This window comes from Leptodactylus fuscus, chromosome 3, assembly GCF_031893055.1.
Source record: "Leptodactylus fuscus isolate aLepFus1 chromosome 3, aLepFus1.hap2, whole genome shotgun sequence".
Classification (NCBI taxonomy): Eukaryota; Metazoa; Chordata; class Amphibia; order Anura; family Leptodactylidae; genus Leptodactylus; species Leptodactylus fuscus.
This window is the reverse complement of record NC_134267.1, coordinates 7,427,745-7,571,923: the sequence shown is the minus strand read 5'-3', so window position 1 is coordinate 7,571,923 and position 144,179 is coordinate 7,427,745. Positions and strand designations below refer to the sequence as shown.

At 45.8% G+C, this 144,179-nt stretch overlaps 2 protein-coding genes across 3 annotated transcripts; one reads left to right on the top strand and one right to left on the bottom strand.

The window, feature by feature from the left end:
* The first annotated feature begins 27,106 nt into the window (after window positions 1-27,106).
* MSH6 (mutS homolog 6) lies at window positions 27,107-41,356 on the top strand. The gene is made up of 10 exons (XM_075267017.1): window positions 27,107-27,311; window positions 29,329-29,531; window positions 30,075-30,238; window positions 31,201-33,727; window positions 33,902-34,164; window positions 34,663-34,780; window positions 35,297-35,386; window positions 35,682-35,836; window positions 35,925-36,124; window positions 41,227-41,356. Exons 1-10 carry the CDS (start codon window positions 27,109-27,111, stop codon window positions 41,297-41,299), a joined length of 3,996 nt encoding a protein of 1,331 aa, XP_075123118.1. The 5' UTR covers window positions 27,107-27,108; the 3' UTR covers window positions 41,300-41,356.
* A 1,099-nt stretch (window positions 41,357-42,455) lies between these two features.
* On the bottom strand, window positions 42,456-101,476 carry FBXO11 (F-box protein 11). 2 transcript variants are annotated; one of them, XM_075267019.1, is made up of 23 exons: window positions 101,116-101,476; window positions 68,781-68,905; window positions 65,855-65,936; window positions 64,143-64,287; window positions 62,161-62,290; window positions 55,482-55,565; window positions 55,272-55,404; window positions 54,530-54,636; window positions 53,557-53,668; window positions 53,357-53,463; window positions 53,140-53,277; window positions 51,036-51,253; window positions 50,322-50,407; window positions 49,655-49,749; window positions 48,413-48,535; window positions 47,754-47,839; window positions 47,590-47,666; window positions 47,186-47,329; window positions 46,897-47,007; window positions 46,445-46,552; window positions 45,319-45,427; window positions 44,117-44,215; window positions 42,456-42,767 (listed from the first exon to the last, which is right to left on the bottom strand). In XM_075267019.1, the coding sequence occupies exons 1-23, from the start codon at window positions 101,204-101,206 to the stop codon at window positions 42,638-42,640; spliced, it is 2,640 nt and encodes an 879-aa protein (XP_075123120.1). In that variant the 5' UTR covers window positions 101,207-101,476; the 3' UTR covers window positions 42,456-42,637. The 2 variants fall into 2 exon arrangements, with proteins under 2 accessions (XP_075123120.1, XP_075123121.1); XM_075267020.1 differs by having other exon boundaries at window positions 64,143-64,284.
* Window positions 101,477-144,179: the final 42,703 nt, after the last annotated feature.

The window sequence follows — 144,179 nt, the reverse complement described above, 5'->3', positions numbered from 1 at the left end:
ACAAGATCTGAGTGCACAAGCCGGCCGGCGGCCATTTTTTGGAGGCCTCTTACGCGCGCATGCGCAGTACGCTCCTGTTCTCCATGGAGAACAGGAGCGTACTGCCTGAGTCTTGATGGCAGAGCCGACTGCGCAGGCGCCGGAGTGTGGCATCAGCCGGAAGAAGACGCAGAAGAGGCGGTTGCTGTTGGAGATGGAGGCATCAATGGAGAGAGTTCTCTGGCAGCATTGGGGACGCCCCCTGTGCTGTCTGAGCTCTGGGGCCCGCCGACAGTGCTGCAAAATAACTAATTTGCATAGCGGTAAAAACTGGGATTTCTACCGAACGGCGGGCCGGAGGCGACTGATAAAGGTAGGACATGAATAGTCTTTCTTAAGGCTATTCCGACGTGTCAACTAGAAAAAAAAGTGTTTAAATGATAGGATCCCTTTAATGCTGCTGCTACAGGGGAATCTGGACAATTCCTTTAACATATAAAAGTGGATCCTTTAAGTGCTATGGACAATATCCATCCCTACCAGTAATAATAAACCAGAAAGTCTCCGAATAGAACACCTTGAGTCTCCACTTTCTTAGGTATAACTTCTCACCAAGTCTCTTGCTATTCTCTCTGATGGCGTAATGACTGGCACAATCAGGATGATGACTTATTTTTATATCAGTTTATGCTTTATACAAACATGTATGGGTAGCGTGATGTCTGAACAGGTGCAAAGAAACAAAACACAGGAAGATAACAAAGACAGAATAAACACATCAGATGTCAGCCGACCGCTGCGCTATGAAACGCACACGCGCCAATAGCAAGTCCAAGCAATTATTCCATTAACCTGCTGGGAACACGCAGAGCGCGGAGCAAAATGATCTAATGACTGAATGTATAAAGTATGCCCATCACAATGTATGCATAATTAGTAATAAGTGTAAATACACCAAACTTTGTAGAATATAATATTAGCATGAACGGCAATTTCTGCAACTTTTAAGACGCCTGAAGTTCTTCTTTCCCTACAAGTATTACATCAGCAAAAATCCATCTAGTGTAAAACTATAAGTTGGGGAGGAGGAGAAATGAAGCTGCAGTTGCAGTGTGTGTATGCTGTGAGAGGGGAGGGAGGAGAAATGAAGCTGCAGTTGCAGTGTGTGTATGCTGTGAGAGGGGAGGGAGGGGAAATGAAGCTGCAGTTGCAGTGTATGGATGCTGTGAGAGGGGAGGGAGGGGTGCAGCAATCTGGACAGCAGTTTTAGACACAAAATGGTAGAAACTTATGACTGATACAAACAATTTTCCTTTCATTTTCATTTCAGACAAAGTTGAAAAATAAACAATTGCAAACAGAACCTTTAAGATCCCTAATTTATTATACGGGGGCCGTCACACGGAAACCTTTACATAAACCCTGTAAAAATAAACATTCCCCTTCTTCTAAGTATCCCAGGGTGTCGGGGGTGTTAGTAATATGTTTCTGGAAAACCTGGGACTTAATGTGAAGCTGCAGAGATCTTGTATGTTGTAGTAACAATAGATCGATACATTGTGACGGGGGCGGTGTAACATGATTAGTTTGTGACCTTTACAAGGGGACTTAGGTTGAACATTATTGAACCTAATGATACAATATGTATAATACAGGGAATGTTGCTCGGTGACCATTTGCCTCCTCTGTAGGTGTTATTGATCAGAGCTCTGCATTGGTTTTTAATGAGTGATGGCAGACAGACCAACAATAATGCACCAATAAGGAGATGTGAATGCAATGATGAGAGATGGAAGTGACCACAATATTACGGCCAAAGGAGAAGTTTATTCCAGAAAACTACAATTGAAAAGAGACTCTAGGACGCTGTTGGGCACCTCCCGCTTCCACACCAGATGGGATACAGTTGGAGATGGAAGTATACGGGTTCTGTATGGTATCCTGTAAACCTGCAGGTCCTGCACACTTGTAGGCTACATAAGATGGCATCCCTGGTGGTCCTATAAGTGATCAATCGGTGATAAATCTGGTGACCGTGCAGGACCAAGAAGTGTTGTCATCTGGTCGAGACATTTCTGGGAAACTCTTGCTGTTTGGGGGCGAGCATTATCCTTCTGAAAATGCCATTTGGAAGCCTGGCCATAAGAGGCGACACATGCGGCCACTGGATGTCCTGTTTATATGTCACTGAGCTGTTAGTGTCCTCATATTACCATACCTCCCAACTTTTGAAGAACTGAAAGAGGGACAAAATTTAGCCCCACCCACTGTTATGTTGACTCCGCCCATTCTCATTCATTTTTCATGTGCCCACACACAGTATAATCCTCCTACAGTCACCCGTAAATTATATGTCCCCCCTCTATCTTTCCCCCAGTTTCATATACACCCTTCATCTGCCCCCAGTTTCATGTCCCCTCCATCTCTGTCCCCAGATTCATGTCCCCCCATCTCTGCCCCCAGATTCATGTCCCCATCTCTGCCCCCAGATTCATGTCCCCCCCATCTCTGCCCCCAGATTCATGTTCCCCCATCTCTGCCCCCAGATTCATGTCCCCCCATCTCTGCCCCAGATTCATGTCCCCATCTCTGCCCCCAGATTCATGCCCCCCCCATCTCTGCCCCCAGATTCATGTCCCCCCATCTCTGCCCCTAGATTCATGTCCCCATCTCTGCCCCAAGATTCATGTCCCCCCATATCTGCCCCCAGATTCATGTCCCTCCATCTCTGTCCCCAGATCCATGTCCCCATCTCTGCCCCCGGATTCATGGTCCCCTCCATCTCTGCCCCCAGATTCATGTCCCCCCCATCTCTGCCCCTAGATTCATGTCCCCATCTCTGCCCCCAGATTCATGTCCCCTCCATCTCTGCCCCCAGATTCATGGTCCCCCCCATCTCTGCCCCTAGATTCATGTCCCCATCTCTGCCCCCAGATTCATGTCCTCCCATCTCTGCCCCCAGATTCATGTCCCCATCTCTGCCCCCAGATTCATGCCCCCCCATCTCTGCCCCCAGATTCATGTCCCCCCATCTCTGCCCCTAGATTCATGTCCCCCCATATCTGCCCCCAGATTCATGTCCCTCCATCTCTGTCCCCAGATCCATGTCCCCATCTCTGCCCCCAGATTCATGGTCCCCTCCATCTCTGCCTCCAGATTCATGTCCCCCCATCTCTGCCCCTAGATTCATGTCCCCATCTCTTCCCCCAGATTCATGTCCCCTCCATCTCTGCCCCCAGATTCATGTCCCCTCCATCTCTGCCCCCAGATTCATGGTCCCCTCCATCTCTGCCCCCAGATTCATGTCCCCCTTTCTCTCCCCCAGTGTCATGTCATCCTCTCCTTCATCTGCCCCCAGTTTCATGTTCCACCTCAATGTCTACAGACAAAAAACACTTAAACCCACCTTCTCCTCGCTCCCCCGCCGCGCTCTCCACAGTCTCGCTAACACAGTTGTAGACGCGATGTGACGTCATCATATCGCGCCTACACAGCCACTAGTCGGAGTGCAGCGGCAAAGCAAGGAGCTGAGCTGTGACAGCTCCTTGATTTAGTCGCGTATGTATTCAACTCAGATCTGCGTCCTCCAGACGCAAATCTGAGTTGAAATCGGGACATACCTCCCGCCAACCCGGACCTCGAGACACGTCACCGAAATCGCAAATGTCTTGCGGAAATCGGGACGGTTGGGAGGTATGCATTACTACTAGGTGACCAACTGTCGTATGCGATGGCTCCCCATTATCATCGCACCAGCAGTTGGGGCAGGTAGGACTGAAACGCTCACCACAAGGCTTCCATACTCAAAACCAACCATTGTCAGATCCCAAACAGGACCTGAATTTGTCACTACAGATGATACAGTTCCAGTTCTAGGTATTTTAACAACACCACTGCATAGGAAGGCACCAATGGCTGCCAATGGATATCTCATGGGCGCTGCAACACCAATTTTCCGTCTGATATATCAGGGGTGTGTAATGAACCCAGCTATGTCTGGGTGGTGGGCAAGGAGACTATGGGAGATTCTTGAGCTTCAGAAACAGTTCCAAATTCCTCTATGTGAACATAGCCTAAGAACCCGTGCAGATGGCACCTCATCTTATAAGGCTTATACATGAATATATCTCTTTGTATTTACTGGCAACATAAAAACATAATAGAAATAAATGGAAAGACATTAAGCAGCGTGTGCAGTGGAGCCTGTAAACAAGGAGGTCTTAGATAATCTTATGTCATTGTGTACACAGAAGAATTATTATCATATCTGCGTATAAGGAGCCCCCGTGTGGAGTAAACATGTTGGGTTAAGAGAAGTCAACATCGCATATTCCAACATCTGCTCCGATTCTTAGATCACAGATATTGCCGTGCAAACTGGAAGAGAAGAGCTAAATGCCAGGGTTACGATGGAATAAGTCAGCTGACATTTGCAAAGCAGAGATGATATAGAGAATTTATTAGATGTAGTAATTCCACAGAATGCAAGACAGACGACAGACAAGAAGACAGACGACAGACCTATCAACAGACAGACCGGTACGAAGTATTACTAGGTCCTAGTATCAGACTATCAGTGCTGCACTTTGTCCCATCTCGAGGTTCGCCTTCCATATAAGAGATGTTATAGGTATAAAATATAGTAAAAAGGTGGTTTGAAAATGTAGATAGACATATTACTACTAACAGGAGGACCCGGCTTCCTGCTGCTGAACTTGTTCCTCACCATATAATGAGCGTGTTGTTGGCGCCGATGATCTCTGTCAGCTGCACTTGAGGAGAGCTCTGTGACTTCTGGCTTCCTTCATAGCTCTCGTTGTTTTAGAATTTTTCAACAAATTAGATTCTTTTTTTTTTCCGGCCTGTTTAAAAGTAGCAAACTGCCAATGTGGATTAAAGGTGTTTTCCCATCCAGTGTGTCAGCACTGCCTGGAGCAGATCAGATAATATGCAAATGCATGTACACAATCCACTGAGGGTTAGCTGAGTGTTTACATAGAGACATAACAGACCTGGGACCTGAGATAAGCTGCTGCAGGAGCAGTGTAATATAGTATGTGAACATAAATTCATAACAGTCATGAAGCCATGTCATTTATCCGGATAAAAAGTAGCCTATGTGTTAATCGAGGTTACAATCTATGTGCCAAATTTCATTCAAATCCGTTCAGCCGTTTTTGCGTGATGGACTAACAAACATCCAAACACACAAACTTTCACATTTATAATATTAGTAGGATAGGATAGGATAGGCTATACAGTATTATCTATACATAGATAATACTGCCAAACCGTACTCATCCAATATTATCCTTCTTTGCCATTAAAGGGGTTTTCCCATCTCCCTGTCTCCCTGCAGTTTTCCTGCTGTCTCTTCTTCTCACTTCCTGTATTCATCAGCAAGCTAGGGGGCGGCTTTCACTGTTTGATTATTAGGACAATATGAAGTATCACGATAGATACAGACATTGCGTTTACCATGACAGATTATTCATTATGATTATTAGAAATCTATAATAATTCAGATTAAATAACATGAACAATAAATGTACATTACATTACATAGGGTTGGAGAGAACACATACAAAGGTATTGCAGTAAATTCAATGTTATCTTTATGTTTGCATAGAGAAATAACCACACTGTCTGAGTCTTTATCAGCAAACTGCAATTACCTGACCTGATTGTCCTGACAGCAGATCACAATGTAATAGCTCTAAAAGCAAACACAATCTGGAGAACTCAGCCCCCCCCCCCCCCCAGAGAGCAGTGAGTTACGTCATCCGATCTGTTATCAGATAAAGGACAGGGACCAAGGAAACAATGTATAAACAATGGGGAGGAAAAATTTCACATAGCAGGCAAAAAGGCATTTCTAAAGCAATGTATTTAGGAAGACTCTTGAATTTACACAAGCTAGCAGTATAGATAGGATCCTTCAGTTCGGAATACCCCTTTAAATTAGGGTATTTACTGGAACTGAAAATCAACTTAATTCATGTGAATGTGCTGTTTTGGTGCCAGCCTTATTCAGTGGAATAGGATCTCTAACAAGTTTGCCATGTGTGAATGTATGTTTCAGTGGTGTAACCCCGTGGAGAACCTTTGATATGGGGCCCCCCCCAACCGACACCGAAGACCCCAACCAATCAAGATCCCCCCTCCCCCCGCATTCCTGCGCGCACTATTATGCCCCATAGCTGCCCCATCACCCAGTATTATACCCCATAGTGGTCCCTTCACTCAGTATTATGCTCCATAGTGGCCCCATCACTCAGTATTATGCCCCATAGTGGCCCCATCACCCAGTATTATGATCCTTAGTGGCCCCATCACCCAGTATTATGCCCCATAGTGGCCCCATCACCCAGTATTATGCCCAATAGTGGCCCATCACCCAGTATTATGCCCAATAGTGGCCCCATCACCCAGTATTATGCCCCATAGTGGCCCCATCACCCAGTATTATGCCCAATAGTGGCCCCATCACCCAGTATTATGACCAATAGTGGCCCCATCACCCAGTATTATGATCCATAGTCGCCCCATCACCCAGTGTTATGCCCAATAGTGGCCCCATCACCCAGTATTATGCCCAATAGTGGCCCCATCACCCAGTATTATGATCCATAGTCGCCCCATCACCCAGTATTATGCCCCATAGTGGCCCTATCACCCAGTATTATGCCCCATAGTGGCCCCATCACCCAGTATTATGCCCCATAGTGGCCCTATCACCCAGTATTATGCCCCATCGTAGCCCCATCACCCAGTATTATGCCCCATAGTGGCCCCATCACCCAGTATTATGCCCCATAGTGGCCCCATCACCCAGTATTATGCCCCATAGTGGCCCCATCACCCAGTATTATGCCCCATCGTGGCCCCATCACCCAGTATTATGCCCAATAGTGGCCCCATCACCCAGTATTATGATCCATAGTCGCCCCATCACCCAGTATTATGCCCAATAGTGGCCCATCACCCAGTATCATGCCCCATAGTGGCCCCATCACCCAGTATTATGCCCCATAGTGGCCCCATCACCCAGTATTATGCCCCATAGTGGCCCCATCACCCAGTATTATGCCCCATCGTGGCCCCATCACCCAGTATTATGCCCCATAGTGGCCCCATCACCCAGTATTATGCCCCATAGTGGCCCCATCACCCAGTATTATGCCCCATCGTGGCCCCATCACCCAGTATTTTTTTTTTTTTTTTTAGGCGCCGCCCCCTGAGAGGCTGGCTGCCTGATGCAGTGCTCCAAGCTGGGAGCAAACTTTTCTTTCCTTTTTCACTCTTTTTCTCTCTAGCTTCAAGAATCCGGTAACCAAGCAATCTAGCACTATGAATTTAGCAACTATAAATCGAATGGAAGACCCTGTGGAGTTTTTTGTTCCTTTTGTTTCCATTGTAAAGCATGGACTCAAGACCTGGTTCAGCTGGTTTCCACATGTGCCTGTTACCATCCCCCCAGCTAGGACAGCATGGCTCAACATGCGGCATGGAAGAGAAACCTACATGGAAATGCGGACTTCTTCGTTCAAGGAGATGATTTCTGGCGTCAATTGCTGATGTGTGAAGATGCTACAGCTGACTGGTATTTCTTTCTATTACTGTGGACACGTGGGACTCTGTTACAGCCTGGGAACCATCACCCACCTACCCCAAGAGTTATGGAAGCTTGGCAAGAGAGCAGCACCCTGTATACCTGGATGGTCTCTGACTTCCTTGGGGCAGTAGAACACTGTGGTAAGAAGAAAGGAGGAGGAGGAGGGCTTGTGATGAAGGACATTTGGGGCATTTTTTGTGGTTAATGGACAATAGTGCTGATGCAAGATACCGAACTATCAGCTGTGAGCAGGAGATCTCATCACCTACCAAAGGAACTGCCACATGTTATCATGATAGCTGACTATGTCCCCCACCTCTGCAAAATTTCTGCTTGTTATATCCACATGCTGTGACCCCCCTCCTTGTGTCCTACAACCAAGTCGGCTGTATTATTATTATTATTATAATTATTATTATTAACATCAATCTGCACAGAGAACTAAATGATCCTGCAGTGTGTCTGTGTTTCTTTCTTTTTTTTAGTTGCTATGATTCCTAGGATTTCTCTATCTGCCATGAGCTTCTATGTGTTTCTCTCTTGCTATATACTACTGTACCATCTATGAAACTGTATCACTGAAATTTCCCCATTGTGGGACTATTAAAGGAATATCTTATCTTATCTTATCTTATTATGCCCCATAGTGGCCCCATCGCCCAGTATTATGCCCAATAGTGGCCCCATCACCCAGTATTATACCCCATAGTGGCCCCTGCACACAGTATTATGATCCATAGTGGCCCCATCACCCAGTATTATGCCCAATAGTGGCCTATCACCCAGTATTATGCCCCATAGTGGCCCCATCACCCAGTATTATGCCCCATAGTGGCCCCATCACCCAGTATTATGCCCCATAGTGGCCCTATCACCCAGTATTATGCCCCATAGTGGCCCCATCACCCAGTATTATGCCCCATAGTGGCCCCATCACCCAGTATTATGCCCCATCGTGGCCCCATCACCCAGTATTATGCCCAATAGTGGCCCCATCACCCAGTATTATGATCCATAGTCGCCCCATCACCCAGTATTATGCCCAATAGTGGCCCCATCACCCAGTATTATGCCCCATAGTGGCCCCATCACCCAGTATTATGCCCCATAGTGGCCCCATCACCCAGTATTATGCCCCATCGTGGCCCCATCACCCAGTATTATGCCCCATAGTGGCCCCATCACCCAGTATTATGCCCCATAGTGGCCCCATCACCCAGTATTATGCCCCATCGTGGCCCCATCACCCAGTATTATCCCCAATAGTGGCCCCATCACCCAGTATTATGCCCAATAGTGGCCCCATCACCCAGTATTATGCCCAATAGTGGCCCCATCACCCAGTATTATGATCCATAGTGGCCCCATCACCCAGTATTATGCCCAATAGTGGCCCATCACCCAGTATTATGCCCCATAGTGGCCCCATCACCCAGTATTATGTCCCATTGTGGACACCCATTAACAATTATTATACTCAGTATAATAATCGGAGACCGAGTGGGGGATACAAACATAAACACTATTACTTACCTATCCCTGCGCTCCCCACTGTCGGCTATCTTCAATGATGTCAGGGACTTCATGTGACCGGGGGCCTGCATCGAGACGCATAAGGACGCAGGCCCCGGTCATGTGACGTCTGAGACGTCACACAAGTAGGCCCCGAAGCCTTCGTGGAGCGTGGAGAGGTAAGTAACACTGTTTTTTATGTTCGTTTACCTCTCCTGGGCCTCCGATCATTATACTCGAGGGTCTGAAAAGACCCCTGAGCATAATAATGATCTTTGCGGGGCCCGTGGTGTCAGTAAGTAAGTAAGTAGGGCCCGTTACCTGGAGTAACTACAGCCGGTAACGGCCTATTAAAAAAAAAAACGTAGCGGTAGTGGCTGTCGCCGGGCCCCCTAATGTCCCAGGCCCTGTGGCAGCGGCCTCCGCTGCTTCCCCGGTAGTTACGCCCCTGGTATGTTTACTGCTATACAATTCCCGAGACTCCCATTCAGCTTCCGAATTAAAACCAGACTTCTTATACTCCTAGCAACTTCTCCATAACACTGGTTAATTTTAGGGTTAATTGTAATCTATGGTGCTAAAAGAGGTTACCGGTAACATTAATGGTGGTCTGTGGGGGGGGGGGGGGGAGAGACAGAGTAAACGTAATACCCCTGGTGGTCTAGAGCAGTGAGTGGAACAATAGAGACATCCATGAGGGTCTAAGACAAATAAAACATTACTGGAGACAGATCTGGTGGTCTAGGGTACTGAATGGATTAATGTAGACAATTGTGGAAGTCAATGATAGCGAAGAAGTAATGCAGAAACCCTTAGAGGTCCAGGGCTTTAAGGGTAAATACGGAGTTTCCTGGTGGCCTAGGGCAATGAAGTGGTTAAGGCTACAAATCCGGCTGTATAAGGTAGTGAAGGTGTTAATGGTTAAATCCTTGGTGGTCTTGAGCAGTGAAGTGGTTCATGGTAAAATCATGATTAGAGGGGTTTCTAGGAATTACATACTGAGGACTCCTCTTTAGCAGAATCCTCCCCCAAATCAGCAGCTGATTCTGTACGATTCTGCCTCCCATGGACACCTGATGGACCCCATTAAATTCAGCGGGGTGCACTGGGCTCCACGTAGCAGTTCACCCCCCTATACTGTACAGATCACAAGGGTCTGCCCAAGGGCACAAGATAAGGGCGGAGGCGTATAAAGCATCGTCTCTCTGGCCAATATAATTGGGAGTCCTGATATAATTCTACAACCGAGACAGTGTTACATTTCCGACCAGGCAAAGACTTATTAGAGAAAATGCCATTTTCAGCCAAATCATATTTCACTTTGATCATACTTAATCCAATTACTGAAACGTTAATAAACATGAATAATTAATATATCCAGCCGTCAGTTTGTAAGAAAGAAATGAAAACCTGTAATTTACTGATATAAAAAAGGCCTCCCGAAATCCGTAACGTGAGCGAGGCTGAGACTTGTCTGCACGACGCTGATAAACATGGCGCACATTAGGTAATGGGAGTTTTATAGGTGAGGCCATTATAAGATAATTGTCTTAATTATCGCCATATATATATATTTCATGGAGACTCGGTATATAGAATAACTTGTACAGGGGTTTATGGAATCCCAATAGTTTGCTTTTACTACCGATACAATGCAGGTCGGTGCGGAGGTTCGCTACGTCCTCACTCAGGTCACTCAGATTCTAGGATTTCTGGAATTGTAATATTCATGACCTTGGGATGGGTCAATATCAGATTGGTGGGGGGTCAATAGGCTAAGTTGGGGTCCTAATAGTGATATGTAGACTGGACCTATACAGTGCTGTGCAGAAGTTTTATGCAGGTGCAAAGAAAAGCTACACAGTAGCAATGCTTTCAGAAACAGAAGGGCTAATAGATTATTCTTGTCAATTAACAAAATCGCATCAATATTTGATGTGACCTTTGCCCTTTGCCTTCCATCAGGTCTTCTCTGAACTTGCAGACAGTTTTTGGCAGAACTGGGCAGAGAGGTTGTTCCCGCCATCATCTGTGTATGTTACTTGGTTGTGTCTAGGGTTGAGACAATCTTGAGATTTCAAGATCGATTTTAAAATCCGATTTCCAATCATTTTCCAGCCGATTTCGATCCCGATCTCGATCGTGAAATTTGCTCGATCGCCGATCGGAATCCGATCTTTTCCGATCCCGATCTTCAACCCTAGTCAATGCTTTTCTATGGGAAAAGTCACTTTTAGGGTTGAGCCGATCTCGATCCCACTGGAAAAGATCAGGTCGGAATTCCGATCTCAATCGTGAAATTTACTCGATCGCTGATCGGAATCCGATCTTTTCCGACCCCGATCGCTCAACCCTAGTTGTGTCCAATCCATCTGTCTCTTCATGTCGTCCCAGACAGACTGGAGGATGATGAGATCCAATAAAGCCTGAGCTATAATTTCTGATACACGTTATACAGATGCATCTATACAAGTATACAAGTATTAGACAGATGCCGAAAAATTGCTGCAAAGTAAGGTTCCCTTCACATCTGCAACAGAGTCTCCTTTGGAAACTCCATCGCAGAATTTGCATGAAAATTGGCAGAGGAAAAAGTCCTGCACGGAGATTTCCATCCATTAGTTTCAGTTTTACAAGGGTGGACACTCGATGGACCCCGTGATAGTCAATGGGGTTTATCAGACTACGTTTGTTGCTGATATTTTAGCGTTTCGTCTCTCTGATAGCCCAGAATGGAAAGGTGACATCCGTGTGAACCTAATGTAAGAAAACTATCAGAAATAGAAGTGTTAGTAATAGGTCGGAAAAGATCGGATCCCGATCGGCGATCGAGCAAATTTCACGATTGCGATCGGCTGGAAAATGATCAGAAATCGGATTTTAAAATCGATCCTGAAATCTCAAGATCGGCTCAACCCTAATTAATAACAATTAACAAAATGATACAATTCAGCAAATGTGGATACAATGTAGCAACCTGAGATAAGATTGTCCACTAGACGTGAATGTAGAGAACAGAACCTCGGAGACGCAGGGGACTCGGGATAAGCCGTCCATGTCTTTCATGGGAATCCCATTGTGTTTGCTGCAGTTATTAGGAAGCCAGTCATGTTCCTTTCCGCCAGGTATTAGGGGAACTTCAATACTTCATTGTATTTCTTTTTCCTTATTCAGAAATATTACATCATCTATTCCTAGAGGAGACGGTATAGAGTGGACTTTCTCATAGCGTGCAATACATTTTAATGGATTTCTCTTGTAGCAATTCCTTGGGTAAATTAGGTGTTTCTTAACAGGTCAAGTCTCAGAAATGAAGCTGCGCTCCGCGGTTCAATAGAATCACTAAGATAAGACCTGAGGCTCTTCGCTCCTCACTTAGGCAGGTTGAACCCCGCAGCCAGATTTTCCTTTTCATGCCAATTTGCTATGTACTTGTGTAAATGTTCTTCATCCGCATAGACCTCTACGCCTTCATTCAATGGTCTGTGACTGCTCAGCACGCAGGTTCTCATCCGGATATATTGCAGGGGTAAGGATTGCAGCTCCGGAGCGTCACCTAGCTTGTTCGGTAATGGGTCACTAGGGCCGGGGTGTTTCTGCTACCTCTGCACTCCCTATACTGTAGGTAAGGCCCAGATATATGTAACATCCAGGGCCGCCGATAGGCCAGTACTACTGCTCAGCCGCATATGTGTCAGCGAGAGAGGCCGCAGCGGCGAAGCGAGGAGCTGACACAGGTCAGCTCCTCGCTTCAGACGCATATGTGTCAGGGTCAGCAAGAGAGGTGGCAGCGGCGAAGCGAGGAGCTGACACAGGTCAGCTCACTTCAGCCGCTGAAGCGAGGAGCTGACCTGTGTCAGCTCCTCACTTCGCCGCTGCCGCCAGCTACCCGGCAGTGTAGACGCGATGTGATGACGTCACATCGCGTCTACAACTGTGCGCCAGTAAGAGAGAGAGGCACGCAGAGAGCAGCGGGGGAACGAGGAAAAGGTAAGTGTAATGTGGATTATGTGGAACGTGAAACTGGGGGCAGATGAAGGAGAGGACGGCATGACACTGGGGGCAGAGATGGGGGGACATGAATCTGGGGGCAGAGATGGAGAGGACATGAATCTGAGGGCAGAGATGGGGGACATGAATCTGGGGGCAGAGATGGAGGGACATGAATCTGGGGGCAGAGATGGGGGGACATGAATCTGAGGGCAGAGATGGGGGACATGAATCTGGGGGCAGAGATGGAGGGACATGAATCTGTGGGCATAAATGGAGGGGACATGAATCTGGGGGCAGAGATGGGGGACATGAATCTGGGGGCAGATGAAGGGTGTATATGAAGCTGGGGGAGAGATAGAGGGGGGACATATAATTTACGGGTGACTGTAGGAGGATTATACAGTGTGCGGGCACATAAAAATTAATGAGTGGGCGGAGTCAACATAACAGTGGGTGGGGCTAAATTTCCCACGGCGCGCAAAGCCGCACATTTTATCCCTCTTTTGGTTCTTCAACAGTTGGGAGGTATTGGTACAGGGGGCAATGGAAAGATGTTAGAGGGTGGACGAGGGGGATTGTTGGGACATCGGGTGTGCGGCACTGCGGAGAGGGAACTGGGGCAATAATATATAATATATAAGTTTTTAGCTGGAGAATAATAATGATGTAGGCTGCTATGCTACTAGCATAGCAGCCTGTTTGGGGGTGGGACTTTCACTTTAAAGGAGTGTTCACATTGCGTTTTTGGCCTCCCTTGCCGGGATACGTTGGTAACCAGTCACAATCAGCTCCCCACTTATCCCTGCACGGAGAACTGCAGGCCCCCCTTTTTTTTTTAATGGCCAGTTCTTCGTGCAGGGATAAGTGGGGAGCTGATTCTGACTGGTTACCAACGTATCCCGGCAAGGGAGGCCAAAAACGCAATGTGAATAAGCCCTGAGGATTTATTAGGAGGGCTCTTATAGATGGTGTTGGCTCTCTATAGGCGCGGTCACACGGAGCAGATTATACCTGCAAATAGAATCTGATTAAGCCTTGTAATGCTGCTAAATAAAGGGAATTGTAATACAGAATTGGTATGACGCAAAGTAAGGTAGTTTTAAAATGGGGGGGGCAGACACTTAGGCTGTATGGCGGCCCTGGTAACATTATAACACTTCACGTGTGCTAAGAGAGAGATAGATAGATAGATAGATAGATAGATAGATAGATAGATAGATAGATAATAGACAGATAGGAATCCTTACAATAGATCTGAAGATTTCCTTTATTTTTATCATACAGAGAAATTCTATATCCCGCACACCTCGCTTATCAGTAAATGCTGCAAAACGCAGAGAAAACTAATGGTTTGGGTTGCAAAGGCTGCGCTTTACCACAGGGATTTGAGTAATGATTTCTGAAACCGTTCCTGCACGTTCTACAGCTGGAAATACTTCAGAGAATCCGGCGGCAGCAAAGAAACACCAGAAACACAAGTTATCCTGTCGGCGCTACTCTGGAGGAGAGAGATCAGAGCAAGGAGCTTCATGTGACTAAGACACCCCCTACTGGAAGGACGAGGCACTGCAGGGCACACAAGGCACTGTACATTGGGGGCTTACATATAGGTCTAGACAATGCATGCTAATGTCAGAATGGTCGTGAAAGGGAGTCTCTCATCATGAGCAATGATAAGTCTCCGATTCCTCCTTGTCAGTCTCACTGACTTCAAGCTTTACCTTTAAATCCCTTGACAACTACTATCCCCTCCCTCCTCGATACCGCTATCCCTCCACTGTCAGAAGGACGGGCCTTCCAGCTCAGTGTCACCACCCCCCAACAGTATCCTTCCAAGGTCTTGTACTGTCAGCAGGACGATCCTTCCCGCCTAGCAATGAAGCTTAGCAGTAAGGTCAGCCCTTCTGACAGTGGAGGGCTATCAATGCCAAATCTAATGGCACCAACATCTCTGGCCCGGGGCACTGACAATGAGCTGAATCCCATTACTCCCTCTTGTCTATGAACGCACATATCGCCCCATCCCTTACAATGTCTTCTGCCATAAAAGAGCTAAATCCATGAAAGTATCAGCAAGAAGAATATGAGAATGAGAATTCTAACTCAGAGAACTTACAAGGAGGTGCGAGACTGTTCTTTATTCTCTCCGAGCACAAATGGATACAAGCAAGACCATAGGTTAGGAAAAACTAAAGTGTATGAATAATGTATGCGTGCCTCCTGGCAGGACTGACGCGCATTTGCATACGTGTTACACATTGACGGCTGCGGGTTACAAGCAAATAAGATATAAGCCGGAATCGGAGAACTATTACTTATACAGTGTATTGATGCATTAAAGGGAACCTAACGCTACAATTATGGCCCCCAAACCCATAATAGCATGTGAAAGATTCCTTACAAACATATCCAAAGCATAGGTGATGTACTGCCTAGGCTCCCCCATAACGGAAAATCCACCAAACTTTTCCTACGTTGTATGTTAATGACCTAAATTGTGTCCGCTGAGTGTGTCGGCTTCAGCGCTAACCACGTTCCTTTTCTGTGACCAACACCTATATTCTCTTCTTCTTTTGCAATGAAATCCTGCGCATGCGCGCTACCAATCTGCTGCACCTATGCATACAGTTACTGGATTTCATCATTACAGTTACAGGATTTTATCACAATTAATGTGCACACAACGGTGTGTGTATTGGTGGGCCATGATTGAACGGCTCGGACAGCTTTGCGCCACCCATGCTTCCACGGCCCCATTCACTGAAGCCACTGAGCACAGTTTGCAAAATGCACAGGAATAAGACCTATCCTGAGTTTTGCTCAAGGCTCACGGCCCCATACACCGGACTGTCAAAATATACAGTCATGTGTACAGGGCCATAGAAATGAATGGGTCAGTGTGCTAGCTGGAAAAAACAGAGATAACACCCTGACATTGCACACAGTCATGTGCATGAGGCCTTAGAAAAGACTATACATATCTTTGCAGCATGCAGTACTAGACTTGTATTCCCTGGGAATTTTCTGATTAAACAGAGCACAAGAAAACATTTATAACTTCATCTATTCGCACCATCGATGCAGCAAGCATCACCCTGACATCTTCACATCTTTGGCATCAATGACCCTGAAAAGGACTAAAGTCCCAAAGGCCTCACACAGAACATATTACAGAATGACCCTCTTTTCCTAGAGTAACCCCCCGGCCTGCAGGCAGCTTCTCTCCAGCAATTCCCACTGACCTGCACGTATATAATGAGCGCCATTACTCGGGGACTGACATTGCAGAGTGTTTTATTTGTGCTTTATGGATGATGCCGATATTCATTAGACGCGGCAATAATTGTTGTGCTTATGGACACTTTCCAAACTGCAAATGGTAATGTCTCCCTTATGTTTACTCCCACACTGAATGGAGAACAGGGCTCCGCTGCCACCGGCCATATCAGTCTCACATACTGGAGTCAGGGCCGCGATGAACTGCAGCAAGGGACAAATTCTTAAAGGGACACTACATAAAAAAGATCTGAAAGTGGACAAAAATGTCATGTTTATCGCAACGAATCCAACCACAAGCAATGAAGATTAACAAGAATAGTAATGATCTGAGAAATGGGTGCCCTACAGGTGTACAGCATCCGTGAAAAAGGGAGATTTTTCACCGCCATTTTGCACAGAGGTTTAATATGCAGTTAAAGTGAACCTTTCATCACCTCCACCAATTCCAGTTCTGTTAATTCCAGCACAGTTAGAATTTTCTCTATATCCCCCACCGTTCCTGAGCAACAAGCGCAGTTGGTTTTGTTGTCTGATATACTATATAAGCTCTGTAATGTCAGATGGGCGGGGTCAGGCAGGAGGCTCCAATCAAAGGAAGCTAGTGTCAGAACTCAGAATCACACCCCCTTGTCTGATCCTGCCTGAACCCGCCCACCTGACAGTTACTTATTAGCTAGTGAATTGACAACTTCCAGACTAATGCGGCTAAGGGGACACCGGAGCACCAGCACAGGTGACGCTTCACATTCTCCAACCTCCTGCACAAATACTGCAATTCCTAGACAACCCCTTTAACTAAAACATTTCTCCATTGAGGGGCAAACTACGTCATAACACAAGAAAGGCAAGTAGTATTTTTCTTTAGCGCAGCCATTCCATGTGAATTTATTACTACTTTATATAGAAGCGTGTGCATTGCTTGGAAGAAAGCACAGACAAATGGGAACACGGTATCCCACTACTGCTATTGTATCCCGTCAAGGGCACCGCTGCTGATTCAGGAGCAAAGACTAGAGAAGTCCAAGGCCAAGAACAAACACAAAGATGGAATCAGCCCCTTACACAACCCTACACAGGAGGAGGCCACACCGTCTGCTGCCTACCGGGCGGGCGAAGGAAATGTCACATACTTTACCCTTCTGCTGCCAAAACTTAGATTCCCTCAAAGTAATGTGAAGGTCACGATGTCTGACAATACAAGGCTTCACACGAAGGAATGTCACCAGGTATTTCCATCTCGGATTCCTCTCCAGTTTGCAGCCCTGTGTAATCTGCAGAGTTTATGGGTTTGTTCACGGAAAAGCCTCAGACACGAGGGGTTAATAAGCAATGTCTGACACCGCGGTACTGAGGCTGAAACGGCTGCGGAATCCATGGGAGGATCGAGCATCTTATTCCAAAATCCTGAAAAATGGAGCATCTGACCCTGAGTCCTATAGAAAACAATGAAAGTAGATTCTGGCTCATTTAGAGGCGAAGTCCAACTTAAAAATACTTCTGTTGTGTGAAAATATCCTGAAAGAACAAAACTCCCTGCAAAGGGCTCCCATATTCTACAACTATCATATAACCTTATATATCACACAGCTCAGCTTCTCTCCTCTATCATATACCCCTATATATCACACAGCTCAGCTTCTCTCCTCTATCATATACCCCTATATATCACACAGCTCAGCTTCTCTCCTGTATTATATAACCTTATATATCACACAGCTCAGCTTCTCTCCTCTATCATATACCCCTATATATCACAGAGCTCAGCTTCTCTCCTCTATCATATAACCCTATATATCACACAGCTCAGCTTCTCTCCTGTATTATATACCCCTATATATCACACAGCTCAGCTTCTCTCCTCTATCATATACCCCTATATATCACACAGCTCAGCTTCTCTCCTCTATCATATAACTCTATATATCACAGAGCTCAGCTTCTCTCCTCTATCATATACCCCTATATATCACACAGCTCAGCTTCTCTCCTCTATCATATAACTCTATATATCACTGGGCTCAGCTTCTCTCCTCTATCATATAACGCTATATATCACAGAGCTCAGCTTCTCTCCTCTATCATATAACCCTATATATCACACAGCTCAGCTTCTCTCCTCTATCCTATAACCCTATATATCACACAGCTCAGCTTCTCTCCTCTATCCTATACCCCTATATATCACACAGCTCAGCTTCTCTCCTCTATCATATACCCCTATATATCACACAGCTCAGCTTCTCTCCTCTATCATTTAACTCTATATATCACAGAGCTCAGCTTCTCTCCTCTATCATATAACCTATATATCACACAGCTCAGCTTCTCTCCTCTATCATATACCCCTATATATCACACAGCTCAGCTTCTCTCCTCTATCATATAACTCTATATATCACAGAGCTCAGCTTCTCTCCTCTATCATATACCCCTATATATCACACAGCTCAGCTTCTCTCCTCTATCCTATAACCCTATATATCACACAGCTCAGCTTCTCTCCTCTATCATATAACCCTATATATCACACAGCTCAGCTTCTCTCCTCTATCATATAACCCTATATATCACACAGCTCAGCTTCTCTCCTCTATCCTATAACCCTATATATCACACAGCTCAGCTTCTCTCCTCTATCATATAACCCTATATATCACACAGCTCAGCTTCTCTCCTCTATCATATAACCTATATATCACACAGCCCAGCTTCTCTCCTCTATCCTATAACCCTATATATCACACAGCTCAGCTTCTCTCCTCTATCCTATACCCCTATATATCACACAGCTCAGCTTCTCTCCTCTATCATATAACCCTATATATCACACAGCTCAGCTTCTCTCCTCTATCATTTAACTCTATATATCACAGAGCTCAGCTTCTCTCCTCTATCATATAACCTATATATCACACAGCTCAGCTTCTCTCCTCTATCATATACCCCTATATATCACACAGCTCAGCTTCTCTCCTCTATCATATAACTCTATATATCACAGAGCTCAGCTTCTCTCCTCTATCATATACCCCTATATATCACACAGCTCAGCTTCTCTCCTCTATCCTATAACCCTATATATCACACAGCTCAGCTTCTCTCCTCTATCATATAACTCTATATATCACACAGCTCAGCTTCTCTCCTCTATCATATAACTCTATATATCACAGAGCTCAGCTTCTCTCCTCTATCATATATCCCTATATATCACAGAGCTCAGCTTCTCTCCTCTATCATATAACCCTATATATCACACAGCTCAGCTTCTCTCCTCTATCGTATAACCCTATATATCACAGAGCTCAGCTTCTCTCCTCTATCCTATAACCCTATATATCACACAGCTCAGCTTCTCTCCTCTATCCTATAACCCTATATATCACAGAACTCAGCTTCTCTCCTCTATCATATAACCCTATATATCACAGAACTCAGCTTCTCTCCTCTATCATATAACCCTATATATCACAGAACTCAGCTTCTCTCCTCTATCATATAACTCTATATATCACAGAGCTCAGCTTCTCTCCTCTATCATATAACCCTATATATCACACAGCTCAGCTTCTCTCCTCTATCATATACCCCTATATATCACACAGCTCAGCTTCTCTCCTCTATCATATAACCCTATATATCACACGGCTCAGCTTTTTTTCTGCTTTCTTTCTATATACCATGACTACTACAGGTTTCTATAGATATCACTACTTCAGAGGTGTAAAGTTACCTTTCTGCATAAATATTTATTGCAGCAAATATGTCATTTTCCTGTAGGAGAAGCAGAATGTGAGGAGGGTTTTGCAAGCGTTTCATTTACCATTTTGCTGATGTTGGGGAACATTGAATAATGTATTTGTTATATGCTCGGGTTTTATTGGTCGCAGTAAAACATTGGCTCTGGTTTTTGCTGCACAAGACGATTCAGAGTCTCTGAAAACCATCTGTAATTGTTCCTGTTCTATTCCATTTCAGTACTTTATAGACTTTTCTCCGCTCACACAATGTCTACATTTATTTATTCTATTTGGAATGCTTTCGATGCAATGTATATATGTTATTCGCATAACTGATGTCTGCAGCTGTGGGTGCTATAGATACAAAGATGGAGACACACATGAGATTTATCGTGGCCCATACACAATTTGATGTGTATGGGGAATCCAGACTTTTGGGAATGAAGGGTTTGGACATGGGTCGACACCTTCCATATGGCAAATCTAGGGTAAAAGGTATACAGTCTGTTTATCAACGTCTTATTGTGGTTACTAACCTAGGAGTATATAGTAAGAAGCCTCGGTACTGACAGGGGATTCACATACATATAGAGCAGGGGTCAGGGTGAAACTACAACTCCCGGCATGCTCCATTCCCTTCCCTGGGGGTTCCAAAAACAGCAGAGCAAGTATGCATGCTGGGAGTTGCAGTATTACTAATAGGGTTGAGCCAATCTTGAGATTTCAGGATCGATTTTAAAATCCGATTTTCGATCATTTTCCAGCCGATCCCGATCATGAAATTTGCTCAATCGCCGATCGGGATCCGATCTTCCCGATCCCGATCACTCAGTCCTATTCATGATATATATATGAATAGGGTTGAGCCGATCTTGAGATAACTCCGACCTCAATCCTGCTGGAAAAGATCAGGATCAGAATTCCAATCGCGATCGTGAAATTTACTCGATCGCCGATTGGAATCCAATCTTTTCCGATCCCGATCGCTCAATTCTAATTTCTACACCCGGAGTGCCGAAGGTTCCCGACCCCTGGTATAGCAAGATCATTCAAACTCCATTCAGATTTTGGCCAGAACCGAAACCTCGATGCAACAAGACTATCACATAGAAAGGGTTCCTGTAATGGAGAATTCTCCGGATCTCATATCTATGAGCATCAATGAGAATGTCAGCGCCACATGCCGTGCGAGTAGACGCCAAGATGGTAGAAGGATACCTTGTTTGGATGTCTCTTCCGATATTCTTATCCAATAAATATTAATGTCTAAAAACCCTGACAGTGTGAACAGATGGTAAGAACGTATTCACATGGAATAAGAAGGATATTTTAGGTTTGTCAATGTTAATGTAAAGACAGGGACAATTCCAGGAAAAACTATTTCCAGGAAAATCAATCACTAAATGTGGGATTATAGAGAGCCGACCGGTTCACACGATCGATGGTAACCTTGTTGGTGTAAGTCCGCTCGGTTATTTTTCTGTAACTATCCTGGTTTTATACTATTGGAGCAATCACTAAATGTTCTATCTGTTCCATTATTTAAGCAAGCCAATGTTTTAACCCCTTCCCATACCACACCATGTATTACAGCACACGGGTCTTGTAATTGCTGGGAGCAGAGATACCTTAGATCCCTACCTTTTAACCCCTTCGATTCTATGGATCATAGCCACTGTCCTTGCAAATCCATCAATTTAATAATCCCCTTAGCCTACCATGTATGTGAGTTTTTTTAGGAGCCCCCTTCACAGTGTTGCAGTATGTTGGGACCAAAAATAAGGAATGAAACGGTGCAATAAAGTTTCAAATGTTGAAAAATAATTATATCAATTTTGTTGCAAAATGCAACGTAACATGGTTGCATCGTGACAAATCCAACTCTGCTGAATTTTCGGTCACAGATCACAAGTCGCAGGCAGTACTTACAGATCAGATATAACCAATGACAGCATTGCAGGATTAAGAGAGTCTTAGAAAACACCATTACATTGCTGGAAATAAAATATATGTTCTTATTATTATGATGTAACATTGCAATAGACTTCATTCGCCTCTCTATGATAGGTTCAGGCACAGTGCACAGGCTGGCAGGGTGACAGCTCAATGAGTCAATCCATTATGTTCCCAGAGTGTAATAAGCCAGAAGGCAGCAACTGATTCTCTAGTTTTAGGGTGTCCCCTGGTGGACACTGTGAGGAACTGCTTCTAAGAGGACAGAGGTATATTCGCATCTCTTTATTGCACCTCCACCAAAAATACTGGATCCCGAAACTGGGAAGAAAAATAAGATGTCCTGAAAAAAATCAATGGAAAAAAGTTTCCTATATTTTAATGATGGTACTTGAACTGATCCTATTGCTTGAACAACAGCACCCTGCACACACACTGCACTGCACACAATCCCTGTCCACTGCAACAACCTCCAGCACCTGGAGGCTGATCTGTGCAGGGTCAGGGTGTCAGATCCCCACAGATCAGATACTGATGACCTTTACTGTGGATAGATCATGAGTAGGAAATATGCATTAGGGGCCAGAATACGCCTTTATGTGACCCATCAGTGCAGTGCAAGCAGCCGTGGTCATTAAGTCCAAAACTAGAAAAATAGCTACAGCCCTCATCCAAAGTGACATACAATTCAAAAATAGGTAAAAAACCTTGTGCACTCACTCTGTCCGTTTGCTGGTTGCTGTGAATCGTGGAACCTCAAGACCGGTGCCAGGAAATCTCTCTCGGCTGAGATGAGGTCAAATGGAAGCAAATTTGAAGAAAATCCAGCACTGCAGTCAGGTATCCGTATAAAATAAAACTTAACTTTTATTGACTTGTAGTTGCTACATTAAAAAATCTGTGTGCAGCAATAGGAGTAGCAGAAGCCTTCTGCTACTCCTATTGCTGCACACAGATTTTTTAATGTAGCAACTACAAGTCAATAAAAGTTAAGTTTTATTTTATACGGATACCTGACTGCAGTGCTGGATTTTCTTCAAATTTGCTTCCAGCCGTGGTCATTACTTGGGTCTTAAAAGATATGGAGTATATGACTAACTAGTCTCTGCCCACGACTTTGTCTGCGTGTTGTTGGCGTCGATGATCCGCCTATATTCAGAAAATTGCTGCCGTCGATGGTTTGCCTGCTCCGGCATTTCGGCAGCTCTCAAGCTGTCCTGCTGCTGAACATCTCAGCAGCTCACTGGGACGCCATATAATGAGCATGTTTTTGGTGTTGATGATCCACATGCTCCAGCGTTTCTACAGCTGTCAAGCTGGCCTGCTGCTGAATTTGTTCCTCGTGTTGTGCCCTTGATTGTTCTGGTATCTCAGCAGCTCGCTCGGACGCCATATAATGAGCGTGTTGTTGGCATTGGTGATCCGCATGCTCTGGCGTTTTGGCAGCTCTCAAGCTGGGCTGCTAATGAACTCATTCCTCGAGCTGTGCCTGTGATTGTTTTGGTATCTCAGCAGCTCTGCTTGAGAACTCTGTGACTTCTGGCTCCTTCATAGCTCTTGTTGTTTGCGACAAATTAGATTTTCTTTTTCCAGGCATGTTTAAAATTGGCAAACTGCCAATGTGGACTAAAGGTGTCTGTTGGTCTGCCTGGAGCTGATCAGATAATATGCAAATGCATGAACACAAACCACTGAGGATTAGCATGTGTTTACACAGAGAGATAACAGCCCTGGCTTTCTCAGAAGCTGAGATAAGTGCAGTGTAATATAGTATAGTATGTTAACATAAATTCATTTACCGGGATAAAAAGCAGCCAATGTGTTAATCGAGGTTACAATCTATCTATGTGCCAAATTTCATTCAAATCCGTTCAGCCGTTTTTGCGTGATTGAGGAACAAACATCCAAACACACAATATTAGTAGGATGTTCTATTGTATAACTTTCACTTTCTGATATGTGTTCTCTGTTCTATTGTATAACTTTCACTTTCTGATTGTGTTCTCTGTTGTATTGTGAATAAAATCTGCTTATATACGATTTACAAGTCATTGCATTTTTGTTTTCGTCACATTTTTCGCTGCATCCTAACTACTTAGAATTTGAGGTTGTATTGTAAAGTCTATGATGATTTCTGGCGGACAATTCAGAGTAAAAATATGTTGCTTGTGTTTTACCGTTATGTAAGCCTGAGCTCAGACTATGTATTGTGCACCTGTTTTTCTATAATGGGTCATTGCACAGGACGTCTTTAACCACAATTTTAACATTTCTCCCCATATAGAAAGTTTATGCTGTTTCCATTTCCCCTGGTCACAAACCCTATCACATTGTGGTAAGTCTATGCAAATCAGGGGGTCACATTTATCAAGGTTGGAGTTTAGAAGAGGTAACAGGCAGAAATCTGGACTTTGGGATGAATCCTAAGGATCGGCACATGCACCGGAAAATATAATAGTATTTGCATCCAACATAAAGATACAATGTATTCCATAGATTTGCATATACCTCTTACACTGTATGTCTAACATAATGTGTACATTTTTGTAATGTAACCTCTGCATTGACAATTTTAGTTGCGTATCTGGTCTATACAGTTACAAAAGCGATGGTGGTATATACAAGCACCACCATGTATACAGATCAGGAACACTTTGCAGCCGATCCCTGTGTATCTGTTGTCTATCCGTGCAGCTCACTAATAACTTCAGCTTTAGTGATTCAGCCTTACAGTGTAAGAGAACGTGACGCTACAACAACAATGGGGGTTATTTATCATCTGTCCCTTTTTTTGCCTATTTTTCTTGCAGGTGCACCACATCTTACAGCTCTTGCACACGAATGTGGCCAAGTCTGCAGCAGAATGCATTGGGATGACTATCGGAGTTCATTCTGTGATGCTTTCACGCCTATGCGGCTTCTGAATCCATTCTGTTCTAATAACACAGAGGATTATAGATCAGGTCCGATCCTGCTCCATGTTATCGGAACAGAATGGAACCAAAAGCCCCCATAGACATGAATACACTCGGATGACACTTGGATGTAATTCTGTGTGACATCTGACTGTATTCTGCTGCAAACCTTTGGATTTTTGTGCTTTTTTGCTGGCTTCTAGTAGTAAATTATTTAAAAAACTGCAAAAACACTTGAAAAAACTTGAATTTTTCATGGTTGTCTCGCACCCGTTTCATGGATCCCCCACGTTTGAGTGCATTCACATGGCAGACAGTGCACACAGACACTTCCGGTGCACGGTCGAATCTCATTAGCATATGAATAAAAACAGACTTATTCAAAAACTACTGAGGCAATTTACATACTAAAGGTAGGTGTGAAATAGCCTTTCTAAAGCAATGCAAGGATGTGCTCATCTAAAAATGACTTTTCCCAAAGATAGGGCCCCTTTAAGGCTGAGGCCTCACGTTGCAGAAATGTATTTTTTTGTTGCAGATTTTCTTGCATTTTTCTGATCTAAAGCCAAAAGGAATCGAAAATGTAAATGAAGTCTCTTATTCTGCTCTCATCTGCTCAATCTGCAAAAATAAAATTATCTGTAGGCAAGGGCCGGGTGCAGTCCATATTTCCCTGGTCCCTTTCATTCCATACAATAGGAGCCACAGAAACAGGGCTGCAAAATCAGACAGTAATAGGACCTGTTTGGTATTTGGCGGCCCTGACGGTTGGCCCACTATGAAACTCACGGTACTTTTCTGTTATCAGGCCAGCATCGCAGTTCAGCACCAGCATCGGGACTGAGATCCGAGGACTGACTGCTGGCCCGATGCTTGTGCCCAGCTCTCCTTCCATCTGCCCCGTACCCTTCTCCCCGCCACACGACTAGGCCTGACTGACACTACTAGTCGCCGGGACGCTGCAGGAAGTTTGTCCCTCCGGGACAAACTATTGCACCTGAAGAAGGGCAGAGTGTATGCCCGAAACGCGTAGTGTGTTGTTCAATAAAAAGTCGTTTTCACCTAACCATTCAGCGCGGGTCCTTCTTGTTCCGGATTTGTAATTGCAAAATCGGCAACTTGGTCCATTTTTACACGTCTAGGCCTGACTGACACTACTAGTCGCCGAGACGCTGCAGGAAGTTTGTCCCTCCGGCTTGCCTTAGCTATGGGCGGCGCGTCCCTGAATCTCCGCTGCCACTTTCAGGATCCTGTATTGAGCCCCGGGGTGTTTCTCTTCTGGTCTCGGTACTGGCCATGGCTTCCAGTGTGAGCGTCTTTCCTCCTGAATGCCAACGGCCAGATTGTGAGGTGAGGCCTAGTCATGTTGGGGGTACATGGGGCAGATGTAAGGAGAGCTGGGGGGCAACACTGGGATGGGGCATCGATGGACTGGCTACTAAAGCATTGGACCAGCAGTCAGTCCTCCGATGTCATTCCCGATGCCGGTCCTGAATGCCGATGTCGGCCCAATAACGGAAATTTACCAAATTCACAGTCATGTGTACAGGCCCATAGAAAGGAATGGGTCCGGGAAAACCTAGCCAGCCACTGACCAGTCACACGGTTGTCTACAAAGGGCCTTCATACGTTTCACCTGTTCAATTTAAAAAAAAATGCACCAAAAAAAAAAAAAATATTTGATGCAGTTTTGATGAGGTTTTAACTGTCCTGTGGCCAACTAAACACTCCCTGCAGAAGAGATGATGGAAAACGTGTTAGCCAGTAAAGAGGCTCCATAAAAAAAACGCATTTTTAGCGCAGCACAATCGTTACATGTGAAAACAGCCTGAGCGCAGCGCAGGAGCCGGTCACGTGTCCTTATCACGTGACTCCCCGGCCATTTCCTCTCCACTTTCAATCACAAGCCCCGCGGTCACCATGACAACAGCCGCGGCTCCAACACGTGCTCTGCCCGCGGCTCCGCCCCCTCCGCTCTTCTCCTCTCCGATTGGCTAGGCTGGCTCGGCGTACTTCCGGGGAGGGAGGGGCTAGTCTCCGTGTTAGAAGGGTTTTCCCGCCAGCTGTGCTCCCGCGTTCTAGAGCGGACTGAGGAGGAGGAGGAGGAGGCGGCGGCGCCATCATGTCCAAGCAGAAGACGCTGTTCAGCTTCTTCACCAAGTCTCCCCCGGCGACCACCAGCAAGGCCAAGAAGAGCGGCAGCAGCGCCTCCCCCACCGAGGCCGACGTGCCCCCCACTGCCGGCAACAAGTCCAACTGCTCGCCCAAAGAGTCAGCGGGGGCCACAAAGCCTGGAGGGAAGAGCCCGAGAGCGGCCACGCCGAGGTACCGGACACTAGTGAGGCGCCCCCTAGCGGACACCGCGCAGAGCTCTGCCGGGACCTCACCACGAGCTGTATCTGTACCTGGGAAAGCTGGGTGACTGCCGCTATAACACACTGCTTATTGCAGCCTGGTTGGGGCGTATTCACATCGGCAGGTTTTATAATGCGTTATATTACACGTAGAATAGGAAGACGCCGAGTTTATTTCTTTCCCTCGATGACGTCACTGATTTAGGAGTCAGAAGCCGCGTAACGTTTGATAATTAGTCCTAATCGCTTTGCAGTGTGGTCATGTGACGCGAGGTCCACTGGGGGAGACCCCAAACACAAGCCGAATCCACTAAAAATAAGATAAACCCCCCAAACCCCATAGACGATAACGAGGTGCGCCGGGTTCCCACCTGATAAATACGGAGAATAACACTGCTGCGGAGTTTTTTCCGAATTTTTAAAGGGATTCTACCATTAAAGCTTCCTTTTTTTGTGGATAAGACGTCGGAATGGCCTTTAGAAAGTCTATTCGTCTCTTACCTTTAGACGTGGCCGCCGCCGCCGCGCCGTTCCTTAGAAATACCTCATTTAGCTTTGGAAATGGAAAAATGAAAAGGTTATGGCAGGGTCTAAAAAGCAAAAAGTGGTTATGGGAGGGGGAGGGGCGGGCCAAACTGAATTTGTTCCGGTCAGCGGTCAAGTGGCCGCACCTGTCACTCAATAGTTAAAGGGATCCTATTATTAAAACTCAACTTTTTGTCCCTAGCACGTAGGAATAGCCTTAAGAAAGACTATTCCTCTCCTACCTTTAGATGTCTTCTCCGTCGCGCCATTCCTTAGAAGTATCAGTACTTACCGATATGCTAATGAGGTCTCGCCAGCAATGGGGGCGTCCTTCTTCATCTGCCTCCTCCCCTTGTCTGTTGTCTTCTTTCTTCGTCATGTCTGACGCCTGCACAATCGGCTCTGACAGCAAGACCCTTTTAGAGCCGACTGCACATGGCGGCCATATTTCCAAGGCTGCAATTGCGCAGTACGCTTCTCACATCTTCGCCGAACAGAGTGTACTGCACATGCTCAGTAAGGTCCGTATAGCCCTCCGACGCCTGGATGAGTTCATTCGGGCGTCGGAGGGCTGTACGGACCTTGCTGAGCTTGCGCAGTATACTCTGTTCGGCGAAGACGTGAGGAGCATACTGCGCATGCACACAATTGCAGCCTTGGAAATATGGCCAGCAGAGCCGACTGCGCAGGCGTCAGACGTGACGAAGAAAGAAGACGACAGACAAGGGGAGGAGGCAGATGAAGAAGAAGGACGCCCCCATTGCTGGCGAGACCTCATTAGCACACCAGTAAGTACCGATATTTCTAAGGAACGGCCACATCTAAAGGTAGGAGACGAATAGCCTTTCTTAAGGCTATTCCAACGTGGTAATTAGAAAAAAAAAAGTTGCTTTAATGGTAGAATCCCTTTAAGGCTATTCCTATGTGCTAGGGACAAAAAAATTGAGTTGTAATGATAGGATCCCTTTAAAATCAATGCGTGACGCTTCAGAATTTTGAGTGCAGGACTGTCCGTAGTGCAGGTGCAGATTGTCAAGTCCGCAGCATTGATCTGCCATGAAGCTGCGTATAGATGTGACCTTATTGGTGGTGCAAGATCCCGTCCAAGTGAAGTCAAACCAATATTTTGCACTGATTGGAGCCCTGGCATGTTGGCATTAGGTGGTCTCACCTGCTACTGCCCACCATATCCTGCCGGGCCACCGAGATATCGGGTGAGTCGCCCATCACATCGCACGGATTCATTTAATCATGTCTGTATAATTAAAATAATAATAAAAAAAAAGGGGGTCACTAAGTTTTGCACACAGCATAGTGCTGATTGCTGAGACCCCTACTCTCCATGAGATGTTATCTGATCGCTGAGACCCCTACTCTCCAGGAGATGTTCTATGACTATGATCGCTGAGACCCCCACCCTCCATGAGATGTTACTGACTTTTTTTCTTTCTTTCTTAATCCAGTGTGGTCTGTGACTTTACACCCGGAGACCTTGTGTGGGCCAAGATGCCGGGTCACCCCTGGTGGCCCTCCTTAGTGTACAACCATCCCAGAGAAGACGTCCATCTCAGAGGAAAGGGGAAATCTCTCCACGTTCATGTTCAGTTTTTTGATGAAACCCCGACCAGAGGATGGGTGGGAGCCAAATACATAAAGAAGTATTCAGGTGCGACTTACCTGGGTGACCAGTACGGCATAGGACTTTTTTGGTTTTTTTCCCATTATTCTGTGGGTCAGTGCGGTTACAGCTTGTGTCTTACCCCAGACTCCATCTGTATCTGTCGTTTCATGTCCATTGCTTTCGTTCTGTGACGGATGAGATCAATGGACATGGTAGCGTGAACCCTTTACACTGCTTTACACTGTTCTCCTAATTCCTATAGAAATGGCACATACAGCTATGGGAACAGTGCGGCTCCTCTGTGGGAGATTTGGGGACCACATAAAACCGCGTTGCTCCCATAATCCAGCCCTGGAGCGGGGGAGGGAGCATCGGATCTTATTCCGTAGTCTCCAATACTATAACACTGCGGTTTACGGCAGATCGGGGCTCCTTGAGACGTTGTCTGAGACCATGGACCCTGCCAGCAGATATCTGCGATGTATAAAGGCCAGATATCCCCTGTATATATGCGGTGAAGAGGTTAAGCTATATGATGATGAGCGATGTCTAGCTGCATTGTGAATAGCTTCTGATTTTTGCCTTTAGGTTCATCAGCCTCAGATGCCAAAAAAGGAGGAATGTTTTTCAGCACCAGATCAGAAATCGCAAGAGCCATGAAAATGGCGGATGAAGCAATGACGACCGACAAAGAGAAGAGACTTTCTTTGGCCGTGTGCACCGAACCTTCAGATTCAGAGGAGGAAATGGAGGTAAGTCCTGGAGTATATATAGAGCCGTGAGGCAGATGGGCGACATCTGGGTGGTTTGTTCTCTACAAACAAGAGTAAAATGTCGCCTCTACTTGTAGCTGTGACGTCTATAGAAGAGTTGCTTTGTAGCCGCTCACTATTGTAATGTCTCTTGTTAGATTCAGGTTCACCATATATATACATGTATACTCTTATAGGTAGCTTTGCTTTTTTCCTTAAGCCATAAAACATCTTAAGGTTGGGAAGATGACGGCGTGTCTTCATGCAACCTTATCTGCATCCTAAGTGTTGCAACCCCTTAGTGGGTTTCCACGGCACCCCTGGCCTGTATTAAGGAATCCTCATCATCAGACTGACGCCCACTGTCATCCATTAGCTGTTTACAGCCTCTGATACACAGAGAATGTAGGAGGAAGCGAACAGCGCTGTTCTGTGTAGTGGTCAGTCCAAGTACTGCAAATCATCTCCGATTCATTTGTATGGGCACCTAAGCTGTAGTGACGCAGCTCGACCACTAGTAGAGAACAGCGCTGTCTGCTTCCTGCTCCGTTCTCTATCAGTCATCACTTTCTGGGCTCCCACTGACCTTATAGGATAAGTCGCCATTATTTTTTAGTCTGAAAAACTCCTTAAACAAATCTCATTCACATACTGTGCAAATTGACCTGAAGTTTTTTTTTCTTGTGCATGTCCTGCATGGGTGCACCCATAAAGCTCCGGTGCACTTTTAGGTCAAAATAAGTGTTTGTAAAGAATATTGAGCCAGATGAATCCTGGGAAATGTAGTTTGTCCACAAATTCCCCAGCTGTAAATAACTGGAGCAGCAAGCAAAGGCTTCACAGGGGGACAGCGAGGATTTAGCAGTGGATTTATTGTAATATTAAGGTGTGACCATTAAGGCTTTGCCGTCTCCAGTTTACAACATCATTTCCTGTTTTTTTTTTTTGTTCCTTTTACTCAGGTAGAAGAAAGTTCGGGAGGTGAAGAAGTAATTCCTGAGCGAAAGAACGGCAGGCCTGTACGTCAGGCCAGGAGCAATGGAAAAGCCAAGCGGAGGAGAATAATGGTGGCGTCGGACAGTAGCGAGGAAGGCTCCGATGATGAATTCAAGCCGGACGCGAAGGATTCTGTAAGCAGCGATGAGGGCAGCAGTGGAGAAGATGAGAAGGACGTCTCTGCCCCAGAGTCTGAAACAGAAGAAGACAGTCCGGTCAAAGTCCCGGTCAAACGCAAAAGAGGAAATGTCTCAAAGCCTCCTGCTAAGATTTTGCAAAATGATGCACCGGAAACCCCAAAAAGAGCCGTCGCTGTGTCTGCAGAAGCCAAGTTAAAGCTGTCGTCGTTTTCTGCCCCTGAAGCCTTCGAATCGCAGACCAGCTCGGGAGGGAGCGGTGCGGCTTCTACATGGGACCACGAGAAGTTTGAGTGGCTTCAAGACGGGCGGAGGAAAGATGCAAAACGAAAGAGGCAGAGCGACGAAGACTACGACCCCGGCACCTTGTACGTCCCCGATGATTTCCTCAATAAATGTACCCCAGGCATGAGGAAATGGTGGCAGCTGAAGTCGCAGCACTTCGATACCGTCATCTTCTATAAGGTCGGGAAGTTTTATGAACTTTACCACATGGACGCGGTTATAGGGGTGAATGAATTGGGCCTGATGTTCATGAAAGGCTCGTGGGCTCACTCTGGGTTCCCGGAAATTGCATTTGGTCGGTTCTCAGATGTTCTCGTACAGAAGGGATATAAAGTCGCCAGGGTAGAGCAGACCGAAACACCCGAAATGATGGAAGCGCGCTGCAAGTCCATGTCTCACCCAACGAAGTTTGACAAGGTTGTGAGAAGAGAAATCTGTAGGATTATTACCAAAGGAACGCAGACCTACAGCGTGTTAGACGGAAACCCTTCAGAGAGTCACAGCAAGTACCTGCTATGTGTAAAGGAAAAACTGAACGATTCGTCAGGTCAGCAGAGATTATACGGCGTCTGCTTCGTGGACACTTCGGTAGGGAGATTTTACGTTGGCCAGTTCCACGATGACCGCCATTGCTCGAGATTTCGGACCTTAGTTGCCCATTATCCCCCAGTACAGATCTTGTTTGAGAAGTGTAATCCATCGCTGGACACAAAGAAAGTTCTTAAAAGCTGCCTGTCCACGTCTATCCAGGAGGGGTTAAATCCTTCCTCTCAGTTCTGGGACGCTACTAAAACACTAAAGATCTTGGCCGAAGAAGGTTACTTTGGTAAAGAGGGCAAGAAAGACCGTGAGAGCGGTACGTTGCCCCCAGTCCTAAAAGCCATGACCTCCGACACGGACTCCTTAGGCCTGACGCCCGGTGATCAGCACGAGCTCGCCCTCTCTGCCCTCGGGGCTTGTGTTTTCTATCTCAAGAAATGTCTCATCGATCAAGAGCTGCTTTCCATGGCGAACTTTGAAGAATACGTCCCTGTCGACCTGGACCTGGAAAGAGCTCAAACCTCAACCAGTTTCTTTGCCAAAACGAGCCAACGAATGGTTCTGGATGGAGTTACACTGACAAACCTCGAGATTCTCCAAAATGGGACCAATGGGTCTACAGAAGGGACCCTGCTGGAGAGGTTGGACACCTGCTTCACTCCTTTCGGCAAGCGCCTATTGAAGCAGTGGCTTTGTGCGCCATTGTGCAACCCCTTCTCCATCAATGATCGCCTGAACGCGGTTGAAGATCTCATGGCTATCCTGGGGAAAGTGTCAGAGGTCGGGGAACTGCTGAAAAAACTTCCAGATCTCGAAAGACTTCTGAGCAAAATCCACAGTATTGGTTCTCCGCTGAAAAGCCAAAACCACCCGGACAGCAGAGCGGTCATGTACGAGGAGACCACCTACAGCAAGAAGAAGATTGCAGACTTCCTTTCTGCCCTGGAAGGTTTTAAGGTGATGCGAGAAGTCCTCACGATCATGGAAGACGCCATTGATGACTTCAAGTCCAATATTCTCAAACAAGTGCTGGGTCTTAAAGGTAAAACTCCCAAAGGGCGCTTTCCGGATCTGTCCGCGGAGCTGAAGCGCTGGGATACCTCCTTTGACCATGAGAAGGCCAGAAAAACTGGAGTGATCACTCCGAAAGCCGGCTTTGATCCAGACTACGATGAAGCCCTTAAAGACATTAAGTCGGCGGAGCAGAGCCTGGCTGACTACTTGGAGAAGCAGCGAAAGAGACTCGGGTGTAAGAGTATGGTCTACTGGGGGACGGCAAAGAACCGCTACCAAATGGAGATCCCGGAGAGCGTCACAGAACGCAACTTACCGGAGGAGTATGAGCTAAAATCTACCAAGAAGGGCTACAAGCGATACTGGACCAAGGCCATCGAAAATATGTTTAGTGACCTGACGAATGCAGAAGAGCGCAGAGACGCCGCCCTGAAAGACTGTATGAGGAGGCTCTTCTATAACTTCGATAAAAACTACAAGCAGTGGCAGACGGCGGTGGAGTGCTTCGCTGTATTGGGTGAGTAGAGGACATGTTATATCAGTCGTAAGGGGGGGCAGGTTTAGAGACATCACCTGGACCTCCAGTCTGTTCATATGGGGGGGGGGGGGGGGGCACAGGATCCAGTGCTTTTGGTTACTGTAATCGATGAATACGAGTCTAATCCCTCACTATGATCCCTTTACGTTGCAGACGTCCTGATCTGCTTGGCGCAGTACAGTCGAGGTGGCGACGCTCCGATTTGCAGGCCTGACATCTTACTGCCCGATGACACCGCCCCCTTTTTGGAGCTCCGCGGATTCCGCCATCCCTGCATTACCAAAACCTTTTTTGGCGATGACTTCATCCCGAATGATATTGTAATTGGTTGCGAGGACGAGGAGACGGATAGCAGTGCCCACTGTGTGCTGGTCACCGGTCCAAACATGGGGGGCAAGTCAACGCTGCTGAGACAGGTAAGCCTTGTGTCTGGTGCCTCGAGCTCTAGATCACTCACGTGTGGGAGTCATTTAGTAACTATAAGTATTGGGGTCATCCAATATAAACGTCAGTAAATGCTGATCTGCTGGATCGTGGTCGGGTCACCATTGCCATTAAAGGGATTGTCCAGGGAGTATTAATTTACTTGCCTAGTCCTGGGGATGTTTCTGATAGATCAGGGGTCCAAGCAATGTTGCAAACGTCATAACTACACGGAGCTGCGACTTGTCAGGGCTGTAAGGCCGTGCCCGCTGTCTGTTATTAGGACTTTAGGCCGGAGCTCTATGGCCGCAACTCCTTGTTTTCTTCTTCTATTGGAGCTCGTAGTCTGCAGGTACTGAGTAATGGCCGGTCAAAGATCATGACGACTGCTGAGAGAGAGGAGAGTCGTCTTGTGACAATGTCTGTGTAAATCCATCGGTGTCTTACGCTTTCCCCTGTACGAGTCTGAGGGCGACTTTCTCCTCTTTCAGGCCGGTCTGATGGTGGTGATGGCGCAGTTGGGGTGTTACGTGCCTGCAGAAGTCTGTAAGCTGACGCCTGTGGACAGAGTCTTCACCAGACTGGGCGCCTCCGACAGGATCATGGCAGGTAACTTGGCTCTGGGTAGTCACATACGACTTCTGCCGTGTCTAAGAGGTGACCATAAATCTATAAGGAAAGTAGGATGAGGAGATGAGATGAGGATTAGCAGAGGGTACCATCCTAGAAGGCTCCAAATATCTCTAAACTGTTCTGCAGCCTCCACAGAAAGACACCGGGCTATAGTGACATTGATGGTCGGCCCTGAGCAGTCCCTGATGATGAACAGGCGGGTTGTGATTATCTGCAAGTGTTAAAGGGGTTGTCCAAGAATTGGGGCAACCCTGTGGGAGGCTAAGGGGGGAGGGGATTAATAAATACTCACCTGTCCCTGGCGATCTATTGCAGTCCATGCTTGCTGAGCCCGGTCGGTTTCCTCGCCATCTGCCCCATTACAGAGGTTATTTAGCGGGGTATTAGTAGGTTTTCTAGACTTGCCACAGCTTTGCGGCTACAGACCAGGAATCCTTCACAATCCTCGTTACATTATTCTATCTATAATCTATCTGTAACATCTCTTCATAGGTGAAAGCACTTTTTTTGTGGAATTGAGTGAAACCTCCAGTATATTACAACACGCGACTGAACATTCCCTGGTGCTCCTGGACGAGCTCGGTAGGTTATGGACGAAACGCGACTTGGTAAAAGGCAACGTGAACAGTCACCTAATATTGTGTTCAGGAAAGCTTCTGTCATGGCATCTCCTCTGACACTTGGCGCTCCCTTCTGACCCAATCAGCCAGGACCCGACGTACACAACCATGAGGGGCAATGATAGAGCTGGTCTATGGCCAGGACACAGTGTTAGGACCACATGAGACTTATATGGCTCCCTCATTATATAGAACCTATCAGACCTCAGGGTTTGGATGGGACCGTCGGAGGTGTTGACTCTTCCCCTCTCTCCCAGGCAGGGGCACGGCGACATTTGATGGGACGGCCATAGCCAGCGCTGTAGTGAAGGAGCTCTCGGAGAGGATTAAATGCCGGACATTATTCTCCACACACTACCACTCCCTGGTGGAGGATTACTCGCACGTGGCCGCCGTACGCCTGGGGCATATGGTAAGTAGCTTCTGCTCTCATGATATTGGGGGTTGGGCGCTTATACAATCACTATCTCATGTACTGAACATACCCATATCTTTACTAGGCTTGTATGGTTGAAAACGAATGTGAGGATCCCAGCCAGGAGACCATCACTTTCCTATACAAGTTTATTAAGGGAGCTTGCCCAAAAAGCTATGGCTTCAATGCAGCGAGACTGGCCAACATCCCCGAGGACATCATACAGAGCGGCCATAAGAAGGCGCGAGAGTTTGAAAAGAACTTACTGTCTGTGAAGATCTTCAGGTGGGTTGTTCTGATGTTTTCTGGGGGTTTGCACTATTCTTTATACCCCAGCAATGCTCTCCATGGTGAAGAGGAGACTGACAGGTGATCGGTGCAGCAGAGCCCATGGAGAAGTCCTGTCTAATAGGCCTCATGCATGCAACTGTAGCTATAGATAATATAGTGTCCCATATACACAGCCATAGTGTCCAGGCTGCAGAACAAAGCCACAAAATATAGTGCAGGTCCGATAATCTGCCTCTGCCCATTCACGTGAATGAGGGTCAGTGGAAATCCTGGACTGCACACACAGCAATCTGTACACTGACCTGTACAATGTACATGGGGCCTTATACAGTCGTGTGATCCTGGCATTCACTAAGCAGCTAACTGGGTTACATGTGTTGGGCGCATAGGAAGACTAAATAGGAATAATGGTGGAAACCGATCTATAGGACAGCTACAGTGTTGTATGTATATACACGTGACACCTGGTTTAGTCTCAGTTCTACAGATGCAAATCACAGGACAAGACCTTACTGTTGTTTTTTTTTTTTTTTAACTCAGGTATCAGGAAAGTGTTAGGGTGAGTTATACGCGGCACTATTTTGTGGCCGTGATTTTGCAGCTGCAAAATAACGCCACGTATACGATCCCGGCTCCCATTGAAATCAATGGGAGCGTATACGGCCCGCAAAGTCTCACACAGCGTATACGTGCCACATCATGCGGCATGTTACTCCGTGTGAACTCCCCCTTAGACATCTTGTTCCCTCTGCCCTTACCCCACAAAAACATCCATTGCTGTTCCCTTGTTCTGTGTCCTCAGCCGGTGCTATTATTTTGCTCATTTGGGCCAATAGTATAATGGAGCGGTCACTGGATTGTGGCTCCAGTCTAAGGGTGTGTGAGGTGCAGGATAAGAAAGGAGCCGACACCACAATATCATCCCTGGTGTAAAGGGAGGGATAGAGACTCCCCAATAGATGTGCTACCCAAATGGGAGGGCTGGAGCCAGTGAATAGAGAGGGGGCATGTTCACCAGGTGTGCACATTAAGAGTCTGCTGAAATTGCCCTTTAACCCCTTCAGTACCGGCCAATTTGTGCTCCAGGACCAGACACATTTTCGGTGTATTTTGTATGTGCGGTTTAGAGGGCTGAAATGTTTTTCTCCTACGTCTGTCAACTAATTTCTGCATCTCTTTTTCGGGGACACATAGGGATTTTTTTTTTTTTTATTTTCTAATATTTTAGTTTTTTTTTTTTAATATCTGGGAAAATATAAACAAAATAGGAGGGGAATTGTCTGGTTTTCACTTTTCCTTTTTTGTGTTATTAAAGTACTACTGAAAAACTTTATAAAATAGTTTTTCCTCTGTTACAGTAATTTTTATATGATGTTGGGGGTGGGGCTATAACCTTTAAAGGGGCTCTATCAGCAAAATCATGCTAATAGAGCCCCACATATGCGTGCATAGCCTTTAAAAAGGCTATTCAGGCACCGTAAATCTTATATTAACCCCCGGTCCCATTTTTAAATAAAAGGATAAAAACATATATGCAAAACTTACCTGAACGTGCACCCTGGGCGGGGATAAAGGATGCAACATCAGCTTCGGGCACACCTGCCTCTTCTGTCTTCTTGGAGTAACGCCCTCTTGCTCCGTGTCTTCTTCCGGCTTCTTCTGGGGAAATTCCGCGCCTGCGTAGTAGCGCTTCCCTCCGACTCGCTACTGCGCAGGCTCACTTGCCATTTCACTTAATGGCAGTTCAAGATCGAGTACGTCTACGGGACTGAGCCTGCGCAGTAGCGATTCGGAGGGAAGCGCTACTACGCAGGCGCGAGATTTCCCGAGAAGAAGCCGGAAGAAGACACGGAGCAAGAGGGCGTTACTCCAAGAAGACAGAAGAGGCAGGTGTGCCCGAAGCTGATGTTGCATCCTTTATCCCCGCCCAGGGTGCACGTTCAGGTAAATTTTGCATATATGTTTTTATCCTTTTATTTAAAAATGGGACCGGGGGTTAATATAAGATTTATGGTGCCTGAATAGCCTTTTTAAAGGCTATGCACGCATATGTGGGGCTCTATTAGCATGATTTTGCTGATAGAGCCCCTTTAAGAATGGTGTATTATTGGTGTATTTTACTTATTGTAATTTTACTTTGTAAACTTTAATTGTTTTATATTTTTTTTCAGATGGTGTCCCCATAAGGTCATAAGAGACTTTTGGGGACATCTGATCACTTTATTTTTTTTTTTTAGTATTATTGGCTGATTTCCCCAATAACTGGGGCTGGTACATTTGCCTCCTGCACCTTGTATATACAGTATACAGAGCTGATCTGTATACTGTGTATACAAGGTGCTGTATATCAGCAGCTCTTGAAAGATACTGATCCCAGCAGATCATGTGACTGCCGGGTCATAAAGCAGCCCTATCATGGTGGCGCGGATAGCTGTGTATACACATTCTCTCTGTGAGCTCCGGCTGAAGTTACAGCTGCTCCCAGTATCAGCAGCTGCACGATCTCGTACCGGCACGTCCTGTCAGAACAAGGCAATCACTTCCCAGACGTATATAGTCTATGGGTGGTCCGGAAGTGGTTAAACGAGGCAGAGCTACTAATCCTCGCCTGTATTTTAGTCTTACACTGGGGCTGTCTAATGCTAAGTTTGTCTCATTGGATTGCCTAGTCTAACTGCACCAAAATTAGGCACATGGGGTCACAGCTTATGTCATACAAAAAAAAAAAAAAACAACTTGGCAGTTTTGGATTTCTAAGGGGTTTAAATGTAAATAAAACCAAATAACATCGGTATCCTCAGAATTGTACAGAAACCTAGAATACAGATGACATTGGTTCGGCTGCACAGACGTCGCACATGCACTTTGTCTTCACATCCACCCAGTTCTGAATTTTTTTTTTCCTCCAGTTTCCCATTGTCCAGAATTATTGATAGTATCATGAAAGAGAGAACTTGGTGCCGCACTAAAATCCAATAGTCCTAAAATGTAACTTATCACCAATTAAAGAGGACCTTTCACCATTTTGCCCACAGGCAGTTCTATATACTGCCGGAAAGCTGACAGTGTGCTGAATTCAGTGTACGGTACCGGCCCGGTGTGAAGAGCTTACGGCCCGGTACCGTAGCTCTTCTATGATCAGAAGGGCGTTTGACAGTTAGCCAGAGACGTCCTTCTGCCTCGCGGCGCCAATCGCGTTGTGCTGTGGAGCGGGGAGGAACGCCCCCTCCCTCCCTGATAATACTCGTCTACGGACAAGCTGTGTGAGCAGAGGGAGGGGGCGTTCCTCCCCGCTCCACAGCACAGCGCGATTGGCACCGCGAGGCAGAAGGATGTCTCTGGCTAACTGTCAGAAACGCCCTTCTGACCATAGAAGAGCTACGGTACCGGGCCGTAAGCTCTTCACACCGGGCCGGTACTGTACACTGAACTCAGCGCACTGTCAGCTTTCCGGCAGTATATAGAACTGCCTGTGGGCAAAATGGTGAAAGGTCCTCTTTAAAGGTACTAATGTAACCAACACTCATCTAGGGCATTAACCCATTCTAGTGGCGGGGGAGTAGTAGCCGCCTCCTTGCAATAGCTCCAATAATACAGTGTTTCAGTGTTGGAGATGCGGATACTTCTCACTGTAAACTTACTACAGCACTCACAGATCTAGCCCGCTACATAAACAGCCACATAAAGATTGGAGTCCGCACCATCAGAGCTATACAGCACTCCGGGGTTAGCTCCATCTGATACGCCGCCACTCCCTAGGGATCATTCACTCCTGTGCTGCTAAAAGATTGCGCTCCAGCCGATCTATTAGTAATCCTCGCTCTACTATTGTTCCTCAATGCGTTTCCCTGTCATGGCTCATCAGGAGGAAAGATATTTCTATAGGTGCTAGAACAGTTGATAAAGTGCAGTAAGAATCTCCATTCCCAGGGCCTGAGCGCTAGACCCCGCTACTTGTCAGGATTGACACTGAGCCTTGTCTGTGCAGACCTGCCCACAAGTCAGTGTGTTGGGTAGACGACCAGCACTATCAGTACACCTTGGCCATGGGATTTTAAAAGGACCCAATGTACATAGGGTGGGGGAGTTTGGTTGGTAGGTAGATGACACAGGCTCGGGGTGTCATTGCTGTACATTAGGGGTTTGAGCATTGGTTACATTAGTAACTTTAATTGGTGATAAGTTACATTTTAGTACTATTGGGGCACTCAAGTCTATCTAATCCAAGTTCGTGTCATAGATATTAGGATCAGGAAAGAACAAACATTAAGACCTCAGATGGTTCTGAAAGTGGAAAAATAACGTTATGGGGGGGGGTTGGAAGGCTTGTAGCTTACCACTAGTCTGAACATGGACCTGTCCTGTGGAGAAGGAATAAATGTCTGCAGGGAATGGAGGATGGAAAGCCCTGCTAAATCCTCAGTGTGAATGGAGTTCTACATTTACTGATATCAGGGACAATCTCCCAGCAGGGGGAAGGGGAACCTACAAATAGGACCCACAGGTCTCTAGTATCAGGCACTTACTGTACTGCTGAGGGATGGGACAGAGCTTACAGCACCAGAGATAGGCAGGGGTTCCCATGTCAGACCCAAATCTAATATTGGTCTATGCTAAGGCCCCATGTGGCAAGAAAAAAAAACAATAACACTGTAGGAAAAACTAGTGGTGCTAATAGATTGCAGTACTTTGGACTTTCTGCTTCCATTATTCCTATAGGGCAGGGGTAGGGAACCTTTGGCTCTCCAGCTGCTGTGAAACTACAACTCCCAGCATGCTCCATTCACTTCCATGGGAGTTCCCTGAACAGCAGAGCAGGTATGCATGCTGGGAGTTGTAGTTTTGCAACAGCTGGAGAGCCAAAGGTTCCCTACACCTGCTATAGGGCAATCACTGTGTCCGCTCCTGTATTTTCCTGCAGAATGGGGTTGGGATTGGTTAGACTAAAACACCACATTGGGTCTCGGCTTTAAGGACACTTATCTGTAGAGGTATTAGCACACATCATCTACTACTGGACCATATCAGGACTTGCACTAATGCGAATGGCGGCCATAGATCTTCTAGTAACTGTTTTCTTCCTTCCCTCCTTGCAGAGACCTCTGCGGTTTACTAGAACGCGGCGTCTTGGACCGGCACAGACTCGGCGACCTCCTGGCAATGATGTAATAAGACTGTAAAGTACACTGGTGGTTTTTGGTGTTTATTCACAAGGCTGGTTTTCACACATTTATGATCTAATAAACTTTATTTTTTAAAAATGACCATATTTCCATTTCTTTCCTAGGAAATTAAACCCCATTTTTTTTTTTTTCTTATTCATACCTACCCTCTACATAATGGTTATTGAATACTCCACAATATATTAAGTCTAGATGTTATGGTACATGCATACACTTTCAGGCTGTTTGATTACCCACTGTCACCAATACATAGAAATGGGGGGAGAGAATCCAAAAAAAAAAAAAAAAATTAAAAACAAAAGCTATGAAACTTTATATAGGCTCGTCTCAGCTTCGTAAAGCGGGAAATCTCGACAATTTCCAGCAGTGTGTACAAGGTCCAGGCTGTTCAAACAAAAAATGAACAGTAAGATACAGGAGCGCTCGGAGGAGACTACAGGAAACTTTTAACCAAAGTCAACACCCGCCACATCCCGGGGGGAGGGAGCGATAGAAGCCTGGACGCTTCGGAGACCCCTCGCACAACTGTCCGCATCTGGGGGGGGAGGGGGAGGTAAAAGGAACGACGGGAAAGGAGACAACATTCTAACTTTTTCCAAAAGGATACCAGAAAAATTGCTGGATTAAGATTAGTGTTTTCCTCTTTCATAGAAAGAACATAGATACTGGGACATGAGTACAGTTTTACAGCAATGCTATGGTGCTAACCAAAAAAAAAAAAAAACGGGGACACTTTCAAGTACAATAAGTTTTGCTTGAAATTAAAAAAAAAAAAAAACTACATGAGATTAAAGCATTAAAATATCTCAATCTGAATACGTGTTAAAAAAAAAATCAAAAGAAATGCAGAAGTGCTAGCTCACGGTTGTGTGTTTTTTGTTTTTTTTTTCGTTTTTTTTTTTTTTTTCATGTTACAAAAAGCAATTGGTACCCATGTCCGTGTGTACGGCAGCAGCAACGACTGCTGCCTGTCTACAGAATAAGGACTACTGCGCATGGGGCTGCCCGGCAGGACGCCATCGCCAGACCGCGCAGTAGCTTCTTTCTCGTCACTTCCGAAAGTCTTTGAGTAATTGCTTAAAAAAAAAATGCCCAGTTCTTCCTTTATATCCTGAGTCAACATATTGCCTAGTCCAGCTCCGTTTCCTTTTTTTTTGTGATTTTTTTGGCAGGATGAATTCCATCATCGCATCAAACTGGTTTCCAGAAATGGGCAATTTTCTTTAGCTTTGAACTATTTTTTTTTTCCAAAAAAAAAGCGAGAAAAAAAAAAAGTAATCTTTAAAGAGTTCTGTTAGAATGGCAGGACTTCCCCTTCTTAAGTTCAGTTGTGTTGCAAAGTATTAGATTCTATAGGAGGAGCAGAGTCATATAATGTATCTGTGTCGTGTGTGGGCTCTCCGGCTAATGTGCAAGGATTAGACAGCGTTCCGGCACCGCAGTCACAGAAGAACCTGGAGGGGGGCGGGAAAAATACAAATTAGTAACAGGCGTAGCTGGAAGCTCCTGAACAGTCTGACCCCCCGAAACGGCTAATATATAATTATTGGAGGGGGGTTACTCACCTCTCCAGGATCACTCCCTGCACTCATCAGGTCACATGGGATTGCAACATTTGTCTATTAGTGTTGAGCGAGTAGTATTCGACAGAATACCTCGCCGGCATAGGAATGAGTGTAACCCTTTGGCATTCCTATGCCGACAAGGTATTCCATGGAATACTACTCGCTCCACACTATTGTCTATGAATCACATTACCACGTGATCAGTCAGAGAGCCCAGGAGAGGTGAGTAACACTTCTTTACTCACCTCCCCACAATATAACACTTTCACTTCTGATGTGTTCGGTCTTAACTAAACCACTGCATAAAATTTTGCAAGATTCTTTCAAACACATACTTTAATAGGGGCCTAAAATTGATATTGATCGTAATCTATAACTAATCTCTTTTGCAGAGAGGCCTTTGGTTCCCCTGAAATTCCAGGGCCCGATAGTAGTGAGTACTACCTCTGCACCCCTAGAGAATGAAGAAATTGTGCTGCACAAGTCACAGGACCCATTAAAAGGGTTCTCCAGCTTCCAAAAATGATCTGCAGATACATCCCCAGCAATGCTGAATCCTCACTGCTCCCTTTTGTAACCTTTGCTAGGCTTTATTTTACATGCGGAGACAAAACTACAATCCCCAGGATTCATTGACAGCTCTTAAAAAACCCCAGCATATGACGGCAGGCTGCACAACTGTTTTTGGCACACAACATCTGAGCAACTTTTTGCAGCATGACACATCGACCTCGCCTTAGAACCAACCTCCATCCACTATTCATGTTACATTGTGCACTTGCTATGTTGTGTAACTTCACCAGTGATGCCATGGGGCGGATTTACTAGCAATGTCTAAGTGTATCCGTGTCCGATTCACAAACCTGCGGCATCAGACTGTGTCTAGTCCTCACGTCCTATGAGATGGTTGTGTTTCTGCCAGCTTAGGCCGCACTCCCCCATACACATACTAAACGTGTCTAGAATATTTGATAAACACACGGAGGGGAATTTAAAGTCACCAGACTTTATCTCCTTGCCGTATTTGTGTCATGAATAACATGGTCTGTAAAGTTGTGGCTGCCAGAAGTCACCACCAGGGGGAGCTCAGTACAGAACAATTGATACAACTTCTATAGAACAATCTCCGCCTCCAGGACAACCCACTGTCAGTAAGGGGGAGGAGCTATCCAGGCCCTACGGTGGTCACATGATCTGCCACTGATCTAAATGAACCGAGTAGAGGCGCGAGGACTTACCTATCATGTCTAATAAACTCTACATCGTGGCCTTGGTGACATTTCTTAATGCAGTTCACACAGATGGCGTTGCGGTCTGTGGTGTTGCAGGTGTGACATCTAAGGAACAAGAAAAGGACAAAGTTATATCCGGAATCTTCCATGACTGGCGTACAACCCCCGGCCCAGATCCCAACCTCACACGTGCAGCTGTTTCCTTATCTACAACAAAGCGTATAGTATATAGAGCAAGACCGACAAATAAAAGCGTTACTGGGGCCGGGTCTTCTTTATGGGGTTCTCTTGTTTTGGGTTAGTAGGGGGGAGCCTGGCAGCGAGCATTCACTACCCCCTACTGGAGACATGAAGCATTACAGCGCAATGAACGGGCTGCCTATGTGTAATGCACAGATAAGCCAAGTCCTCCCGATTAAAGACACATTGTCTGTTCTGGCAAATATTTAAAGGGGTTCTCCAGCCCGAATGCATGCTTCATACTGATGACTGAACCAGAGGATAGGTTGTCCGGATCTTAGCGGGTGCATTGTAATCTTTTAAGGTTCTGCACCTATTCTGTGGTCCTTCCTTGTGTTTATCCTCCCAAAAACAGCAGTAGACGGAAGACCTTCTCCGTAGGACACAGAAAGGAACGCCGGCGGTAAAGGAAGCCTTACTAAATATGGAGATCACTAGTGGTCAACTAAATGCAGCCCCTTTAAGGGTTGTACAAAGTCAAGAAAACAATGGTCTTTCTTCCAAAACCGGAGCCGCATCAGTTCACGGGTTGTGTTCGTCCCCATTCCCTTCCATGGAATGGAGCAGAGTTGCAATAGCACTCCCAACCTGTGTCGGCGCTGTTACTGGAAGAAAGCGGCCATGTTTTTCTTATCCTGTACAATCCCTTTAGCTCCTATGTGCGCCACATTAAGCCAGGCCTAAAGAAAGAGAAGATGCCGCAGTGCTAATACCAGACCACAGTCTTCACCGTCTCGATCTTGTGACTGGTCGGAAGTTGCGATTGGTGCGAGTCACAGGGAGGGGCAGAAACCCTCACCAATCCCTAAAAAGGAGCAGCTGCGCCCCGTTCTCCAAGCAAGCGGTATAGACATACATAGAGACGATGCAGGACACGATTCTAGAACAGGCCCCGGGGCTGGAGATAAAGGGTTAATCCTCCATGTACACTGATCAGCCGTGATCGGATCGAACCAATGAAATGTTACCTGTAAAAGTCATGCATGGGGTAGCTGGTGTAACTGGAGATCTTATATAGACACTGCCCTCTATTGACTGCTTTTTCTATGGCATCTTGATTGTTCATTATTTTATTATCTGCAAGAAATACAAAAATAGGACGGGAAGATTTCATGGCAAAAAAAAAAAAATAGATCGCGGCCGATCACAGTGCGCAGATCTGAACAATCTGGAGGAACGGGCGATACTTTAGGCCAAAACGGAGACCGGTCAGAGGAAAGCAGGGAGATGGTCCGGACTCTTCCGTCCCCTGCTGATCTCTGACGGCGGCCAATTCCGGTCTTGGCGTAAATTATGGGCCGTTCACATTTAATGTGGCCGCGTTCAAGGCTCAGCACCCAGAGATCTACCCTGCCAGGGGCCACAATGTAGCTGGATGACCACAAAGGGGGAAAGCGACAACTTCTTCCACCAGCAGCACCTCTGAAACTTCACTATAAGGTGTCCAGGATTTGGGGTTATTATGGCGTATCCTTAGGATAGGCCTTAGATATGTGAGCCGGCCCTGCGCTGATCAGCTATATAGGGACAAACTATACACAAGGGACCGGTAGCCGATGTGCCCTGTATAGTGGCCAGGTGCAAGCACTGCCGTTCAGATCCCATTGACTAATAGGAGATCGGCAGTACCACCGCCCGACCACTATGCAGAGCCCGGCTATCTGCGACCGCTCCCCTGTTTCGTATAATACAGGTGCCATAAGCGCCCCCTCCCCCCTCACTATTACATACTTAGGACTTATCCTAACAAAAGGCCATAAAAACCTAAATCCTGGACAACCCCTGAACAACCTTATTGGATATCCAACTCACGTGGGGTCGTAACTGGGGAGGACCTGTGATCCAAAAGTGTCTGTCACCAGTGAGCGGCCGCCTAACCAAAAACATGGCCGCTTCAAGTGGGTGAGGTTTGGTCCAATGAAATGTACACAGACTACATTACTGGATAAACAAAATTTTCATCTATGGAAAACAATCCCCTCCCCCAAACAAAGCTCATGGCATTTATTAGGATATTGTCTTATTACACACGGTGGAAATCAGTAAAATAAAGGCCCCTCCCCCCCAGTATGGAAGCGTTCAGTCTGCACATACCTTTCATAGTAACGTTGACACCGGATGCCAGGAATAGCCCTCCAAATCGGTTGTTGAATATCTGATTGCCTTCTAGGGTCGCGGTCGCGTGGTTTGTAATTTCGATACCTGTAAACAAATAAAGACATTCGGAAATGGGTCATTATAAACCTACGAAACAAGCCCCACACCAGCCATGGCCGTGTATGTACGGAGCAGGACACGTGGCCGGAACGGGGAACGCGGGCTATGTCCCGGAGAGTAAGAGAATGAAATGGACTCAAGTCAAATTCCCAATCCTCATCCTCCTTCACATCTGCCATCATGGAAGAGTCCGGAGCCATGACAGCTAGGCTGGACCTGGACGCAAATCCAAATGGACGCCAATGACCAGGATTTGTGTGACATTTCTTATGTCCAGGTGTGCGACATTTCTTAGAATTATTCTTGAATTTCTTTCCAGTGTAACTGACCTGCAGCAAATCCATCGAATATCCTGTTTTTCCGTAAGACGGGGTGACTGTTGGTACTAATGAGGACGCCGGCCTGAGCGTTCCTGAAGATGTCATTTTCTTCGAGCAACCCTGACACACAAGAAAAAAAAACGTAATCCGTTGTCGGAGCCAGAATACATGAAGACATTTTGCAGAGCATACATTCTGTCCACCACTAGGTGGCACTGTAAGACACACAGAGGAATAACATGGCCGCTGCACATTAGTCCTGGCCTTGTGTGCACTGCGTAAAAGAGCAAACCTTTACCTCTCCCGCCGTTAAATATACAGATCCCGCCATCTCTGCCATCGTGGATTTTGTTTCGTCGTAACGTTGGGTTACTGTCTGTTTTGATCCAAACTCCAGCCATTGCATTGTCGAAGATCTCATTGTCTTCAATGAAGCCGAGACCTGCGCCAAAGCCATTATGGTTAATACAGAGGTGCAAAAAATACAAAAACACAAGTTCCATTACCAATCCAGAGCAAAATGTCAGATTTCCAAATCTGACCTTAGGTGACCTTAGGACTCCTTGATTCATGATAGTTAGGAGTCCCTGCTCGCCCCTGGACTGTATAGACTGCGCACAGGAGGCAGCGACTCCCGGGATCACTGGATTTTCTGCTCCGGACTGCCTTGTGTGCACACGGCCTTACATCTATAGGACTCACCAGAATTGTAGACGAGTATTCCCCCGTTCTGTCCGCCCCAGATCTTGTTGCGTCGGATTTTCGGGTTGCTTCCAGTTCTAGACAACAATGAAGATCAGGGAATTGAACATATTGCGCTATCCCTGGATCTCCATCATAATACACTATATAGTCATAACTCTTACCGTATCTGCACACCCGAATACATGTGGTTATAGATATCATTGTCTTCTAGTACGCCATGACCGTTGTCGTAGAAGTAAACACCGACCTACAAAAGTAAGGGACAGACACTTAGACACTTTATCTAGCCCTGGGGTGATATATACTGCCCATAGGCACCTGATGTAGAGACATATATAGTGCAGTATATAGGATTTATACCAATATATAAGGACGTGGGTGCTGTATACACCTAAGGCCAGCAGACGGCATGAAACCTTGGAGAGTTATCAGGACCAGAGCTTTCTGCAGCCGTCTTGATATCGTCTGTCCCGGAGTAAAGCGCTCTTCATTTATTAAAGGGGTTTTCCAGGCTAAATAATTGATAGGTCAGATCATTAAATAAAGGTCTGACATCCGTCCGGCTCTTAGAAGACGCCGCAGCCTCTTCAGTACTCACCAAGCACAGTGCCATGTATCTGTACAGCGGCCATGCTTGGTATCACGGCAAATGAATTGGACATGACCGTGACTGATGAATAGGACATCACATGGCCGGTGACGTGTAAGCAGAACTCGGGGAAGCTCCACCGACACTACAAACTGCTGAACTTTTCAGAGCAGAAGATTTATGGAGGGTTTGGACCTCCTGGTACTGAGTAGATGGCGGTTTGCTGCGTACCTGTTTCCCGCTGTGTATCCGGTTCCTCCGTAGCACCGGGGTACTTCCTGTTGTCACCCACACACCGGCCAAGGTGTTGCTATAGACTTCATTCTCTTCAATGACCCCCTGTCCCTTTTCATGCTGTGGACAGAAGCAGAATCCTAAGAGCACATTCAGTTTTGCAGATCCTTAGCCTTGTCCCTCACCCTCCTGTGACTACAATATCATGTCGTGAGGCTAATAATCTGCTAACGTCCTCCCACGTGTACTGCTCATTATCATAGATTGGTGAATTGGCTGGGACAGATTTAGTAAGTGGGTACGAATTGTTGGCTACAAGTACATGGCCGCCAGTCACAACTTATGATCATGAATGTATTGGTGCAGGGTAGGAAAGGGTTGTTTGAGGCTGGATACTGACGGCCAGTCCATAACATAAGCCATCAGTAAACGTGTCCGTGCTGGTGCCGCCAAACACGGCACATACAGTCATCGATTTGTACCGTTGGCCTTAGTTTTGGGTTAAATGCAGCGTTTTTGGGATGCAAAAAAAAAAAAAAAAAAAAAAAAAAAGCTGCCTTTTACAGCACCAGCTAATGAATGATATTCCGGCTATTCCCATCCACTCATTGCAGAAACAAATCCGCAGCAGAAACACATGAAATGCTGAGAAAAAGTGTAGCAAAAAACACAATGAAAACTGCTGCAGGAAAAAAACGCAGTGTGTTTTTAGCTGCGATTCGCTACATGGGTCCTTAGACTTTCAGAGTATTTCCTAGGTAAATAGCTGATGGCCTGCGCTTTGGACAGACTGGCACGAGGCCGGCACCTGGGCACCCAGTGAATAGGCTGTGGCATTGGGGTGAGCCCTGTGGCCTCCTCAGTTCTTACAAAGCACAGCGACGGCCGTGTGACCAATGACTGTGACGTCACCGGTGGAGCTGATACACAGCGAACGCTGCCGCCACTAGAAACAGCCGATCTGCAGGAGTCCCCGTGGTCAGACCTCTGCAGATTTCCAACTGATGGTTTATCCTAATAGGCCAGCAAGTAAATCCTGTAACGCTGACTTCGGCTGACATGACATGTAGGCATCAGAAGAGGGGTCATGTAGTGTCCATGTCCTGCTAAGGGGGTTGCATGGCTTCACTGTAGAGAGCAGTGGGGTCAGGCTTAGCTAATAGATTATTTTATATCTTCAAAGTCTTATTGTACATGTCAGATTAGCTGCAAGAAAGTCAAAGCTTATAAACCACTCACCACATAGATGCCGCCGTGCTGACCGTCATGGATCTTGTTGTGTCTGACAATAGGGCAGCTGTTTGTGCGGATCTGAATGCCCGCTAATGCATTGCCTGTAGACAGAGGCCGGTAAATCAATACACACAATATATTGTGTGTATTATATTATATTCTGTGCATTATATTATAATATAATGTACACAATATGATACACACAATATAATATAATACACACCATATAATATAATACACACAATATAATATAATGCACAAAATATAATACACACAATATAATATAATACAATACACACAATATAATACAGTATAATACAAATATAATACAATACACAATATACTGTATTATATTGTGTGTATTATATTATATATTATATTGTGTATTATATTATATTGTGTATTATATATTATATTGTGTGTATAATATATTGTGTGTATTATATTATATTGTGTGTATTATAGTGTATAATATAATACACACATTATAACATAATACACACCATATACTATAATACACACATTATAACATAATACACACCATATACTATAATACACACAATATAACATAATACACACCATATACTATAATACACACAATATAATATAATGCACACCATATAGTATAATATAAAATGCAAGACAAGCGACATCAGCAAGCAACGCTGCTTACCATATATGTCATTTTCTTCTATAAGGCCTCGTCCGTCACCAAAGATATACACACCACCTTGGTTTCCATTAAAAATTGCATTTCCCCTGTAAAAAAAAAAAGGAATAAAGAACGGTAAGGTCAAAGGGTCCAATAAAGCCGTGACCTGTAAGAATCTTGTGCTAAAAGTTACTCATCCAGTTTCTAATAGGACGACCTCTCTTTAGATTAGAGCGAGAGGGCCGAACACTGCAAGGAGGGGGAATTAGGAATTTCTTGGTACCAGACCAGTACCAAGGAATAGCTTAAAGGGGATGTCCAGGAGTAAGAGATCGTGTTGGTTTCTCACACAGCCATGATGCAGCTCAGTCCTATTGAAACAAATGGGACGGTGCTGCCATTCCAAGGACAGCCGGGCTGTAGAGGCCGAAGCACCAACTCTGACTCCTTCATAAATGGCTGAACAGCCCTGGTCAGATAGAAGCGGTAAAGATCCTTGAATTCAGTATCTGCACCAGCTCACTAGTCCTCTATGCGGTGCACACCCGTCTATGGGCGTACAAGCTTGGGAATGTGAATATAAAGCAGCGTCCGTCCGTCCGTCCGTCCGTCCGTCCACTGCCAAGTCTCCCTATATTAGGACAGGCATTTATCAGCAAGACATCGCTGATGTGAAGAGGGAAATGCTAATCCCCAGATAAGACCAGTACACCACCTGTATACGGACAGACTCACCGTATGGTTGGGTCACTATTTGAGGTAATCCAAACGCCAGCAAAATTGTTTGCATAGATTTTATTCTCCAGGAACTGCCCTCTCCCTTTTTCGTGGACATAGATCCCTCCAGTCTGGCCATGGTGGATTTCACATCTGACCACGGTGGGATTGGCGTAGGCCTTCACCTCGAAGCCGGCTATTCGATTTCTATGGATGTTGCAGCTTTCAAAGTAGCCCTGGAATCAGAATGGCGGTTTTCAATATCGTAAAGTTCATTCTACTTCATAAAAGGTTTATACATAGTGAGGGGACTCCGACTCTACCATAGGGTTACAGAAAACCTCTGTACATAATAGGATATTGATGAGCTATCCTTAGGTGCAGAAGGCGGCAGGAAAGAATGTAAAGGAGAAGCTGCAAAGAAGAATATGCAGAGAAAATAAATATGTATTGTGCGTAGGGCTGGGAGATTAATGGAAAAAGAACCAAAAATCAACCAGGATAACCAATGTGAACTTGTCCACGTTTGATATTGCAATATTTGCAAGGTTCTACAAGCAGTTTCATTCGGACTGAACACGTCTGAAACAGAACAGCTACCGTATTTTTCGGACTATAAGACGCACTTTTTTTCCCAAAATTTTGGGGGAAAAGAAGGGTGCGTCTTATAGTCTGAATGTGGCACCTGGCATCCGCTGTAATAGAGAGGCGGAAGCCGGCAAGTGATAGACACCGGGGCCTGAGACATCGCTGCGCTCCTCTGCCCTGCATGAAGCCGGCAGCGGCGATGCTATTCCGCTCCTCCGTCCCCCCGCCGCTGGCTTCATGCAGGGCAGGGCAGCGATGTCTCAGGCCCCGGCGTCTATCCCTCGCCGGCATCCACCTCTCTAGTACAGCGGATGCCGGGTCAGTATCAGCGGCCCCTTCTCCCCCGGGGCCGGTCCCCACCGGCGCGCCATACCTGTAAAGTTGCAGGCCGGCTCCTGCGCGGCGATATCGCAGGAGCTGACCTGTTCGGGTGACAGCCGGGAGCCTAATGAGGCTCCCGGGCCTGTCACTGCTATATATTAGTATTGCGGCTGGTCTCTATGACCAGCCGCCGTAATACTAATAGACAGAATGTCCCATAGACGACAATACAGTTGTATTGCCGTCTATGGGACTTGCAATCAAGTGACCGCAGGTTCAAGCCCCCGGGGGGAATAAAATAGTAGTAAAAAAAAAAAAAAAAAAAAAAAAAAAAAAGCTTTAAAAATATATAATAAAAATATGAAATAAATAAAAGTTCTAAATCACCTCCTGTTTTTTTTTTCAATACAAGGTGATCTAAGAAATAGATATCCCCCAAAATGGTATAACTAAAAAAAGTACACCTGGCCCCGCAAAAAAAAACGCTCTATGCATCCCCGTACAGCTGCAGGGTCACCTGTCAATGTGGCCTTGCAGCTGTTGCAAAACTACAACTCCCATATATTAAATATTTTACCAGTTTTTGCTTCAAATTTTTTTTTCCCTATTTTCCTCCTCTAAAACCTGGGTGCATCTTATAGTCCGAAAAATATGGTATATACTATGGGGTGATGGGCCTCAGCAGGTCCCAGGATGCATAGATGCAAGTGTCACAATGCTGCGTGACCCATGTGACTGCTGAGGCCCAATCACAGGTGTGCCCAATGCGTGCTCATATTGTGAACAGGGAATGATCAAAAAGAGACAACATTAATCGTAACAGAGGTAAAATGCCTGATTACTCTATGCCATAGTGTATAATACAATCCATAAGGAATAATGATTTATAACAAGTAAGGAGATGTTCACACGGCAGCGCACTGATGATTCTGCCTCACAATCTGCTCCAAATTCTGCCTTAAATCCGCCCGCACTCATTACAATGGGAGGTGGATTCAGACTTTTTTCCCTGTCGCTGGTTATTACTCCTGAGAACTCCCATTCAAATGAACAGAAGGCAGAAAAATCCTCCCAGGCTCAGAATTTGACACAAAATACTCCTTGGCAGATTCTGCAATGCCAAAAAATTCTGCTCCTAAATACCTGAAGGAGAATGTTTCAGCTTCTGCAAATTCCGCCGCGTGACCCCTAACCCAGGATACCAACCACTTACCATGCCGTGGTCAAACGTGAAGACCCCAACGTCCCGGCCGTGGTGAATATGATTTCGCCTAATGATTGGATTGCCGTGATTTTTAACCCATATACCAGCTAGAGCGTTATTGGAGATCTCGTTGTCTTCGTAAATCCCCTAAAGAAAAAGAAAATGCGTCAAAAAAAATAAATTCAATAAAAAGAGCATAAGGAAAGCTTTACTGCGCAGCGGTTACCTCCGCGTGATCCGTGATATACAGGCCGACGTTTTCGCAGTCACTGATGTTACAGTGTTTGATGGTGGGACAAGCGCCCTGGCCGCTCACACAGACGGCCGAGCCAACTGCAAGGCGGGAAAAGGAGGCGACAAGGTTACTAATAGCACGGACACAAGGATGTCAGGAGAGGTGCAGGTAACGGGGCGCAGGACACTTACCTGTACAAGTGCTGCGAATGATACAGTGATCGATGACCGGACTGCAATTCACTGTGATCTCTAAGCAATGGTGGGCATTGTGGTGCTGGGCGGACTTGTCATCAGGATTAAACTGGAAAAAAAAAAAATATATATGTTCAGACATCTATTAGTATACTACTGTACATGGGACTGCTCTAAATATAGTCATACAACAATTCTATGTACGTATGTATGTAAGTGATACACGCAGATATACAACTAGAATGGTGCTCAGCGCCATCAATGGAGATAGTTACTCTAGAAGTCAACGTCCAATCCTTGAACAGGTCTTACAACATGACTTAGGATAGAATCCTGAGCCTCCTCCAAAATGAAAGGCCCCCGCCATCTGCAGGTTGATGTGTCTTGTCTTGCATTTCAGGCTACTGGTCGGCTAGGTCTAAGAGATGGCACCAGTACACACTGATATATGCAATACCTCTTACTTTTCTTCAAGTTTTAGGCTTACCTACACGACTGTGTCACTTGTCATTGTGCCATCTGGATTACCGGCTAGCACAGTAATTCACTCTTCCCTATGGCCCCATACACACAACCGTGTATTATTGCATTGAGCCCGGGGACAAGTCCTGTTTATCTGCAGTTGGGGCTCATTTATTGCAATGTATGTGAGACTCTGACAGCACACCAACATGCTCGGACGTTTTTACAAGGACTCATACCTGAGGACGTTTGTGTGCATGTAGCCTTAGAAGATAACAAAATTGTTTTTTTTGCAAAAAGTTCTCAGATGAGCCATGGCGTAATGCTAGGTATCACTTTCTGGAGTCAGACATCTGGAAACTCTTAGGAAACTGCAGCACCTTTCTACTACAGTACATGGGGCCGGCCGCAGCACCAGGGAGCCTTGGAATTCACCTGCTAATAACTTTGTGAAATGAAGGTGCCACGCAATGCAAAACAGATCCCAAAATAAAAAAAAGAATCTTACCCTGATTGTCATGTACCCGACGTAAGCGTCTTCTGAGCCTTCCATGAAAACAAACGTGGAGTCTCTAGTGTTTTCGATGATCACTTTGTCAGCAACTTTTCCTGGTGCTGTTGAGACCAACATGAAAATCATCATATTAAAGATTGTGTGCTTCTGGCAATAGACACTGCATGGCCGCTTTATAGGAGACCATAGAGCGGTATATCGGCCCTCCTGTGGGTGTCGCATCGGTAGAAATGTGTTCTATAATAATCATATACTGCCCCTCCCATCCGCAGAGACCTGGATCCATCTGACCAGGTGACATTGCTCCTTTGTGGTGTCTTGTCAGTTTTTGCTGTGAACAGCAATGGCCCATGTACGGCCCATCCGTGCCAAGTAACAATGAACTGGGCGTGCAGAAACCTTAGTTGGCGCCCCGGTGTTGTATTCGGCCGTCCATCACCTGTTGGCGGACTTGATTTTACCCTGTATCACGTATCTTATGTCTGTACAGGTTACACTATACATCTATCTACAACCTGCTACGGTCTTAAGACTTCCCATTGTCAACCATATCTGTAATAATTCTGCAGAATCAGGTGAGCCCTTCCAGAAAACTCTGCACATTCTGCTGACTTGCATTCTTGGAGGTGTTAACTTTTCCCCGGACGACCTACAGAAGCCCACGTGTGCCGCCATACATGAGACCGCTCTATGCAAGAGTACTATTGCTATAACATATGAAGCCATAACACCTTACCTGCACCGATCATAGTAATAGGAGACTCTATGTAGATCCATTCATCTGTGTAGATGCCAGAATGCACAAAGATGAGTCCATCGAAGTGCGCCTCCTGAACCCCACCTAACGCATCTTCTATTGTGTCGTAATACTAGGCAAAGGGAAAAACAAAAATCACTGAACCCCCATCCAAACACCACGTTGGCACATACGCAGACAGATACTCACCAACATATTTTCCCTGCCTTTATATCGGGTTGGGTTGCTGTAAAAATGTTCTGCAAAACCTGGTTTAACGTGCGCTCCTTTATACTGAAAGGGAAATCCACACATCAGTCATCTGTGATAGCCGGACAGACAAGGTGACGTTATTCTACAGGGCACCCAGCAATTCTACAAACGTGTTTTGATCTTTGAGGGTTCAGGTGCAGAGACCCCCCCCACACACACACTGTTCAATAAAGAAAAGAGGCGGAGCCTAGTGGCCCTTGGTCTCTCCTCGGTGCATTGTACGGATTCATAAACAATCCATATACAGCGGAGCATTACTGCTCCTTTGCAATACTGGGGGTCCCATGGGGGTCTCAGCACCCGGACTCATCTACCACAACTTGTGCGCTCATGACATTTCAATTTAACTTGTTAGGGGGAGAAAAAAAACACACACAAAAAAAAAAAAAAAAACCTCAGCCCCCAGTTCCCCGTTCTCCAGATCAGTCGGTGTCTGAGTACCCCCTATCCTATGGGGATAAAGGGGAGCTCTCACAGAACCAGCCAAGCGTTTAGAAAAACTAAAATCACAAACTTATTTTACGTTCACATCTGAAAAAAAGTGTTGACGAAAAGAATAAAACACAATCTACAGGTAAGCGGCGCCGCCACATCTGTAACAGCCCATACTAAGAAATTAAAGGGATCCTATCTTTAGAATCCCTTTTTTTCTAACACGTAGGTATGGCCATAAGAAAGGCTATTCCTCTCCTACCTTTAGATGTCTTCTCCGCGCCGCGGTTCGGTAGCTATTCAGTTTTCCGTCTTTATGCAAATGAGTTCTCTCGCAGCACTGGGGGACAGGTCCCAGCGCTCAAACAGCACTGGAGGCGGCCCCAATGCTGCGAGAAAACTCTCCAAGCGCCACCCTCATCTTCTTCAGGAAGAAGCCTCTATGCGCCATTTTCCGGCCTGGCTTTCAATCTTCTACGCATGCACAATCGGCTCTGCCAGCGGGCAGAGGAGACTGCACCTGCGCAGTCATTTTTTAGTTGCCACTTACACGAGCTCTTGTAGTAAGGGGCCATTAAAAAATGGTTGCGCGCAGGTGCAGTCGGCTCTGCCCACTGGCAGAGCCGATTGAAAGCCAGGCTGGAAGACGACGTGTAGAGGCCGGTTCCTGAAGAAGATGGAGGTGGCGCTGGAGAGTTCTCTCGCAGCATTGGGGACGAGAGAACTCATTTGCATAAAGACGGAAAATGGAATATCTACTGAATGGCGGCACGGAGAAGACATCTAAAAGGTAAGAGAAGAACAGCCTTTCTTAAGTGTTCCTATGTGTTAGTTCGAAAAAAAAGTGATTCTAATGAGAGGATCCTTTAAAATGAGATCAATAAAACAATTCATTCTGCAAAAAATACGTCCTTATACAACTAAATCAGCCAAATGAGCAGCACTTTACACGGAGGTGGCGGAGCGAAGTTACTGATCTTCTCTCCATTCACGTGAATAGGATTGGGCCACAGTGACCACGTACCACAACCATCTATCCGTTATTTGTCATACAGGTAGAGTGCGTGGTGTTAGCCGCTATTGGTGCAATACTAGACAACAATGGGACCGGGTAACAAATCCATTCAGAGGTGTAGACTAACCACAAGAAACATCTTCGGGTCGGCCAAAATATACGCAGTGATTTCTAATAAGTGACCAAAAGAAGAAATGGACAAGCTACAGATTGTGAGCGCAAGTCGCTCTAAGTATGGCCGTACATCCAGAGGAATCCCTCACTGACACGTCTGTGTGCGCCCAACCACCATCACAACCCTCACTGACACGTCTGTGTGCGCCCAACCACCATCACAACCTGAAAACCTGCGGTCTCGGGCTTCCACCTCTTCCTAGCGAATTTCTTTACAAGCCAGAATATAAACTTTGTATTCACGTAGATGCAACGGCACGGCGGTAATACTTAGAATATTCCCATAAACCGTCCACCTAATCCCTTACATCAATTGGCAGGATATAAGAATGAAGAAAGTATCTGACCCCCGACTATCCGGCTTCTTCACGTTCTCTGACCTTATCAATTCCTTCACGCACTTGAAGATTCCCTTCAGAGTTGATATGGAGACATTCAACAGGCCTAAATGGTGTCTTATCTGCTCATCTCGATAATCGGTGGATTCTACAAAAACATTGTGCTGGTAATTCTGTTGCTTGTGCAGAGTATGACGGGGTGTCATCTCAGGTGTCGCATGTTCATGGACAATTATAAAGGTGACTGGTGTCAGTCTAGCAAGAGTACAAGTCCCCTCTCCCCATGGGGGTGACCACATACTAGATATACATCTCTGGGCAATATGCATGCTTTCTGAAGCTAGACTAAGCAATAGCTTTAGCTAAAGAGTCGCTGCACGGGGGGTTTTGCGCACCACTTATCCCCCATCTCTAGGTCTCTTTGGGGTCCGGTGCTCTGTATCAGACACCCCTGACTATCCTTGACTAGTTGTGCTCTGGACAACCCTTTCTTCCCTCTGTGAACCATCTGTCACCATCTTGTAAGGGGGCAGGAATCTTTTTTCCACTTTACCTGACCTTACATTAGAGTTACTTGGCAGACCTAAGCGAATATTCTGCTCCTCTGTAGGAAGGGTACTGGTACGCAATGGGACTTTGGATTTACATTCAAATTTTCCTTTTACCCAGTTACAAACATACCACTTGCTTGGTCTCCCTGTCAGGTTTAGCTCTGACCATGGGAGGGTCACCCAACCTGCTATGGGAATTGGAAAAAAGTGATTATTAGTGACGTTCAGTCACTGAACTCCAACATACATTATAGAAACAGGAGTCCTATAAAGAAAACCTCATGTAGATGGAGAGAGCTAAATAAAGCCTAGTCTGCAGCACCAGGACTGTGAGTAGATCCAACAGTCTCTGGGTTTTCATCCAAGTTATCAGTTGACACCTGATGGTGTTTAATCAGTTTACTGTCCCATTCTTCTTCTTCTTTTAGAACTTCATGTATTGAGCCCACAGGTGGCATCACCAGCGCTGGGATCACCAATGGGCACCACATCTCTTCAGTCCTCTTCTGGGCAGGTCACTAAGATGGTTCCACATCAACTTTCCTTTTAGTTTGACAGGTCAATGTTGTCAGAAGCACTTGGAAGGGACCATCAAACCCTGGACCAAAGCTCTCCCGTATCTCTTCACCACCACCCAGTCTCCTGGCTTTAGGGAATGTGTTCCCAAGTATTCAATTTGGATCTAGAAGAAAACTGTATAGTGAAGTGAGCTCTACTATCACTCTCGATGGTCTCAGGGATCCCCATACTTGCACACTACTTCAACAGCTTATCTGCACTGGCTTTCTGTACCATATATGCTTCAGGCCATCCTAAAAAGAGGTCAGCACACACAAGCACGTACTCATACCTTCCCACCTTTGGTAACTGTATATAGACAACCTGCAATCTCTGAAACAGGTACAAGGGCTTTGGCTTTGTGTTCCTGAGGAACATTTACTCTTTGGCCCATATTATGCCTAGCACATGTTATGCAGGCTTGCACCTGGCTGCAGTTGTGCTAAAACCTGCAGCTACCCATCGTTTGTTCCCCAGGTCACGCATGGCTGTTTCCGAGTGGTGCACTTGAGGATGAGCTGCCTACGCCATCATTGGGAACAACGCTCTTGGTAAACATACTCTCTCACCACTGGCCATCAGGCCTTGCTCACCTTGCTGCTCACAAGTCTTCTTTTCTTCTGCACCAGTTTGATCCTGCAATGTTTTTAGAACCTGAAGAGAGAGCTGAGACACTTCCTCTGGTATGGTGACCACCAGTGCTGGGGCACGTTCCCTAGACTTTTCTGCAGCTAGTTTTGGCATCTGCCTTTGTAGTACCTCTACTTTCTTTTGTATCAGCCTTAGTATGTGCCTTGACCCTTGACTATACCCACCTGTGCGGGGAGAGGTAAGGCCTCCATCAGTTCCTGAACAGCCTGGGAATCCAGCTGATCAGATGGGCTCCAGGGTCTGTACAACATATTTGGGTTTTGTCTAAAGGTGGGTGGGGACTGTATTAGGTCAGCTAGGTGCCGCACCACCTTCTCTAAAAAATGTTGCCGTCGATGGTTTGCCTGCTGCAGCATTTCAGCAGCTCTTAAGCTGTCCTGCTGCTGAACTTGTTCCTCGCACCGTGCCTGTGATTGTTCTGGCATCTCAGCAGTTTGCTGGTAAGGCATATAATGAGCGTGTTGTTGGCATTGATGATCCGCCTGCTCTGGTTTTTCGGCAGCTCTCCAGTTGGCCTGGCACTGAAGTTGTTCTTCGCACCATGCCTGTAATTGTTCCGGCATCTCAGTAGCTTGCTGGGACACCATATAATGAGTGTGTTGTTGGCTTCGATGATCCCCCTCAGCTCTGCTTGGGGAGAACTCCATTTCTGGCTCCTTCATAGCTGTCGTTTGTGACAAATTAGATTTTCTTTTTCCAGGCATGTTTACAACTGACAAACTGCCAATTTGGATTAAAGGTGTTTGCCCATGTCAGTTTGTCTGCACTGCTGGGACCAGATCAGATAATATGCAAATGCATGTACACTGAGGGTTAGAGTGTGTTTACACAGAGAGATAACAGCTCTGGCTGAGATAAGCTGCTGCAAGAGCAGTGTAATATAGTATGTGAACATAAATTCATAACAGTCGTGAAGCCATGTCATTTACAGGGATAAAATTTATAATATTAGTACGATAGGATTCAGACTATCTAATGTAATTAAATTTAGCTTTCTCGAGCTCCCACACACTCCACAAGTACAAACAAATCAGTGACTTTAGTAAAGACACAAAACATTGCCAATCAGAGCAGCAGACAAAAGAAATGAGAGAGCTTATAATATGGAATAAAAATAAAAAATAATTTTTTTTTTATTGTGGCCACTGGTCTCCCAAATCCATTTACCATACCACATCTGTTCAACTAATCAGACACCTACTCAATCCTAAGCAAATACAACATTTATGGACAATATACATGAGTCTACCACACACTTTCTTGCATATCAGCCTTCCTTCATTCCGTCACTCATAAATTCCTTAACATGTTCATTATAAAACAACATAAAAAATATTACAAAACAGACTTGTGAGTGACTTCTAATTCACTGAACAATGGATTCTCTGCTATATAAGTGTACACAAACCTCTAGCTTAGGCCTTCTATTATATACAGTGCACTATATTGAGGAGGGGGAGGGGCTATCAGCAAACACCTCTGAAATCTTCAATCAATAACCAACTTGCTTTTTTCCATTCCACTTTTCAACATGCAAATATCCATCTTTTCACATCCTATCATCACCTATGTTGCTGTTTTGGTGCTTCCATTTGCCCAACAGTGCACCCCTTCAATACATCAGCACCCTCACTGGCTCTCATCTCTATAGCTGGACATCCTTCCTATTCCTAGGATCAGCCTTAGGGCCCGTTCACACGGGCACAGAGGCGGCGAATTATGGCGCGGAATCCACATCATAATCCGCCCCCTCACAATGGTGGTCTATGGAGACCGCTAGCGTTCTTTTTTCGGCTAGCGGGCTGCCCTTTCTTCGTGGCAGCACTCTCCGGACTAGGCCTATTCATGTGGGCCTACACCGGACCGGAGTGCTGAGACTGTCGGAAGTCGCAGCAGGCGGATTTTGGCCATATTCTGACGTGGCTTCACGTGACAGAATATGGCCAAAATCCACCCGTACGCCCCCCGTGTGAACTAAGCCTTACACTGCCGAGGTAAACCCTCTATGATTTGCCTAATCTTCTGTGTCGAACCTCAAAGGGTACAAACTGTACCGATACCTCTCAGGCCTTCTATGCTTAACAACACACTACTTGTAGTAGACCCTCCATTAATCACTGGATGACCGGAGATATCTTTTTTGAAGGCTACGTCTTGCCTTAAACCCACAAGAAGATTTCTTTCGGCACATAAGTGTTAACTACTTACAAGGAAACCATACACTAGTCCCGGGCTACTAGTCTCTCCCCTAGAACTTAAGAGATAGCGGTGGCCTGATCTTTTCTTAACTTTCCACAGATTCCAACACAAACTAAATGGGATGCAGAGTCTTCAAATACGGATACTTCATGAACAGGGTTCTTAAAAAGACCAGAGGATTTACATTTCATACAACTCACCCGGTATCCAGAGAGGCCACATGGACAGGGAGAAGTGGAAATCGTAAGAATAATCCTTATTACCTTGGCAGCTGCTTTTGTACCATGTTCCAACTTTTCCGTGTCCTGTGTCCTCTCTGTGTGTTTTTTTTCCGGATACGTAGTAATTGACCTCTGGCCCCACGTTGGGCACCAGTTTCTGTAGCGCAACTCGCTCTAAGTATCACCGTATTGAAGTCCAAATTGTTAAAGACATGTCAGCATAGGCTAGAGACACACACACAATACACTCAGCTGTGTGTGTGTAAATGGTGGTTCTACTTTAATGAGTACAATGTAGCGGTATAAAACACATTGCATAGGCAGGAGGAGGTGTGGCTAGTATAATTAGCATAACGTGATTGGTGAAGAAGTTGTAACAATAGTTCAAGATAAAAAATGTGCTTTATGTAAAAGATGGACCCGATGCCCTTCATTTCCACCCAATTCTTGTCCCAACACAAGCGTTCAGGTTCCTACCAGTTGCTGGAAACTCTCCTTCCATGGATTTGGATGCTCGTACTCTTCAGGGTTAATCTGATAGAATTTGCCAGGTTCTGGGTGCATCAGGGGACGCGTGAACTCAAACACTTCCATGTATAATCGTTTCCTGCAAATAGAATGGCTGGGTTTAGTCTGGGCTGCCGAACCATCCGAAACGGCTCCGAAGTAACACATAAAACTAGTGCAAGAGGAGCATCACTGGGGGAGTATGTATACATGGACTGGGAACAGGGGAAGAATATGCAAATCTGTCTTCCATGATGTAATTAGGAAGTCAGGTGCCTCAGTTATGCAGCCCAATAGAGGGCGCTCCCTTTAACATCATGGAAGACAGACTGGCCCATCCTCAGTGAGCGCCCTCTGTTGCATGACTGAGGCACTGACTTCCTAATTACATTATGGAAGACAGATTTGCATATTCTTCCCATGTTAGCTTGCACAGTGGAGCGCTAATGGCTTAAGACTCCACACACCTAAATGGTGGTCTCTCCCTATGGAGAGACGATATCCCCCTATACATGTTCTGGGGGTATAACACGTATACATGTACTGGGGGTATATATATTACATGTCCATATAGAAGTGACATTTACCCACCTTGACTGTCACCACTTTGATATAGTTTGCCTTGTTACAATGGAGATCCTTAGCCAAATACACAGGACAGCCATGAACATCATTGGCCAGGTATCATTTAGGTGCAAAAATAAAATCCTCACGGTAAACAAGACTATGGGAGAGTTCGCACAGCGGAAATGAAGGTAGATTTATACCCCAGAATCCGCCTCAAAATCAACACAAGCCCCATTTAGATGAAGTGGACAGATGCAAAACTTTCTGCAAAATTGCAGCATGGGAATCAAACCATTGGGAAATTTGGGACCGTGCTGGAGACCTTGGGGACTTGCATGGCACCCAGTGAGGCAGGGCAAGAGAGTAAAATATCCTTCAATAATAGGAATATTAAAAATGACCATAAAAGAAATGGGGCGTAACCTGTATTGTGATCAATCACATTGTAACGACTGGTCAATAATATCAAATCAGTGGGAGTCTGAAACCTGGGGCCTGTACTGATCAGCTCATACTAGGAGTCATTGGTCACCATATGTCAGCCATGTACCTCATGTAGTGGCCATTCCTAATGTAAGTGAATGGAGGCGCAGCACGGCCACTGCACAATGTATATAGCAGTCTCCCAGCTCCGACCAGTATATAGTTCCAGCATCAGACACTCCCCATATGAGCTGACCAATGGTGGTACCAAGTACAAGTCCTCTTAAATGGAATTCCCCAGCAGCAGGAGTTCTCCTCAGTGCCGGTCTTTATCAAACTTGTTCATTGATCATATCAGCAAAAGAAAATACAAATTCTTCTTGATGGAAAAAGGGGACCGTGCTCTAGCGCCTCCTCTTGTAAGGTAGCTCTCTATAGATCAATGCCCATTTTTTGCAAATCTAGTGGCATGTCGTGGGATTCAAGACAACCATAGACAGCGGTTTCAGGATGAAAAAGCAAATTTTCTAAAGGACTTTAGTACCCCCTTACACCCATGTCTGGGACCTCTCACCTAGCCAAACTAGGACCTTGCTTCATACCGATGCAGGACAATAATAAATGATTTGGCTTATTATTAAGTTTCTGGAAAAACCAGGCATTGATCTATAAGAAGCTACCTTTCAGAGGGTGGCGCTAGAGCAATTTTTCCTCTTTTCCATCAAGGATGATTTATTAGCACATTCTGGCTCATAGGGTCTAAGTCTCTGTACCCATAAAGGTGGCCTAAAAAGGAAATCTCCTTAAGCAGCCAATGGTACCCCCTCTGACCCCCCATCTATAACAACTAGCAAGGAATTATACATAAAACATTAGTCGTCCAAATCATATGTCCTTCCGAGCGTCTCTGGCATCTGCAGGCCACTAAAATAATCCCATGACCGTCTTCTTCTCTTACTTACCATAAAATAGGATCATTAGCCAGTTCACTAAAGCGCTTGCATACACAAGCTGCTCTGCAGAGGTCCTGCTCCAGGAGGTACGAGAAGATCTTCAATACCACCTCATCTGGCAGCTTTTCTTGAAGATACTGTTCTGCCGGCGCTGCTGCGGTATGAAAGGAAGCCAAGTCAGTGGTGAACATCATAGACGGGAGACTCAAAAACATCAGGCGTAAGGAGCAAGAAAACATGAAGGCTCTCACCCAGTGGTCTCAGCGATTGTGGGTAAGAAACCAATAGGTGAGTAACATCACCAGTCCCTCACTGAATGGTCTCAGCAGTCACATGTGGTGCTGGACGTCCGGTAATGTGGACAGGACAAGAACAATCGGATACTGGCAGTGAACAATGGAGCGCTGGGGACAGGTGAGTTACTTTGTGTTTTTTAAGGTTCCAGAGGTGTTTGTCCAATTACTGGTAAAGCCCTTTACGTTATAAGATTGTACAACCTTAGAGCCGCAGGGGTTGGTTATCTGCTTCATCTAGTCATGCAGTCATCACCATAAATTATACCAGGGGCGGCTGGCTGCTAGGTAGGGTATCAGGCCCATGCCTGACAATAACAGGGACGTGTCAAATCGCAGTGAAGGTGTGATTAAATAGTGCCGTTACCGATGTCTGCCCACGGTCAGAAGAGCGTCCCTGACAGTCTAGCTGGGCTGTAAGTAACGCTCCCCACCCCCATCCCCACCTAACAGTACTCATCCATAGCCCTGTACTGTCAGAGGGGGCATTCCTTACCGCCCAGTTAGGGTCAGTTCACACGTGAACTGCCTGCGCGGGTTTTGACACAGAAAGAGACGCGGTAAGCCGCGTCTCTCTCTTGTCAAAACCCGCCTGCCGCGACCATCGCTGTCGCGGCTTTCCCCTCCGCTGTCGGCTCAAATGAATGAGCCGACATAGGAGGGAGCTGCCGGGGGCGGAAGCCGTGCGGCTTCCACCTGAAGAAAGGACATGTCCTTTCTTTTCTCCGCTAGCGGCAGCCCGCCGCTAGCGGAAAAAAAAAGCCCGGTGGTCTGCATAGACCACCACTGTAAAGGGGCGGATTTTGAAGCGAAATCCGCTGTCAAAATCCGCCCCTTTGTTCACGTGTGAACTAGCCCTTACACTGTCAGGAACGCCCTTCTGACAGTGGGCAGACATCAGTAACGGCACCAATGCCTCCAGACCCAGGGCATATAACAGGAAAGCTGACATTCAGTGCACATTGGCTTAATAAGACTGCACACACCTAAATGGTGATCTCTCCCTATGGAGAGACGATATCCCCCTATACATGTACTGGGGATATATAACGTATACATGTACTGGGGGTATATATAATACATGTCCATATATAAAACCGCCTGTGCCCGAGGACATGAAAGGTTCTCTCTAAGTGCAATGACTGTATGACCTGATGAAGCTGCTCCTCGCCCCTGTGACTAGTTAAAGTAAATTTGCCAACACCAATCCAAGGTTTTAAGGTTCAAGCAAGGTCATTACTTGAAACTTCATGTACCGGAACTGATTTAGGATGGAAAAACCACTTGTCAGGTTCCTTCTGTACAAATCAGTTCTATAGATTTATTTATTTTGAATGTAGCTTGTGAGCCCATATAGGGATATATGATATAGGGGTCACAATGTACCATTTTTTCCTATCAGTAAGTCTTTGTAACACGCGCCCTTACCAGGCAAATCTTGGGATTTCCCAGATACTCTTGCACGTTTTGCTCTATGGCCAAAATTCTCAGTTGTCGACGTTGAAGCACCCTAAGGAGATAGGAGAGAGGGACAAAGTGTTACTGTAAAGCAAATCTCAGCTAAAACCTAGAAAAGTGGAGTTTACAGTCAAAGGAGACAAAATCTAACAAAAAAAAAAAAAAAGAATCAGTAACTCAATTTTCAGTAAATCAAATATGTAAGTAAGACAAATGCGACCCCGGTACCGTATCCTAAAATACTGCACCAGGTGCATTTACTGACAGCCAGGCACAAATTTATGAAGTCGCATTCTTTTTGCACAAAATTCCTTAAAATGCATAAAAATCCTGTACACCGCATAATGAGGCCGAAATCCATCAGTAACCTCTACTAGAATACTGTGTTATTGACTGGGGGTTTAAGGACAAGACCCCTCACCCCTTTGTGAGTAAACCTGCATAAAAGTGTGGTGAGTAACAAGTAACCTATTGTGTAAGAGAAGAGGCGCGGGGCGACCCCACAAAGGGAGACTTTGCTTTTACTGACCAGGACACTGCAACAAATAAAATCAAGTGTGAAGTAGAAAAGCAAGAGGACAAACACAAGGCCTCGATTCTCCGCGTCCGGGCCGTGATGTAACAGCAGCCTGTGGCCTCTACAGTCAGGTGGTGCGAGGACAAAGCCGCCATAGTCTTCATGGAAGTTACAACAGATCAAGGAGAGGTTACTAAATAATCCGGGGACGCCGGACACAGATCTACAGGCTGACGAATGTGCGACTAGAACTTACAAATCATGGAGACACATTGTATAGACTGTGTACCAGCAAAGGAACAATTACACTGAAATATATACTGACCCGACACCCCCCGATATACTGTCAGTGTGAGACCAGACAGCGGCTGAGAAATCTGACATATACTTAGGCTCCGTTCCCACAGAGTAACGCGCCGCTCATTTACACACGTATACACGTGTCAGAGCACTTCAAAACAGATTCCATTGATTTCAATGGGTGCCGGCTTACGAGCGCTAAACATTGAAATCAATGGAATCGGTTTTGAAGTGCAGCGCTCTGACATGTGGACACGTGTCTAAATGAGCGGCGCGTTACTCCATGAAAACGGAGCCTTACACTGTCCAGTCTACATTTACATTAACTATTAGATTATTTCCTTTAAGCCAGAATTTTACCACATAATTTTATCGCTTTGTGGCACAGTTAAGTCCCTTTTTGAGACTCCACACCCACATCTAACTAGTCAAAAAAGGTTTAACCTAACCTAGATGCGTCACGTTTACACCAACATCTGAGCACCAACCCGACTGTCATGTCCATTGCCACCCTAGTAAAAGGCTCTGGCAGGTCCAGCACTACATTAGTATAAAACATTGATAGGTCCAGGGCTACATTAATAAAAAATAAAAAGCTCTGGCCAGTCCAACACTACATTAGTATAAAACATTGGTAGGTCCAGGGCTACATTAATAAAAAGCTCTAGTAGGTACAGTACAACGTTGGTAAAAAGCTCTAGTAGGTCCAGTACTACATTAGTATACAGCATTGCAGGTCCAGGGCTACATTAATAAAAAATAAAAAGCTCTGGCCAGTCCAACACTACATTAGTATAAAACATTGGTAGGTCCAGTACTACATTAATAAAAAGCTCTAGTAGGTACAGTACAACGTTGGTAAAAAGCTCTAGTAGGTCCGGCACTACATTAGTAAAAAGTTCTAGAAGGTCCAGCACTACATTGGTAAAAAGCTCTAGTAGGTCCGGCACTACATTAGTAAAAAGTTCTAGTAGGTCTAGTACTACATTGGTAAAAAGCTCTAGTAGGTTCAGTACTACATTAGTAAAAAGCTCTGGTAGGTCTAGTACTACATTGTTAGATCCAACACTACCCTGGTACACAGCACTGACAGGGTAAAATAGCAACCCAGGCTATTAGAATAATCCCACCATGACGGGCGCTCATTCTCATTCCATATAGACTTTATGGGAGATCGTATAGAACCACTGGACTTTGCAGTGTCAGTCTCGTATCTGTTAAGGACTGTCCAACAAGGACCTACAATTGGGGGAACACCCCGGTGGTCACACAGACTGAAATCTCACACACAATAACACACGGCAGATTTTCATGCACCAATTTTAAAGAGGACCTTCCACCATTTTGCCCACAGGCAGTTCTATATACTGCCGGAAAGCTGACAGTGCGGTGAGTTCAGCACACTATCGGCTTTCCCAAAGTGGGCCCGGTGTGAAGAGCTTACGGTCCGGTACCGTAGCTCTTCTATGGTCAGAAGGGAGTTTCTGACACTCAGTCAGAGACGTCCTTCTTCACAGCACAGCCAATCGCGCTGTACAGTGTGAGCGGGGAGGAATGCCCCCTCCCTCTGCTCGCAGTACTCATCCATAGACGAGCATTATCAGGGAGGGAGGGGGCGTTCCTCCCCGCTCACACTGTACAGCGTGATTGGCTGTGCTGTGAAGAAGGACATCTCTGACTGAGTGTCAGAAACTCCCTTCTGACCATAGAAGAGCTACGGTACCGGACCGTAAGCTCTTCACACTGGGCCCACATTGGGAAAGCCAATAGTGTGCTGAACTCACCGCACTGTCAGCTTTCCGGCAATATATAGAACTGCCTGTGGGCAAAATGGCGAAAGGTCCTCTTTAACGACTGAAATTTAGTTTCGTTCATCTGAACGAGTCTCACTGAACCCGTGCGTTTTCTGCCAACCCAATTTAGATAAATGGAACTTATTTTCAGAACAGAAATTTCTGCAACAAAATCCGCAGCGTGTGAATACACGCCAAAGAAGTGACTCGACAATGAATAGCCCCCTATTGGAAGGGGGTGCAGATAAATGGTTAAACTTTGACAATTTAGGAATCGTGGCCGTACCTCCATACTGTTTTTTGTAGGACAAGCCGTTCTTTTAGGGACGAGAGTTTTTCTGCGAAGTTGATATGGACTATTCTGTGCGCCAGGACCTGATTCTTCTGCAACCATGTCTGCAGGCACTTCATCTGAGGAAGAAGAAAAGACATCAGGTTATTACAGGTAACCAGATAAAAACGGGACAAGAAACGCTGCCAAATACAAGGCTCGGCGTACGTCTGTATTAGGGAGAGGTAGGACGGGCCCTGCAAAAGTGTGATGGAAAATTCCAGCACATTTGCTCACTATACAAGTGGGATCGGTTCCAATAACGGAGCAAGGTACTGATGGGAAATCTACGGTCCTGTTGCTTTCTGCCCTCGTAAAGGGCGGTATCCCCATCTTGTATTGCAGTATGTGCCAGCTATGACTGTTATACCTCTAGGACCCTCAGAGTCACATCATCGCTGTGTCCCCCTACCCAGGCCAGGCCACCCCACCGTGCAGGGTACTGCGTGCGGCCCCATACACTAACTGGGCTGTGTTGTAGATCCTGGCTATACCAAGCGCTGCAGCCCCTTCATTCTCCGGATGGGTGGGGGGTTCCAAAGGTCAGACCCTCCCAGATCATAACATGATGATCGCTTTAAAGGGATTAACTCTTTAAAGGGATTTTCTAGGACAAACATACTGATGGCTCATCCTCAGACTGGGTCATCAATATAGGATTGGTGGGGGCCCGACCCATGGGATCCCCACTCACAAACAGCTTGCCTGTGCCGATGACATCACACTCATTGGTCACATGCTACAGCAGCAGCTCAGTCCCATTCAAGTGAACGGGGCTGAGCTGCAAAACCATCCACAACCTCTACAATACGTACCGAGCTGTGCTCGGTATGAAGTACAGGGATTGCAGAGATCACCCGAACCCCCAGGTGACTGAGCCCCTCACGGATTAATAGGCAAGTCCAGGTTAACCCCTTTAGTGCCCTACTATCAGCTCCGGCCACTTGCTTAGCCAAATTTGCCGTTACATCCAGTGCGCTCGTTCATCAGTATTTGCATAACCGTCTGCTAAGTCCAGAAATGAGCCTGTAATTAAACGATCGGAGCAGCGGGAGACGTCTTCATATGAAGAACCATCACAAAGAGCGCGCTGCCAGCGGGATCCGCTAATTCACCAAAGGGCCGCGGACGGCGTCAAGTCGGGAGGATCTTAATTATTAAAACAGAAATACAAACAGGGCGCGCAGGAATACACCGAGATTAAAGGGAATAAAAAAGACGCGGCCTTCTTCATCTTTTCTTTTAATCTAAGTGGGTCCGAAATTCTGTCCCGATGACTTCCCGTATATACTCGAGGATATACGGTACATCATAAGGAGATCTGGCCAAACGGTATTCTACGTAGGGATCTAAATTCTCTTCTTCAGTAACATCGCAGGGGTCGTACCGGACTAGACTGACGTTACACGGCACTATTTTTTAATGCATGCAGGTTTATTAAAAATTATATTATGCCAGTAAACCAGAGCGTTTCGTTCCAAGCCCTTATTCACATGGTCCCATTTTGCGAACATGAGATCTCTTTTTTTTTTTTTTCTAAGTTTTATTTCACCTTTTCTCTCCGCATATTTCATGCGACTAGGGGAACGGCACGGCCCGAACGCAGACGTGAACCGGGACTTAGAGAAACGTGGCTGCTCTTTTCCAAAAACAGCGCCCCCACCTGTTCACAAGTTCTATGGGGCAGCGCGGCGCTATCCAAAAGCTAAGTTCAGTAGTATTCGATGGAATACCTCGCTCCCATAGGAATGCGTGTAAGCGGCCGAACACCAAGGGGTTAAGCGCAGTGAACATTTGATGTGCTTAACCCCTTGGTGTCCGTCCGATTACACGCATTCCTATGGGAGTGAGGTATTCGAATACTTCTCGCTCATCTCTATTCAGTAGCATATACATAAGGGATGTGGCATGGAAGACGGAGAGTGTCCAAAAATAATGGTACGTTTAGGTCAACCCTTTGCTCCGGCGAGCACTGCCCACCCCAGACAGAAAGGAGATATCACTCTGAAAGTAAAGGATCACTCTGATGGCTTCCACATGCTGTTGGTTGTTCTATAGACTCTATAGGGGGCTGTCCTAACAAGCTGCGTACATTACATCCTGGAAAACAGATTTGCATATATTTCCCATAATCCCCCAGTGGAGCAAAAATGGCTTTGTAAGTCTCACACGCCTGCAAAGGTGCCCTCTCCCTAAGGAGTGTTATCCTCCCCTGACCCTATATACTTCTATGGGAAAGGAGAAGGCCATGATCACCGATCTTTGCCTTGATCTAGCAAAGGATCAGGAGTTTGGGGTCCTCGGGCTAGGTTTGGGATTATCGTATAGCTATACTAGAACTATAAACAATCTATAGGAGATGCAGAGGGTTGTCATGGACCCATTTACAATGTAATATGCGTATGTACGTTACAGGGAACACCCCCCTCTGCCAGGTGACTACAGGGACCCCCGCCCATTTACAACATCACACTGTTTTCTGTGTTGTGTATGTAACAGATAAAGCGGATGGCTCGTATATAGTAATGCCGCTATAATTATCCTACGCTCAGCCGCGTTACCTCGGATAATCCCGGCTGCAGTCAATGCCACAAATCCAGGGAAAAACCTGCCGTCTATGATTATAGAAGCTGCGCAGGGAATAGATTCGCTGGTAGATGGGAAAAATGACAAAATATAAACTAGGAAGGCGAGGCGACCGAGGGTGTCATGGAGGTGAGAGGCGCGGGGCTGGTGCCAGCTTATTAACCTCCCGTCTGCTGGATTTCCCTAGGTGTCTATAGACTACAATGAGCAGCCTCCACCCCGCGAGGCCTAACATTTAGGTTTGCAATGACAATATATTTTGTGATACGGTATTCGGGGAAATGTCCAACAACCCCACGTTGCCTCTGAGATTTCTACAGACCCCGAGTGCATAGAAATGCGCAACGTGAGCTGGAAATGCAACTGTAATCCGTTCTGGGGTCACCAGATGGCGACATCTCAGCGCACAAACCGAGGGAGGAGCCAAAATTCCTCTAAGAGGGAGAAAACTTTACTTGTAAAAATAGATAAAATTCGTGAATATTGTCAATATAACAGGATAATACGATCATTTATTGACCGAGTCTACAAAATAATCATCTTTATAATGTTCCAGATCCACGGCAGATATTTGCAAAATTTCCATATCCACCGTCCATGAGACGTTAAAGCGTACTGACACTTATAAAAAAAACTTTACATAAATGAATAGTGCAGGTGAATATAAGAAACTTTGTAATATATCTTATTAAAGAAATAGGTTTCCTTCTCCACTTATCGGGCCAAGTTATATATTACACAGAAGTCTATGGAGAGGGGGAGGCTGTTGGAAAAGAGACAAAAAACTGCTGCTAAACTCTGCTGACTCCTGAGCGAGCCCTTCCGACACTGCAGTATCTTCAAGATATCAATCAGTGCACAGATGAGAAAATAACAATGAATAGCCTCCTCCATCCCCCCTACCCTCTCCATAGACTTCTTGATAAGCTGAATACGGTCGGTCCCAGAGGATATGAAAGGTCTACAGGAGATGTGGATGGGGTATCCAAACCACACCTTGCACGAGGCTACATAGACACATGGGTCCAAATTTCCAACCAGATATGTGGATGGAAAATCTGCACCATTCAAATCTCATCTCGTCCTGAAAAGGGGGGAAAAAAATATCCCAAAGTGGAAATAAACCTGCGGTCTGCAGAACGTCAATGTATGGTGTGGAGCTTCACCATGGATCTTACACTTTGCAATGCATCGGTGGATTTTGCAGCAGTGTAGAATAGGTGCGTGCCCTTAAAGTGGATGACATTGCAACTACAGCCCTACAGGGATACATGAGCAGTAATGTGTGTGACTATACCAGGACGACGGTGGGGACCAGAACAGGGTATTTCCATAAATGTAGATCATGGCGTATTACTAGGACATGTCGATGTTTTTGGATTAAGTTAAATGGATTGTGCAGGGCTTCAGAAACATGGCTGCTTTTTTTCTTTTAAGAAAGTGACCTCATGTCCGTTGGTCACATGGCCACGCTGCAGCTCAGACCCATTCATTGTAAGGGGATAGAGATGTGGCATTCCCGTGTGACCGTAGAAGAAGAAAGCAGCCATGTTCGCACAACCCCTGTAAATAAGAGACCACCTGTAGATCACTGGAGGTTCCATCATTGGGACAGACACCAATAGAGAGAACTAGGCCCCATTTTCCATGTACACACACACACACACACACACACACTACCACTCCATTCATCTCTAGAGAGACTAGCCGAGCGCTGTCCTGTAATCCGGGCTGTGACGTAAATGGAGAGACTGCTGCAAAGAACCCTACAGAATTGGTAAGTGACATGGAATATGTTGTTTAAAACTTGATCTAAATCAAAAGGGGTCACGTCCTGGTGACGGGTGACACTACATATTAAGCATTTACCTAGAAATTTATGAGTCAATTTACTGTTTTTTTCTACCCACCTATGAAACAGATGCCGTCACCTGGCGTCAGACAAAACAAAAGCTGCGACTCCCTTCATGCACTTTGACCTCACATAACTCAGTTTCAACCTCAGACAGAAAACAACATCTGTATAACTTCACGAGAACAAAACTGGAACCACGGCCGAGTCCATCCCGGTCCAACACATGAGCGCAGTGAGGAGGTGTGAGGGAGCGAGCTGCATTCACTATCTATGGCGGTGACAGAGCTGCCGCTGCATTCACTATCTATGGCGGTGACAGAGCTGCTGCTGCATTCACTATCTATGGCGGTGACAGAGCTGCTGCTGCATTCACTATCTATGGCGGTGACAGAGCTGCCGCTGCATTCACTATCTATGGCGGTGACAGAGCTGCCGCTGCATTCACTATCTATGGCGGTGACAGAGCTGCCGCTGCATTCACTATCTATGGCGGTGACAGAGCTGCCGCTGCATTCGCTATCTATGGCGGTGACAGAGCTGCTGCTGCATTCACTATCTATGGCGGTGACAGAGCTGACGCTGCATTCACTATCTATGGCGGTGACAGAGCTGCCGCTGCATTCACTATCTATGGCGGTGACAGAGCTGACGCTGCATTCACTATCTATGGCGGTGACAGAGCTGTAGATGCATTCACTATCTATGGCGGTGACAGAGCTGTAGATGCATTCACTATCTATGGCGGTGACAGAGCTGCTGCTGCATTCACTATCTATGGCGGTGACAGAGCTGACGCTGCATTCACTATCTATGGCGGTGACAGAGCTGCCGCTGCATTCACTATCTATGGCGGTGACAGAGCTGCCGCTGCATTCACTATCTATGGCGGTGACAGAGCTGCCGCTGCATTCACTATCTATGGCGGTGACAGAGCTGCCGCTGCATTCACTATCTATGGCGGTGACAGAGCTGTAGATGCATTCACTATCTATGGCGGTGACAGAGCTGCTGCTGCATTCACTATCTATGGCGGTGACAGAGCTGCTGCTGCATTCACTATCTATGGCGGTGACAGAGCTGCCGCTGCATTCACTATATATATGGCGGTGACAGAGCTGACGCTGCATTCACTATCTATGGCGGTGACAGAGCTGCTGCTGCATTCACTATCTATGGCGGTGACAGAGCTGCTGCTGCATTCACTATCTATGGCGGTGACAGAGCTGTAGATGCATTCACTATCTATGGCGGTGACAGAGCTGTAGATGCATTCACTATCTATGGCGGTGACAGAGCTGCCGCTGCATTCACTATCTATGGCGGTGACAGAGCTGCTGCTGCATTCACTATCTATGGCGGTGACAGAGCTGTAGATGCATTCACTATCTATGGCGGTGACAGAGCTGCCGCTGCATTCACTATCTATGGCGGTGACAGAGCTGTAGATGCATTCACTATCTATGGCGGTGACAGAGCTGCCGCTGCATTCACTATCTATGGCGGTGACAGAGCTGCCGCTGCATTCACTATCTATGGCGATGACAGAGCTGCTGCTGCATTCACTATCTATGGCGGTGACAGAGCTGTAGATGCATTCACTATCTATGGCGGTGACAGAGCTGCCGCTGCATTCACTATCTATGGCGGTGACAGAGCTGCCGCTGCATTCACTATCTATGGCGATGACAGAGCTGCACTCCTACAATACATTGCACAGCCGATGAGTTTTTGGATAGAAAACCCCTCTACAGAGACTTTCTTTAGGGCTAGTGCACACATACCAGAGGTAACTCGGCTGCATTTTTGTGACAACTGAGGATCTTACGTACAAGACTTCTAAGAAATGCATCCAAACCTACTTCTATGCAAAACTGCAACTGCATGTCCTTATTTTTTCTAGGAGTTTTCAATACCGCGGTGCCCCTCACTGAATTCAATAGGGAAATAGTATGGCAAAGCAAAACACTAACCTCCCAATGCCCCAAAAACTACATCATGTGCCACATTGTTTAGGATCAATAATATAGTTTATTGCTGGCAAAGAACGCCCGGTGTTTCCGCCAGGGATGAACATATTACTGTAGATTTTAACATCCAATGAGGCCTCAGTCTAAAGCAGTTTTCCAGGGCTTACATAGTGATGGCCAAGCAATATGATATTGATGGGGGTCTGACACTGAGGGACCCCAGAATCCTGTGCTATTGGTCGGACTCCTATATTTCCACAGCCCGACTTACCCCTGCATAAATGGCCGACAACCATGGTCAGACAGAAAGATCCTCTAATTCACTAACAATCCAGTGATTGATTCCTATGGAGGTAAATATGTAACAAAAAGTAACAAAATCTAATTGTGTCATTAAATAGAATAATTTTATTTGGAATCGGAATCTGTAACTTTTTTCTCACTCCAACTCCACCCAAAACTAATCCCGACGGACCCCAATTCTACTACTCCGACTCCACAGCCCTGCTTAAAGGAATATTCACTTCCAAAAATGTCCCCTCAATGATCTTACATCTGGTCACAGGGGTAATGTATACCCACGGCCAGAACGGAGCACAAGCACGGCCAGAACATATCCCTAAGTTGTGTCAGACAGCTGCTATTTTTTTTAATGAAGAAAAAAAGAAATATTAAGAATGCAAAAAGTTTAATAAGCCAATGACAAAGGAAGAAGAAAATATCCGAGGCCAGATGTAAATAGATGAGTCACCAGAGAATAGAAATGACTGGCTAGATTAGGACAAATACTCCGGGGAGGCAGCGAGGACGCTCCGTGTTATGGAAACTTGCACGGTTTATTCATGAAGGGAATGTAGGCAATGGTTCAAGAATATGACAAAACTCGGCCAAGGCGAGGGACTCGCAGCTCTGATAGCGGTGCTAAGGCTCGCCGCATAGATGGGAATAAGACGCTGCTCTAATATGTACGGAGGAGTCACAACTAAAGATGAGCGAGTACTGTTGGGATCAGCCGATCCGAACAGCACGCTCCATAGAAATGAATGGATGCACCTGGTACTTCCGCTTTGATGCCGATGGCCGCTTAACCCCCCGCGTACCGGCTACGTCCATTCATTTCTATGCGAGCGTGCTGTTCGGATCGGCTGATCCCAACAGTACTCGCTCATCTCTAGTCACAACGTCACCCGCTATAGTAGATATAAGAAGGGAAGCAAGAGCGGGCATAATGGATGTCCTCAGAGGAGATAACATGGCCACATCGGTGTCTGCGCATGGGGTTTCCCACCCCGAACGGAAACCTAACCCGCAAAATAAAAAAAAAATAAAAAAAAGTTGTCACCTTCGGAAACCCGTGGCCGGCAGAGACTATAACGGGGTCCGTGTGGTCTCCGCACAAACAATGTGGAGAGAAAAGAGCTGCTTGCCGGACGATTCTCTCTGCATTTTTCATGCACAGAGGGGAACGGAACGAACGCAGATGTGAGCCGGGCCTAAAATTATTTACTATTTTTAATTGTATTAAAGAATTATTCATACAGTTACATAGTTTGTTACATAGGAACCAATAGTTTATTAATAACATAGAAGATCTCTACTGCGTCTGTCTGACCATGACTATCGGCCCTTTGAGAAGGAGTCCAGCCACAGCAGGAGTCAGAGTCGGTTCATGGAAAAACAGGAGTCAGAGTTGGTGGTTCGGGCTACCAGTTACACAGCCCTGGCTATATTTGCAACGCAGAACCAGACGAACAGAAAAATGGTCCATTTTGACTGACGACAACAGACCTGAAGGATCCTACTAACAATAACGGGGACTGTCAGGTGTCAACGAAGACCTTGGATGAAAGTGTCTTGCAGGATTTTTCCTGCACGATATGTCGGAGACTCCAGTGCAGGAGTTCGTTCCTTAAGCCCATGTGTGAACGCAACTCCCAATGTAAATATACAGAGCAACAAAAAAAGTCACCGCAATCCCAAAGCCAAAAAAAGGCAATACACAAACAGAAGCCCTGACACCGCAGGAAGACATCTCAGTACCTAACAGCGTTACAGGTAATAAAAAGACAATGCAACACATTACAGGAAGACAAAAGGGCAAATTGCATCGCAACCCAGACATTACAGGAGGCCAAGTCGCCGGCCCTCGCAGCGGGCACCGCGGTACGAACCAGGATTACCAACTCACCAATGTAAGGCTTTACCAGACATTAATCTCTCTCCCTCCGAGACGTTCCGGCCAAATAAGGTTTCTGGGTTTGCTGTGCAGGAGGGCGAGGAAGCAAGAAACTGTGAAGAGGTGAAGCCAACCCCAATGTAATCCAAAATCCCTACTAGACAATGGGGCATTGGATAAGAAACTCGCAGGGGTCTGAAAAGACAACACGACCAGGGCCAAGACTCTGTGGGGGATGGGAGCGCCGGAGAATACAGACAACAGGAGGCTGGAAAGACATTTGTCTCAGCAGGTCGTAGACAAAAGCCCAAAAAATCTCTCAGAATTAAACAAAAAAAAAAAAAAATGGATGCTGTCCAAAATTAAAAATTCCCGCACCTACATATACGCACAGGCGGTAGATGATATAGACGGAGGATTGTGGCCGTGTATAGACCAGACAGAACAGCTGTTGTGCTCCTGGACTACAACCACCATTATTCCCAGACAGTGACGGGCCGAGGAAGATGGGGGATGAACCGAGGACAGCTGGGGTGCAGATGGCGGCCCCGTCCCCATATAGGAGCTCTGACACTCCACATTACTCATCCGCACTTCCTTTACACATTAAGATTTATAGAAACAAACCTTTTGTGACTGAGGTGAATTAACATTTCCTTACACAAGTGACCAAAACTATGACGAGAAGATCCTCAGACCCTCAAGTATCTGGTGGAGCCTCCGAAACCGACCTGGACTGGTCTGCAAGATGGTCAACAAAGTAATAACATCGCAGGTCACCAGATCAACGTGCCAGAAGCTCCAGGAGACCCGGGCCGAGGATGAGGATACGAGGAAGACTATGTACGAATATTAAGTAAGTGACCCCCAGACACGCAGAGGTCTTCCTCCAAGTTGGACTTATATTTGTTATATATATATTTTTTTTATTTTTTTTAAATTGAGAAAAAAAAATTGATATCTGATAAAAAAAAAAAAAAAAAAACTTAAAATATCAAATAAAATTCTCAATTTAAAAAAATAGATTGATACAGGATTTTTTTAAAATTATTATTATTAAAATTTTAAATAATTCTATTGAATATCAAAAAAATTCTCAATTTAAAAAATATATAATTGATATTAAAGAAATTTTAAATTAATAAAAATTTAAAAAATTCTGCATTAATATTAAAAAAAATCTCAATTAAAAAAATGATAATTCTTTTTAATTGAGAATTTCTCAGATATTTTATAATACAGATTTAATTTTTATTAATTAAAAACAATTTAAAAAATTCTGTATTAAATATCAAAAAAATTTCAATTTTTATATATATATTATATAATATATATATATATATATATATATATATATAATATAATATAATATAATATAATATATATATATATATATATATATATATATATATATATATATATATATATATATATGCGGAAAAAAAATTGCTACCCCAAAAACCACTTATCTAAAGACAAAATCTCAAAAGTAATAAAAGTCCTAACCCAAACCCATCCCTAGCCTACTGGTAGACCATATAACGTGTGACGTGAGTCAGACTGATGTGACCGCTGCAGCGTGTCACGTCTGGGAGCCAGGCAGACGGCCCCATAGTAAATACAGGATCTAATCGGTCCGTGTGACCGAAACGTTTAACAACAGAACTTGCCACGCTTTGCGCACACGAGCAGGCCGTGAAAAAGGACTTTTTTTTTTATGGCCGAGTATACACCTGAGGTTTTTGTAGATTTAATCTATTGAGGGGACCCTGAAAGTGACCTAATAAGTTCTATTATTAAACAGATCAGCAAAACGGACTGTCAAAGCAATGGCCATGTGAATGGAGTCTATGGTTACAATGGGGCCACATGCCAAAAAATAAATAAATAAAAAAATCAGCTAGCACGTGGCCAGGAAACATTAACGTGTTACTTGCTCGCATCCTTATGTTTGCAGAGCGTTGCGGGCACAGCAAATGTGACCCTGCTCTACGCGATGTATAAGCAACAGCAAAAGAGTCAGAGCGTCAGCAGAGGAACAAGACTTGTGAATGAGATTTGCAATCCATCTGTTTGGTATTGTAACCAGCTGCAGGTTTTACCTGCATAAAGCCACAGCATTTCCATCCCGTGCGGACCTCCCCTTATAGTCCCCGGTCATTCTAGAGACTCCCAGGGATCAGCGGCTTCTGCAATCCTGACCCCACACATATCAGGGTATATAGGAGACTCCACACCAATGCAAAACACAGCAGATAGAAATGCAAAGCGCTGCGTTATGTCCTATAGGTGTGTGCAGAAGAAATATCTGGTTGGACTGGAGTCACCACAATGTCATCGTGATGCTGTGGAGGAGTCACACGCCCTGTATACGCCACTATAACACATCGATATTCACGTATTGACATGAAGACAAGTAAATGGTGCGCATGTAAGTGAGGATTATTTAAGGTTATGATGTCTCTCGATAGACTCAAGTGCAGATTCCCAGCCAATGCCTTAGTACGAGGGGACGTTACTCTAATTTCTATAGATTTGTCACAGATGTGCGTAGCAAAAGCGTCAAATCCGCCGTGAAAAATCGGCAACGTAAATTGACATGTTGAGAACATAAGATCCGTACAGGCGGTAGATTTCCACTTTTCTGCTGTGTGCGGATGAGATATGGTGAGATTTTATCTACTTCATTGAATTTTTTTTTTTTTTTTTTTGCTGACTCGAGTATAAACCGAGGGGGGCTTTTTCAGCACAAGAATTGTGCTGAAAAATTCGGCTTATACTCGAGTATATACAATAACTATTAGCAGGTTCTATCACAAAACAGGCTTAAAAGGGTTGTCTGAGGAAAGAAAATAAATTATTTTTTGAAATAGGAAATATAGAAAAAAATAAAACGAGACTCACCTTTCCCTGGCGCCTCCCAGGGTGGTCTGGTCCTGCCGGTCCATTGTTGTCTTCTGGTTGAAGTCGCCACCAAATGTGACTGCTGAGACCAATGAGCAGCCTCTGCAAAGGACCTGGGGCATCACTACCTGCAACGTCCCGGGTCCCTTCCTGAGGCCGCTGATTGCAGCAAAGGTTTCAGCAGAAGGGGTTCGGGACTTCACAGTCGGCAAGGAATTCGACTTCAAATCAACACCGGAGAAGAAGGATTGGACCATGCTGGAAGGACCCTGGAGAATTGGGGACAGGTGAGTGGGATATTTAAAAAAAAAAAAAAAAAAAAAAAAAAAAAAAAAAAAAAAAAAAAAATGTTCACCTCCCCCAACCTATTGCAAAAGAATCTATTTTTTTGCCTGGATCTTTAAACCATATACCTTAGGCCTCTGATCAGAATGGAACAGAAACCCCACAAGTAATGGAGCAAGGAAGGCACGCTGATGTCATCCAAGAGACGTCCATGAAAAAATTTAAAAAATTATTATTATTAATAATAATAATAATAATATTATATTATTATTATTATTATTAATAATAATAAAATAATAGGAACCCCCTCGGCCTGTGCACCCTGCGATGTCCATGAGGCTTTAGCCTGATGTCTACTAACCCCACTGAGGGCCAAACAACCATTAAAAGGGATTGTTCAGCTTATGTCATCACTTGTATCCTCAGGGGATCTCTACGTATCAAACCCAGTGGGTTCTAGGCTTGTTCCAATGCTGGGTCATGTGATCGAAACCAGCACCGGGTCCTCAAGTCGCTCTGCCCCCTTCATGGACTGTCAGACTAGACCATTAAATGCAGCCCGAGTACAGGTTATACCAGTGCACACAAACGAGGGGGCAGCGCAGCAACTCCAGGTCCAGGTTCTTATCCTATGATCCAAGGTTAGAATAAGCTCAGAACGGACGGCGCACTCCCTGGATAACCCCTCGAGGCTAAGGACCCGCATTGAGTAAATGAAGCAGAAGGATGGCATGTTTTACAGGACCAGCAAAGTACAAGACTTCATTTAATCTCATCCACATATTGTGAGGTGGGGGGGGGGGGGGTGGCGGATATGGAAATGCTGCATTATCAAAATCACATGCATGTCTGATAGTCGAGGTAAGGTCATTTTATCAGCGGATTCACAAGTATATTCCCTATAGATGGAATAGAATTAGAAAAATTGTGCACAGAAATAAATAAAAATGTCAGTGAATCCTCTGGAAATAAACAAGTTTCCTCTAGGTCTGGCTATGCCTGGCCTTCCATATAAGATTAAGGCCCCACGTTGAATAAACGCACTTTTTATGTTGCAGATTTGGCCAAAGATGGCTACTAAAGGAACGGCAAATATATAGAAAGTTCTTCTCTAGACTCAAAAATCGTAGCAAAAAAAAAAAAAAAAAAAATCTGCGTTTCCACAATGTGGGGCTTCAATCTAAGGCCAGGACCCCACATGACATAACCAAGTTGCAGCATTTTACAGTCAGAACAAGGTCAATGTGATTCTGGAGAATTCCACGCCCACTTTACAGTAAAAACTGTGCTACGGTCATGCGGCAGTTTCCAAAACCGGAGCGGCTTTGGAAATCACAACACGCCAATTATACCTACGGAAACGCCGGCGGTTTTCCTATAGTTATAAGGGAAACAAAAAGTCTGCAGAGGAAACCTCTGAGAAACGCCTAAAGTGCTGCGGGAAGGACTGTGGTGCGTTGCCACCGCGGTTTTGCTGCGAGATGCCAAGTGGGGCCTTTGCCTAAAGGAGTTCTGTATATGGAGGACCGACCCTTAGGAAGTGGGGACACCCACTGATTATCTGATTGAAGAGTCCTCAGCGTTTCGGTGAATACCACATGCAGCTCTTTATGTATAGCAGCGGTGCTTGATAATTCAGCTTGGCCCTATTCGCTTATATGGGACTGCCCTGCTACCGTGCCACGTGACCAACGAACATGACATCATTGGCACAGGGAAGAGCTGGCAGCCTCCAAACAGCTGATCGTCAGGGGTCCCGGGTCTCAGACCTAAGAATAGGTCGCCATTATATGCATCTTATAAAAGTCTTGGAGGTCTTCTGACGTCAGATCCCAGGAGAATAAGATCAAGCTTGCTGAAATGGAATATGCCTTTATCAATAAGTTACCAGACGTCTGGCAGTGTCTTTCTTCCTTCTTCTCATTCACACGTGCACACTCAGCAGAGTCGAGCATGCACGTGTCCGGGTGGGTTGGAAAAGACAGACAACAAGAGTTTGTGTAATGACACATCAAATATCAGTAGGACACAAACAAAATGACCTCCATAACCCCCCATGACACCCGATAGCGCGCCCAGCGGATGACGCTAATTATTTTGGGACCGAGATTGTTCCAGGCTGCAAATATACTTCGTATCCCAAAGTGTCAACCTCATTGCAATGCCACATGGTAGGCCGAGCCGCAGAAGGTTATAACTATATACTGCCGTACCAGCCAACTAAACATGAGATCGTCCTATCTAACCTCAGGCCTTGCAACCCGGCTCTGCAAAATCTGGACCTAAAAATTCTCCTGCGACAATTAATAGGCGCTATAACCTCATTCACAAAAAAAAAAAAAAAAAATCTCAAAAAAATTGTACATCTAATCTGATGTGTGTGACAAAAACCTTAAGAAACGGTCTAGGAATTCACAGGATGTTTCGCTACGTGGGGCATTAGCCGTAATAGGATTTTCAATTGACCCCCGGGGACCAACAGCGGGGATCTCAGATCAGCTGATTGTCGGACCCCAATGTTCTGCAATGGACAGGTCAACAATCGATACAGAAAACCCCTTTTACAATGGACATCCCATTTATCACGCAAGTGCTCAGCCCCTGGCCTAGCGCTAAAATGAAGGGACAGAAACTCTCTGATGTCTTTTCTGTTCAGCAATGGGTCTCCTTGGAGGACAGAGGGGTCTCTCTACACATTAATAGACGTCTATGATCATTCTGTGATACATCGCTCTCTCAGAGAACCGCGAAGGCAAACAGAAACCGCGCTCAACTGAAGGATTCTGGCCCTTTGTGTCGGCCATCACAGGGGTCTCTGCTCCCTTAAAGTGACAAGTCTGTAAAACGATAGACACAAGCGCCTGATGACCTGACCTCGGATAGGAAGACTTAGTGACAGGTCCAACAAATGCTTATCTTATGAAAGAAAACAGGGTTAACACTGGGTCAAGGACAGTATGGCATCCATCTTGTTCCCCTTGCCAGGCTCAGCTTGATGACAGGTCTCTTCTATACAAATGGGCGCACGGCTAGTTTTAGCACAGAAACCTTTACATTCACAGCATAGACCAAGAGAGCATGGAGGCCGCCACTGACCTCAATCCATATATTCGTGAGAATCAAGGCATTCCCAACCCAATGTAGTGACAACCCCTTCTCCACTTAGATGGGGGCAACGCACCCCCCAATCCTTGCTCTAGATGGGATTCCCAAGAGTCGACCAACGCCAATTTGCAACTTGTCCCCTTAACTTTTCACAGCTAGTACACTGACCGATTCACTTCTATGGCCCCGCGCACGCAGCCGTGTATTATGGAGCCATGAGGCTGGGCGGCATCAAAATCCCGTCATTGTCGTTCATTCATGGCCTGGCTACATAGCCTTACCCATCGATCATGCTCATGTGAATGGGGCTGGTCAGCAGGGCGACTCACACAGCGAGACCACACAGAGCAGGGTGGTTATTTTTCGGCATCCTCATCTGGTCTCTGTCTCGACTTGTCCAGTTTTGTTTTGTTTTTTTATTGGTATTTCTGTACATTTCGATTGCAAAGGTTTGCATCTGCCCGACATATCTGGATAAGCCATTTCCATCAGTGCCAGATTTTTACTTGTTTTACTCCTTTATATACCGCCATTGTATTTCCCGCAGTGTCGTACAGGTACAGTCTCCACTTTCGATTAAGTTTTTGGTGTTTAGGAGGAAACTTATGCAAACACGGAGAGAACATACAAGCCCCCACGCAGATGGCGGCCTGTCTTGGACTTGAACCCAAAGCGCCATGTCTGTGAGCCACTTCCCCGCCCGTGTACAGGTCCTCTCTATCTGTATATGAAGAGCTGACATGGATTTTTGTGCAGCACCAAATAAATCATTAAAAGGACTTTGGACAACTCACAGAAGACGGGAAAGGTGAAACAAGGTGCTGAACGGTCCCCGGCACTTCCTTGTCCACCACTGAGGTCGAGCAGCGAGGGTGCTGCACCACACGTGACCGCAGGGGAGGACCTGATCACATGGGAGTGACCTCACCGGGTCCTTTCCAGCCACAGCGGTCAATTCCTCAACAACCCCTTTAATAGGCCTGAGCCTAGGACGATCTGGAGTCGATGGATTTATTTTAATGCCTACATGTTCCAAAACTCAGTAGATTTGGGATACGCACAAGAGCTAAAGGTCGTGGCAAGGTCAAAGGTTTCCCATAGACTTTAATATTCCGCAGGACTTGGTAAACTGAACCCTGTTTAGAGCCCGCAAAGCAAAGAGGAATTATTGGGGGACATCGGCCTCATTTTCCACTGAGATTATTGGGGAGCTGCGGACTCTGCAAATAATTACATTTTTTTTTTCAGTGTCCTCAATGGGAGACAAAACTATGGCAGAATCTGCTGCCGTGTCAATATACTCCGTATACTCCGTTTGTAAAGCAGACATGGCTCAGTCTAGTCCCCCGTTAAACACCCATCTTTACTGACAAGTCGCCTCCTGTAATCACAGCGTACGCTCTATATACAGGAGGGGACGGAGCCGAGATATAAGGACAGACATCAGCACCAATGAATCTGCATTAAACTCCTTCAGAGCGATCAATAACAGATTAAGTATTCTGAGTCTGCAGCCCCGGCCCCGACCAAACATTTCCCCATTACATTACAAGAACTCTAGCAGTGTCTTAACCCATAACCCTCTCTATCACTCGAGCCCTCGCGTCTACCATGCTAAGGACTTACCACTCGTGCTATGTGAGCAATACAGGAAAAATGCAGCGACCCGTCATAAAAGCAGCAAATCCAACCCCGAGAAAACAAATCCACCTATGACAAGTAGTCAGTCTCTAGGTGTTACACGCTAGATGACTGCAGTCACCGCCATCACAGCTCCCTGAACACTATTGTGTTTGTTTCCAGTTGCCTCTGGTTGTACAACACAAATCACACTGTGTCCCCGGCTCCCTGTGGCTACTACTCCCATAGCAATGCCAGGCTATAAACAGTTACTAATAAACTGTGATGCTAGGAGCCAACGGCGGGGAGGGGAGTTCTAATTAAAATAAAAGCCATCTTATAACTATTGTATCCGCAGTTATGAAGCAAGTCAAGGGAACTAGTATATACCGTATTTTTCGGACTATAAGACGCACCCAGGTTTTAGAGGAGGAAAATAAGGAAAAAAAAATTTGTAGCAAAAACTGGTAAAATATTTAATATATGGGAGTTGTAGTTTTGCAACAGCTGCAAGGCCACATTGACAGGTGACCCTGCAGCTGTACGGGGATGCATAGAGCGTTTTTTTTGCGGGGCCAGCTGTAATTTTTAGTTATACCATTTTTTGGGGGATATCTATTGCTTAGATCACCTTGTATTGAAAAAAAAAAACAGGAGGTGATTTAGAACTTTTATTTATTTCATATTTTTAAAGCTTTTTTTTTTTTTTTTTTTTACTATTTTATTCCCCCCCCGGGGCTTGAACCTGCGGTCGCTTGATCGCAAGTCCCATAGACGGCAATACAACTGTATTGCCGTCTATGGGACATTCTGTCTATTAGTATTACGGCTGGTCATAGACCCAGCCGCAATACTAATATAGCCGTGACAGGCCGGGGAGCCTCATTAGGCTCCCGGCTGTCACCCGAACAGGTCGGCTCCTGCGATATCGCCGCGCAGGAGCCGGCCTGCAACTTTACAGGTACGGGGCCGGTGGGGACCGGCCCCCGGGGGAGAAGGGGCCATGGATACTGACCCGGCATCCGCTGTACTAGAGAGGCGGATGCCGGCACGGGATAGACGCCGGGGCCTGAGACATCGCTACGATCCTCTGCCCTGGATGAAGCCAGCGGCGGGGGCACGGAGGAGCCCCTGCTGCTGCTGGCTTCATGCAGGGCAGGGCAGCGATGTCTCAGGCCCCGGCACCTGTAATGGCGTCTATCACTTACCGGCTTCCGCCTCTCTATTACAGCGGATGCCAGGCGCCACCTTCAGACTATAAGACGCACCCTTCTTTTCCCCCCAAATTTTGGGGAAAAAAAGTGCGTCTTATAGTCCGAAAAATACGGTATGTATATACAATGTGGAGTCAGGACAATGGCGCCTCTCGTGGTCAAGCAGTAAAATAACCTGAAGCACCAGGGAAAGTTTACATAATCTTTTTTTATATAAAAAAAGAGTTTCTGTCTGTATGTTCTTTATGCACGACCAGACGACTGGACTGATCCTCACCCAATTTGGCACACAGGTACATCAGGTGTCCAGGAAGGTTTTAGACCAGGTCTCAGCTCTCTAGCACGTTCCGTTCCTGAGATACAGGATTCCCAAAACAATGACCGGCATTAGCCAACAGAAGCCTACAAATCTTTCACTCATATTCTATCTGCCATATATACAGTCATATGTCCCTTATCAGCCAATAGAAGCTCGCAGGCGCTTAGTGTTCACATGCACACAGCTTTACTCCAGGTTTCCATAACAACCCAGCCATTTTTCTTCCCTGCTGTAGGTCAGCTTTAAAGGGGCAGGGCGCTGTGAGTGACACGGTTACACAAGGTCACGTACACACAGTTTTACTCCAACTTTCCATAACAACCGATTGCAGGTGTTTCACTGATATCCAAATTGAGATACACATGATCACATGACGCTTATTGAAAAGAAAACACACAAACATACAAAATATACCAGTGCAAAATTGGGCGATTCTTATGTGGTCACTAAACAAACAAAAAATGAAATATACCTGTGCAAAGCCGGGTCCTTGTGCTAGGATTCTATATGTGTACATATTATGCAGAGGTCACTGACTGCCTGAAAGCTTGTACCGTATATACTCGAGAATAAGTCGACTCGAGTATAAGTTGACCCGAATATAGGCCGACCCCCCCTAATTTTACCACAAAAAAAAATGGGGAAAATTTATTGACTCGAGTATAAGCCGAGGGAGGAAAAATACATGACATTCTGTTTGTGCACATGTTAATCCTAGCCGGCTTCAGGCCTATATGGTAATATCCCAGATGTCACGTGGTCTGGGATATTACCATATAGGCCTGAAGCCTGTGGTAGTAGTAATAGCCTGTCACTGCTAGCACAGGCTTTGGTCCTGTATGGCAACAGGCTGGTACTGCTATCATAAGGCTTTGGGCCTGTATGATAATGCCCCAGACGTCTACATACATGTTGCCTTTGATCAAATTCGAACCCAGGACCCCAGCGCTGTAAGGCAACAGAGCGAACCGCTGAGCCACCATGCTGGTTAAATATCTGAAGACAATTTAATACTGTAAGATTTTAACCTCTAATACCTCAGTCAGCCCCTTCGGTTACTAGATTCAATTATTTTGGTTACTATTTGTAAGGAAACAGACACCGATAGATAACACAACCACAGGCTACCGGAATCGGGATTCCTCTAACCAGGGCCGACATGGTCCATTCCGATCAGTAAGGTACATGAGCAAACTGGTAATGGCCGAGCGGAACTCTCACACGATTGACCTGCGCCAACACAGGACCACAAGAGACATAAGCCAGACAAACGAGACGAAGGTTCATGTAAGAAACGTGCTTAAACCATCCACAATACTAACAACTCGCGTGGGCTTAAGAAAACAAATCCATGGCTACTTTTAGAAACATGACAAAAGTGAAGAGTGTTTGCGTGCGAGACTACGGAAGGTGAGAAGCGTCTCCGCGTTTTGTGCTGCGGCCCCCGGTCGTGCTCCGATTATCACAACATGGCGTTATGCAAAACAGTTATTTGGTTGCCGATGTCCTCAGCTGCCCTGACAATAAAGCGCAGAGACGAGAAGTGGTGCAATAGAAAACCGCACAAAGCACCGACCTAGGACTTCACAGATAAACAGCCGACAACCAGAGCACAAAGCAGAAGTGCACTCAGCGTCAAATAAACCAAACAATAAAAACAAAGAATGAAAGTTGTTGAATCGTCGTCTTCACTGAAGTTATCATCGTTCTAACTACATGGATGACATATATATAATAGAGTATTAACATGCTGGGCAAGACAGAGAGCAAACCTGGCCAGTGATACTGACAGCAGGAAAGGAAAGCGTAGGAGAAGCTGAGCTGTGTGATATATAGGGTTATAGGATAGAGGACAGAGGCTGATCTGTGTGATATATAGGGGTATATGATAGAGGAGAGAAGCTGAGCTGTGTGATATATAGGGGTATATGATAGAGGAGAGAAGCTGAGCTGTGATATATAGGGGTATATGATAGAGGAGAGAAGCTGAGCTGTGTGATATATAGGGTTATATGATAGAGGAGAGAAGCTGAGCTCAGTGATATATAGGGTTATATATTAGAGGAGAGAAGCTGAGATGTGTGATATATAGGGTTATAGGATAGAGGAGAGAAGCTGAGCTGTGTGATATATAGAGTTATAGGATAGAGGGAGAGAAGCTGAGCTGTGTGATATATAGGGTTATATGATAGAGGAGAGAAGCTGAGCTCTGTGATATACAGTTAGGGCCAGAAATATTTGGACAGTGACACAATTTTCGCGAGTTGGGCTCTGCATGCCACCACATTGGTTTTGAAATGAAACCTCTACAACAGAATTCAAGTGCAGATTGTAACGTTTAATTTGAAGGGTTGAACAAAAATATCTGAGAAAATGTAGGAATTGTACACATTTCTTTACAAACACTCCACATTTTAGGAGCTCAAAAGTAATTGGACAAATAAACATAACCCAAACAAAATATATTTTATTTTCAATATTTTGTTGCGAATCCTTTGGAGGCAATCACTGCCTTAAGTCTGGAACCCATGGACATCACCAAACGCTGGGTTTCCTCCTTCTTAATGCTTTGCCAGGCCTTTACAGCCGCAGCCTTCAGGTCTTGCTTGTTTGTGGGTCTTTCCGCCTTAAGTCTGGATTTGAGCAAGTGAAATGCATGCTCAATTGGGTTAAGATCTGGTGATTGACTTGGCCATTGCAGAATGTTCCACTTTTTTGCACTCATGAACTCCTGAGTAGCTTTGGCTGGATGCTTGGGGTCATTGTCAATCTGTACTATGAAGCGCCGTCCGGTCAACTTGGCAGCATTTGGCTGAATCTGGGCTGAAAGTATATCCCGGTACACTTCAGAATTCATCCGGCTACTCTTGTCTGCTGTTATGGCATCAATAAACACAAGTGACCCAGTGCCGTCATTGAAAGCCATGCATGCCCATGCCATCACGTTGCCTCCACCATGTTTTACAGAGGATGTGGTGTGCCTTGGATCATGTGCCGTTCCCTTTCTTCTCCAAACTTTTTTCTTCCCATCATTCTGGTACAGGTTGATCTTTGTCTCATCTGTCCATAGAATACTTTTCCAGAACTGAGCTGGCTTCTTGAGGTGTTTTTCAGCAAATTTAACTCTGGCCTGTCTATTTTTGGAATTGATGAATGGTTTGCATCTAGATGTGAACCCTTTGTATTTACTTTCATGGAGTCTTCTCTTTACTGTTGACTTAGAGACAGATACACCTACTTCACTGAGAGTGTTCTGGACTTCAGTTGATGTTGTGAACGGGTTCTTCTTGACCAAAGAAAGTATGCGGCGATCATCCACCACTGTTGTCATCCGTGGACGCCCAGGCCTTTTTGAGTTCCCAAGCTCACCAGTCAATTCCTTTTTTCTTAGAATGTACCTGACTGTTGATTTTGCTACTCCAAGCATGTCTGCTATCTCTCTGATGGATTTTTTCTTTTTTTTCAGCCTCAGCATGTTCTGCTTCACCTCAATTGAGAGTTCCTTTGAGCGCATGTTGTCTGGTCACAGCAACAGCTTCGAAATGCAAAACCACACACCTGGAATCAACCCCAGACCTTTTATCTACTTCATTGATTACAGGATTACGAGGGAGACGCCTTCAGAGTTAATTGCAGCCCTTAGAGTCCATTGTCCAATTACTTTTGGTCCCTTGAAAAAGAGGAGGCTATGCATTACAGAGCTATGATTCCTAAACCCTTTCTCCGATTTGGATGTGGAAACGCTCATATTGCAGCTGGGAGTGTGCACTTTCAGCCCATATTATATATATAATTGTATTTCTGAACATGTTTTAGTAAACAGCTAAAATAACAAAACTTGTGTCACTGTCCAAATATTTCTGGCCCTAACTGTATAGGGGTATATGATAGAGGAGAGAAGCTGAGCTGTGTGATATATAGGTGTATATGATAGAGGAGAGAAGCTGAGCTGTGTGATATATAGGTTATATGATAGAGGAGAGAAGCTGAGCTGTGTGATATATAGGGGTATATGATAGAGGAGAGAAGCTGAGCTGTGTGATATATAGGGTTATATGATAGAGGAGAGAAGCTGAGCTATGTGATATATAGGGTTATAGGATAGAGGAGAGAAGCTGAGCTGTGTGATATATAGGGTTATATGATAGAGGAGAGAAGCTGAGCTGTGTGATATATAGGGTTATATGATAGAGGAGAGAAGCTGAGCTGTGTGATATATAGGGTTATATGATAGAGGAGAGAAGCTGAGCTGTGTGATATATAGGGTTATATGATAGAGGAGAGAAGCTGAGCTGTGTGATATATAGGGTTATATGATAGAGGAGAGAAGCTGAGCTGTGTGATATATAGGGGTATAGGATAGAGGAGAGAAGCTGAGCTGTGTGATATATAGGGTTATATGATAGAGGAGAGAAGCTGAGCTGTGTGATATATAGGGGTATAGGATAGAGGAGAGAAGCTGAGCTGTGTGATATATAGGACTATATGATTGGATCAGGATTCGTCAGTCTTCTAGGAGAAGAGTCCAGACCACACAGGATGACGGACAGATCTCTTTATATCAGTTTGGACACAGACGCTTGTCAATCACTACATGTCGGTGGGGTAATCTGCACTCTGTCCCTCCGAGGAGTCCTGTTAGGTTTTAGGCTAGGGCATATACAAAGCAAAGTGAAGACTGAACAGACACTGCAACATTGTATCTACCGGATGATAACAGAGTTGCGTTGTGACATATGACATTATGTGACTGTAACACAACAAATGCAAAAAATAAATCCCCAACTCTGTTGGATTTTTGGCCACAGGTGCTGAGTGGAAGTACAGCCCGTGCGCCTGGTACAATAGGCCTTCGATTTGGTTTATTCCAGTCAAGTCACAAGTCTAAAATAGGCAACAGCAAGTCGCAAACAAACCGCGCAAATGTTTTTTGTCACACAACACCCTATGCCGTGTAGTCAGATTTTTACTCTGAGCCTCTCTTCCTTTATCTTCTCCTGCTCTCACACAGGACAGTTCGCTTTATATCGCACATCCGACCCGGTAACCTTTATCTATTGTAATACATTGCACCAAAAATGATAACAGTGAATTTTCAAAGCCCCCCCAAGGACCCCCCTCGTCTATAGGTCCTACTAGTACATTTGGGTAACATAAAAGGGGCCCCATCAGGATCCCCCCCCCAAACTCTGAGCTGACCATGTAAATATGACAACACAACCGCAACTACAAGCGCACACTGTGTAGTCTGACCCTGTAACCGTACTTCCATTACTCCCACAACAGTGGACGGCACGCTGGCTCAGTGGTTAGCACTGCAGCGCTGGAGTTCTGGGTTCGAATCCAACATCTGCGAGGAGTTTGTATGTTCTCCCTGTGTTTGTGTGGGTTCTCTTCCACACTCCAAAGACATACTGATTGGCTGTGAAATTTATTTTATTTTTTCCCCCTTTTTGATTTTGTAAGGCAGCCCTTTTCCAAAGATCCCTCTGACTTGAGGTTATTCAGGATTTGAGGAAATTGACAAAAATTAGAGATGTTAAATCTGACATTAAAAGATGGATATAAGAATAGCTCCACTGAAATGAAGAGGGGCCAACTTTTTTTTTTTTTTTAATGTAGATTGTGAGCCCCCTATAGGGATATATGATATAGGGATCACAGTGTACATTTTGTGAGCCCCCTATAGGGATATATGATATAGGGATCACAGTGTACATTTTTCTTCCTATCAGTTTGTCTTTGTAGAATGGGATGAAATCCACTCAAACATGGGGAGAACATACAAACTCCTTGCAGATGTTGTTCCTGGTGGGATTCGAACCCAGGACTCCAGCGCTGCAAGGCTGCAGTGCTAACCACTGAGCCACCGTGCCACCCCAAAACGGGGCCAACTTATTAAAGGGATCCTATCATACAAATACATTAATTTTTTTTTACACGTCGGACTAGCCTTAAAGGGGTTGTCCCATCACAAGGATCCTATCTATACTGCTGGTTAATGTGGATGTAAGACTTTTCCTAAATACATTGCTTCAGCAAAACTGCTTTGTTTGTCCACTATATTACTTTATTCAATTCTTTGTTGACACAGCCCTGACTTTTCTGCTCAAAAGTCAAGTGATGTATCTGCTGCTCTCAGGGGGGAGGGAGGAGGGGCTAAGTGCAGGGAGCCAGCCTGTGTATCTAGCTATTCCTGTGTCTGCACCATGTGACCTAGCTTCCTGCTCTCAGATAGAGGAGAGGAGCTGCTTTCATTTCTGAACTCGTCTTCTGTTCTCCCAGTTATCAGGCTAGCTAACTCAATTGTGTTCACTATGGCAGAGACAGGCAGTCTCTGTATGTAACACAGAGTTGCTCCTGCCTGTACTTCATAGTCCAATATTGAGGACCTTTGATGACATCACAGGCCCTTCAGCTGCCCCATAGGATCACGCTATGTGGTGGGCAGAACTACACGCTAATTTGGGGTGGAGCTAAACGGCAGGTTGCATGTGAAACCCCGCCCACCAAATGACGCAAGAAACCAGGAAGAAAGAAGATTTTACAGCAGTGAAGACTGGTGAGTATTAGAGATGAGCGAGTACTGTTGGGATCAGCCGATCCGAACAGCACGCACGCATTGAAATGAATGGACGTAGCCGGCACGCGGGGGGGTTAAGCGGCCGGCTGGCGTCAAAGCGGAAGTACCAGGTGCTTCCATTCATTTCAATGCGTGCATGCTGTTCGGATCAGCTGATCCGAACAGTACTCGCTCATCTCTAGTGAGTATTCGATGTGGGAATACCCCTTTAAAGGGATTCTACCATTGAAGTGAATTTTTTTGGCGATCACACGTCGGAATAGTCTTTAGAAAGGCTATTCGTCTCTTACCTTTAGACGTGGTCTCCGTTGCGCTGTTCCTTAGAAATACAGTTTTTTACCGGTATGCAAATTAGTTCTCTCGCAGTGATGGAGGTGGGCACCAGCACTGAAAATGCGATGAGAGCGTCCCCACTGCTACTCGAGACCACGCTCCAGCGACGCCTCTATCTTCGGCCGGAGCCTCCCCTTCTTTCATCGTCTTCCTTCTGCGTCACCTCCGACGCCTGCACAGTTGGCTCTGCCAGTGAGACACTAGTAGAGCCGAGTGCGCATGCCGATCGGCGGCCATTTTTGGGAGGCCGCTCTTGTAGTTCAATACAGGAGCGCTTCGCAAAAATGGCCGCCGGCCAGCATGCGCACTCTGCTCTGCTGGTGTCTCACTCCAGCCGAAGATAGAGGCGTCGCTGGAGCGTGTTCTCGAATAGCAGTGGGGACGCCCCCATCGCATTTTCAGCACTGGGGCCCGTCCCCATCGCTGCAAGAGAACTAATTTGCATACAGGTAAAAACTTTCTAAAGGCTATTCCGACGTGTGATCGCCAAAATAATTCATTTCAATGGTAGAATCCCATTAAGAAAGGCTTATTCGTCTCCTACCTTTCGTTGTCTTCTCCGTGCCACCACTCCGTAGGAATCCCGGTTGTTCTCGGTATGTAAATGAGTTCTCTCACAGCACTGGGGGCGTCCCCAATGCTGCCAGAGAAATCTCTCCAGCGCCGCCTCCATCTTCATCAGGAACATCCGCTTCATCCAGCGTAGATTTCAGACTTCTAGGCCTCGGGCCGAGCAGATGGCGCATGCCCACAGGCCAGGAGAAAATGGCCGCTTACATGGTGTTAGAAGTGGCCATTGTCAAGAGGATGAAGAGGACGTTCCTGACGAAGATAGAGGCGGCACTGGAGAGAGTTCTCTGGCAGCATTGGGGACGCCCCCTGTGCTGTTTGAGCGCTGGGGCCCTCCCCCAGTGCTGTGAGAGAACTCTGTTACATACCGACAAGAGCCGGGATTCCTATGGAATAGCGGCACGGAGAAGACAACGAAAGGTAGGAGAAGAATAGCCTTTCTTAAGGCTATTCCGAGGTGTTACTAAGAAAAGAAATATATTTGTATGATAGGATCCCTTTAAGAATGACAATGTACAGCAGACTTCCTAAGTGACCTGACTGGAGATGTATAAAGTGGTTGTGTAGCTTTCCATTTGTCTTCTGGATCAACATTGCAGGACAGACTCATTTCTTAAAGGGGACATGTCACCAAAAATGTCCTATTTTTACACCAAGTTTGAGAAGCACATTAAGAATTTTTGATTATTTTATTTTTGATTTTCTAGGTCACTAGATTTACTTATTAAAAAATAAATGTAAAAAATTCAGCATTCCGCCGATTCCGTGGATCAGAATAGGAAAGCCGCAACGAAATGTCGATGCCCCGCACTGCAATTCTGTCACGGAAATCTCACAGCTGAACATGGGAGAACTTTCTCTCAGCTTTCAACTTTCTCAGCCTCACACTTGCTAATTCTGCCGGGTTTTCATTGCAGCAGTGTCCTCATTTACGTCACAAACAAGACAAAGGATCACAATAGAAGATAACATCTCTAAAGACAACACACATTATGACCCGTCACTAATTCATTACTGACAATAGAGGAGGTCACAGCTTATTCGCCCCTCCCCCCTGTGCACAGCAGGCCTAGAAAAAACTCAGACCTCAATGAGTCAGCGCCAGACTACTGCTGTCTATGGCCATGACTATAGGTCAGGATCTGAGGATAGCCCAAAATAACCGGGACCACTCCTAATGCACTAAGGCCATGTTCAGATAACAAAAACGGAAGAACATCTTGCGGCCGACTTCCTCCTCTCTAGGTTTCCGCCACAGCTTTTACCTGCCAATGAGGCCTGAGTGTCTCGCAATGCAGGTTCTAGAGTTGACAGAATTTGCAGCGATACAGCAGGAAGCTTAATGTTTCTACGTCCTGCTCCGACCTCTGCCTCCCACTGAATAGAAGGCGAAGATTCCGCGCGGAATTTGAAGCAAAATCAGCGCCAAATTCCTCCATGTGAACAGGTCCTTACAGTTCTATCACCAGCGCCATACTAAGTACATACTGAAGATATGCCAGGGGGTACTTAAAGGTGTCCTAAGAGGGAATCCTGTCACTTGGCTCTTATCTTATTTCCCCAATGTGGGACTATTAAAGGATTATCTTATCCACTGGGGTCCCATAGAGTACATTCATCTTTATTAGACTGAAAGCCAGATACAGCGCCAGTCTATTGAGATGGGGGAACCATCAGACCACCAGTCAAGATCAGACCTCCAACCCCAATAAGATTAAATATTAGGACAATCCTTTTAAGGACTCTAAGTACGACACTACTGTATGTGTTCTCTCATGACACGCACACTCGGCCTGACTCACTGTTATTTGCTGTCTCAACACAACACCTCCAAATCTCCATGACATTTGCATCCATAAACTGTATTTAGCATTGAGGAATTTCAATAGGAAGCGACTGGCAGGAGCGCGTTATTGTAGGATGACTCAAGGAGTCATTAGGTCACATGGACCGAGCTGTCATCTGAAACATCTTGGCAGGTAAACAATATGCAAATGCTCGGACGCGAGTCAGCGGACTATGGAGATTGGACGGGAATCTTGGAATAATCTCAACCGGTTCAACACAGATTAGATCATCAATAGTAAAAGTCATGGACAGCAGGCGGCCAAATACAGCAACTCTAAAGAGGAAGGCTGCGTATTTAGCATCCATGGTGGAATTTACCATCTTCTGCGCCAGTTCTCTGGTGTTACTGGACAATGGGCCATCTTTGGCGCAATGTCCTTTCAGAGAACTTTCTGCAGCAGAATGAGCCTGCAATGTGCAGGGGGCTCTTAGTAACCCCATCCACATGGTGAGTACTTTGTAGTTATGGTGCAGCACTGCTCGGAGTCACTTACGGTACTTGCACACGTTCATGATTTGTAGGCAAAAAATTTGCAACGAAATCTGCCTGTATATACATGGAAATCCGTACCAACTGGTGTGGACCTTGGTGTTGATCTTCATACATGCACGTGCAGATTTTGAAGCCAAGGTAAGACTTGCAACAGATGTCAAAATCCGCATTGTGCACATGAAGCAGAATTCCTCATTGACTTTAATGCTTATGATTTATGGCACAAATTTACTGCATTGAAATCTGCACGTAATCCTGAACGTGTGCATGTACCCGCAGGGGTCCATTTACACCAGGTTTTTAACTTCCGTTTAGCAAATCTTTTTAACGGATACAGAAAACGGAGGCAAAGAGCTAGCACAGAGTCAATAAAAGTCTAAAAAGAATGCAATCGAATTGCCGTCCATTTCTATTTGCCAGATAGAAGTTATAGAAGCAGATGGTCAGCCGTGTTTAGGATCCATTTTTTGCATCCGTTACACAGACCAGCTAAAAATGGCGAAAAAAGCCCTTTACAAATGACTAGATGATCTTGCGTAACTAAAAAGCGTCCAATGTCTCCCAAAATGCAAGAGTCATGGGAAAGCTGGGTGACTACTGTTGTGGGAGGGGAGATGCTACAGTGGTAGATACACAACTTCTCCAGAAAAAGAAACTGGAATTAGTTGCATTTAAAGGGAACCAGTGAGGCAGTTACTTTTCCAGCGCTCACCTTTCCGTTGTTGCCTCTGTAACGGTTTCGTTGCAGCAAATAGAAGTTATAATGGTATAACTGGAACCCACGGAGATCAGCAGCACAGAGATTCTCACTGCACTGCTGTAGAAACTGTAGGTGCCGCGGCACTCTCCTAGTCTTCAGATGTAAGAGCTGCACTGCCTTAGTATGACTGATCTGCTGGGGTGCCAGGATAGGCCATCAATTGTACAAAGTGGATAACGCCTGAGGTGCTGCCCATCGGGGCTACCTGAGGATCATCTGCATAACATGACTTTTTTAGAATGGTTATAACTCCGGGTTTTGGCCTCAGTTTTGTGACATAATTCTAATATACTACCCTGGATACAACAGCTGCAGGTGGGGGTCCTACAATAACCTGACAGGTTCCCTTTAAAGGCATAACTTGTTGTCCATTTACTTTTGTAGGAATTTTGGAATCTTTAAAAATTTCAATTCCAACTTTCTGTCATCCTAAGGACTTATTGATGGGAAAAAACAAAGGAGATGGAGTTTAGAGAAATAAAGGATGCAGAATGGGTCAGTGGTCAGCACAGTCGCCCCGGGCTGGGATCTTGGGTTCTCCCCAAGTTTGGTGGGTTTCCTACGGGTACTCCAGCACTGTATAAGCAAAAGAAAGAAAATAGCAGAAAGAACAGGTTTCATATACAGGTGTAGCAGAGGTAAGAGGTCGTCCAGGAATCACAGATTTCTGGTGGGTGAAAGTGAAAAAAATAAAAAATGAGGCAGTCACCTGTCCCCAATGCTCCGGTGTGCTGCACCCCCTGCAGTGCTGCCCTGTTGAAGTCTATGGGGCAGCTTTGCAGTACCTACTACTTTCTGTGGCTCACAGGAAAGGACCCGGGACGACACCAATATCGCTGGGACAGTTTTTGGGGGTCCCTCTCACAGTTCCCAGCCTCCTGCCAGAGATCTGGAATTCCTGGACAACCCCTTTAACCCAAACTTTTGCAACTGGTTAAACTGCAACACGATATCTTATCACAGAAGACGACACAATCCAATCCAGCCATTGAAAAAATCTTTTTCCAATGACTTTTCATTGTTCGATGTCTTCTTCTGTGATAAGATAAAGGTTAACCAATTGCAGACATCAAGGGGTTTATCCGGTTTCTAAGATTCGTGGCCTAGGTACTGCAGCGCTGCCAACTGAAGTCTATGGAGTACTTACACTTGCTTCTACAATTTGTATGGTGAGTGGTCACTATGGCTCTCCCCCCGCTGTCTTGTCTAGAGGACCCCTGAGATTGAATATTCTTGACCTATTCCTGTCTTACTTTGTTTTTTATTGGTGTATTTTGGACCTTGTTGTGTCTTAAAATCTTGCAATAAAACTTTGAATTGAAAAAAAAATAAAAAAAAAATAGTGTTGACCTATCAAACCGTATACCCCTTTAGCTCTGCTTGTCTGTATGTATATATGTATACTACTTTGTACAATGGGTGTGGTAGTACCTAAATTCTCAAATGTAGCAAGTGGGGTACCCCCGACTAATTCGATTAAAAACCCAATTGAATTAGTCGGGGTACCCCACTTGCTACATCTGTATATTATACTACTAAACCTCTCCAAAAGACCGTCCCCAAAGGCGCCACTTTTGACGAAAATTTTGGTTGCTCGTTCAAAAAGGTTCCAAATGTAAAAGAAAAAAAAAAAAATTGCAAGCCGAGTATAAAATACATAGATGCCTTGTAAATATGGACAATATCAGAGAGATTTACATCAGTATCACAGGTCTTACCCTCTCTACATAACAAAGGAATCCCATCCCGTACCTCTTCCTAAAATGTGTTCCCCCCCAATGTGCTACTGTTCCCTTGACACCACCTGCAATGGTCCTGTCACAAGGCTCTGCCGCCTCTACTCTTTAGTATAAGATAGACCTACATGACACTACTTGTGAGGGTCACCCATGAAAAGGGAATCCCTGGGGGGCAACATGGTGGCTCAGTGGTTAGCACTGCAGCCTTGCAGTGCTGGAGTCCTGGGTTCAAATCTCACCAGGAACATCATCTGCAAGGAGTTTGTATGTTCTCCCCGTGTTTGTGCGGATTTCCTCCCATTCTACAAAGACATACTGATAGGGAACCCCCTGGGTTACGAAACATATGATCAGGAACCTTTCAATGACAGACACTGTGCCAGAATACAAAGGGATCCCAATATAAAATTTTGGCTAAAGCTTCCGGCAGACACAAACTTGGCGCAGATAGCAAATGTCCCGACATGACCTTGTAGGAGTGATCACCTGTACCTGCACCACAGGAGATGTCTTCCCAAAAAGGCTACAAAATCTATTGTTTACAGGTAATTCATATGGAAACACATCAGGATCATCCCAAAAACAAAGGAAAACGTTTAGGGATGTCTAAGACACTCAATCCACATCTGGTTCTGTTATCATAGGCCCGCTGACGGGTACAGGCCCTTGGAATATGTTCATACTAACAAAACATCATAAAAATCTATGGCAAGGAAACAGATAGGCGCGTGGATCAGCCCCATTCAAAGCTTACTATTGTCCGCCACGAAGCACAAGGACCCGTAGCATCAAGTGACAGGTACACAATGCAAAATGTCACAATTTGTGCACAATCCCCAGAGTATGTTCACACTACCCAAATGTCTGACAAGAAGCAGATTGGCCCACACAATGCAGGTTATCAGCCATGATTCTTGCACAAGGACCCATAACCACAAGTGACAAATCCATAAAACCTGGCACTGGTTGGTACAAGCCCCCGGAGTACCGGAACGTCCAAAAAATCCACGGCAAGGAAACGAAAGCGCACACGGATTAGATCCAGTGAACGCTTGCCATTGTCCACCACGATTTTTGCACAAGGACCCGTAGCCACAAGTGACAAAGCCACAACGCAGAATCCCATAAAATTTGGCAGTGGCTGGTACAAAGCCCACATTACCCAAACGGATCCGCACACGACGGAGCCTCATTTAACGACTGCCATTACCTCATTGTGCGCAAAGCTCACGACCACCAATGAAAAAGCCACAAATTTTGGCACAAACTAGGCACCGAAATCTATGATAAAACAATATTGCGTGAACAACCCCCAATTGGCGCGGCTCCCGGCTTAACCCATACCATGCCGCCATCAAAGTCCATTGTGTCAGAACAATGGACACCCCATAGTCAACGGTGGCCAATCCGGCTTCGGTCTATCGTGGGTCCGCAATACGTATGACATCATCAGCGACCACTTACGACACCAAGAACGATGACATCAGTCAGAAATTGTATTTCGTCCGTATCGTAGTGCGATTATCGCCATAAGAAATAGGTTACGGCTACAAATGGCGGCCGGGGGGATAATGGGGGGCCATGTAGGGGGTGATTGTCCTGGGGTCACCTAGGCAGGGGGTGCAGGTGCCGGCACTCAGCTCATTGTGTGCGGCCCTTTGTATGCCTGTCTGCCTGGGACGTGGACGCTGTTGCTAGTCACACGCTTGTGGTTACTGGGCCGCGGTGTCGAGCAGACAAAGCGCGGCCTGAGGCCCAGCACAAGCCACGCACTTTCCTGGCAGCGCCCCCCGAGGCTGCGGAGGGAGTAGGCCCGGAGCTGACGGTGCGGCCTGGGACTGAGCCTGTAATCCACCCCCTCCTCCCCCACCACAGGCAGCAGCAGCATCCCCTCCCCCGTCCTCCTCCTCCCCCCGCCGCCCCCGTCTCTTACCCCGCTCCCCGGCGTTGTTTCTCTCCGGCTGCACCGGGCGCGGCCTCGACACTCGCCTGGGTCTTCTGTTCGCTGCTCTGACCGAGTTCATTTGCTGACTGTCGGGGGGAGGAGGGCCGGGCTCCTGGCTGCTCTCAGAGCTGGGCTCGCCCCTGGACTTCGGTTGCGGAGTGAGAGAGCTGCGGTTGCTTCACAGTCCGGCCGCCGTCGCTGCTTGTGTTCGTCGGCTCCTCCTCACTGTCCACAATCCCCCTCCCCGTCACTCCGGTGTCTGGAGCTCTCACAGGAGCCCCGAAAAAATCCCCTCCCGTAAGCCCCGTCTGTCCGCGGCAGGAGGAGCCATTGACACCGCCAGAGACACAGTCACACAGCTGAAGGGGAGGGAAAGACGCGCAGTCACAAGCCTGCCCCTATCTCGGCCAATCACAGCCCTCGACACGGCGCGCTGACAGGCCTGCCGCCAATCACAGCCCTCGAGGCAAAGCGCAACCTTCTCTACAGCCAATGACAGGCGGCGTCTCTCTCTCGCACTCACACACACAGAGCCGAGCCGCTGAAGGAAGATGGTGGCCGGGGTGGAGTTGTGCTGGAAGCTCGCTCACACACAACAGGGACGGCGCTGTGTATTTATAGCCGCTGCCCTCAGTGCTGTAGCCCGGTGGTGGTGCAGGCTGTGGCCTGTACACGGTGCAGCACTGACCCCCCCCCCCCCTTTAACCAGTAATGGCCGGCAGGGTGAAGGTCTTGCTGGTGACGCAGTGCCCTAGGACGTGACTCTGCTCAGCACAGGCGGCTGTCACCAGAGACTGACATGGGGGGAGGCTTAGAGCAGGGGATTGGGAGCCTGGGCCCGGCCATTCAACTTCATGGGATGTTATGTAGGTTATTCATTTATATAGCGCCAACATATTGCATGGCGGTGTACAGAGATGGATAGTGGACGCCATTCACATTAAAGTTATTCTCTATGTACAGGATACGAGACAACGGCTGGGGGTGCAAAAATGGGGGCCCCATATGGGTGAGGGGTGTGCTTAGACCCCGCTACATTCACTTCTATGGGGCTCATGGACGTCGCATGAACGGAATGAAACGGTGGCCAAGCACGTGCACCTGGGGACCCCTGTACTTGTGATCGGTGCGGGGGCTCGGCATTGGGCCGTCCAGTCATCAATCACTTAGTGAATGTGACCAAAGACCACCCTGCAAGTCCCTGTCAGTGTTTAAGGCTGGTCTTACACGACCGTAGTGGTTTTTGCAGATCCGAAACACAAATTTCACTCTAAGGGTGCATGCACACTGAGTAACGCCGGGCGTGTATGAGAGCCGTACACGCCGGCATTACGGCAGACTGCCGAACACTTCCCATTCACTTCAATGGGAGCGCTCGTAAACGCCGCTGTTACGAGCGCTCCCATTGAAGTGAATGGGAAGTGTTCGGCAGCCCTGCTGTAACGCCGGCGTGTACGGCTCTCATACACGCCCGGCGTTACTCAGTGTGCATGCACCCTAAAAACACATTCCACAGACGTTCGTGTCCAACCACAAAGTGCATCCGCAACGTTCCGTGTGTATCAGTATTATGTGGATTCGCAAAAAACAAAACACACGTTGACATCCACAATTACCAATATACACTAATGTATGTTCAGTGTATATCCGCATAACTGCATGCGCCCATAGACTTGTACGGGACAGTCCGTGCCGTAAAAACACAGACATGCGGTATACTGTCCAGACCACGGTTACGGCACCCCACACCACGGACAAAATCTATGGTGGTGTATAGAAAACAGTGGGTCCGCAATTTTAAACCTGCAATTGCGGTCTTAAACTACGGTCGTGTAAGACCAGTCTGGGGTTGCAATGTAACCCCTAAAGTGCTGCAATGTGGCTTCATGTCAAACATTGCTCAACTTTTTTGCAATTTGCGGTGGCAGCACACCAGGAGTCCTCATGTGACTCCATTGACTAACTTACAGGACAACTTGGCGGTCTTTAGTCATGTGACAGGAGTTGCAGCTAACATCGCTGCGTAGCCTTATTGAAATCGCCATGAAGTAAATGGATTGGAAGACAAGTAGGTGCCCGGGGCCTCATTCACAAGAGCACTCGGGTCCCTTGTCATTGTGACCGGTGGGGGTCTCAGTATTTGGACGTCCATTGAGCAGACGCTCAGACTAGGCCTACAGTGTGAATTTGACAGCAACAACTGTTGTGTGACCAAAGATCACTGGGTCACCCTGCAAATTCTTCATTAACCTCTAGTGTGCTGTGACGCAACTTCAAGCCAAATATTATTGTGACTTGAGGTTGTGGTCGCAGCGCACTAGGAGTTGCAATGTGTCTCCATTCAACCCTGGGTCACATTTGCACACTGCTCGTTAACTTGCATCTAGAAGTTGGGGGTCACATTGGGATACAAAAACATTAGTGAAGTATACGCAAGGTGACGTGGCGATCTTCGGTTGCACAATGGGAGTTGCAGCCAAAGTCACCATGTAGTCCTAACTTTATTCCCTGTACTTAATTTCTCTGAAGATCCAAAAACGCCTTTATGTACTGACGATCTTCAGGATAGGCCATCACGGGGGACCAACACTAGGACCCAGCGCTGATCAGCTGTTGCATTGTGTTGCCAGATATTGCTGCCCCGAAGCTATACAGGGGACCAAACAGATAGTGATAGCATATCCTGAGGGTTAGGTCTACGGTGTGAAAATGACATGGGGGCTTGAAAACAAACCCATCAGCAGCCATATTGCCCCCTATTGTTGCTTCAATAAACATCACCAGGGGGTGGCAATGGGTTTCCATGACAGGGGGGGAGGGGCCGTTTGAAGGTTCCCAGGGCTGTCATTACTAAACCTCTTATACAATAGGCAGTGTGTAATAGAAGTGAATGGACTTTACAATATACTGCAATGTACTGCTGTATACTGCGAGCGATCAAACTCAGCAAAAAAAATCGAACTACAATTGATCAAAACATCAGACATTCCTCAAAATGGTATCAATTAAAACTACATCTTGTCCCTCAAAAAACAAACAAACACCTGAACATGGAAAGATAAAAAAGTTTCGGGTGTCATAATACGGTGATGGAAACAAATCTTTTTTTTTTTTTTTTTTCTTAAAGTTATTTTTATGGTATGAAAACAAGAAGAGTTCTCTATAAATTTAGTATTGTCGTGATCGTATTGAACCACAGAATTTAGGCAATACACAGGTCACCGTAATGTCCAAAAAAAATTGCCATGAGTAGCGGTTTTATTTTATTGCTCTTTTCAGATTATTCCTGGATTCTTTTTGTTTAGTCAAAGTAACAAACCTCAATTTGCAAGGCAGTGGGTTGGACGGATAACAGGTGGGTTTGTCTGGTGCAGACCTTATCAGCTTTAAACTAGGATTTACAAGCAGGTGTGAGACTAAATTTAGGATAAATCCCCACATTGCGGAAACGCAGCTTTTTATGTTGCAGATTTTTGAGCCAAAGAAAGGAATAGATTGAGCAGAAGGGAGAAGTGTAAGAACTTCCTAGATATTCCCCATTACTTTTGTAACAATTCTTTTGGGCTTTGGCTCCAAAAAAACGCAACAAAATCTGCAACAAAAAAAAACGTGGGGTCTTAGTAAAAGAAAATGACCTATTTCGAAACCAAGTTCTTTGCTAAACATATTTTTATGAATTTTTAATACTTTAAAAAAAAAAAATTTCCATGTCACTTTCTGTAGTTTAAAAAGGTGATGCAATTTTCACATGGTCCACTAATGCTGGGTTCACACCTGTGTTTCGTGTTTCCCCAAGTGGACCCCCTGAACAGAAACCTAATCCACTTAATAAAGCTGTAACCCATGGACCCCATAGCCTATAATGGAGTCTGCCGGGTTTCTCCCCGGTTTTCGCCCAAAAAATGCGAAGCGAGAAGTGTAACGGGGAACTGCATCCCCAGGTGGAGAGCAGCTGCAGGTGTGACCGGAGCCTTAGCCTGACACTTGAGCGTTCTGTAGGGACTTTCTTTGCACCAAGTACCTTTGTTTATATTTCAAACAAGACAGATAACAATAGAAGATAACACCCCTATAAGCATTACAATAGAAATGAACAACTCTATAGATAACATGACATAACAGCCATTCTTACACCCACTAATGACAATAGAGGATGTCACATCTTATCTCCTCCTCCTCTGTGCAATGGCCATGACTGCCATAAAGCAGATCACTAAATGCTGTTAACAGAGCGGAGGCAAGATGGCCGCCCCCATAATCCTGTATGGATAAGAGAATTAAAAAAATCGACAACCAGAAAGTACAAACAGGTGAAAAAAAGTGATGTCACATCTGGGTGTAATAAATAAAACAATGCGACAAATTCCTTTTAAAGGGGCTCTGTTACTGGGAAAGTCATTTTTCACTAATCACATGCTTGCATTGGCTTTAGAAAGTCTATTCCACACCGACCTTTAGGGTGCATGCACACTGAGTAACGCCGGGCGTGTATGAGAGCCGTACACGCCGGCATTACAGCAGGGCTGCCGAACACTTCCCATTCACTTCAATGGGAGCGCTCGTAAACGCCGCTGTTACGAGCGCTCCCATTGAAGTGAATGGGAAGTGTTCGGCAGTCTGCCGTAATGCCGGCGTGTACGGCTCTCATACACGCCCGGCGTTACTCAGTGTGCATGCACCCTTAGTCTGTAAGTTGCCTCAGTGGTTTCTGAATAAGTCAGTTTTTATTCATATGCTAATGAGCTTCCAGCCAGCACAGGAAGTTCCCAGCAGCACTTGTCTCTGCTATTATTTCCTATGTGTGTGCAAACAGGAAGCTGAGTCATCAGCAGCCTGTGCTGTATACCCCTATAGGAAAGAATAGGAGAGGAGTGCACCATGCATCGTGCACCAGTCTATTTAGCATATGAATAAAAACGGACCACTGAGGCAATATGCATACTAAAGGTAGGTGTGGAATAGACTTTCTAAAGACTATGCAAGCATGTGATTAGTTAAAAATAACTTTTCCCAGGGATAGAGCCCCTTTTAAATATTACTGACCTATTCTTAGGATATGTTATCAATATCAGCTAGGAGGGGACCCAGCACCCTGCACACCCACCATTCAGCCGTAAGAAGAGATTGCAGCATTTGGATGAGTGTTGTGGCCTCTCTTCTGTTTACCAAGCACTGCTCCATATATTGTATAGCGACTGTGCAAGTAAATGGAAACTACAAACAGGTCCTGGGCCGACCAACATGACATCACATGGCCTATATCGCTCCTAAGAGCTGATTGCAGGGTCCTGGGTGTCCGACCCCAGATGATGTTGATGACCTATCCTAACAATAAGTTACCAGTATTAGGTTGAGGCCCCATGTTGCAGAAACGCAGCTTTTTTTGTTGCAGATTTTGCTGTATTTTTTGAGCTAAAGCCAGAAGTGGCTACAAAAGGAATAGGCAATATATAGGAAGTTCTTAGACTTCTCCTTCTGCTCAATACACTCCTGGATTTTGCTCAAAATGTGCAACAAAAAAAGCAGCTTTTCCACAACATGGGGCCTAAACCTAATTTTTTTTTTATTTAGGACAACATGGAGGGTCTGATTAACTGGAACCTGTCTGGTCTATATAGGGCACTAAAGCACCTACAAGTCCTTATGGACAGTGGATATAGACCTGTAGCATTGCCGCTACAGGTTCATACTTAGTGATGAGTCCTTGAGACTTGGAAAATATGCTTTTAATTTGCAAATCATTTATTAACTTTCCAAGATTTTACAAAAAATGAATAACATGCCCAGATAGAAATGTCAGATGATTGCAAAACTCAGTAGTTATGTCTCAGGCAGATATGTAAATGGTTACACATGGGGTCAGATTAGACATTGGGTCTTGCCATAAGAGGTCGTAAAAGAGCTTCTCTCGCTGCAATATTAAAAGACTCTCGGAGGATACTATTGGGTAGTGTACCTCTAGATAAGTTTATAATGCACTTGAAAACATTTTGCCCAGTTGACAAACCTTGAGAGGGGGCACATCCCCGGACCGAGAGAAGCCAGATTTTTGTTTTAACAATTTGTAGATCTAGACTTCTAACCTAGCTGCAGAGAGGTGTTGGGAACAGTGGCTATGTGAGGGAAAGCGCGCACGGTGAACAGGCTCCGAGGCCACAGATAGATCACCAGTAGAGAGGATCATTTCAGCCACAAGCAGCTCCTACAGTCTCTTTGGCCACAATTTTGACATACATGACACCTTCATCGTATACCCATCTCTGCCTAGACTATTTCCAATTGCTTAGCAGAAGGAAATTTGCTGTACGGTGCCCATTCCGTGTCCTACAGCTACAGACTGGAACTGTGTCATCTTTAGCACTGAATACAGGTTCTGTTTGAGATCCAGCAGTGGGGTTCCAGTATAGAGGCCTCCTGGTGAGTGTTTCAGTCCTGCCTTTGCTATGGAGTGACACGCTGCCCCACCTGCTGGGGTGATGGTCTGGGGAGCCATCACATGTGTAATTCCGTTACCTGTAGCAATGGTACTAGCAACTCACCGATACGTGCAGGACCTCACGTGGCCACATATGTTGCTTCTCATGTCCGGCCTTCCAACTGGCATTTTTCAACCAGATAATGCTCGCCCCCCCACACAGCCAGGGTTTCACTAGAATGCATCTGCCAGACGGCAAGAACTCCATGACCTTCCCCGTCACCAGATTTGGACTCCTGACACATACCTGGCGTCCCACATTATAGTCAACAGGGTAAAATAGCCGTCTCTCCATCATTTAGTCCCCTGGAACAACAGAGAGCCTGGCGCAGATGTAAACCTAGCCCTACTATATGTGACATCACTATTATTGGGACTTTTTATTTACCCTATCAGTATGGCTTTGGAGTGTAGGAGAAAACTCACACAAACTCAAGGGGAACATACAATCTTCTTGCAGATGTTGTCCTTGGTTGGATTCAAACTCAGGACTCCAGTGCTGCAAGACTATCGTGCTAACCACTGAGCCACCATGCTGCCCATTGTAATGGTTTATGCTCACTATAGTGCGATGTCACTGTGTAATACATTGTACTGTGACATTATTATGTAAGAGGTTGAAGTTCTACCTCGGAAGGTAAACCAATGGTTACTACTCCATATAAACGTGATACTATAAGTTATTATTATTATTATTATTATTGTTTATTTATATAGCACCATTAATTCCATGGTGCTTTACATTTGGGGGTTACATACAATACACAGAATATACAGGTAGATATAATACTAACAATGACCGCCTGGCACAGTGGGGTAGAGGGCCCTGCCCGCGAGGGCTTACAATCTATGAGGGAAGGGGGGTAGAGACAGAAGGAGAGGGGGAGACTGTACAGATGGGGGTGCGGTGATAGTGTTATTGGGGGGTGTAGGCCTTCCTGAATAGGGGAGTCTTCAGGGCCTTCTTGAAGCCTGTGATTGTGGGGGTCAGTCTTATGTGTCGTGGTAAGGAGTTCCAGAGTATGGGTATGCTTGGGAGAAATCTTGGAGGCGGTTGTGTGAGGAGCGGATGAGAGCAGAGCTGAATGTAAACTTTGTTGCTCTGTTGAATATTTTAAATTGGGACTCAAACACTTTAATTTTTTTAAATTATTTTTTCACCTACCCTGGCCTTCTGCTGTGAAACTAAAAAAATCCTGGACAACCCCTTTAAGGGGCCATTCACATGGAGTAAACACGAAAACTACACGTGTAAAAATCAGACTCCCGTTGGCTTGCGTTGAAATCTCTTGTCAGTTTTTCTTTTGCGTCCACATCTAGGGAGGTTAGCCACAGGGCCATGGGCTTTACACTTCTTGATGACACTGCGCACGGTAGACACAGGAACATTCAGGTCTTTGGAGATGGACTTGTAGCCTTGAGATTGCTCATGCTTCCTCACAATTTTGCTTCTCAAGTCCTCAGACAGTTCTTTGGTCTTCTTTCTTTTCTCCATGCTCAATGTGGTCACACAAGGACACAGGACAGAGGTGGAGTCAACTTTAATCCAGTTCAACTGGCTGCAAGTGTGATTTAGTTATTGCCACCACCTGTTAGGTGCCTCAGGTAAGTAACAGGTGCTGTTAATTACACAAATTAGAGAAGCATCACATGATTTTTCAAACAGTGCCAATACTTTTGTCCAACCCCTTTTTTATGTTTGCTGTGGAATTTTATCCAATTTGGCTTTTTGACAATTCTTTTTGTGGTTTTCATTGAAGACAAATTAAATGAAGAGAATACCAAAGAATTTGTGATTGCAATCATTTTCTGGAAGAACAGGAGTATTATCTGACAGAATTGCAGGGGTGCCGATACTTATGGTTCACAACAATGGCATGTTTATCCAGGGCGATACACAATAATTCAATAATATAATACAGGCAGGCACCTAATGCCCGGTTATCTACAGAGGAAAGTAACAGTTCCAAAAATGGCTGTATATATAGGAATACTGTACAATCATCGTCCATTAGGTGTGTATTACCTACTGGAATGAAGGACTGGAGTTTTTGACTCCTTTTTATGGTTGAGCCGATCTTGAGATTTCAGGATCATTTTTTAAATCTGATTTTCGATCATTTTCCAGCCGATCGTGATCGTGAAATTTGCTCAATCGCCAATCGGGATCCGATCTTTCCCAATCACTCAACCCTACTCTGTTTCCTTATCTTTATTTTATTACCTGGGGGTTCATCCTTGTTTTGTTTACTGTAACTTTTTGTCTTCTATTGAACTCTTTGACTATGGCTGGATTCACATTAGCGTTGGAGACTCCATAGGAGTAGGGTTGAGTGATCGGGATCGAGTAAATTTCGTGATCGAAATTCTGATCCCAATCTTTTCCAGCAGGATCGAGGTCGGAGGTTATCTCAAGATCGGCTCAATCCTAAAAGTGACTTTTCCCATAGAGAAGCATTGACTAGGTGTAACATCTCTGCCTGTTCGGGCCTCTGTGCCACCCTCTGCTCACATGCTGCGGCGCAGGAGGCGTGTGCAGTTTGAGAATCTGCTTAAAGTTTTTAGTTGCACTGTGTGAACACGGCTCTAGTCCTTAATTGGATTTGCACCACACCCGTCTTCTGCCAAGGTTGCCTCTGTCCATTAAGTGGTTAATCTGGCCTTGCCCTGTGATTGACAGCTGCCTTTCTGTGAACTCTGGGCGGGTTCTTCCTCCCCTATTTAGTCTTGGCTCACAGTCACACTGGTGCCAGTTATTGCCCTAGCTTTCTGGTTTATCTTGCTGTTATTTACTTGTATGCTAATCCTTGACCTCTGGCTTTCCTACTGACTATTCTCTTGACTCCGATTTGGCACTGCATCGCTCTCCTGTTACTGAACCCTGGCTAGCTGACCTCCCTTTGTTGTTGTACGTCTTGTCTGCGTTTTGTGTTTCACGTATTCAGGGAGGGATTGTCTTCGTGGTTGTCGCCTATTACCTAGGATAGGGTCTGGCAATAGGAAGGGCAAGCGGGGGGCTTCAGTTTAGGGCTCACTGTCCCTTGTGCCCCTCCCTCCAGGGTTCACCAGCAGCTTCTGGGGAATTATCATCTGGCTATTCCCTAACACTAGGGTTGAGGATCGGGATAGAAAAAGATTGGATTCTGATCGGCGATCGAGCAAATTTCACAATCGGGATTGACTGGAAAATTATCGGAAATCTGATTTTAAAATCGATCCTAAAATCTCAAGATCGGCTCAACCCTACATAGGAGACTACATTGCACATTCCCCTTAAAATCTGCAGCGAGAAAAATCCTGCACGGTGGACTCAGTTTCAGATAAAAACAGCAGCAACCTGGCAGACTCCATTATAAGTCTAAGAAGTCCGCGGGTTTCCGCATACGGCCACTTTTTAAGCAAACAGGGTCCCCGTCTTTGGAGGGCCAAGCCCTAGCATGACCTTATTGTTACTCCCATTACATCACTTCCTGGCCCCATCATGACACACAGGAAATGGCCGCTTAGCCAATCACAGGCCGCAGTGCTGACCCATCTCAGCCACTGATTGGCTGGGCAGGCACTTCCTGTGTGTCAAGACACTTGTAGGAAATAGAGACTCGGTAAGTGTCAGAATCGGCACGGCCAATTTCTTATATAATTTTTACCCTATATGAGCCCTGTCCCAAAATTTTCCCCAGAATCTGCACCATGTTTAGTGGTAAAGAAATAAGTAACCCAAAAGATTTCTAAAGCTGCGTGGCTGACTGTCTGCTCCGTGTTTACAGCAAGGATTCATCTAAAACTGGAGAATAAAGCTGCTAGTAGACGGCTCTGCCAGATCTTGTTGCAAGTATCAAATAAAAAGATGAAAGGAACATTATAGGCTGAAAAAGGAGGGGAAAAGTCCAATTTATCACCTGGTTTTCTTAGTCTTTTGAAAACAGTTGCCCAAAAATAGAAGTCATGTGTATCCCAGGATAGCGGTGCTAGAACTGTCACTGAAGAGCAGAGGCCGGGGGTCAAGATTGGTCCGTGCAGGGCCCAGGGATTGCACAGGAAAGAACCCACCCATCGATACATGTAATCCAGATACATGAGATACCTTTCAGTCTCCCGGGTCAACTGCAAACATACACACTTGGCTTGGTAAAGCATGCATGTTTATTACAGTTAGGAAAGGGGTGTAGACTGCTGTATGATATCCTACATGCTTTCCCGTATGGGGGGGGGGTGTTGCGTTGGGAGCGTCCCATTCTCATTGATGATACCTTTGATATTGGTAGTTTTGCTCCTGTCTATGGGACCATAGACACTAGATGTGTGACCAATTCTAAAGGGAATGTAAGGAAAGATGTAAGTTATAATATTAGTATTTCATGTACAAACCACAAAGCTTGCTAAAAGATTTCCAGGGGGGCAACATGGTGGCTCAATGGTTAGCACTGCAGCCTTGCAGCGCTGGAGTCCTGGGTTTGAATCCTGCCAAAAGACAAACATCTGCAAGGAGTTTGTATGTTCTCCCCGTGTTTGTGTGGATTTCCTCCCATACGCCAAAGACATACTGATAGGGAAAAATGTACATTGTGTGTCCTATATAGCACTCAAAATCTACATAAAAAAAAATAAACAATTTGCAGGCCTCGGGGGGCGTTCCCTACAGCCCAGTGATGAGGCTGTAAGACCCGCCCTTCTGACAGTGGAGAGATATCGGCACCGGGGCGTACACTGGTGAAGCTGACAGTGCGCTGGATTCACTGCAGCTTTCTAGCGGGATACCTTCGGAGGACGTGAAAGGTCTTCTTTAAAGGAAATCTGTCGGAGCCCACCCACAGGCCCAGATCGCCCAAATAGCCCTTTTGTAAAAGCTATCCGTGCCTGCATTGAAAGATAATTTGTATACTTACCTACTGTCTGTACTGAACATACACCTTGGCTTCACTGCGCATGCGCCAGACCTCAAATGCCAGGAGCACCAGAAATGAGTCCCATTCAATTCATCTCTAGCTCAGTATACAAATGTGGGTGCTGACAGCTTTACAACAGGGCTATTTGGGACACTTAACCCTATCCCTAAGGACCTGTGGGTAGTTTAGTGTCCCAAATCCTGACAGGTTCTCTTTAGCTCATCGTCTGCCTGAGTTTTTAATATGGATCTTCTACTTGACGTTCCCCTGGACTCCTAAATTGGTTCACAAACCCTAGGACTATGCAGACACTTTGCTCGGATGATCTGCACTGGAGGGTTTGGTATGAAGGTTTGGGGGGGGGGGGGGTGATAGGGCTGCCAAAAAGTTAAGAGGAACCTGGATCCTTTGTGGCCTCGGCTGGATTAGTTCTGCCATCGCTGTTATATAGATCTGACGCCATCATTGGTGCCCATAATCACTGTCGTATCAGGAAACAGGTTGTAAGTAATGCCTGAGAATGAGCGGGTGATGATACTGTCGTTGTTGCGTTCACGCAGGACCGGATGGTTTCGCACAGCAGTCATAAGGGTGTGCCCACATATGTCAATTAGCAACTGGAGTCAAGGTAGTTAGCATAGCTTGTAAGGAGTGCAAAACAGAAGCCTTCCTAGAATCTAGGCAGGCGGCCAACAATTGTTTCTCTCCTGTGCATGTGAGGGCTCATATCTGCTGAAATGCCAATGCGTCTACCTGTACGGAGGCTTTCTGTCTACTCCGCTAGTCAAACCGGCTGGCAAGTGATCAGAATGCCGCGCTCCACTGATGCCATACAACCTTAAAGGGAAAGAATTTTTGGTGTTATTTGTCATTTTCCATGTTATAAAAAAAAATACTAAAAATCTTGCACTTCCAATTCGACACTAAGCTTAAGATAGTTTAGACTCCCTGTTGATCGGGGTCTCAAATTCAGCCGGGGAAATGGGTCGCACATAGAAAAAAAATTGCAGTTGATGGTCCACATTCTTTATAAATTCTATATAATACAACTTCATTGTTCAATAACCTTGGCAGTGGCCCACAGAGCTTGTCCTCCACCAGTGGCCCCCAGCCAGTATTAATGGAGACCCCCCGAACGGAATACAAACACAATTGCAAGTGCCGTAAAAGCACCCGGATGCCCATAGACTATAATGGGGTCCTTGTGCTTGCCGTGCGCTGTCCGCAGGAATCCTGCAGACAGGAAGGTAGATGGTGAACTACTTTCCTGTCCGCACGATCCTTGCGGAGATCTGCCGGTAAGCACACGGACCCCATTATAGCCTATGGGGTTTGTGCGTTTTTACAGCATAGCGCTTTGCACTTGCATTTGGTATTCTGTTGCGGACTCTCCCAGACGGAATCCAAATGCTGATGTGAACGAGGGCTTACCTCACTGCTCCTAGGTGCACTCTGCCTCTGCTCCAGGTGCACTTACATCACAGCCATGCGCTCGAAGCAAGGGAAGAGATGAGAGGTTGCAGGGGATCAGAGAGATAAGTGTATATACTGGCGCTGTACACCTGCACCCTACAAAATCATGAACCAAGTCATGGGCTCTTTTTTCCCTGGTTCTGCCAATCCATCTGGTCCCTCTGATAATCTCTATTGTGCCTGCTGGATTCTGTGTCTCTTCTACATTTTTCAAGCAGAATCGGGGACAGAATCTCTCATCGGAAACCGATTGTTGGTGTGAGTCCAGCCTTAGTAATGGTGGGCCACTATCTGGTAACATGGTCATTTCTCAGTGGGCGCCCCTTTCAGATGTTGTTATCGCACACCATGGTTATTTGTTGTATCGCTGTCTAGAGACCCCATCTCTCGTTGACTCAGAATTACGGAGTCGTTTAGGTTGTATATCTATGTGTATAAAACTCAAATTCTGTAGTATCCGCTCTATATAATCCACAGTTCTCGCCCGATTTTGGTGAAATTTGTCATGAGATTGGGGCCCCCGAAGTTAGACACTATACATATAATGGGGAAATGTTAAAGTGCTGAGGGGAAAACAACAGTTGTGACTGACAGGGACGGATTATAGCGACGGCGCCAAAGAGTCACTGCTAAAGGGGCCGCAACACCACACACAACACACAAACATCACACAGACAGCACACATACACCAACCCACAAGCACAACACCACACCAGAGAACTCTAGACACACACAACACAAACAACACCCCATAAATACCACACACACTATGCACACGGACGAACTTAGCACATGCGTACTCACACACAACTACCGCACGCATGGACACTTGCACTGCGCACGCACAAACACATGGATGACACACGTACACACACACATGGATACATATACACGGACCACACATGCATACATACACATGGATCACACACATGCACACACACACGCAAGGACAACACACACACAGCCCTACAATAGATAGTTGTGTAACTGGAAACCAATTTTACTCTTTTGTCCGTGAACTACTTATAGATTACACTGAAAGCTGTTAGTGTAGGTTGCAGATCGCGCGCCTTCGGCCTACACTGACTGCAGAGTTTGACCTCTGCCCCGACGCAGGCGCGATGACGTGAGTCATCAGCGCCCGCAGTCAAAAGGAGGTGGATGCTGGAGGCTCTTCATGGGTAAGTATAGGAGTGTGTGTGAGTGTGTGTGTCAGTCAGTCAGTCAGTCAGTCAGTCAGTCATACTGGGAGAGCGTACTGAGGAGCATATAATACTGTGGGGGGGGGTACTGAGCATATAATACTGGGGGGCGTATTGATAAGCATATAATACTGTGTGGGTGCCACTGTGGAGCATATAATCCTGTTGGGGGCTACTATGGAGCATATAATACTGTGTGGGGGGCCTACTGTGGAGCATATAACACTGTGGGGGCTACTGTGGAGAATATAATACTGTGGGGGGCTACTGTGGAGAATATAATACTGTAGGGGGGCCACTGTGGAGCATATAATACTGTCTAGGGTCCCCTCACTATTTATATCACACAGTATCTCTTTTATAGCAGATGTGATATTAGTACGTAGATGTAATAACATTGCACGGTCACTATAATACAGATCCTGTGCGATGTAAATAGTGAACATTAATTGTTCTAAGTACTACATGCAGAGAGTGTTACATTTCAGTACAAAGTTGTTTGTATTATTAAAAGCTCTGTAAAGCCCCATTCACACAACTGTAATTTGTGGGTCTGTGACTGTCCGCAATAGTATGGGTATTGGGTTGCAGTTTGGGCGCTCGGTGTCTAAAAGGTTCGCCATCACTGTACTAAGTTGTTACTTGAGTGTAAATGTTTTATTTGTTTGTGTAAGGGGCATAAATTTAAATTTTTGACAAAAAATAGTTAAAAAAATAGTTGTAATAGTTTATACTACATAATATGTATTGAATATGTAAAATCAATAAAAATATTGAAATGAAAAAAAAAAAGTTGTTGTTCACATCGATGTTACGGCAAATTAGTAAAATGCCAAAATAATAAAAATGTAAAGTGGAAAAAAAAATTTACTGTGACACTGAAAATTTTACTTTAGCCTGACCAACAATTCAACAGAATTTCCGCGAGCGAAGCCTCCGGGTATTCTAGTTGTGTATAGCAGTGAGGACACACAATGTTAGCGCCCCCACCAGGCACACTGAACCATGCAGATCAGCCGCCATGTCTAGTTCTGGATTATTGATTCTCATCATGGTCATTATTTATGGTGGAAACCAGATCAAAGACAAACAACACATTCATTTTTTCAGAAATGTCTTTTATTGCATAGCGATAAGCAACATTGTTATGAAAATATTGTTTGCACTTTGACCCCTGACAGTTTTGTACATATCCTGCTTGGGGTTTGAGCAAAGTACATAACAGTTTACCCCAAGCAGACGTTCAGTGAAGCTGCAAAAACTTACTGCCCCAACGTCAGAGCGGTGGCAACTAGTCAGAATCTTGGTTTGCAGGGAGAGGAGGATTCTTCATTGTCCTGTCCCTGTGACTTCAGATAACCCCAATCCACCATCACCCTGACATGAGAGCCACACACATAGTTATATTTCGGGGTAGAGGATTCCTTCCTGACTCCAGATGTGGTGATCAGATACTTCCCTGGATTGGATCTGTCCTGCTGTATAAAAAAAACAGGCACAAAAAACACAGTTTATTGAAATGAAAACCTGCCGACCACGACCCTATTTCGCCCTTGCTAGAAGGCATGAGGCTCAGATGCAAGTGAAGACCATTCAGTGTCCTCAGCAGTCGCTGGAGAGGGACCGAGGACATCACGTGAACCTCACGGCTTCGGACACCAGGAGTCCCAGCACGTGATGTAAAGGGTATCGGGACTGGACAATGGAGCGCTAAGGATAGGGGAGTGTGCTTTATTTTTATCTTTTACACCCACCATGACCATCTCCAATGTTGCTCCAAATCCTGGACAACCCCTTTAAAGGGATTCTACCATTAAAAATCTTTTTTCTGTGGCTAACACGTCAGAATAGTCTTTAGAAAGTCTATTCGTCTCTTACCTTTAAATGGGATCTCCGCCACGCCGTTCCTTAGTAATACCGATTTTTACCGGTATGTAAATTAGTTCTCTGGCAGCGATGGGGGCGGGCTCCAGCGCTGAAAATGCGATGAGGGCGTCCCCATGGCTGCCTGAGAACAGGATCCTGCGCCGCCTCTGTCTTCTGCCGGATCCTCCCCTTCTTTCTTCAGCAGCGTCACCTCTGTCGGCTCTTACACTAGTAGAGCCGACTGTGCATGCTCGCAATTGCAGCCTCGGAACTATGGCCGCGCATGCACAGTTGGCTCTACTAGTGTAAGAGCCGACAGAGGTGACACTGCTGAAGAAAGAAGGGGAGGATCCGGCAGAAGACAGAGGCGACGCAGAATCCTGTTCTCGGGCAGCCATGGGGACGCCCTCATCGCATTTTCAGCACTGGGGCCCGCCCCCATCGCTGCCAGAGAACTCATTTACATACTGGTAAAAAACGGTATTACGAAGGAACGGCGTGGCGGAGAGCCCATCTAAAGGTAAGAGACGAATAGCCTTTCTAAAGGCTATTCCGATGTCTTATCCACAAAAAAAGAGGTTTTTAATGGTAGAATCCCTTTAAGTACTGAAGGGTATTGAAGTTTCCTACACAATGAAGGGGGCATTAAACTAGTGTATCATGCCACAACTGTGGGTGCAATGTCGGCCATGCTTCCTCGGCCCCTTTCATTCGTGCCAGCAAGCACAGCTGCAAAACCAAATAGGAATAAGACCTGTTCTGAGTTTTGCGGCACAGGCTAGAACCGTGGAAATCACCATCGTGTGCATGGGCCCGTACAGATGAAAGGGTCACACAGGGCCCTAAATCTGTGCTGTGTCCTGATTCCTTGTCAGGGTCGGTGCAGGGCTCAGAAGTTGGACCCTTCCTGGTCATAAGATTGGAATACCCCTTTAATAAATACGTTCCTCTATGAGATCAAGTATTTTGCACACTATGTCTGAACACTGACATGCCCCAGACAGTTTTATACTAAGGAGTCAGGTCGCCTTTCCCCGAGTGGTCGGTGTCCCGATACTAATAGAGTCCAGAGACACTACAGCATAAAGGAAGGGAAATGATATGGATTTTTGAGAATAAAAAGATGATGACAAGTCCAGAACAGGGGAAGAAATAGCACTATGGGAAGAGCTGATAGAGGATAATGGCCGACGGATATGCAATAGCTGAAGCCATACATAAAAATGAAGGCAGTGCAGAAAGCGATCACCGTCTGAGAAATGAAAGAGAAATAGAACAATTTCCCGGCTGCCGACTTGAAGGATTAATTCCCTTTAACATGTCATGAAATGTTCGGCTGCGCTCTAAGACACAAAGCCGCCCAGACAGTGCAATACATTTGTTTTTATCATTTAATAATGCCGTTCGGGAGAAGCAGGTGTTAACATATTGATAGGCATTTGTATTATTTTTAAGGTACTAGATATTGAGCAAAACCAAAATCACCTAGGCAACCCGAATACAGAAAACGCCGCTCAAGCTCAATGGCGAAGGCATCTGAAGTCACCTTACATGAGGGATTGTATAAAGGGCAAAGAACCCGACCTTCAGCGACAATCTGCAGGGACCCGAAAATGTTACAGGGAAAAACTAGAATAAAATACAATGTAACAATGTCCTAATGATGATAACTGTATGTATACGACACATCAATGGGAATGACATTGTTACATTGTGACAGACAGTACATGAGGATGTCAGAACCTGATCATTACAGAGATAAGCGGTGCACAGAGGCGACGGAGGCGCTCCTTATCTCTTCCTGCACTAGCTGCCTGACACAGATTGCTTTTGCAGGAAGTTTCTTCTTCTGGGCTAACCACTGACTGACACATAGTATTAGATCTCTATATAAATAAAGAGTTTCTTCAGCAGCTGCAGCATGCATTATCCAGTTCTGTAAGTACCCCAGCTGCTGCAGATCTTCTTTTGGGCAATAAACTGTGTGGTGTCCAATAAAGGGGGCAGTATACTATATGAGGGACACTAAAGGGGCAATATATTGTATGGGTCCAATGTAGGGGGCAGTATACTGTATGTGGGATTAGTTAACTGGGCATATTATACCTTATGAGGAGTCAGAAAAGGAGTCAAAATATGATGCCCCCACCTTTAAATGAAAAAATATTAGAAGGCATCTTCATATCCGTCACCTGTATATATGGACTCAGGCAGTGGCGTAACTAGGAACGGCGGGGCCCCGTGGTGAATTTTTGACATGTCCCCCCCCCCCCCCGACTGATGCCCTTCGAAGACCCCGACTGACCCCCCTGCATTCCTGCGTTCTCTATTATCCCCCATAGTGACCCTTGCACACAGTATTATTCCCCATAGTGGCCCCTGCACACAGTATTATACCCCATAGTGGCCCCTGCACACAGTATTATTCCCCATAGTGGCCCCTGCACACAGTATTATCCCCCATAGTATCTCCCATAGTGGCCTCTGCACACGGTATTATCCCCCATAGTGGCCCCTGCACACAGTATTATTCCCCATAGTGGCCCCTGCACACAGTATTATGCCCCATAGTGGCCTCTGCACACAGTTTTATGTCCCATAGGGGCCACTATGGGGCATAATACTGTGTGCAGGGGCCACGATGGGGGATAATACTGTGTGCAGGGGCCACTATGGGGCATAATACTGTGTGCAGGGGCCACTATGGGGCATAATACTGTGTGCAGGGGCCACTATGAGGCATAATACTGTGTGCAGGGGCCACTATGGGACATAATAGTGCGTGTAGGGGCCACTATGGGGTATAAAATGGTGTGCAGGGGCCACTATGGGGTATAATACTGTGTGCAAGGGCCACTATGAGAGATAATACTGTGTGCAGGGGCCACTATGGGGGATAATACTGTGTGCAGGGGCCACTATGGGGCATAATACTGTGTGCAGGGGCCACTATGAGAGATAATACTGTGTGCAGGGGCCACTATGGGGGATAATACTGTGTGCAGGGGCCACTATGGGGCATAATACTGTGTGCAGGGACCACTATGGGACATAATACTGTGTGCAGGGGCCACTATGGGGGATAATACTGTGTGCAGGGGCCACTATGGAACATAATACTGTGTGCAGGGGCCACTATGGGGGATAATACTGTGTGCAGGGGCCACTATGGGACATAATAGTGCGTGTAGGGGCCACTATGGGGTATAACATGGTGTGCAGGGGCCACTATGGGGTATAATACTGTGTGCAGGGGCCACTATGAGAGATAATACTGTGTGCAGGGGCCACTATGGGGGATAATACTGTGTGCAGGGGCCACTATGGGGCATAATACTGTGTGCAGGGGCCATTATGAGAGATAATACTGTGTGCAGGGGCCTCTATGGGACATAATACTGTGTGCAGGGGCCACTATGGGGGATAATACTGTGTGCAGGGGCCACTATGGGGCATAATACTGTGTGCAGGGGACAGTATGGGACATAATACTGTGTGCAGGGGCCACTATGGGACATAATACCGTGTGCAGGGGCCACTATGGGGGATAATACTGTGTACAGGGGCCACTATGGGGCATAATGCTGTGTGCAGGGGCCACTATGGGGCATAATACTGTGTGCAGGGGCCACTATGGGGGATAATACTGTGTGCAGGGGCCACTATGGGGGATAATACTGTGTGCAGGGGCCACTATGGGGGATAATACTGTGTGCAGGGGCCACTATGAGAGATAATACTGTGTGCAGGGGCCACTATGGGGGATAATACTGTGTGCAGGGGCCATTATGAGAGATAATACTGTGTGCAGGGGCCACTATGGGGTATAAAATGGTGTGCAGGGGCCACTATGGGGTATAATACTGTGTGCAGGGGCCACTATGAGAGATAATACTGTGTGCAGGGGCCACTATGGGGGATAATACTGTGTGCAGGGGCCACTATGGGGCATAATACTGTGTGCAGGGGCCATTATGAGAGATAATACTGTGTGCAGGGGCCTCTATGGGACATAATACTGTGTGCAGGGGCCACTATGGGGGATAATACTGTGTGCAGGGGCCACTATGGGGCATAATACTGTGTGCAGGGGCCACTATGGGACATAATACTGTGTGCAGGGGACAGTATGGGACATAATACTGTGTGCAGGGGCCACTATGGGGGATAATACTGTGTGCAGGGGCCACTATGAGAGATAATACTGTGTGCAGGGGCCATTATGAGAGATAATACTGTGTGCAGGGGCCACTATGGGGTATAAAATGGTGTGCAGGGGCCACTATGGGGTATAATACTGTGTGCAGGGGCCACTATGGGGGATAATACTGTGTGCAGGGGCCACTATGGGGCATAATACTGTGTGCAGGGGCCATTATGAGAGATAATACTGTGTGCAAGGGCCTCTATGGGACATAATACTGTGTGCAGGGGCCACTATGGGGGATAATACTGTGTGCAGGGGCCACTATGGGGCATAATACTGTGTGCAGGGGCCACTATGGGACATAATACTGTGTGCAGGGGACAGTATGGGACATAATACTGTGTGCAGGGGCCACTATGGGACATAATACTGTGTGCAGGGGCCACTATGGGGGATAATACTGTGTACAGGGGCCACTATGGGGCATAATGCTGTGTGCAGGGGCCACTATGGGGCATAATACTGTGTGCAGGGGCCACTATGGGGGATAATACTGTGTGCAGGAGCCACTATGGGGGATAATACTGTGTGCAGGGGCCACTATGGGACATAATACTGTGTGCAGGGGCCACTATGGGGGATAATACTGTGTGCAGGGGCCACTATGGGGGATAATACTGTGTACAGGGGCCACTATGGGGCATAATGCTGTGTGCAGGAGCCACTATAGGGCATAATACTGTGTGCAGGGGCCACTATGGGGGATAATACTGTGTGCAGGGGCCACTATGGGACATAATACTGTGTGCAGGGGCCACTATGGGACATAATACTGTGTGCAGGGGCCACTATGGGGCATAATACTGTGTGCAGGGGCCACTATGGGACATAATACTGTGTGCAGGGGCCACTATGGGGGATAATACTGTGTGCAGGGGCCACTATGGGGTATAATACTGTGTGCAGGGCTCACTATGGGACATAATACTGTGTGCAGGGGCCACTATGGGGTATAAAATGGTGTGCAGGGGCCACTATGGGGATAATACTGTGTGCAGGGGCCACTATGGGACATAATACTGTGTGCAGAGGCCACTATGGGGCATAATACTGTGTGCAGGGGCCACTATGAGGCATAATACTGTGTGCAGGGGCCACTATGGGACATAATACTGTGTGCAGGGGCCACTATGGGACATAATACTGTGTGCAGGGGCCACTATGGGGTATAATACTGTGTGCAGGGGCCACTATGAGGTATAATACTGTATGCAGGGGCCACTATGGGACATAATACTGTGTGCAGGGGTCACTATGGGACATAATACTGTGTGCAGGGCTCACTATGGGACATAATACTGTGTGCAGGGGCCACTATGGGGTATAAAATGGTGTGCAGGGGCCACTATGGGGATAATACTGTGTGCAGGGGCCACTATGGGACATAATACTGTGTGCAGGGGCCACTATGGGGCATAATACTGTGTGCAGGGGCCACTATGAGGCATAATACTGTGTGCAGGGGCCACTATGGGACATAATACTGTGTGCAGGGGCCACTATGGGGGATAATACTGTGTGCAGGGGCCACTATGAGGCATAATACTGTGTGCAGGGGCCACTATGGGACATAATACTGTGTGCAGGCGCCACTATGGGACATAATACTGTGTGCAGGGGCCACTATGGGGTATAATACTGTGTGCAGGGGCCACTATGAGGTATAATACTGTATGCAGGGGCCACTATGGGACATAATACTGTGTGCAGGGGTCACTATGGGAGATAATACTGTGTGCAGGGGCCACTATGGGACATAATACTGTGTGCAGGGGCCACTATGGGACATAATACTGTGTGCAGGGGCCACTATGGGGTATAATACTGTGTGCAGGGGCCACTATGAGGTATAATACTGTATGCAGGGGCCACTATGGGACATAATACTGTGTGCAGGGGCCACTATGGGACATAATACTGTGTGCAGGGCTCACTATGGGACATAATACTGTGTGCAGGGGCCACTATGGGGTATAAAATGGTGTGCAGGGGCCACTATGGGGATAATACTGTGTGCAGGGGCCACTATGGGACATAATACTGTGTGCAGGGGCCACTATGGGGCATAATACTGTGTGCAGGGGCCACTATGGGACATAATACTGTGTGCAGGGGCCACTATGGGGTATAATACTGTGTGCAGGGGCCACTATGAGGTATAATACTGTATGCAGGGGCCACTATGGGACATAATACTGTGTGCAGGGGTCACTATGGGACATAATACTGTGTGCAGGGGCCACTATGGGGCATAATACTGTGTGCAGGGGCCACTATGGGACATAATACTGTGTGCAGGGGCCACTATGAGGTATAATACTGTGTGCAGGGGCCACTATGGGGTATAATACTGTGTGCAGGGGCCACTATGAGGTATAATACTGTGTGCAGGGGCCACTATGGGACATAATACTGTGTGCAGGGGCCACTATGGGGCATAATAGAGCGCGTAGGAATGCGTAGGAGGGGTTCGGTCGAGCCAGTCCTAGTTAGTGTTTGTGGGGCCCGTAGCGTCACTTACCAATCCCGGCCGTTGCCAGGATCGGTAAGTAAATAGGGCCTGTTACCGGCTGGAGTAACTCTAGCCGATAACGGCCTATTAAGAAAAAAAAACAACGCAGCAGTAGCGGCTGTTGCCGGGCCCCCTAATGTCCTGGGCCCCGTGGCAGCTGCTACCCCAGTAGTTACGCCACTGCCCACACTGCTTCTTTGAATGACAGGGCCAGGGAGCACTGCTGATATTTTACTTACTTTCTGAGTCCAAGCCAGGGTCAAGTAAGAAGTTCACAGATAAAGACAAATCAGCAAGAGATCAGATAACCAGGAGAATAAGGCTCAGTTCACACCTGTGCGTGCACTCCGTACAGGGATTCTGTTCCCCTCTCTGCATAAAAAATGTGGAGAGAAAAATGCTGCATTTTTTGCCTTTTTAGGCGGAAACCAAATTGAAACCACGCAGACCCCATTATAGTCTATGGGGTCTGTGGATTTCCTAAGGTAACCGCTTTTTTCCCCAAGTGAACCCCTCGAATGGAAACCCGAACCTAGCGTGTGAAGCTAGCCTGACCCAAAACAAGTGGCAGGAAATCAGCAGAAAACAAGATCAGTTCTGAGAACACAGAGCCAGAATATAGAAGTAGTCACAGGCAGGTGATCAGGCTCCATGCTCGCTCCAAATGTCCCTGATTTAGCCGTGGGTTGGAAAACAGGCCGCACTCTGAGGCATGGCAACCTTAACATGACAGCAATGAGCAGCGCTGCACTGAAGAGAACAATGGATGCAAATAGAAGAGGCCGGAGCATGGATACTGAGAATCCTAACATGTGGCCCCTGGTTTAAGGTTTGCATTAGGGCCCAGAGGGATGTGGCTGCAGCTGGCTATGGCCTTTCACATTATATGATTGTCAGCTAAACCCGGTGATTTCTCAATAGGACCAGCCAGCCATATACAGCCTATAGGCCTCTCCTGTATCTCCTCTGATGTCGGGGGCAATAAAGATGGGGCAGTTGGATTTTAGCTGACTGATACTTTTGTTCTCCTCATACACATGCAGGCTTGGTTCGGCTGAGCATTGCGTATACAGTACTGAATGGGACAGGGGGGAATGTCATAGCCAGACTCTTCTGACCGCAGCTTATTCCTGTGTCCTGGTATACATACACTGTCCTGCTGAACTCAGTGTGCATGTGTATGGGGGGGATCAGGTCTGTGTGCTGTATACTGTGTGAGTGGCACCTGGGGAGCATTATACTGTGGCCAATGGGAAGCATTATTATGCGGGGGGCCATTGAGGAGCATTATACTGTGGGGGGCACTGAGAAGTATTATATATACTGTGTGATGGCCGATGGGGAGTGTTATTATGTGGGGGCCACTGGTAAGCATTATACTGCAGGGGCAACGAGAAGCATTATATATACAGTGTGAGAACCACCGGGGAGCATTATATATACTGTGTGAGAACCACTGGGGAGCATTATACTGTGTGAGAGTCACTGGGGAGTATTATACTGGGAAGCATTATACTGTGTGAGAGTCACTGGGGAGTATTATACTGGGAAGCATTATACTGTGTGAGAGTCACTGGGGAGTATTATACTGGGGAGCATTATACTGTGTGAGAGTCACTGGGGAGTATTATACTGGGGAGCATTATACTGTGGAGGGCTGCTGGGGAGCATTATACTGGGGAGCCTTATACTGTGGAGGGCTGCTGGGGAGCATTATACTGGGGAGCATTATACTGTGGAGGGCTGCTGGGGAGCATTATACTGGGGAGCATTATACTGTGGAGGGCTGCTGGGGAGCATTATACTGGGGAGCATTATACTGTGGAGGGCTGCTGGGGAGCATTATACTGGGGAGCATTATACTGTGTGAGAGTCACTGGGGAGCATTATACTGTGTGAGAGTCACTGGGGAGTATTATACTGTGAAGAGGGGGCACTAGGAAACATTATATATACTGTATGATCCTGTATGAGAGCATTATACTGTGGAGGGGACACTAAGAAGGATTATAGTCTGTAGAGAGCTTCTAGAGTGCATTATAATGTTGGGGGCACTGGGAAGTATTATATATACTGTGTGAGAGTCACTGGGGAGCATTATACTGTGGAGGGCTGCTGGGGAGCATTATACTGTGGAGGGAAGCACTATATATACAGTGTGAGTGCCACTGGGCAGCATTATACTCTGTAGAGGACTTCTAGGGAGCATTATAATGTTGGGGGGTACTGGGAAGCATTATATATACGGTGTGAGAGTCACTGGGATGCACTATAGTGTGGAGGGGGGCACTGGGGAGCATTATATATACTGTGTGAGTGCCACTGTGGAGCATTATACTCTGTAGGGGGCTGCTGGGGAGCATTATACTATGGGGGCTATTGAAGAGACAACGTTCATATATTCCAAGGAGGGTGCACATTTCACCTGTATTAGATCCCAAAATTCCTGACCGTGACCCTGTTTGGGTGGCAGTGATCTTCTGTGCATAGACGGCTTTAGCCTCCCTTGTCCCCATTATACACAAAGCCCTGAGCCTCTGCTGCAATAAGCTGCTACCAGTGTGAATCCCGGCCTATACAGCCATTGCAGTTATGCTGCTTGGGCTTCGAGTCCTCCATTGCTTTCTTGTTTTTGTATCACAAGGTTATGAATTATTTTTTTCTCACAGAGAATTCAATGGAGGAAACCACATGAAAACCACAAGCGCTGCCAGATAATGCAGTCTCCATGTGATAATTCGGCATCTATTAAAATGGCCGAGGAAGAGAAAGTGATGAATGGAGGAAAATAAGGAGAGAAAAAAAACACTAAAAACACAGAACTGTTCATGGCTCATGCAATCCTAATCTGCAATGTCCTTAGAGTTCCTGCAAAGAACAAAAAAGCTGAATGTGAAGCCTCAAAGGATCACGTCAATGCCGGGAAATTCGATGTAACTGGTAGATTACTGTCACTAATACCTATAAAATACAGCGTATTGTTACATGCCGAGGTTCCCATCTATTCATACCAATGGCAGCACTGATTCCCCGGCCAGGACTGGATACAAGGCTCTTATTATTGAAGAACAGGACACTGACCCGACATAGCAGAGCCGAGGGGTGAGGAACTGAAGAACAACCCAGGTCCCAAAAAACCAAGGCAAGTCCATATATTCTGGACGCCAGGGGCACGGACCAAATGTCCACTAGTGTTATAGACTATGCCTGCATTTATGGAACCTCTCTGCAAATGCAACATTGCATTCACACCTGCACCATGAAGTCCGTTCTCCAGATCCGTCAAAGGATAGCAGACACGAGTGGAGCCTGAGGGACCTCGTAGACTAAAGTGGGGTCCATTGGGTCCCTGGATTCCCTTTAACTGCAATCTCCAGGCATAAGTCAGGCTTGTCGCTCTTTATCGTCCGGTGATTTCAGCAGTGGAGACTCCGTGCAAACAGGAGACTTGTTTCTGTTATTTACAAAGCATACTGAACCCAGACAACCATAAAGATAGAGCGAAGCTGGACAAGGGAGTGATCCAGGCCGTGTCCATTGTTCTGGTCCGCTGAAGGATCAGTACAACGGACACAAGGACGGCTCAAATAATGGACACCAATGGTGACCAACAGACCCCGTTGACTATAAATGGGATCCATCGGGGGTCTGTTCTTTTAATCTGAGGCTTGCAACACTTTTTTGTCCAGCAATTTTTAATGCTCGATGCGATGGAGTCTCCAGATGTGAACGTAACCTCATAGACCAGAGAGATGTGTTACTAAAATCTGACCAGTGAGGCTTTTATAAAATCTATGAAAGTATTACATAAAGGGGTTGTGCCACTCCAGACACCTATACCCTATCCCTGGAGAATCGTGACCGTCCTGTTCCCCTGACAGTGGCCCCTTATTTGTTCTACGGTCCCTGAATGTGACATGTTGAGGCTGTTTATACAGCGCAATGTTCTCAGATGACAATCGCATGTGGCTTTCATCCCCCGTTGATTTCAGTGAGGGCAGTTCTGTTCTGATGTCATGGAGGAGGATAAGACCTGCTTCATAATCATTGGCACAGAGCATTGACACCGCGGCTGGTTGTGTGAATGAGACCTTAGGCTGCGTTAATGTCCGTTGCTGTCGTCCATCATAGGATGAAAAGAATGGACATTAACTGTAGAAGAGCAATGGACATAGATAACGCCCCCTCCGACTGTGTCCGCTCCCACTGACTCTAATGTACATAACATGGCAGACTGCACGTATTTTACATTAGGGTCAATGCAGAGGACACCAGATAGAGTCCGGCAGAGGGACGGATGAAGGCAACGGACATTAACAATGATAATGTGAACCTATCCTTAGACCCTAATATTTGCCACCAGCTCTGGTAGTGAATGCGAGTGACACCTCAATATCTCCACAAGGGTCTGTGTCACCCGCACACGACATCCTCATCCTGATTCATTCCCGGGATCACATGACCTCATTGTCTTTGCCATTTCTACCTCTTGTAGTAGACATGACACAGCCTTTCCTATAGTTTGATGAAGGAGATCAATCCCCTCCCCCATTCACCTCTATATTTGTACTACAATTCCTGACCTGTATATACTGCGCCTCTAGCCTGACGTATACTTTGTAGTTATTTGAGATGATTTTATTGCTTTTCCTGCTTGTGCCGCTGAATGTGTTCATGAAACCTTTGCCGTACAATCTAGTTTGGGTTGAGCCATTCTTCTGTATCTGGATTGCTCACGGATTGCCTGGATTGGAGAACAGTTTACAAACTCTGTCCAGCGTCGTCTTGTCACAAATTAATTTAGTTGAGGAACCAGAAATGAGCAACGTGCCTGCTGCCCTCTAGTGGACACATTGCAGTAGTCGCGCTTGTAATCTCCTGGGATGATCTAAATGGACTGGGCATTGTAGCACATTGTCCAAACCTGGTGGTGAATGGCGATATAGAGTGCAATAAGAAGACATTGGGGTGGGGGGGTCTTCACACCTTCTATGCCATTTTATTGCAACAGAGGGATGACATGTTTGATGCAACACACGGCTTTTACTTGCAAAAAGGGGCGAATTAGTACCGTGTTTCTCCGAAAATAGGACGTACCCCGAAAGTAAGGCATGGCAGACATTTTACTGCCTTGCCTAATAAAAGGCGCTCCCCCGAAAGTAAGACGTAGTGAATAGAAATGAATGGAAGTAGCCAGCAAGCGGGGGGTTAATCGGCGTGCTGGGCGCTTCCATTCATTTCTATGGGAGCGTGTGTGGGCACCGACCGGAGGCTTTAGCGCTGGTTGTCTGCTGACAACACCCGCCGGGTGTTTAACTATGCCGGCCACCCGGGAGTCGGGCGGCCGCCATAGCCGCCTGGTGTCTGCTGGTGTCAGCAGACATCCAGCGCTAATGCCTCCGGTCGGTGCCCACACCGACCGTGGGCATTAACCCTTCTGGCGCCGGTGATCGCCGGCACCTGGAGCATGCTCCAGGGCCGACGTCACGTTGGCATGACAGCCGGGAGCCTTGTAAATGCTCCCCGGCCTGTCTGCAGTGCTTTTCTTTTGCAGGCTGCTCTATGCAGCCTGCAAAAGAAATGACGATTTTTTTGCAATGCAATGCAATTGCAAAGGTCTGATCACTAATGCATTGCAAAAAATCGTCATTTCTTTTGAAGGCAGTCAGCCCATTTCCCTAGAACACATATAAAAGTATGTAAATACTGTGAAACACATACCGTACATGTTAGGTATCCCTGTGTCCAAAATCGCCTGCTCTACAAAGCTATAAAAATATTTTTATACTGTACAGTATTTAATAAATGTTAATTTTTATATTTAGCAATATATGTGTATTCTTCTTTGAAAAAAATAAGACACCCCCTGAAAATAAGACATGGCGCATCTCTGGGAGCAAAAATTAATATAAGACACCGTCTTATTTTCGGGGAAACAGGGTATGTTTCATTCATACATAGACGTAGATTAAGGATTAAAGGGGTTGTCCGGCCAAGGGAAGTGGGAAAAAAAATCATACTCACCTCTCCCCGGTGACTCCCAGCTCAGTCCGGTATTGCAGGTCCCTTGTAGTCTTACAGTGCAAGTCCTATATATGTCACCTGCCTTAACCTAAAGGGAACGTGTCAGGGCGATTTAGGACACTAAACCAGCCATAAGTCCTTCTAGACCGGGGGTTTTATGTCCCAAATTGTCCTGTTATAGAGCGATCTGCATCTGTATGAAAAATCAAAAGCCTTTATAGTTACCTAGAGATGAGACTGATCGGACTCCTCTCTGGTGCTCCGGGCACCTGCGCTGTTCTTCTGTGAAGATGGAGATGTGCACCCTGGCTTTACTGCGCATGTGCCAGAGGTTCAGCGCAGGTGCACAGAAGCCAAGGTGTGCTCCTCTGGCTTCATTGAAGAACTGCTCCGGCACGGGGAGCGCAACGGCAGGGGGAAGATACAGCTTTTTTATTTATAACATGGCCACAGATTGCTTTATAACAGGACGACTTGGGACACCGAACCCCCCAGTCTATGAGGACCTGCAGGTAGTTTAGTGGGCAGCACTTTTCTGTAGATTTTCCACACACATTCCAAAGGGAGACTCCAACACAGATAACCTAAGATAACACATAACCTAAGTTAGAGAAAATCTTTAAAACTCTGCAAAATTTGTAATTATTTCTATTTGCAAAAATGTTTCACCCCTGGAAGTTGTAACATTTTGGGAAGAAAAAAAACAGGACATGCCGTATACATCCCAGTATTATACATTGATCTACTGTATTCTTCTCAGCAAAATCTACAAAAATGAACACCAGGTTTTTGGTATACACACTGATCAAGGTGTAAACGCCCATTAGTCACTTCATGGTGGCCACGATCTAGTGGGCCCCTACTCTAATGGGTGCAGTGCCATATAGCGGCCACCATCACCGCAACACTCATAGAGACAGCACCACAACAATGACAGACACCATGCAGCGCTGTACCATGTCAACAGATCTCTCCTTACCATATGGTCCCAGTCAGGACTGAGAGCCCTGGTGCCAGCCCCATTTCAAGGACTTTTCCTGTCCTCTAGCACCAGCCTTATTCACCGCACTGTCCGCTTTGCCGGTATGCGCCCTGGTGCCGGAGATATAGGTACCGTTAGTTTCAGCACTGATATCTCTCCACTGTCAGAATGGCCTTACTGCCTAATGTCATGGCTGGGATATGAGGAACGCCTCTGTAAAAGTACAAGGCTATATAGGAGCACTGTCGGGGAAGGGGTGTTCCTTACTGCCCAGCGATGACACAAGAGCTGCAAGTCCCGCCCTTCTGACAGTGGAGAGATATCAGTGCCGACCAGCACCAATATCTCCGGCACCAGGGTGCATACTGGCAAAGCTGACGGTGCGCTGAATTCTGCACACTGCTGACTTTCTAGCTGTATATAATACCGCCAATGTCAGCGAGCATGAAAGGTCCTCTTTGTTATATTCACATCAAACAGGATCCTACGGAGATCTAGTCGTGAGGAATCACATGAGGTCCAACATGGCCGTAATACAGATGCTAATGTGCTCGTATTATGGCGGCATGTAAGTGGCCTAAGGCTGAATTCACTCTCAGGGTTTGGGATTTTCCTGACGTAGGAGACCTAATAAATCCCTGGAATTACTTTACAGACAATGATCTGATCTAGATTTACTCTATACATAAAATGTGATCCTTGGATCGGTTTATGCAGTTTATTGATTTTGCAGCAAATAACAACCTGAGTTTATATCTTTATCCTCTAAGCAGCGGGTTTGATGTTCTCGCACTTGGTGCACATGTGTTCGCTTTCCTGCCAAGGACACGATGATGAGGGATCGTAACTGTGTGATGATGATCTCAGAAGTGAGAGAAAAGCAGGAAGAAAATAATCTGTATAAAGCGACAGGAACGTGTAGATCGTAGGGTCCGGTGCGGGTGACACATGGAGGAGATTTGTGTGCCATCCATGTCGTCCACTGGGCCATTTATAATGAACAGGACCGAGCCTGAGTTGCTGGGTTCATGGCCTTTTAAGAGAACACGGATAATACACATTCATGTTGCAGCATCCCAGTGCTCACTACTTCTATGCTTTTATTGTATTTCATTGTGTTTCTGTGCCACTGGTTGTCTATATTGTGTTATTATATGCGTTCTTGTATGTATTCAGCTTCAGTTTTGTCCCCTTTTGGTTGTACCCACTGTTTGGCAACCCCTCAGTGTTAGGGGGCTTGGTACAGCCCTGGCATATCACAGGCCACTGGGGTTCAGTTGATTGTGGGCAATCAGATGAAACCTCTGAGAGTCTTCAACACCACCTGACTGAGACTGCCCTTCTGACATTACAGAGCTTAAGAAGGACCCATCACCACCCCCACCAACTCCAGTGTCTAGAAATAGTCATTGCTGCATTGATTCCAGCACAGTTGGAATTTTCTCTCTAGCCCCCACCATTCCTGAGCAACAAGCCCAGTTAGTTTGGCAGCCTGAAGTCAGTGCTGTAATGTCAGGTGGGCGGTGTCAGGCAGGGGGCGTGACTCAGATCACCAATCAGAGGCAGCCAGTGTCAGAGCTCAGGATCACACCCCTTATCTGCTCCAATCTGACACTGCCCTCCTGACAGTACATAGTCATTGATTGCTCAGGAATGGTGGGATCTAGAGAAAAAATTCCAACTGTGCCAGAATCAGTAGAGGGGCGGATGTAAATAAAAAAGTAAAAAAGTAGATGTAAAGAGCTGGACTTGTTGGAGATGGTGAAAGGTCCTCTTTAACCACTTCCGGACCGCCCATAGACTATATACGTCCGGGAAGTGGTTGCCTAGTTCTGCCAGGACGTACCTGTACGTCCAAGCCAGAACACAGCAGCTGCACGGAGATCGTGTAGCTGCTTTCACTAGGAGCCGGCTGTAACTTCAGCCGGAGCTCCCAGAGAGAAGACAGGGCAGATTTATTACCTCCCCTGCCTTCTCGATCGCTGTGTATACAGCGCTCAATGAGCGCTGTATACACGGCTATGGACGTAGCCATAAATCAGCTGCCCTCTGACCCGGCGGACACGTGATCCGTGGGGAGCAGAGTCTTACCAGAGCTGCTGGGTCCTACAGGACCCCAGATCAGCTCTGCATACTGTGTATACAGCGTGCAGGATGCTGGATTCCTCCTGTAACTGAGGTTAAATGTGGCAGCCCCAGTTATAGGAGAAATCAGCCTCCAGTACAAAAAAAAAGTGATCAGATGTCCCCAAAGGTCTCTTATCACCTTATGGGGACACAATCTGGAAAAAAAATTAAATAAAAATACAATAAAAAAGTTTTTAAAAAATGTAAATAAAATAATAATAAAAAATAAATAAATAATACGCTAATAAAACGCCGTTATTAAAGGTTATAGCCCCGCCCCCGACGACACCATACAAAATAAAAATTACCGTAACAGAGAGGAAAAACTATTTTATAAAGTTTTTCAGTGACACTTTGTGTTATTAAATTAAAAAAAAAATATAAATTGAAAACCAGACACAATTTCCCTCATATTTTGTTTATATTTTCCTGGATATAAAAAAAATTAAAACACATTTGAAAATAAAAATAACATAAAAATAAAGCCCTATGTGTCCCCGAAAAAAGACGCAAAAATTAGTTGACTAAGACATACGAAATTTTTTTTACAGACCTCAAAACCGCACATACAAAATAAACCTAAAATGTGTCTGGTCCTGGACCACAAATTGGCCCGGTACTGAAGTGGTTAAGTAGCACATCAGGCATCAAAACCTGCACTTGTTGCTCAAGAACAGTGAGGCTAGAGAGAAAACTCCAACTGTACTGGAATCAGCGGAGCGGAACTTGGATTGGTGGCGGTGATTTAAAGGGGTTATGCCACATGGCGAGAGCAGAAGGTCCTTTCTCTTCTGCACATTCAACCATTCACTTTGAAGTGGTCAGGTTGAATTTGGGATCAGTAGGGGGTCTCAGTGGTCGGCCCCCCACCATTCAGGCAGGTATCCTCAGTCCTATGGACTTCTCATGGCAGAAACCCTGTAATTTTGGCTGCAAAATCGCCAGAGTTTCTCCATAAACTTAATATGGGAGGAAAAATGCAAATGCGGCAGAAACGTAATGAAAAAGGTTGCGGAAAAAAGTTCAGCCTTTTTTTCCTGCAGTGTTTTTTCCTATGATTTACAGTGTGTGGCCTTAACCTAAAGCTACATTCACATCTGCAACAAAGTCGCTGTCGGAGATTCCATCGCATTGTCCAGCTGAACATTGGCAAACTTGTATTCAGTTTTAACCAACGGCCACAAGACGGACCCCATAATAGACAATACGGTCCGTCACACTCCGTGCAGTGCCACTATTTTAGCAGGTCGCCTTTCCCTTGTTCTGATTTTTTTCATCCATGACAAAAGTGGAGGTGTGAACGGCTCCAATGAGTCTGTACTGCTATCGTTTCTTTCCCAGACAGTTTCCTTTTGCTATGACTAAGAGGCAAGTAGCCTCGAAACGCAGAAGCAGAAGCCTTTGTCATGGCCATTGTAATATGAGAATTAAAAGTGACATTTTATTAGGTTTTTTTGGTGCAGGATTCTGCACTTTGGATTTCTTTGCTGCAATACCTGGGGAGTCGGAGGGCCTTGTTTCCAGGCATCAGTATATGGATGGACTGAATTCTATACCAGAAGAGCGAGCTGGAACCTTTCCTTTTGCATTTTAGAATAATTGTCACATGACATTCAGCTGTGAAACTCGGACATTGGCCGCATTTACCGACCTCAAATGTATTCACAACTGAGACTCGTCGGGTGAATGTGACATTAGTGTAAAAGGAGCCCCGTGCGGCGTTTTACAGTCAAAGCCAGATGGTTGAGATTTTAGCAAAAAAATACGTGCTGCGGACATGATGCAATTTCCAAACCGGTCGTGGTTTTAAAAATCGTAGCATGTCAGTTATACATACGGAAAAGCTGGCGGTTTCCCTAGAGGTATAACTGAAACTGTGAAGGTAGACCGATTGCAATCCTGCATCAGATATGCCACAGTCACCGTATATGAGGTAAACCAAGCGTAAGGAGACCTATTATGGGACTCCACGGGTCTCAGGTGAACTTGAAGCCATCGCTTGAACATGGTACAATGTCTGAGGGTAGGTGCTGGATATAGTAGAATTATGGTCCGATCTGGAGGGCAAGAACTTTTGTGTGATGGAGACCCTGCGGCTGCTCATAGGTTGGTATAGTCAGAAGTCATGGCACACACCAAGGCTGATACGAAAGAAAGTAGAGATAGCATGTGGACAGACACTGCCATTAGCCCAGCTGTGGAAGCCTAGGGGACATGTTTTACTGATAAGACCCAAACCTTTTAGCTCTCTTTTCAGGTTTTATGACACTGATCTGATGCACCGAAGATGGTCCAGGAGGAAAGGAGACTTGGAAAGAGGATGTACAAGTCCTGGTGTCCGGTGGTAAGAGAGTATGTACTGAGAACATTGTTCCCACTTATGGCATAAGCAGCTTCTTACTAAGTGTACTGTTTAGAAGTAGCCGTGTGTGACCTGGTGAGCGGAGGATGGGCAGCTGCAGGATTTAGCATCACTATAGTCAGATATATATGTGAGCCCGCATGGCATGTGCTAGGCCGGTGAGCCAGGCCTGAAGCCCTTGTACCTGTTCCAGAGATTGCAGGTTGAGTATATACAGTGAGACGGTATGAGTACGTGCTTGGGTGTAGTTGTCTCCCTTCAGGATGGCTTGGGGCATATCTGGTGAGGAAAAACCATCACAAACAGTCCGTGTACAAAGTCCACTAGTTCTGGGGCAGACGTGTCTACGTGTGTCATTATTGGTTACCTGAATCTATTGTCCATTTGAAAAGAGGAAAATTGATATTTAGCCCGGTTTTTGGATTGTATTTTTTATAAACGTTCCAGATGTAATATGTTGTGCTGACTGACTATGTGACGGATCATCAAAGACATATGATTAATGTATATTCTCGAGTTTTTCCCTTTTTCCTCCAGATTCTAAGTCAGTGGAAGGAACTTATAAACTAAAAGCCAAGGATTGGATGGTGATGAGGAGATATATGAGATTCAATGGTCACTTCTGGTTCCTGTTGATCGCCAGTACAGCTGTGAGAGTATAAGGAAAACCTTAAACCTTTGCCCACTTGATGATGTTCTTGAAAACAAATGGGACAATAAACTGTTAGAGGATATGGGCCTTGAGAAGAGAAAATTTGAAGACTGTTGGATCTATCTGAACTTATATTCCTGTTATGTTTCTATAGTTATTATATCCATATTGTTTATAGGTCTGACAATAGTCAATGTATATGCTTTTTATGAGATCTGAAGGGTATTTCCTTACCGTCCGGTAGTGAGAGATAGGGACAGACATCCCACCCTGCATTCCCTTTGTCTGGAGCTGTTTCAAGGGGGGACTATTAAGGTCATGTGTATATACATGCTGGTAACTAGGTATATTTGGCTCTGACTTCTGCATGAAAAACTCTACCACACCCTCCTCCTCTCTCCAAACCCGACTAGCTATAGATATGATCACAGAAGAAAGAGGTGGAGTCTGCTCCATGATTGGTGAAGAATGTTGTACTCACATTCCCGATAACACTGTGTAGAAATTTCAGGGAAAGAAAAATATAATTTAGGGAGGAATGTGAAGGTAGACCATGTCCATTCTTATTTTTATACATGCTTTATACTGCTTAAGAAATTATATTTTTCTTTGTGCAACGTTTATACATTAAGATGGCGCCTGTATCCAGTACCGCACCCAGATGCTGACGCACACAATCGTCATGTGGTTTACAAGAAAGACAGTATCATTTTCTGGGAACTCGAAAGCTAAAAGATGTTGAAATTTAATAGCCAATGACTGGTCACCAGTGTATTCGGATACAAGACGTATATGCTTACAGCCTGCCTTTTTCTTATCTTTCTTGCATTCCTGTATAAAAACTGTAACTTCCTCAATAAACCTCAGTTCTGTGTGAACAGGCATCACGCTCGTTGCATGGACTGGGATTAACCCTGACATATGTGTCAGAATTCATTCTAGTCAGCGCGCACATGCATGATTGATTTGGAGCAGGTGACTGACCACTGTAAGTGACCCGTACTCTGGCGGGGATTCTCCCTCAACAAAACCTCTGCGGACTTTCTGTGATAAGCATGGCAGGAAAAACTATGATGCATTGCTTCCACATTCTTTTTGCTCCGGCCCACTATGTGGGGCCTTAGCCTAAGAGACATTATGGGACAGAAGCTATCCGGGGGAAATATCAATATGGGCGTGCCAACATTACTGACAAAAATATAAACAAGGTGCATTCACACAATGTAACGCGCCACTGATTTTTGCACAATAACGCATGTAAGAATCAGCGCTGCAAAACAGAATCCCGTTGAATTCAAGGCCCATAACTTATTGAAATCAATGGGATTCTGTTTTGCAGTGCTGATTCTTACAGGAGTTATCGTGCAAGAATCAGCGACGCGTTACATCGTGTGAATGCACCTTGATGGTGAATATTTCCCCATTGTACAGAAGATCTTGCAAGTTAATCAACACATTCCAAGTCACTAAAAGATATGATAAAGAGATAAAGAAAATAACAACTCCATAAATACAGCTGGCCCTAAACTTTTTTTTTTTTTTTTTACAATTCCATTTTTTTTTTAAATTCTGAGATATTTTCTTTCTACAAGTTGCTTCATGTGCATATTCTCACTTGGCCACTAGATGGCAGACGTGTAATTGTAATTGTGTTGCCTTGTGATAGAGACACACACACACACACACACACACATATATACACACACATATACTGTATATACACGCACACACACACACATATATACATATATACACACACACATATATACAGTCCTATGAAAAAGTTTGGGCACCCCTATTAATCTTAATCATTTTTAGTTCTAAATATTTTGGTGTTTGCAACAGCCATTTCAGTTTGATATATCTAATAACTGATGGACACAGTAATATTTCAGGATTGAAATGACGTTTATTGTACTAACAGAATATGTGCAATATGCATGAAACCAAAATTTGACCGATGCAAAAGTATGGGCACCTCAACAGAAAAGTGACATTAATATTTAGTAGATTCTCCTTTTGCAGAGATAACAGCCTCTAGTCGCTTCCTGTAGCTTTTAATCAGTTCCTGGATCCTGGATGAAGGTATTTTGGACCATTCCTCTTTACAAAACAATTCAAGTTCAGTTAAGTTTGATGGTGGCCGAGCATGGACAGCCCGCTCTCAAATGATCTGAAAACAAAGATTGTTCAACATAGTTGTTCAGGGGAAGGATACAAAACGTTGTCTCAGAGATTTAACCTGTCAGTTTCCACTGTGAGGAACATAGTAAGGAAATGGAAGACCACAGGGACAGTTCTTGTTAAGCCCAGAAGTGGCAGGCCAAGAAAAATATCAGAAAGGCAGAGAAGAAGAATGGTGAGAACAGTCCAGGACAATCCACAGACCACCTCCAAAGAGCTGCAGCATCATCTTGCTGCAGATGGTGTCACTGTGCATCGGTCAACTATACAGCGCACTTTGCACAAATAGAAGCTGTATGGGAGAGTGATGAGAAAGAAGCCGTTTCTGCAAGCACACCACAAACAGAGTCACCTGAGGTATGTAAAAGCACATATGGACAAGGCAGCTTCATTCTGGAAGAAGGTCCTGTGGACTGATGAAACAAAGATTGAGTTGTTTGGTCATACAAAAAGGCCTTATGCATGGCGTCCAAAAAAACAGTATTCCAAGAAAAACACTTGCTACCCACTGTAACATTTGGTGGAGGTTCCATCATGCTTTGGGGCTGTGTGGCCAATGCCGGCACCGGGAATCTTGTTAAAGTTGAGGGTCACTATTCTGCCGACTTCCGTTCCCTCTTCCCTTCTGTGTCCCCTGTGTAGTGTCCCCCTGTGCGTTTTGTCTGCTCAACGTGTTACTACTCCCTATGATACTTGATTTCCATTTGCTCTGAGATTTTTTGAATATGCTTTGTTCTTCAGCTCTGCTGCGTCAGAGCGTTTGCCTGTTTTGGTTTATTGTTTTTCTTTATTGGTTTTTGACCTTGTGACCCCCCCTTTTTCTTTTTTTTTTCCCCGCTCCCTCCCCTCCCTTCACCCCTACGTTCCGCCTTTATTTGACTCCTTTGTTTATTATCCCCCCCTCCCCCCCCCCTTTCTTTCCCCAGTTTTGTAAAAATTTGTAAAACTTTCAATAAACTTCTAATGTTGAAAAAGTTGAGGATCGCATGGATTCCACTCAGTATCAGCAGATTCTTGAGAATAATGTTCAAGAATCAGTGACGAAGTTGAAGTTACGCCGGGGATGGATATTTCAGCAAGACAATGATCCAAAACACCGCCCCAAATCGACTCAGGCATTCATGCAGAGGAACAATTACAATGTTCTGGAATGGCCATCCCAGTCCCCAGACCTGAATATCATTGAACATCTGTGGGATGATTTGAAGCGGGCTGTCCATGCTCGGCGACCATCTAACTTAACTGAACTTGAATTGTTTGTCCAAAATACCTTTATCCAGGATCCAGGAACTGATTAAAAGCTACAGGAAGCGACTAGAGGCTGTTATCTTTGCAAAAGGAGGATCTACTAAATATTAATGTCACTTTTCTGTTGAGGTGCCCATACTTTTGCACCGGTCAAATTTTGGTTTAATGCATATTGCACATTTTCTGTTAGTACAATAAACCTCATTTCAATCCTGAAATATTACTGTGTCCATCAGTTATTAGATATATCAGACTGAAATGGCTGCTGCAAATACCAAAATATTTAGAATTAAAAATGATTAATATTAATAGGGGTGCCCAAACTTTTTCATAGGACTGTATATATACAGACAGACACACATATACACGCGCGTGCACACAGTAGTTGTACATAAAGGGCGACATTTATTAATAGTTCGACAGTATAAATTTAGACATTCTGAAAATACACCAGATTTATCACAGTGACTGATGCTGGAGGATAAATCTGGAGTATCTTTACACTGTCTAGTCTGTTTTTACCACTTTTTAGATGACTTGGAGCCTGAATTTATAGCACAAGTTTGGCGCATTTGGTATGTATATAAGGAGTATAGATTATGAGCCCTATATAGGACAGTGACTGACAATGTCTGTGCAGCACTGCAGAATATGATGGCGCCCTACAAGTAAGCATAATACATTGTGTGGGTGCTGGGGCATTATCCTGTATTGTTTAGGGATTGGAGGTATTATATTGTGTTGGAGATGGGTGCATTATACTGTGTGGGGACTGGGATGTTATGCTGTGGGGTGCTGGGTGCATTGTTCCGTGTAGGGACTGGGGCATTACAATTATCTGGGGACTGGGGGCATTGTTTTGTTTGCCCTTGCACTGCTCCCTAAACCGGTGCACCCCCACCTTCTGGAAAATCCTTCATACACCCCTACATGTGAATACAAGAACCTCTGTAATATTAGGATGGATCATCCATATTGGATCGATGGGGGTCCGACATCAGCCGTATGTAGCCCAGTATATGGAGCTGGCTCAGATGGCTCAGTACACTGTGCAATGGCCGGACTGCACTATTGCAACTCAGTTCATAGCAATGGCAAAGCTTACAGAGCTGATTGGTGAGGGTGACGGGAGTCTGACCCCTGACAATCTGATAGTGATGACCTATCTGTGAATATAATATCTTAAAGAACCCTTTAGGCTGAGGCCGAACATTGCTGTGTTTTTTTGTTGTAGTTTTTTGGGTCATAGTCCGGTGAGGATAGAGCAGAAGGGAGAATGAGAAGAAGCTTTCTAGATATTCCTTTTGAAGCCAGTCTTGTCTTTGGCTCAAAAAACCTCCGTAAAATCTGCACCAAAAATGCAGCTGCTCCAGGACATGGAGCCTTATCCATAAGGTGAAGAGTCTGCCCAGTCTGATATCAATGCCGATAGTTGGACCCCTATCAATCCTTCCCTAAGGATAAGCCATCGGCCATTGTATATTTTTTAATAGAGGAGGATCCAACATTATTTTTAATGTCATTTATTTTTTCCGGTCTATACTAATCCTGCCCTAATATAGCAAACAATTTACCTAATACATTACATTTCGACTAGATATCGCCATCTGGTGCTCATGCTTGTTACTGCAGTTTTGTCATTTGTATCCCCTCCAATTATAAAGGGAAGGTGTCGCCATTTTTAAATGTATTTATTAAAACTAGATGAAATAATGTATATAATTTTTTTTCTAATTTGATTCTATTTTCTGATTGTCCATTTTGTATTCTATTTTTTGTACATGAATATGGGGGCTGCCATCTTGCCTGTGTGTCCATTGCTCTGGTCCGTCAGAGGACAGACTGCTAAAATAGCAGACACTGATGGTGTCTCAAGGACCACATTGACTACAATCGGATCCGTTGGGTTACCATTCTTTTTTTTTACCCGAAACTGGACTTGCAGCACTTTTTCATCTGAACATTTTCAATGGACCCTACAATGGAGACTCCGACACATATGAGATCCCGGCCTTAACAGCATTTAGTGATCCGCTTTACAGCCTAGTCATAGCCACAGGCAGCAATAGATTGGAGCCGACTCATTGGAAGAAGTTACTAGACATGCTCGGTGCAGGTATGCGGAGTAGATAACCTGTGACATAATCCATTATCGGTAGTGGATGAAATGATTGGTCATCAATAGAGGTGTTATCTTCTATTGTAATATGGTCTGTGATATAAAGGTAGTGACTGCTGAAAAAAAAACAAAAAAACCCTAATAGAATTGGCATTGTCGGTCTATTATTGAGCTTAGCAGCCAGAGTGAAAATTGCAGGATATATATAAAAAAAAAAAAATTTAAATAAAAAAATGTAAATCATGTCCTATAAGAATGGAAATAAAATCCATCCAGATATTTAGGACCTCTAGGCCATCCTCATAGACACAGTCTAGTTCAGCTTAGAGAGGAGCAAATGGTATTCGAGACTGCAATTTCGAATACCTTGCTCCATATGAATGAATGGGAGCGGCCGGCGCGCAGCCGGCGCTTAACCCCTTGCTGTTCACCTTCTCCCATTCATTCCTATGGGAGCGAAATATTCGAAACTAGGTTTCGAATACTATTCCAATCCTCTCTAGCTGAGCCGCCAGACTTGTCCATTTCCTCTCACGGCCTCGGAGGTGAGGTGGGAATGATCCTATACATAAACACAAGATAAAACCGAATTCTGCATCTCGTTGCCATGGCTATGCCCTACTTATAGCACATTAAACTGTTTCACGTCTTTCCTCATCCCCTCCGTTAATAAATTATTGCGGCTGATGGGGATTAAGCCAGCTGGAACGGATGCGCCGTATAGATAATTGATTTGTCACGTCATTCCAAAAAATCCTTTCTATTTTTACATCCCGCTTTACGCGGGGCAGCCAGACGCTGGTCACAATCGATCGCCGTAGCCAACCTTGTATTGTGATTCCAATTCTTAATATTCGGCGGTAGGAGATAATTATACATGAGCGAGGGGATTAGGGGGGCAGCGACGGGGACAAGGGCCCATCTCCTGCCAGGAATTCACAGATTAAGTGATTGTGTCAAGAAGATGAGTGGGGGGAAGCCGGGAAAGTGGATAACGAGGTGTTGCCCGGCACAATGGCGGCTCTAGTGGCGGCCGGGCTATCCGCCTAAGAGGCCGCGCGCTGATTTAGCATCACAAAGGGGTTTTGTCACGTAATGAAGAGCTATTTTAATCCTGCTCAGTTTTTACATCATATTAGGATTTCAATTGAAATTGATTTTTCCCTCTCGCCGGCGGCTTCTTGAGAGCACTTGACCCCTCGCGAGTGTATTGTAAATTGGTTTACGGATAGAAGACAGACCCGTCCGGCGCTGGCGTAATGTAAATGTTTATGACATTTGCAGAACATAATGTGGGATGTGCCCGACTTCTGGGATAATGGATATTTTTAGCTCCTAAACGGCAAGGTCACCCAAGGTAAGGCTGCAATAATCCCGCTTTTTGCTGAGTGCCTGTAACGTGACGCTTGCAAGTGACCCAGGCGCTTATATTACATGATAGACTTCCCGCCATAGATCAAGCTACGTTCAGGGTAATTGTCTCACCTATAGGCTCAATGTCAGGTAATCCTTGTAAGTGAGCGAAGGCCAAGGATGGCAGGATTGTGCAAGGTCACGTTAGGGGAGATTTATCAAAATCAAGGCAAGGAAAAACGGGGGGAAGTTGCTTATTGCAACCCACTGAGTCAGAAATCAGAGCTTCAATCTTATTAAGGCGTCATGCAAATGACCGCTTGTCGTGAATGTTGGCACCCGTGCATCGGCTGTGCTGTATTGGAGCCAACAAGCACGGCTGTAAAACCGGATTTTTGCGCCATGGGCTGTGGGCCCACACACGGATCCTTGGAAATCCCGGTTGTGTGTATGGGACCATACAAATACATGGGTCGGCGCGGTAGCCAGGAAAAATAGCACCGGGTCGGTCATGTGCATGGGCACTTAGGACAACGCCACCTCTTTTATTGTTGACTAGCATAACCCAACAACTTTGCTGCAACTCCGTTTGTATGACAAAAGATCATTTTGAGTGCTGGGGTCGCAATGCAACTCTATTCCCTTATACGAGTGAAGGAGTCGCAGGGCAACATGGTCATTTTTGGTTGCCAAAGTCACCATATAGTCCTAGGCTCAATCTCCCTCGTGTCTGTGTTCAGGGATGTAGCTGTATGGGGTGCGGCAGTAGCAGTCACTACCGGGACACTGAAGGTGTCCACCGAAGGTCTCTCTGCTACAGTGGCGTAACTACCGCGGAGGCGGCTGCCACAGGGCCTGGGACATTAGGGGGCCCGGTGACAGCCGATACCGCTGCGTTTTGTTTTTGTTTTTTTTATAAGCAGTTACGGACTGGAGTTACTCCAGCTGGTAACGGGCCCTATTTACTTACCGATCCTGGCTGGGCCGGGATCGGTAAGTGACACCACAGGCCCCACAAAGACTATTATTATACTCGGGGGTCTTTGCAGACCCCCGAGTATAATGATTGGAGGCCTGGGAGAGGTAAGAAACATAAAAAACACTGTTACTTAACTCTCCACAATCCAGGCAGGTTTCGGCCTAGTTGTCTGACGTCCCATGACCCCGGCCTGCGTCCCAGGTCATTAGACGTCCGACGTCATTGAACACGGCCGACAGCGTAGGAGCCAGGGGACAGGTAAATAACAGTAGTTTATGTTTTTATTTCCCCGGGTCTCCGATTATTATACTCTGGGGTCTGAAAAGACCCCAGAGTATAATAATTGTTTATGGGTGTCCACAGTGGGGCAGGGGCCACTATGGGACATAATACTGTGTGCA

What these genes read in the sequence shown, in the direction of transcription:
- FBXO11 (XM_075267019.1), bottom strand. Translation starts at nt 101,206, where the DNA reads ATGAACTCGGTCAGAGCAGCGAACAGAAGACCCAGGCGAGTGTCGAGG. An exon ending in ATATCACGGATCACGCGGAG is followed by an intron (nt 53,278 to 53,356) that starts GTAACCGCTGCG and finishes CTTTTTCTTTAG; the next exon opens with GGGATTTACGAAGACAACGA. An exon ending in TCACGTTTGACCACGGCATG is followed by an intron (nt 51,254 to 53,139) that starts GTAAGTGGTTGG and finishes TTCTGATTCCAG; the next exon opens with GGCTACTTTGAAAGCTGCAA.
- MSH6 (XM_075267017.1), top strand. Translation starts at nt 27,109, where the DNA reads ATGTCCAAGCAGAAGACGCTGTTCAGCTTCTTCACCAAGTCTCCCCCG. An exon ending in ATTCAGAGGAGGAAATGGAG is followed by an intron (nt 30,239 to 31,200) that starts GTAAGTCCTGGA and finishes CCTTTTACTCAG; the next exon opens with GTAGAAGAAAGTTCGGGAGG. An exon ending in CTGTCTGTGAAGATCTTCAG is followed by an intron (nt 36,125 to 41,226) that starts GTGGGTTGTTCT and finishes CCCTCCTTGCAG; the next exon opens with AGACCTCTGCGGTTTACTAG.